At 52.7% G+C, this 138172-nt stretch overlaps 13 protein-coding genes across 14 annotated transcripts; 10 read left to right on the plus strand and 3 right to left on the minus strand.

Moving 5' to 3' along the window:
- Positions 1 to 23540: 23540 nt before the first annotated feature.
- Positions 23541 to 52773, plus strand: LOC128277620 (calpain-11-like). The gene is made up of 10 exons (XM_053016102.1): positions 23541 to 23631; positions 47122 to 47154; positions 47445 to 47686; positions 47754 to 47956; positions 50643 to 50783; positions 50849 to 51002; positions 51066 to 51950; positions 52013 to 52475; positions 52549 to 52604; positions 52682 to 52773. The coding sequence occupies exons 1-10, from the start codon at positions 23541 to 23543 to the stop codon at positions 52706 to 52708; spliced, it is 2295 nt and encodes a 764-aa protein (XP_052872062.1). The 3' UTR covers positions 52709 to 52773.
- LOC128269205 (glycoprotein-N-acetylgalactosamine 3-beta-galactosyltransferase 1-like) lies at positions 48178 to 49356 on the minus strand. The gene is made up of 3 exons (XM_053006600.1): positions 49321 to 49356; positions 48637 to 49245; positions 48178 to 48566 (listed from the first exon to the last, which is right to left on the minus strand). Exons 1-3 carry the CDS (start codon positions 49340 to 49342, stop codon positions 48178 to 48180), a joined length of 1020 nt encoding a protein of 339 aa, XP_052862560.1. The 5' UTR covers positions 49343 to 49356.
- A 2130-nt stretch (positions 52774 to 54903) lies between the features above and the next one.
- LOC128278472 (glucose dehydrogenase [FAD, quinone]-like) lies at positions 54904 to 57910 on the plus strand. Its single transcript, XM_053017202.1, has 3 exons — positions 54904 to 55541; positions 56520 to 56740; positions 56811 to 57910. The coding sequence occupies exons 1-3, from the start codon at positions 54904 to 54906 to the stop codon at positions 57908 to 57910; spliced, it is 1959 nt and encodes a 652-aa protein (XP_052873162.1).
- Positions 57911 to 59312: 1402 nt separating this feature from the next.
- Positions 59313 to 61387, plus strand: LOC128278474 (glucose dehydrogenase [FAD, quinone]-like). Its single transcript, XM_053017204.1, has 4 exons — positions 59313 to 59920; positions 59999 to 60219; positions 60291 to 61108; positions 61172 to 61387. The coding sequence occupies exons 1-4, from the start codon at positions 59313 to 59315 to the stop codon at positions 61385 to 61387; spliced, it is 1863 nt and encodes a 620-aa protein (XP_052873164.1).
- A 2808-nt stretch (positions 61388 to 64195) lies between these two features.
- LOC128278210 (UDP-glucose 4-epimerase) lies at positions 64196 to 65833 on the plus strand. The gene is made up of 4 exons (XM_053016887.1): positions 64196 to 64555; positions 64647 to 64772; positions 64847 to 65385; positions 65462 to 65833. The coding sequence occupies exons 1-4, from the start codon at positions 64316 to 64318 to the stop codon at positions 65604 to 65606; spliced, it is 1050 nt and encodes a 349-aa protein (XP_052872847.1). The 5' UTR covers positions 64196 to 64315; the 3' UTR covers positions 65607 to 65833.
- A 2724-nt stretch (positions 65834 to 68557) lies between these two features.
- On the plus strand, positions 68558 to 77176 carry LOC128267609 (uncharacterized). Its single transcript, XM_053004487.1, has 10 exons — positions 68558 to 68884; positions 70964 to 71418; positions 71485 to 71602; positions 74421 to 74590; positions 74671 to 74782; positions 75241 to 75599; positions 75683 to 75823; positions 75909 to 76212; positions 76298 to 76767; positions 76837 to 77176. Exons 1-10 carry the CDS (start codon positions 68599 to 68601, stop codon positions 76903 to 76905), a joined length of 2484 nt encoding a protein of 827 aa, XP_052860447.1. The 5' UTR covers positions 68558 to 68598; the 3' UTR covers positions 76906 to 77176.
- Positions 77177 to 77295: 119 nt separating this feature from the next.
- Positions 77296 to 80950, minus strand: LOC128267610 (lysophospholipid acyltransferase 5). Of its 2 annotated transcripts, XM_053004490.1 has the most exons (6): positions 80836 to 80950; positions 80355 to 80668; positions 79734 to 79958; positions 78972 to 79466; positions 78532 to 78836; positions 77296 to 78454 (listed from the first exon to the last, which is right to left on the minus strand). In XM_053004490.1, exons 2-6 carry the CDS (start codon positions 80434 to 80436, stop codon positions 78116 to 78118), a joined length of 1446 nt encoding a protein of 481 aa, XP_052860450.1. In that variant the 5' UTR covers positions 80437 to 80668; positions 80836 to 80950; the 3' UTR covers positions 77296 to 78115. The 2 variants fall into 2 exon arrangements, with proteins under 2 accessions (XP_052860450.1, XP_052860449.1); XM_053004489.1 differs by having other exon boundaries at positions 80355 to 80950.
- A 4016-nt stretch (positions 80951 to 84966) lies between these two features.
- On the minus strand, positions 84967 to 88257 carry LOC128268089 (neuroglobin-like). The gene is made up of 3 exons (XM_053005104.1): positions 88032 to 88257; positions 85490 to 85721; positions 84967 to 85334 (listed from the first exon to the last, which is right to left on the minus strand). The coding sequence occupies exons 1-3, from the start codon at positions 88232 to 88234 to the stop codon at positions 85119 to 85121; spliced, it is 651 nt and encodes a 216-aa protein (XP_052861064.1). The 5' UTR covers positions 88235 to 88257; the 3' UTR covers positions 84967 to 85118.
- Positions 88258 to 94735: 6478 nt separating this feature from the next.
- LOC128278475 (uncharacterized) lies at positions 94736 to 98248 on the plus strand. The gene is made up of 7 exons (XM_053017206.1): positions 94736 to 94844; positions 95009 to 95232; positions 95297 to 95449; positions 95527 to 96636; positions 96697 to 97084; positions 97142 to 97812; positions 97876 to 98248. Exons 1-7 carry the CDS (start codon positions 94736 to 94738, stop codon positions 98038 to 98040), a joined length of 2820 nt encoding a protein of 939 aa, XP_052873166.1. The 3' UTR covers positions 98041 to 98248.
- Positions 98249 to 98702: 454 nt separating this feature from the next.
- On the plus strand, positions 98703 to 99522 carry LOC128267817 (MD-2-related lipid-recognition protein-like). The gene is made up of 4 exons (XM_053004753.1): positions 98703 to 98824; positions 98903 to 99016; positions 99087 to 99256; positions 99330 to 99522. Exons 1-4 carry the CDS (start codon positions 98731 to 98733, stop codon positions 99426 to 99428), a joined length of 477 nt encoding a protein of 158 aa, XP_052860713.1. The 5' UTR covers positions 98703 to 98730; the 3' UTR covers positions 99429 to 99522.
- A 3297-nt stretch (positions 99523 to 102819) lies between these two features.
- On the plus strand, positions 102820 to 107475 carry LOC128278476 (echinoderm microtubule-associated protein-like 2). The gene is made up of 7 exons (XM_053017207.1): positions 102820 to 103141; positions 104187 to 104537; positions 104617 to 104941; positions 105014 to 106574; positions 106647 to 106734; positions 106803 to 107029; positions 107111 to 107475. The coding sequence occupies exons 1-7, from the start codon at positions 102820 to 102822 to the stop codon at positions 107234 to 107236; spliced, it is 3000 nt and encodes a 999-aa protein (XP_052873167.1). The 3' UTR covers positions 107237 to 107475.
- Positions 107476 to 110158: 2683 nt separating this feature from the next.
- Positions 110159 to 112550, plus strand: LOC128278344 (rab-like protein 6). The gene is made up of 4 exons (XM_053017057.1): positions 110159 to 110367; positions 110431 to 111089; positions 111157 to 111984; positions 112061 to 112550. The coding sequence occupies exons 1-4, from the start codon at positions 110238 to 110240 to the stop codon at positions 112280 to 112282; spliced, it is 1839 nt and encodes a 612-aa protein (XP_052873017.1). The 5' UTR covers positions 110159 to 110237; the 3' UTR covers positions 112283 to 112550.
- Positions 112551 to 115135: 2585 nt separating this feature from the next.
- Positions 115136 to 117049, plus strand: LOC128278477 (transcription factor HES-4-B-like). The gene is made up of 3 exons (XM_053017208.1): positions 115136 to 115192; positions 115822 to 115917; positions 116039 to 117049. The coding sequence occupies exons 2-3, from the start codon at positions 115837 to 115839 to the stop codon at positions 117047 to 117049; spliced, it is 1092 nt and encodes a 363-aa protein (XP_052873168.1). The 5' UTR covers positions 115136 to 115192; positions 115822 to 115836.
- Positions 117050 to 138172: the final 21123 nt, after the last annotated feature.

The raw sequence follows: 138172 nt of genomic DNA on the forward strand, positions 1-138172 counted from the left end.
AGGGTCGTCGTCTGGGTTCTGGAAGTACCGGAAGGCAGTGTGCGGCTTCTATCTTCTGTGACGAGTGGATCACTGATTTGATTTCCCGCATCTGGTATCTCGCCTATCAATTCCTATCGATTGGTGGCGTAGTTTGATATTCATCGGACCACAAGATGGAACCGGACCACCGTTCAATCTCTCTCGAGGCATCCGAAGGTCACGTTGCAGTGCCTCACGGTTCGCAGAAACCCAGCATCGTTACCGAGGCGCACTGGCCCTAAGGGCTGTGCTCTAGTTACGCCGGCCGGCCGGCCGGCAGGCCGACTGTGCTGGCTGGCCGGGGTATCTTGCTCCGTGGAATCGCCACCGGCAGTCCACGTTCCGTCCGACGCCCGAAAGGAAATCAACTCCGATGGCCTTGGATTTTTGTATTCTTCGTTTGCTGCTCGTGAGCCTGACGCAAATTTCGCCACATCAGCTAGCCGAGGCGAGATTACTGTCTTAAACTCGGGTGCCCTCCGGTGATGGGTGGCCACGGATCGGGCTTCAATTAATGATGCCATCGTCCGGGCCGGGTCCGGGTCCAAATTTCGATTTAATCAAACCGCGTGACCCGCAGGACATGCACGCGATGGCACCGAGCGCACGCGGCCCCGAGATTATCTCGTTTTGGCGGGCGAAAAAGGTTGTAGTCGCGGGGAACGTAGAGTGTAATCCATCGATGGCTATCATTCATCGGGACCGGGGCTCCTCGGCGCACGTCCACTGCACGTGATCGTACGTGCGGAGAGAATATTAAATATCATCTTTCATCCGTGGTGTGCTTACTCTGTGTGGACCCGAGGCGGCCCGATCTCGATTTCTTCCTTAGACGAAAAACAACAAAAGAACAAAACGGGATAATGGAAAAGGATGTAAGCTCGAACGGGGTACCGGGCGCGCAAAGGCCAGACCAGAACCCGCAGGCACGGCATACTGGCGGTAGAACCGAACGCCCGGCAGTCCTTACAACGATTATCACCGTGGCATACCAGTAGCGTGCGAATAACTTGCCCAGCAACCCTCGGAATCGTTCCGTAATAAACTGATGCCCGTATCCAGTGTCTCTGGGTAGGACTCGTCCATTATGATGACGATGATGAACCAGCTTCTGTAGACTGTGGCTTCTTCCGCCCATTAGCATCGCCTGTCAACGAAAGGGCTCTCCCCATGTTTGCTATGTTTGCCGTTGACAGTTTGAATATTGTGGAATTAAAAGCTCTATTGAAGCAACGTAGCAGGCTCCTAGCAGGCTACGTGCAGAAACGACTTGCCCCGGTCGTCACGGTTCACGATATCTCGAATGTCTGTGTTAATTTGCTGCGTTCGTTAAAAAGTTTCAAGTGATCCCATAATGGCCGGGAATCGGAAAAAGATGGCTGAATTTCATTAGTTCACTAGAGCTCCATCAACACCACCGTTGTGTCGACGGCACTTTTCGTGGGCCACAAAGCCGGAAGACGCTAGCTGCCAGTACGGCGGCCAAAGTTGGGCAAAGAACTTTAATTGATGAAGTCAAACCTACGCGGAACGTAATCATTCATCTTTCCGCTTATTTAACATCCAATTAGCATCTCCGAAGGCGGCCGCCAGACGGCTGGCGCAGAACGGAAGTGTATGGCGAAACTTTGGATGGTATTTGGGGTGGCTGGCAAACTGACGCCTGAGAGTTTGCGCTGACTTTTTCGTACTCCGCACCTCGCTCGACCGCCGGCTGTGACCCGTTCCGCGAAATAGTTTGCAATTGGAAATTCGTCTGCTTAAGCGTTACACGGTTTTTGCTGAAGCTGATCGGCTGGTACGTTGGCGGCGCCTGGTGCGTTGGCCCGGAAGGTCGCGCGTCGACATTACATTCGTGGCACGTACCCAGAGTGTAGCAGACTGCAGCGGGAGCCAAGACGATTCAATCGGGACACGGCTTCGTTTTACAAATGCAAAACCTGCGCCTGCTGTGACTCCCGATGCCGGGCAGCATAAATCGAGGATCCACCGTTCGGCTTCTGTTTTATGCAGCCCGCGCAAATGGCGCAAAGGTTAAAGTTTCACCTATGAGCGTTGCCTTTTTGGGACTGCCCTTTTTAGGGGTTTTCTTTAAGCGACGTTAGCATACTCTGTGTGGTGAAGTCTCAATGTTGGGCGCGAGTTTGTGAATTTTCTGAGAAACTATGCGGATACCGCATAACACCTTTAGGTGCATTCGTTAGAACATCAAACTGACAGTGCGAATAGTTTCGAGGAAAAACAGAGTTTCTTATAAATGCCTAATGAATAGGAATTTATGAGAATCGCCCTCAACCCCTTGAAAGCCGGCGACACACACACTCCCACACACCTAAAGCGGAAGACTGTGAACGTTAACGAGACACTTTAACCTCGGGACGATTCCACTTCAAACATTAATGACCATTAGCACCAGCAAGAACTAGGCACGTGTGTCTTGCACGTGTTGTTGATCGATCCCGGCAATTGGTGTGTTCGTCTTCGATTGAAAAATAAGCGCTCCACGTGGATGCTGCATCCCAACGCAGAAGGATTAAAAATTATGGCAGGCATTCAGAATGCAACACGGACACTAATTAAAATTGCATTCCTTTAATCGAATAACGCACACCTGTCTGTAGTGGAGTGCATTGAAAACTGAGGTGCTCTCCACTGTAATTACATTCTTCTTCTTTTTTGGCGCTACAACCGCTGAGCAGTCTTGGCCTGGCACCAGAGACAATGCTAATCTCTGATGCTCTTCTGTAACATTTAATTTTTACGGACGGGATTGTTAGCCCCGCGCCAACCCCCCTGTCACGCCGGTATCGGAAATCGAAACCATGGCCGGTTGAGTTACAACCGATCCCGGGATTCGAACCACGGCCAGCTGCGCTGACAGCGAAGAGCGTTACCGACTGCTCTATCAGCGGGGGAATTACATTCTACTAGTGGAAAACAAACATTGTTTCTCTTTTACATCACACACTTGTTTTCTTTCTCTCGGTTTCTATTGCAGCGAACCCCGAACCAGTAGCTCCCCCTCGGACCAGTAGCCGGTCGGTCCTTGTAATAAACCGTTGTGGATGCAGCAACGTGGGCGTGTACAGTGATGCGAAACAATTGTAAACAACTTGGCCATAATGGGCGAAGGCGGACAAGCCTAATTGGTAAAACTGCGCCAACAATATGAGCGTAACTTTATCTAATTACGAAAACAACCACTCCGGTTCCGGGACGCAAACAACCCAAATGAATGCGAGCAAAACGTGAGCATAATGTCAAAATCGAAACATAATCATAGACAACAACAGGAAACACTAGCAGCAGCAGCAGTAAAAACAAAACGGCTGGTCTACAGGAAAGCCACCGTCCAGTGCACCATTCCGGTCCAGATGAAATCGAGTCCGCTTTTGTAATTACTATTTTTTTTTTTGATAGACTTAGGCACCGAAGTGTTAGTGAGCGTAATGAGCGTGAGATGCAACGCCCGAGGAGAGCCCTGGCTGTGTGGGCAAAGTGGCACACTAAAGGTAGAGCCCCCCGTTTTAGTGTTTCACTGTGCACTCGGTGTGGGGAGCTTTTGGTGGGCCGTGCGTGACACACGAATCCTTTCGCGCCCTGTTGAATTGAGCATAGAATTTTAGAACGGCATACTATGATATACATATTCATCGCCTATTCCCTTTTTTAAACAAAAATCCCTTAACGGCACACACAATTACCCACTACTCAGGCCAATGGCCATGCGGCAGTACCAAAGTATCGTACGTATGTTAGTGTAGATAAGAGATTCACAAATTTTGCGCTAGTGAGAAAGAAATACTAAAACCAAAAAATCAGTGAACAGTTTTAAGGCCCAGTGAGATGATTGTAATTTTAAACTAACCCTCTGCACAAATGTTCTACCGGACACTCCTTTCTCTCTCTCTCTCTCTCTCTCTCGCTCTCTAGCTCTCTTTTTACCCCACTGGGGTGCCCCATAAATCGAACATCGAAACTATTCCTATTCCAGTAAACTTTAATCGTATTTGCTAAGACTTGAGCAACAACAACAACGGCCCAGTGAGATGTCTGTGGCCCGGCCCGACAAAGAATAAAAAGTAAAATAAACCGAAAAGTTGAACAATAAATAAAACCATGCTGTTACAGATAAAAAGGCACCAATAAAAGGCTTCACTGGTTTCATTTCCATCCGATGTCGGCATTTTTTCTCACGTCTACCACCGCCGTTCCGGACAGTTTGCGCCTGCGATTGCATGATTTACGCGTTTATCGGCGCCATAATTCAGCCAAGGATTTGTACGAACAATTCTGGAGCGCGGATCAACGGCTGCATGTGGCTTTCCCAGAATTATCCGCTATCTGGGTGTTGGATAGGAAAATGGTAAAACAAACACGGAGCAGCACACAAAGGTAAGCCACCGAAGCAAAGCATCAAAATCACGTATTGAAATGTACCGGAAATCGGTTGCTAATTAGAGTGTTCCGCATCCGTAGGCGGATCAAATCGAAAGATGGCTCCATCGAGTGATGCAATTGACATTCAGATGGCCGATGATGCTGAGGCATGGTGCACACATTGGCATCCTACGGTTGATTGGCATTGGCGCACTTCCGCGAAAAGCTAAACCATTTGTATGGCGGGTTTTCACGGATGGAATTATTAACGAACATTCCGCAGCTAGGAATCGGATCGAAACGCAATAAAATGGAATGATTATTAAGGTTCGCGTAATTTAAATTCATAATTTATAGGAAGCACTCAGTTTGCAGAAATTCGATGCGATACTTAGTTTGGACCGATGCCAAACTCGATAGAAATTTTACACCAAATACTATCGGTGCTCCATTGCCTGGGCTGGCGAAAGTTCTTCTGAAATGTTATTTCGATGTTACTTTCATCAATAAATATATTTTCTCCATTTTTTTTCTACTTCGCTCTCATCGTTCGGAAACCTCGGCCCTAAGCGGCCGAGCTTTTCAGCGGCTAAAGAACATTCAACAACATTAACTTTAGTTTGCGTGAATCTAGTCGAAAAGTTCTGTTGTAGTCCGACCCAGACGGGGTCGAATGAAAGAAAAAATAAAGTTTTCCCCAGACAGTTGCAAAGTCACGGCTTGTGTCGTCCGTCAACGTCGTGCCAATCCGGTGCGCATTCCCGCCCGTCAGGTGATGTATGGTGGAATTGTGGCAACTCAAGTTGGTTTGTCCAAATGTGTCCCAAAACCGAAAGGAAAAAAAACCACACCCCAACAATCGTCACATTGGATCGGTGATCGGCCACCGGGACAGGCCGACTGTCGAAGTGGGATTTGAACGCGGCGGCCCCGGATTGATGGATTGATCCTGCCCCCGGAACGGATCGACGTGATTCGACGCGCAACAGCGATGAGCTAGCCCTTTGTGCCAAGGATGGCTATCGTTCGCCAATATCACAGGGCTCCCCGGGGGGGAGAGTTTCCTATCCCGATTGTGGCACTTGACAAGCCTCGCGTGATGATCGATTTTCTGGAAAAAGTGGGTCAAAAATTACAGACCAACAATCAGTGGGGCAGTAACAAAATAATATAAGGATAATGGTCAGTAACAATTTGATTGATTTTCGATACCGCAATTTATGTTCATGCTTACACAATTGTACAACGCTTTAGCACATTAGTGGCCAACATTTTTGGGCCTCTGTTCGGAAGTTTGTTCGATTCCCCGAGCCTATGGAGCGATCGGACCGAGAACTAGGCCGACCGGATCCACAGCAGAACGCCCGTGCGAAGCGTACGGACCGCGCGACCGTCATCAATCATGCTTTTGCAAATCGGCACCTTCGGGACGCCCGCCTCCGACAGAGCCTCCCACACAAAAGAGTCCCCCACCCACAAAGGGCGATCACTTGACAGAAAAGTCGATCCGCCGTAACGGATGATGAACCGAAGCTTTCGGCCCTTGTGCGTCCTTTGCCGTACCGGGGGGCGTCTAGGGCGAAGTTTTGGGCTTGCCTTTCTTGCCATTGTCTCCGCCAGCGGCCGCCTTCACTACCGACGTCTTCCGGTTTGTTTATTTTGCGCCAAATTCTGCGTCAAAGTTAGCTCGGCTGTTTCGCTTCTTTCTTTCCGGTTCAGGAGGCCGTTTGGCTGAAGTTCGGTCCAGTGCGGGATCCTGGCGGTGGCGCTCATCCGTCACCGGTGTGTTGCGGAGTGTGAACTTTTTCCTTTTTTTCGGTCCTCCTAGGTGGCCCACACAGTGCCTACAATTTAGGACACCAGACCGGCAGAGCGAGCAGGAAACAAACAACATACGCCGAACCAAGGCGACGCAGAAAATGCGTCCGAAGGCCTACAACGCGCCACCGTCATGGTGGCAGGCCACACATTAACAGCCACCAGCAACGAAACGATTGTTTGAGAGTCTCTAATGGTCCCGTAATAGCACTTGACTTTGGGCCATCGATCATAGCCCGTAACGCCAGCTGAGCAAACGATGAAATAGTTCTCTCGGCTCTCTCTGTCCCTCTGTTACTAGAACCAGGAAACTGTTACTGCTGCGGAACTAGGAAATTAGAGGGAAAAACATGCCCACCACGTCATGTGTAATTAATCGCGGTATAATTAATTAAACTTATTGGATGCATTTCGCAGTGCTGAATAGTGAATTGAGCTTGTTTACTGATTAACTGAAAGGGATTTCTTGCTAAAAATATGTTTGCAAAACGAATCCCATATTGATTAAATTGTTAGAAAATTGTTTAATAGGTATTAGATATCATCAGTTAAATTTCAGAAATTTATAAGGACCCTGAATGCAATATGCGCCTAAATGTATGCAATATGCACGCATTGTAACTCATTTTTAAGTTACAGCTTCAATTGATTATTTGTTCCCATACGGTGTGCCCTCCTGTAATAGCTACCTTACTTTCTCCGTGTAACTTTGTATCCTTTTCCTTACATAAAGGGCGTGTCAAGGCCAACGCCTGTGGCCAAACCTGCGTTGCTCTTATTTGCTATCCGAAGGTTAAGTTTAATATTTCAGATGATTTCAACCGAAACTTCAAAATTCAGGCACCATTGCATGGGCGGGTAAGTATCCGATCGATGATCTTCGACCCTGACACCGACATCGGCAGTCGGCGTCTCCTTTGGAATCCTTTCGGGAGCCGTGCAGTGAGGCGACATAAACTCAACTCGAAACTCCCACCGAGTCCTCCCGTGCGGTTCGTTCGTGCGTGCGTATGTCTGCCAAGAAATGAGTTATCATCGTTACATCATTAACGGGGTCATCGCCGGAACGTGCCGTCGCCGTTCCTTCCTCGACCCTGCTTGTGGGGCTTGGGCGGGGGTTGTAGTTTATTTATGTTGGCACGTCTCGTGCGGCGTGGCGCGGTGCGAGTATTTGGCACGATTTTCCCATCCTTTCCGGTTAGCCACCGAGGGCGGAAACGATGAGCTGACGGGTGGTGAATCCCGTTTGAAGGTTTTATGTTCGATTATTGTCGACACGACGAGCAGGCGGGAGAAGGAGCGAACAAAAATGGCCAACTCCAAAGGCGCCAAAGAGGATGAATGGCTGGGCCGGCTGGCGTGGCTGTTAACTGATCGGTTCGCCGTCGGATCCAGCGTCCGCGTCCGGCCGGATTCTCGAAAGTCGATAACCCGGAAGACAGGCGGAGCGATGGGCCGTTTTTTCGATCCGCTCGCTCAAAAGCCGTTCGCGCTCGCTTGTGTTTGTTTGCTTCGACAATAAAGCCCACCGTGGCACAGCTGCTGATGGTTCTGCCAGCCAGCCAGCGTTGTTAATGGCGGTCCGTTTGTTGCTGGTCATGTTGAGCGGAGCCAAGGATGAAATGGTGAAAAATGTAAAATCTCCGGATTTAAGGACGCTCCCAAAGTGGGCAGAACGAAATCGACTCTATTCATCACCGACTGACCAGCGGTGGCTCCAGCGAGCCGCCGGCTTCAGGGGTTTTCTTTTGGGCCCCTCCAGCTGGTCACTGGTCGAAATGGGGGTCACAGGACTAAATGGAGATAAATGAACATTCCGGAACGGGTGTAAGGCGTCCGGATTCTTTCCGTCCATTTCCATGCATTCCCAGCCTTCGTCCGCTGCGGCCACCTAACGATGACGATGGTGACGAAAAGTCGGATCGTATTGACACTCAAAATTTGACCACCCCAGGCGAGCCTTTGTGGTGAAAAGAATCCTTCGACGCGCGGTCTTCCGGCTTAAAAAAGTCCTTTGTGGACAAACGGGCATTGTGGTTGGCGCAGCACACATATAAATAAGGCACACAGTCCAACCATTATTACGTTTCGGAGGATATTTCATTTCCGCAACCGAAAGATGCTTTCGTAAATTCAATAACAGTTTCTACCATCCAATTATCTTTCCCGAATGGTGCGTAACCGTAATGCATTTCGTATGGAGTACATATTTATTTTCGGCAGCATCTGGAACCCATTTGGGATGGTCGCGAGTCGCACATTCGCCTGTGGCGGCGGACTGTACATAATTCATATTGAATATCCAATTACAGGGTTAGCGTAATGTGGGCTGTTGGCGAAAGAACTAAAGGCACCAATCGCTATTTACAATCTCTGAAGTAATTTGGTGCCACTTCACACACCATTCCGTGGGTGTGTGTGCTGTGCTGAGAGCCTGTTTCTCCGTACTTGCGCAATATTTACGCACAAATTGAACCGCGCAATGTTTCACCCTTGATCAGGAAAAGAAAACAAACAAACATGATGGTAAAATGGATGTGAAAAATGGGGGGGTTTTCCGTTCCTCGGCCGTCACGTGTTTTCCGGGTTGATTAATACGAGTGTTTCCGGTCGCACCTGCCACATGGTTTGTGTGCCGGTGCGATTGAGTGATGAGAAGTATTTTATCGCCTCGCTGCGAGAGCCGTAGCAAGGCTCTACAATGTTATCCCAAACCGTTCATGTGGGTCATTTCTTACGCCCAATCTCGGGGGAACGATCTCAAGGACGGATGGAACGTCCTCAGGGCAATGCGACACAGACAGGACTCATACGGGAAACGAGAGAAATCTTCGATTCGGTTCGACCATCGTATACTAAAATGGCCGCGAGAAAGTCATTATTCTGAGTAGAGCGTTCCAAAGTATATCAAAATTACAATCTATAAATATAAAAGATTGTCGTTTTAGTTACACTATTTACAATCCAGTCCCGGCCAAATTCTGCAGGTGGGAGTTTTTGGAAAAAGGAAGTGTTCTGGTGAATGTTTCCCATGTATCCAACGGGAATGGAAAAGAGAAGCCGATCGATACGTCACCGGGAAGCCCGATCCTCTGAAACGCCGGATCATCGCGAAATGAGAGTAGAGTCCCAACGACCACGTAAGTACCAAGCAAGTCGAGAGGTGAGACAGGAAGCACGCTGGGAACAGCTGGTTTTTAATAAAAAAAATGCAAATCGTAAGTCATAAAAATCTGTTCTTTTAACCGGCTTTATACACTTCTGCCTTGAAAACTTCTTTTGCTAAAAAATACCAACAACCTAGATTGCGTAGGCTTTTTAGGTTTGTTTCAGGCCCAGCGTGCCATGAAGCCACATTTTTTAAACGTCAAAATCAGGCCGAGGATTTGTTTGCCACCTTTTTTCGCTGTTCCCAGCCATCAAACATCGATTGTTTGCCGGGCGGCTAAATGTAGGCAGGCTTGGTTCAAGCTTTCCGACCTAACCAAGGCAGCAAGGCGGAGCGAAAATGTTTGAAAAATTTAGTGTCCTACTTCTGTGCAAACATTTGATCAGTCGGGCCAGGCTGTGATGATAAATGACCCTACTTTGCCGGCAGTCCCCTCGGCAGAGAGTGAGTGAGTGTGGTAAACCTCAAAACTAGAGGCACTCATTTAGCAAACGCAAAAACATTCACCATCGCCAGGATCCGTGTGTGTTTCCTGAAGGCCAGCCCAACACACACGCCGCCACCACCACAGGCTCCGGCGGGATGGCCATAAAAGGCACACCGCTAATTTATCAACCATCATCGCCAGTGTTTTCACTTGTTTCTTTCTGCTTTCTTGTAGCCAGTTTTTGCTGCCCAAGGAAGCCAGCCCCCGGTGTGGAAGTGTGTGGCAACGTCCCCGTGGCTCCTCGGAAGCTCCCTTGTGGAATTCGTAATGGATGAGCGATGCTTACGCCGAAGAAACTTTGGCCGGGCGAATGTGCCAAGGAGGCGAACGGTGAGCCGGTTCCACTTGAGCAACAATTTTGCTCAATGAATGCAAATATATTACACGACCGCGGTGTGACACGGACCTCACACACACACGCACACACCGACACACCGACACAGGATCAAATCATTTTCCGCTCACACGCACAGTTAACTTCAACCAGCAGCTAGGGTTGAAGGCGCCCCGTTCCAGGAACTGGGCGCAAGGGGTCGCCTCACTTGACAATCTCTTCCAGCATCCTGCCCCGTAAGGCCACTCTCCACGGCCACTGCCCCCACATTTGGGCGGCAGGCCCATCATTCACCAGGGTAAGCGGTTCCGCTATTACGGAGGGAAGATTTATGAGTGTACTCGAAAGAGAAAAATTATTTATATCGTTTTATGCAGGACGCCAAACCACGCCACCACACGCCCGCCACCACACGTCTTCCTGGAGACCCTCGCACCGCTTCCTACCCACCCCCCGGGGGCCCGTAGTGATCGGGTTTTAGTCAACCGAGACGCGAAAGGATTCGCCCACTCAGTGAGGGCCGACATTGGGACCATTACTTCCGGCTTCCGGTTTCACTGTTTACTGTTGGTCCGTCGGCGGACTTCGTACATCGTTTGTCAACGAATGACTCCGGGTGCTTTATTATCTGCAGGGCCCCAATGGTCGGGACTCCCTTTTTTGGGGGAAGGCGGACCGGCGAATAACGAACGGAAGTAATACCTTCCGTAGCCGTGTCGTCGACCAGCCAGCCAGCCAGCCAGCGGGAATAAAAGGATAATGATGACGGGCGACAGACAGACAGACAGACACATTCCCGGAGTCGCGGCAATACTGTTCCAGTCAGTGCGGAGACAGGACTTCCGTGCCGTATGCTGCCGCCGCCTTCGACGGTCGTAATAAAATCCGCACTTAATCGTTCATCCTGGCCCAGGACGCTGGCTCGGGTCCCATCGTAACCCACCACGCACCGGACCCCACACCGGCACACTGTCGCAACAATGTCGCAGCATGAAACGGCGGGAACCACCCGCTTACCGCTGGCGGCAGGAAGAAAATATTTGCACAGGAAAAAGGAAATTGAAAGCATTCCTATCCCGTGTCTCGAGTTGAGCGGGGGAACCCTGGGATCGGGGAAAATGGGACGAAGCAAAAAACGGAAGGAAACAAAACACAGAGACAGAATAAGGACACCGTTGGCCCTGTAGCTGCCTAGGGGACACTTTGGTCTGTTTGGGGCGAAATTGGGGCACCCCGGCAAACGGAATCTTGTTGATGGCGTCAGGTTTCAACCGAGGAGGCTGGAACACCGTCCCGTGTTATTAACATTCATCAATCTTTGACGCCTTCCGGGGGCGACGACAACTTTAAGCACTTGTCTTTCCCATTTGCCGAGAACCGTTCCGAGCGCCAGGCCAGGCTTTAGTTGGCAACGATGTCGTCGTTACTGTTGCACACCGAGCCCTCGGAACTAATCCCCGGTATGCGGAATACAGCAGGCGCCCCCCGCGGGGACCTCTTCGCAGTGCTCTCGTCCGCCTCCGTTATCGTGTGTCGTCCTACTTAGCGGCCTCATGATTGGTGGGACAATAAAAGAACAATTTGGAAAATCATTACTCTCCCGGCGTTGAGCCGGCCCTCCGGCCCGAGGGGCACGCCGGACAAGTAGGTCAAGTAGGGAAGCGTCCGAAATCGGTAAGCCATCGCTCGTCCTTATGGTGGCTGTCGTCTGGAGACCAGCCGACCAAACGGTCCCCCCACGCGGCGCAGACGGAAGAGATTCATAAAAAAGATTTATCATACCAGATTATCGTCCGCCGTGGACCGCGCAAGATCCAGAGCCATTTCTGCCCACCAACATGGCCCGCGCCCAGCTTCGGGACACATTAGAGATTCCCTAATTCACGGTGGCCCGCGAAGAACGAGTTTCGGGACCGGTGGACCCGTCTGTCACGGTGCCGTGGCTCGCGCGGCCATAAAGAGTGCATTTTTACTGCGACAACTTTATGTATGGTAATGGCTAATAAATACGAGTTCCCCGGCCGAGAATGAGTTTTCCGGGGATGGATTTTCCATCCCCCGGCGTTGCTGAGCGAGGTGACGAGCGCTCATTGAAAGCAGATTATGGCATCTCCTTTTGCGCCAAGTGAGGCAATAATTTCCGATCCGAACCGAAACGAGCGGTTATTAAATTTTAGTTACCACATTTCTCAAAATGGAGTCACCACGCTGGTCCGCCCCGGGGCGTGATAATGAAGAACAAATTTTGTGGTCCTCCCTCCATTGGCGGTTAAAGTGGCCAAGACGATGATTTTGGGAGCGACGGCGACGATGCAGACGAGATCGTTTTATGGCCGGCGACGGACGCAAAAGGGCTCAGTGAGCTTAAGTGAGTTGGCCATTTACTGGACACGATTTTAATTTCTGCCAATTTTAGTCAAGAAGTTGATGGCGTACTTTTGCATTGCTTTTGGGACTGATAACGAGATTTATTGGGCGTTCTCGAGAGAACTCAGCCCGTTAGCTTCTTCTTGCGTTCTACATTCAACAGCATTCCAACTGCATAATCCATCGTGGCCATTAACGAGCTGAGGAATCCTTTTCCCGAGCACGCTCGACTGACTTTGAGACAAAAATGTCGCACCAAACCGTGCGCCGTGTTTTAATTGCTTTCGGACAACGTAAGACGTTCCGGGCGGTTGGACTTTGCTTGGTAAAATCCCAACGCCCAAAGCTCGGTTTCCGCCCGAATTCACCCAAACCCAGCGTCAAGCCGACCCAGCTCGGCCTGAAGGAAGTAATCAGTCAGATTGCTCAAATGGGGGCCGAAAATTTATTGACTTTTCAATTCCCGAGACCCCCCGGAGGCGGCTCGGAGTTCAACGACCCGTAGCGAGCGGCATTTAAAGGGCCCAGCATCCGGCCCGACAGGTTCCGGACCGTCGGGTAAACCGGAACAGCCCGCAGTGTTCAATCGATCATTATTCCGGCGATTGGCAATCGCTGTCACCGTCATGACGAGCCCGGCTCCAATAGTCCCTCCGGCTTACGAAGGAATGCTATCGTGGCTAATAGAATATTTACAGCAAAAATACACCCCGCCCCGATGAGAGCGGGCGTCGGTGCGACGACGAGCCATGCATAACGAAGGCAAGGACATTGCTCGCGCCCGACCGTTAGCGTCCCATCTTCCGGCGCTCCATTGTGAACGGTGAACAATGTTACTGTTACGCAGCACACGGAAAAAAGGCCAATCCTGGCACGCTCCTTCGTCAACATGGTGTTCCATCTCTCTCATTCTATCTCTCTCGCTATGTTGAGCTGCGCTCAGCGACCACAAACACTTGTTCGCCAAAAAAGGTAATTAAATGCTGATTTGACTTTGACAAGGAGCACAACGGTTGGTCCCTGCGAACGGACGAACTGAGGGACTCTGTGGATAAATGGCACCCAGTGAGGCTGTGCTATGTCTGTTTACTTTCACGCCGGCCGTGCCGAGGTTTTTCTTTTTCGAGGAAATTTCCATTTATCCTGAAAATGTCTTCATTAAACGTTCGATCGCCGCCCGCCCGGTTTCGCACTCTTCGCTTGCACGGTCCCCCCCGGGGGCATTGATTGGCGTACCATCGTTTATCACCTCTCGCGGCAACGGCACAAGAACTACGAACCGTCCGGACGGCCCAAAGGAAAATGGCCGGCCGGAAGTTTTTGCCCGCATTTTGCCGTCGGTCGGACAACCACAAAAAACCGGTCGTCACTCCGATCCCATCGTCGATTTTAACTTTTGGGTCAACAGAAAACCCGGCCACGGCCGCTCGGTTTTATGTTCCGACGCTTCGCACGTCCGGCAAAAGAAACAGAACAAGTGGAAGTTCGCGCAAGCTTTTATGAACTCGTAAGTTGATTACAATCTCCCATCGTCTGGCCGGCCGAAAGGCGAAAGGTGCCGGCCGTCCAACATTTTGCATTCTGATAATTGAGAGAATCCATTTCCGGCAGGTCTCGAGAAATTCTTCGAAGGCTCACGCCACCAGCGGCGAAATGTCGGGGATTGGCAGTGATTGGAAAATGGCTCTAAAAATCGAACCAACACTAAACGCGGGCGGCCCGTATTTGTAATTAAAATTCATTTCAAAGTTGTTCCTGACCTGAGCCGTACCTGAAGAGGGTACGTCGCACGGTGAGCGGCTCCACATCATCTCAAGTAATGGAGCAGCTTGGAACAATGAGCCCTTCTCAACAAGTGGGATCAAGTGGGACGCCCTAGGACTGGTTCTGACGTTCGTTCCTAGAAATCCCCGTTACATTGCGAGCGAGCGATGGAATTCCCTAGGGCATACCGTATGCTATTAGGTTATTAGTTTCGAACAAATTCGGAACGGAAAGAAACGATACCAAGCCATACCGATAGCATCTTGCACAAGATTAGACCTGAATGTGAGTGATGCTCGAGTCAAGGAGCATGTAGGCAGCGGGAAAGCGGGAAATGATGGTTCAGTAACAAATAATTCTAGATAGGTTTATGCCATAACTTTCCTGAAGAGTAAATACTTATGCTGATTGTAAAGGACTCTTTTAGATTGTGGAAATGTTTTAGAAGATTATCGGATCACAAACAGGCTATCTATTTAATCTCCTACAAAAGGCTATCGTAGTAAAGGAATTATCGTGATGAAGGGGAATGGCAAAATGTCGGCGTACGGTTCAATCGCCAACCTTACCGACCAAGCCTAGCAACATATGGCCCTACACGCTGGCAGTTCATCTTCGTAGCTATGTTGCGGTTCTAAGATACGCCCCGAGCTGGATTTGGTTAGCGCTAATGGCGCGTCGTCGTCGTCCTTTCTTCGAGCTGGATTCGAGCCGCTCCCGAGGAAAATTGCAACACAAGCCTGACCGTATAACTATCACTTCCCGGAAGGTTCCCGCGACAGACAAAATACCGGGGAAAACCTGGCCCGGATATGGAAAACCGATGCACCAAACGTGGGTTGTTCGGTGTTTATGAAGTTAGCCCGAGTATAGCTCCGCTGATGAAGAAACACTCTCGGTGATTGTCGTTAACAGAGGGATTACGGTACAGTTCGTTGCCATCGTCTGCCCCATGCGTTTCAGGCAATGTTGGTTTTCATGAGGCCTTTAAATTTGTCTATTGCTCAATAACATCACAACGCCGCATCGAACGCAACAGTCGGCGTTGTGGCGTTTTGATATTTTGATGGCGCAAAAATGCGGAAGAAATTGGACGGAGCAGATAAGGAGATTGCTGCTCGGCTGCCGGTCCGAGGCACCTATCAGCCATACGCAGCCAGTAAGTGGAAGCTAATGGCAACCCGTCGACAGGAATATGGTATGGCAGGCAGCCAACGAAGTCGAACCGAACCGAGTGTTGGTGAATAGCCCAAAAACGTGAACCAATCAAAACTGGATACTTTTTCGATGGGTTGTTTTTTTCATCTCATGCGAACATCAGAATTCGAACGTTTAAGGACTCTCCATAAACCGTAGATTGGTTCGAACCGGCACGAATGAACCACACCACTAATAAGTCCTCTTGATAGTGCAAAAGTTTGATTCGCGAGGGTTTCGTTCCGCATATTGCGCTTCATCTTCAGCTTCCGGTTCCGGGTCTCTCGTTATTTATGGCCCCGGCACACGGTTACGGGCGATGGCCGATGATTCGCTCGTCAATCATCCACCCGAGCCGACCGCGGCCGGAGTTTAAAGGATGTGGTTTTTGAGGGCAAGGCAGCTCGAACAAAAGCAGCAATCGAGAGCGTTTGCGAAGACAGGAAATTGATGTTTCGATAGACACGCGTTGCCCAATATCCTGCTGCCGTGTCCTGCACACTGCACACTTTGGCCGTGGCTAATGATGCGTTCGGTGCAATTTGTAGAAACAAATATTCCCACCGCACAAAAGGCGAGTAGCATGAGCGGTTTTTGCGTCCCGAACTCAATTTCGATGCTCGAGCGGCCGAAAGGATGAGCCACACTTCGATATTTTAGCCAGACCGGTGGGACTCGTTTTGCTCGTCCCAGGTTTCGCCTTTCGCTAGCAAAAATCCTAAAGCCAGAGAATAACTTATTTAATACCGGTCCCTCTGGTGGGGTGCGATAAACGTTTACGGTCGCGGTTCCACGAAACACGCGGATCGTGATCGAATCGATGCCCATGGATTCCGGCAAATTACGTGCCCACCAATCGTTTCCGGCCTCCGGCATCATTGTTGTGCAGTGAAAAGCTAACTATCTACTTGAAGGTGTGTGTGGCGAAGATAAATAAGAAGTATTTTATTGCGACAAATTGGTTGATTTATTTCGTTTGAAGATAACCGCCCCTTTTTGTGATCTATTTGGAACATTCGGGGATGATTTATTGCAAACGACTAAAGTGCTTGTTTCGGGTTCTATTTTTATTCAACTTCAATTTTGTGTGTGTTTCTTTCCGTGATTTTTCTCAAAAATGTGCCAGATAATATTCTTTCCCTTTTTAAATGTTTAAAAAACGGCTCCCCAGTTTAAACGCGAGCTTTGAAAGCTCATTCGTTCCGTGCATTGAAATATGTCGTGAAATATTTCACACCACATCGCATCGAAGGGTTTTCGAAGCTCGCATGCAACAAACTCATCATCCACGTTACGGATTTAAACGGCTTTTGATGGTTTTTGAAGTGCAAATGTTTCTAATGTGTTACCAAATGTTAACGATTCTAAAATCAAACGTTCAAAGGATGTTCTTCAAAATTAATTAATTTGTCGAAGTCTTCAGCCACAAAAACTGAACATCGCGGCATCACATAGCAAGCTACGAACCTCCAACCGGTGTCGTGTTGCCGTGGCTCTCTCGAATCCGGCTTTATGCTCGCGATCGACGCGAGAAACTTGCCGCTAGCCCCGATCTTCGGGCGACGCGCTGAACAGCTGAGTCCGCTCGAGTCAGTCGCTACGAAACGTTTGCCGAGTGAGGGCGCCAACGGGTTATTGAGCCTTTTTTCCGGTCCGGTACGGCGCAATTTACAGCGAGCGGCGGTGGTGTGCAGTGCGGTGCAAAAAATCTCGCGCCAAGTGCAAGCGCAAGAACAAGTGCTAAGCAAAAGTGAGAACACGCACGCCGGAAAGCGGAAAAGAAAACCCTATCCAAGCGGAAAAGTGTAAGATACAAGATACGTTCTCGAAACGGAAAAACGTGATCAGCTGACGAACCCGGATCGTCATCGCTCGCACTTCAAACAAACGGACACACGTTACACACCGAAGAGACTGTGCAGCAGCTAAGTTTCGATCTTCGGTCTCGGTAAAATAAGAAAGATCGCTGTTTTTTGTTTGTTTGTTCCGTGAAACATAAACCCCGAACGGGGAACGGTGCAAAGTGCAGCTCGTAAGTTTCCGTGCGGCTTTCCGCCATTAAGCGCAATATACGCACGCCCAGATAAGAACGCATAGGAATGGCCCCGCAGCGTGGAGCACGGAGCATTAAACATAAATTTCGGATAAATCTCACCACCTTCTCGGTGGCTGCTGCTGCTGCTGAGGCTGTGCTGGGTTGCGCTACGAGCGTTTGCGGTTACGCCAGAGTGCTGTCTTTGTTTGTGGTCCCTGCGTGTGTGTGTGTGTGTGTGTGTATTTTATGTGACGATCTTGGACCCTCGGACGTCCCTTTTTACCGTCCCTCCCCTCAAACGCATCAGAACGCGCTAAAATCGATCCGGGAGTAAAAGAGAGAGTGCGGTCCATAAATATCGGCCAACCCGATCGAACTGGCTGGCAGGCTGTCGACGGGAGCATAACGAAACGGGGGGTTTGGCAATCCGGAGCCGTCCGGGAGCCCTTCTTCGGAGCCCCGCTCGGAGGGTTCGCGGATGGCGGAATGTTAAATAGAGAGCCCGGGCGTGAGATAAAATAACACTCAACAAGCAATCGATGGAAGGGCGAAAAGCTCTCCGATGTGCCGCCGGACCCGTGTCGGACCCGCATAGTCGGGTCGGGAGGGACAAGCCATTTGTTTGTTTGGTACGACATCGTACCAAGCGGTTCTTGGGGCGGGCGGGCGGCCACAAGGCGGTTTTATGGGCCGCGTACATAAACACATGTCCGTGTGGCCTGGTCGCCTGGGACGATTCTGTCCAGCGGACGGGTCGGTTTTTTTCGACAAAACGTGTGTGTGCGCGCGCGTGTGTGTCCCGAAGAGGGCCGCCGCCGGTTCCCTATGTTGGGCTTAGGATTTTGTTTTATTGTTTCGTGCCCTTTTCATTCACGTACCTGACAGGCACGAACCACGGGGCGACGTGAGTGAGTAACCAAACGCAGCGCAGCGACCCCAAAAATGGGGTCAACCTGCCGCCGTCGTCGCCGCCGTGGAGCCACACGAACTTGCTAAAAATCGTCGTTCGAATTCATCGAACGATTTCGTAACATGCGCCAGGCGGCAAGCGACGAACGGCGCCAGAACATTCCGCGCGACCATTGTTGAAAGAGCGCCGAGGTAGAGATGGTGGCCGCAGAAGCCCGTTTCAGGCGAATGCAGCTCAAGGTTTAGAAATTGTTTTACAAAAGCTCTATAGATCGCTTTCATAGGAGGCAAATTTGGTGAACGAACTGACGCTTTATGTTTAAAAAAGTGGCCGAAAACGGAAACTGATCAATTTATGTAAATCCATAGCATGAAGACTTTTTTTCTGTCCGTTCATCAATTTATTCGTATAAAGTGATCGCACCAATTGAAAGGCGCCCGAAGATCGAACCGTTTGCAAAGAAACTCGGAATCCTCCAACACCAACTCGAACCCATTCCGTGGCCCCCCAACATCATTACATGGCGATGCTGGCGCGGCGTTATGGAAGAGCCATTGGACCTGGAAGTGCAACTGGCCTTCGCTGCGCCACGCTGGAACTGCGACGTGGTGGAATGGAAAATTGCGAAAAAACGAAATGAGATTGAAATGATGAAATAGAAAGAGAGGAAAAAAAAACATCGAACAACCGTTTCCCGGTTGATCGGCGCGATCAGCCGTCGGACGCGGGGAGTACGATCGCCGGGTCTGGGCGCAAGGAGATAATTCCGTTGAGTGAAGCAGAGGAAAAAAACACAACCCGACGACGCATCTGCAAGCTGCAACTGCAGCGCCACCACCACCGGCCGTTTGAGCTGAGCCGCACCCGAAGCTCCATCCCATCCGTGTCGATCAGCCGACCGGCAAAAGGGACATCTTCAGCCCCGTTTTTCCGCGACCGTGAGCCGCGTTCGAAAGCCGCTCGCGGCCCAGGGGGGTGACCGATTTGGAGTCGGTGGCCGTTTTTCCGGCCGTTTCAATCGACCGGCTGCGTTGCCGCAGGAAACCTGTTTTCTTTTTGCTTGCCACCGATGGGCCGTTAACAGAGAGGGAATTACAAAAAAATAAGATTACGCTTCGAGTTCGAGACCACAACAGCTGACTCGACGATCGGAACCCTTTCTCAGAACGGAACGTCTCACGTTCGCCCGTGTCCCGTGCTGGTGGCTGATGGCCGAATAAATAATTAGCAACACTTCCCAACAGCTCCCCTCACCCCAGGAGCACCCTCTCACTCCCGCAAGATCACGGCGCGCCACCAGAACGTGATCGGCTTTCGGTTCGGGGTTCGTCGCCTGTCTCGGGTTGTTGTCTCCATTATTTTGCGCACAACACAATCGATGATGCAGGCGGCCGACGGGGGCGGCTGAGGGGTGCTTTTGCCCTGCGCGGGAGTTTGCCACGGACCAGGACCCAAGCGCAAGGGGAGAAAAAAAGAAAGAAAAAAAAATATTCCGATCCATTAATCATGTGTAAGTGTTGAAAATTGATGAACCGCTAGACAATTCGATCTCCGATGCCCAATTCCGAACTGTAACCGTGTGTGTGTGTGTGTGTGCGTGTGTGTGCCCCAGCCACCTTCGCCCAGCGCCCCTTCTGCAGCCGCCACACAATAACAATGGCAGCAACAAACACGCCACCACGGAACAAAGCATTAACACACCCGTTTTGAGAATGGAAGACGGTCTCTTTCCCCGGTCACCTTCGCCCGCCCGCCCGCACCCTTTAACTAGCCTCCTAGCCACCGTCACCCTCGGCCTGCCTCGCCGCAAGGCAATTGTTGTGCCCGAATAGGCGTTGCTAAAATCCGTTCAAATGCGGCCAAAGAATGGTGGCCGCGGAACGAAAAACGTCGCCATCGTCGCCACCGTCGTCATCGTTTTTCCTCTTCTTTTCGGTCACCTCCGAACGGACAGAATATTTGATAGCCACCCACCACCCACACCCAATAACCGACCCCAACCCGATCACCGAAGCCTTCAGTCAGGAGTGAGTCTTGATTGATCTTCTTGGGTTTTTTTTCTCGTTTTTTTTGGTGGCGGCCGTATTTTCTTTCCTTTCTTTCCATTGTTTCATCTGCTTTGCAGTGTTTCCCGCTTTCTTCTTTTTCTGATCGAACGATCGAACTTTGGAAGGAGTTTGTTAGAACCAAGCCCAGTGCCGGTGGTCGACGGGCGATCTATTTTACGGTTCTAAAATTCGGCAATTATCATCCACCCTCTGGACACTCCCAGCCCTCCGTGGTGAAATGGACCCCTCCCCCGGCCTCCCCGCCGGAAGCATAGTTAAAATGCGCCCACCACCCACCGTGCGGCCGTGATCAATGATCGGGCTGATCTCGTCGTTACCCGGTTTTTTCTGTAGTAGCTCCTCACTTTGCTGCCATTTTTTCGCTCCGGTGCTTAGCTTAGCTCAACGGCATTCGGGCGGGATCATTTTTCATTTTCATTAATTCTATTCCGCGTCTTTTCCACGGCCTCCCGGGAAGGAAGGTTTTTCTTTTCTCCCCCAACGTGTTTTCTCTCTTTCGATCATCAAAGAATTTTAGCTCTCCTCGCTCCTTGTGGTTTAGTTCTTCTCTAAAACGACGTTGGGCTATTTTTTGCTTCATTTGTGCTGCTCGAAAAAAAAAAACGTTACATTCGCATTCCACGGCGTGGCAGGTGGCCGCGGTCCCAGGTGCCCGGGAAAATTCGGTTGCGGCCGAGTAAGGCCGGTGTAAAAGTAAGGCGCGCGCATTCGCATGACACTCCCCGGAGTCCCGGAGCTCGGCCCCGGCCGCGGGTTGGAAAATGCTAATCAAAATCTCACACTCCCCGATGCCCGCGATGCAGTGTGGCCCCGACCGTGTGGTGACCCAGAAAGTGGGGCGAGAAAAGACCAGAAACCCCTATCCTGCTAGCAAAGGCGGCTAGAATTGAAGCCGCTACAAATTGAAGAAGAATCCAAACCGGCGAAGTAGATCACCGTTGGGTCCGTACCACCAGGGGGAAAGTTAGTGTCATTTTGGGGGCGCTTCGCCGAGGTGTAATGTGAGACATTTGATACCCTAGAATTGGCGCCGTTGCAGCGACGTGTCGGAATGCCGATGCGGGGCGCTGATTGCTGGGTTCGCTCGAACCCCATCAACTTTCTTTCGCCCTTTCTGAGCCCATTCTTTGTGGCTTCTCTTCCGGGATTGCATCGCCCGAAAGGGTGCTAATCTGACGTAGCATAAAATACTGCTGCCACAAAAGTGCCGTTTTTTTAATTTAAAACTGAAAGAAGCTGCTGGTGCGAGATTGGTTTGAAGTGCAATTATTGGCTCTAAACGGATGTCAAGCTAATAACAGTAATTCACCCAAAAACGCCTGCTTATTATCTTGGCCATCGGAAAATCATGAGAAAACAATCAAAGCAAGCGATAAAAGAAAAGAAAACACGGAAACCCGAATCCAAAAATCGATGCAACAAACTGGCAAACAGAAAAAGCGAGAGACAAAAACACAAATCGTCCACACAAGGGATCGATCGTTTGTTGAACACGCTGAACGTGCGCCAGTGCCGTGCGTGCGCCGGAACCATCACGAAATTTGAAACAACACACACACAACACTGTTATGGCATCAGCATAACCCATCTTCACGCATTGCGCAACCTAATGCCGGGTTGGAGTGTATTTTTGATTTCTTTTTGCTTATCCAAAACATTGGCACTGCACCAACCAACACGCCGATAAGTTGGTGGCACACGATTGGCTTCGATCACTTCAAGAAGGGTGAGAAAGAAAAGCCCGGGGGCCAGCGGTCGGTGGGAGTTGTGTTAGCAGATCGTGAAACCACGCGTTGTTCCGATCGCGATCCATCCGTCCACCCACTGTCCAGTGCCCCAGGGTGGTCAACGTGTCGTGGGCAAGCTCCCCGACTCATTTGCTTATCTGCCCGCCAACCCACCACCAGCCAGCCTGCATAATCCCGCGCGTGTGTGTGCCCTCGGCTCATTAACCCGTGTATCGTGTCGAGCGATCAGCAGCGGGAGACGATTCCTTCGGGCCGCCCGATCCCGGTAGATGATGACGGCTGATACGGCGCATGTTTCTAAATTACCAACAACCCCGGCCAGCATCCCAAACAAGGGTTGATCGGTTGATTGATGACGGCCGATTGTAGCGATCGGCCACACAGGCGCAGACCTTTCGAAGGAAGCATCTGCTTACGAAACCCCAAATTGGTTTGGGGCCTAAAGAGTGGATTTTGTGTGTTAGTTGTAAAACGTTAAGCGGCTCAACCGGCTTATGTTTATTAATGTTTCAAACGCAGGACACGATTTGTCACAACAATTGGATAGTGATCGTGTTGAGCCTCTCGTAAGCGACAAAGATGTTACACTAGCTCTTTTCATTTACCTAATTCCAGTTACTCTTCACAATCAAGACGTTCCAAACGCTCCAAACGTAACGGTCGTTTCAAAAGTGACAGCACCCGATTGCATATCTAAAACCCCACCACCATCATAAAACAATCCGCATCCCGGTGTGCGCGCTTGAGTGAAATTTAAATTATTTCTATTGCGATCCAGATCCAGGGGACCAGCTGCCAGCCCAACAACGGTCGCTGCACGACGACGACGGGATTGGAAACCGCTCACCGGTGATCGGTTGCCCGCACAACAAGTGCGCTCCAGTTGGCGCTCCGTGCCGCGGCTTTTCCGGCTTCGCGTGTGTGGCGTGCCAAGAATCGGTGCCGAACATGGTCGCGTTCCGGATCCGGCCCAACTTCGGGCTAGAAGTGGAGCGAAAAGTGTACTGAAGTGTATAGCGAAAGAGCGAGTGAGTGAGAAAGAAAGGAAGAGGATGCACCAGCTGCAGTCGGCTGCAGTGGCCGGTGCTGCGTGATCGTACATTCGTGTCGCTCCACGTGTGTGTGTGTGTGCGGGGAAAAGTGTGCCCTGATAACCAGCCAAGTGGCCCTCCCGGTGGCCCCAAAACCCATCCCTTTCTCGTCCCGCTCGAAGCTCTAGGGCAAGCACCAGTGTTCGCCTTATGTTTTTATGCTACAATTCCGTGCCCATCATGCCGTCCGGATATCGAGGCAACGGCCACATCGCACATCCCCCGGTCAACGGCCACATCAGTGAGTATCGCCATCATCGTCGCCGTTACAATTTAAGCATAATTTTCCCCCTGGTCGTCAGCTGTGAAACGGTTCGCCCAACAATCCTTGTCCTTCCACTGGGAGATCACTCGAAAATCGCTTCTATTGCTTGCCGTGACGTCTGAAATCTGTGTGAGAACAGCGGATTGTTTCTCGCTTTTTATCACCATCGCACGCCCAAAACGGAGGATGGCGTTTTGCGTGAAGCAATTATAACTCGTTTTTATGACCCCACCCGGGCGGGCTGAATCGCTCCCATTATCAGCCCATCTACGTGTGTGTGTGTGTGTGTGGCGAAGAGCGAGCTAGAGAGATGTAGTGTTTCTCTGTCGCTCATCACTTTATTGCTGCGGGCCGACCGGGCGAGAGAAGTGCCTTAACAGAAGTGACAATGCGTATCATAAAATGTTTATGATCCACAAATTTTAGCACGTGTTGGTGAAGAGCGAGACAGAGAGCGAGGGAGAGCAAGCGAGAGACCATGGCTTCGCAAGGCACGAGATAATTTTGTTTAGATATCCGAAGAACCACGAAAAGGCCACAGAACTCCAGAGCAGACCACAGAATGGCGCAGGCTCAGGCGATCAGCACGATCTTCCCCCAGCACGCCCATGGGACACTCTTCACTCTAGCCCGCGGGCAGCATGAATCCGCGGGGTGGGTCAGCCGAGCCGACTGTTTGCACTGTGGCGGCGTGCCTTGGCTTTTTATTCATCAAAATCAGCCTCGAGCGATTCTTTCGAGCGATTCCACCACCACGACAGCAAAACGACGGTTTTACAAATGAGCATCATTTAAATATTTTACAGCCACGCAAAATGGCACAATCAACACGGAAAGACAAGCGGGGGGTGCCCCAAACCATCGCCACACACAAAATCGTGAGCGCTTGTGAGTGGCGCACGGTCCGCGCCGCCGACTGTCAACGGCTCTGCTTGCGCATCTTGCGGCATTTTTTTTGGCTGAAATACCTCGCCGATGAGTCGAGGACCACGTGTGCTCGAGGAACCGCTTTTGGGTTCTTCTGCGCGCGGACGCCAGCATGGAATTCCACAAATCCGCGCAGTCTATTTATACGCGCGGCTATCTGTGGCGAAGCGAAGATAAAGTTACGATTTTTACGAGCCTTCCGTCCGTCCGGACCTTCACGCTTCGGTGGCTCCCCGTGACCGTGCTTTTGATGGTGGTCAAAATATTGGCGACAGCTCCAGCTTGGTCTCGTTGTGAGGTTCGTCCGGTTTTTCTCTGGTGCCCCGAAAACCTCACCGTTTTTTTTCTGGCAGATCTTTCTGCGGCCGATCAGCTGATTTCGGTAGCCCAGCCTCTCTGACACTCTAGAAAACAAGGCGAAAAACCGGGCCGTTTCGTTACGTCTTCTTTCCCGGCCGTTCCTCCTTCGGGGTCGAGAGCGTTTTTCTTGTCGCCCATTGGATAACGATCCATCGATCGGCATGGCATAATGGATTGGAAATCGAGCAGCAACGGCAGGAGGAGCCGGGAGACGACGACGCCGACGACGGATGATGAGGCGAGTAATGGACGCTCCCCGTCTAGCCGCCCGTTTGAGTCACCGAAGCTAATTTCTGTAATTATTCGCCGCCGTCGACGCGAGCTGGCAGGCTGGCGGGCTTGGCAGGTCGATCTTCGAACGTCCGATCGATCGATGCCGAGCCCCGGGGTTCTATGCGGGGTTCTTCAGACCCCCCTCCGGAGCGCGAAATGTAGTTAGCACGCGCCTTGCGCAATCGCGACACGCGCGCAAGACCCCGGGCGCGCTCTCTCTCTCTCTCTCTCGGTCTCTACACGTTTTATCTTATTTTCTTGTGCCCCGGCGACGACGTCGTCGGAACGGGGCGGCAGATTAAAAAGCGATACCCACGGCAGCTGCGATTGGCGGCGATTAAGGCTCGCGGGCAGCAGCCCTTTTCGGGTGGAGTCATTCGGCTCCACCGCGGCTTCCTGGTTATGGGGCTCGCCCGCCCGGGCTCCGCGAGGGCTCGAGATGATTAAGTTTCTCCGGCGCGCTGCGCTGCCGAATGCATGTCAGAGTGCTCGGAAGGAATGTGATTACACTCTCCGCGCGGACGACGGCCGGACGGACTCCGGACTCCAAATGAGTTTGGAATGAGTTTCGTAATCAATCCGCGGCACTGCGGTCGACGAATTGTCTCGTTTTTATTATTCCATTAAATTATAAGCCCCATTCTTCGGCCCAGCTCCGGCGAGTTGGGCGAGTGGCTCGGTGGCTTCATCTCGACTCACCACGAATTCAGCCGCGTCACGGTGTGGCGAAGGAGCGTTTTTAAGCGTTTGTCAACACACTCGGACACTCGTTCGCAGTGGTGCAGCGGTTCTTCGCGTTTCGTGACCTTCGGACCGCCCTCCACCCGGTCCGGTCCGGTCCGGTCCCGGACAATAACGCGCTTAATTCGAGCGTGGCGCAGCGTTTAAGCAGTTCCCCGCGCAAACAAACAAGCGCCCCCGAGGCAGATCGTCGATCATGCCAAAAATGCTTCGCTTTCGGGGGTTGCCACCTCCTCCCCGACCCTTCCGAAACGACAGTCACGAACCTCTCCGGTTTCAGCAACATCAACCCGGGCATGCGTGACCGCCGATGCCGAAAGCAAATATTGAATTACGCGCCCGAGACACACATTACGAACTCGCCCCGTGGGCCAGCTCGAATGCATCGACTTCGAACGGGGCGGTCGCCGGTCGAAAGAAGTGCAAAGCACGGGCCAAGAATTAGAACCATTGGAACTGACACACTCCACACGGTAAGACGGCTCAATGGCTGTTTGGCCGAGCAGAATTCCGCCTCGAGAGACTCGCCCAGAGAGCACTCCGCCCAATCTTCGTCCGTGCCGCCAAATATTGAAGGTCATTGTCGCGATCGCATGCCGCGCCGTATCGACCGACCGCCCGGGGCGCATGGGAAATTGACGTCCTCGGCGCGCGGCGACCAAAAGCGACACCAAAGAGTTCGGGCGAGGCGAAACCACGAATAATTACACGCAAATTTGTCATATTCGTCCGGACGGGCTCCCATTCCGTCACCCGACGGACCGATTCCGGGTCTCTGTGAGTTCGACGTTCGGCGCCGAGCGTCGCCAAATTATAGGATCGCTCCAAAAATGGAAAACAAAGCTAGGAATTTGTAGAAAAGCCCTCCTCGCGGTTCGGTCCGTTCCGGGTTCGGGCCCCACCGAAGCCCACAGTGTCGCTGCCAACCACCAGCTTTTTATGTGTCACGGAGACAAACGATTATGAGGTTCGATTTGTTTCCGTTCCGACGACGGATGGAAATCTGCATCCCACCGGTGGGTTGTGTGGTTGGGTTAACGATAAATTTTTAACTAAATTTCTGTGGCCCGAGTTTGTGGCATTTATATGTGGTCTACCGGAACCATTATCTTCGTTTCGGTTAAATTAGCTTTCGACACGCTTGTGACAGTTTATGTGAAGATCACAGCAGGTTTCGTTACCTTACTGGACAACTTGGGACACACTAACCAAGACGATTTAGGGACCCACGAGGCATTCACTGCAGATCCTGGTGATTGCTGACAGTTTTATGCGGAAAGCACTCTGTTGGGGACGTTTAGTATTCTGAGAATGTTGATAAAAGTACAGAAGGTTTTTAGGACGTTTTCGATGTCTCTGATCTCAAATAAAAAAAGTCAATTCGAACCCAGAATCAATTTGAGTGCTAAACTTTGAGTTAGTGCTTAATAGTCTCCGTTCTAATGTCCGTTCTAATATGAATAATAATAAAAAGGTGTTAGTCGCTTGGTGACAGATCCGCATGATATAGTGGATGGATTAAAACTTCCCAACCAAGCTCCTGGAGTTTCTGGCGAGTCACTACACATGTGTGTGACCTGGTGTTGTCCTGATCGCTAGATTCCAAGAGATTCATGTAGGGATGGTTGACAGTATGGATCTGAATATAGTGTTTAGCCATACGGAAGCAACTCATAATAAATGATTCCTTTCCAGTCCCACCAAATACAAAGTAGAACATTCCTGGTCACTAATCCCGGTTTGGCTATCGTTTAAGCCGGATCATCACGCTTTGATCAGGATCTTTTTTGCACACAATAACACGATCGTGATATGGGTGACCAGAGTAGAAATTTCGCTCCGATCGAGTGCTGAAGCGTCTTCTGCGTCTGAAGATTGGCCAGATGACCAAGTTTTCAATCCTAAAATATGGATCCAAGAATTGGCCCGTAGCTGACTGTCGCTGATTGTCGCTGATTGTTGCTAGAAAAATTTCGCATTCCAAACAAAGGCCGCCGATTGCTTGGTGCGGCGCCTTTCTTCATTTAGATGTGCCACAAAGTGGGACCACAGAAACGGAGCGACAGGACAGGACAGGACAGGGAGTTCCTTAAATCATAATCATCATCAACATGGAAATGAAGCCATTCCGGGCCAGACATACGCTTTGCCCGTATACGACGCGTCGTAATGTTTTGCAAATATTTTAAAGAAAACATCCAACGAAAGACCAACAGCGGCAGGACCGTGAAATGAGCTACCAAGATGGAGTGTGCGATGAGTTTTCAAAGGGAAGAATTTATTGCAATCGTCCGCTGTGTCCGTCGCCAGGTTTAGTTCCGTAACCGATTCGGAAATTAGTGGTCACCAAAAATTAGTGGCACCAGCTTATGCAAACCAGGCCCCCAGGATGTTTTGCATTGTAAATGAAGCCCCGAGTCGGTTCCAGCCAAACCCGTCATCGTTCCGCCGGACGGGCCTTTCTCCGTGTGTGGAGTGTGTCAACAGACGATCAAATTTAAAACCCGCTTTGAAGATTGGGGATAGCTTGGGTCAGTGCAACGCTCCGGTGCATCCGGTGCACCCGGTCCTCAAGTCCCGTCCCAACGCAAAGCGCAACAATCATCACCGGCATGCGAACCGGGCCCCGAAGAGGATGGCCATAAAAAGGGTTTTACCACCGCCGTAAAAGTGAGCCCAGCGCGTAAATGACCTCCAGCGCGACGCGAAAATGATGCCACTCGTCGCCGTCGTCATCCCCTTCGCCGCCGATCCTTCGATGGCCGTGTAATGGGCGGTAATTATCACTTTTCACATTCCTGCTCGAATCGTTTTTCGATCTATCGGCCGTCCCGCGAGGGGACTCCCAAGGGCCGCAGAAGCCCGACCACGGCCTGCGCCACTTTCTTTCTCTTCTCCCCCCAGGTGAGACCGCCATACGACAGTGCCGCCGATTGACGGGAAGCGGCCGCCAGGCTGTCGTCCGGGTCGTTCGTCGCTAATCGGATATCTTAATTGCCGTGGCCAACCAGGGGCCGAAGAAGCGCACGAATCAGCAGGCTGGAGCACAAGTTTTGGGTTCCCATTTTGCGGATCCACCGGTCACGGCGGGCCGATTTCGTGATCAACCCGCTGGCCGGCAAACGGGGTTTTGTTTGGTTAACGTGTCATCGTGGTTTGTTTGGCCGTGCGGACCGTGATGATAACGGAACGCGAAACGGAAGGACGGAAGGAAGGATGTCCGATGTCAACGGGCCCGGGGATGTCTCGCGTGGAACGGCCCACTGGCTGGCTGGGCCCGGGTCGGCTGTCGATCGCGTTTTCTATTTCAAAATCCATGTACCGAACCCACGGGCGGTGGGTTGATGAGGAGAAAATATGCAAATTATGCACCGTCTCCGCGACGTGGTCCCCTCCTCCCCGGTGGCATGCGTCTAATGTATGCAAATCATCCGCCTGGGAAGGGCGCTTTCCACACCGCTCGCCCATCACGGGGACGGGTGAGATTTGTAAAACTGTATCACCGATCACCCGGTCCCATAAGAGCCGCGTCCCGACGGGGACGGATACCGGCGGTGGCCGGATGTCGTCGATATCTCGCGTCGCGCAGGTCGCGGGCGCGATCGCGTGATCACTCTTTCTTTCCGCGACGGCGACAGCTTAATCCCGAGCACCCGACCCCGGGCGCCGTAAGTGAAAACTGCCACTTTGCTGTGGAGAACTGGTCAGAAAGTCGCGGCGGAACGATGTGTGGAATCGAAAGCGGAGGAATGTTGTGACCTCGCAGATAGCGCCAGGGCCAGGGCGATCGATAGGGGCCGCCACCGACGATACACAGCAAACGCTCGCCTCTTCCAGGGGGCGTTTTGCTCCAGTTTCCTGGCTCCCGCGGCTTTCTGGTGCACCCACCCCCCGGCGGCACGAGGCCCAGCAGTGTGACCTTTTTCACGGCGCTAATCGACGCTCGAATCGATTCTGCTTGCCAGCTCGGCCCCCAATCGCCCGGTTCACGCCGCGTTTCGGTGTGCGGAGCGTGTGAAAATCGCTGCCCCGCACTGTCTTCGCACCTAACCGGGGCGGGGGGAGGGTTCCGAAAGGGTTCCAAGAGGGCCCCTAGATGGCCCCGTCTTTCGACTGTCACAGTGTGTGCGAGCGAGTGCAACGTCTTCGTTAACCGATGGGGCGAACCGATGGGGCTAGAAAGCGCACCCGCAGATGGCGATAACAAATTGTAAAACTTTATTTATGTTCCGTCGCGGCGCAATCCGTGGAGCGCGCGCAACATCATAATTCAAATTCTTTTCCGCTGCCCCGAACCAATCTCGGGAAGTCACACGCTTAAACGCTATGTGTGTGTCTCGAGAAACTTTCGCCGGATGGTACTTTTTCAGAGCGCACTCTGATTGTTTCCGTGGATCTGTGATTCTGTGTTGGCTGTTGGCTGTCAACGTAATCTACGCCCATCAAGCAGGCGTCTAGAGGCGGCCAAACAACTCCATTTGCTCCCGAGATGGAGATAAAGTTAAACGTTATTCCGAAGACAATTTCCACGTTTTCACGCTGCTTTCAATTCTGATCGTGGATTGGTTCGTGAGCACGCAATGAGACAGACAGGAACACTCAGGGTTGACAATTCTGGGGCGGTTTGTATAGCTGACCTGAAACTTGTCTCATCAGGATATCAAACGAAACCGAAGGCGTTTTCGCTAGCACAGAAGAATCGTTATGAAGTAAGTCTCGGGTAATTAAGTTGTTCAATGATATAATTAAGAATGTTCATCTATTTATTTCGGATAAAGTTAGGGATTCAAGCTGTCTAATTAACTCTAAGATGAAATAAGGGAAATGTAACGTACACACAAAAAACCACATCAAAAAGAAATGGATAGCATTCTTACACTGGTTAATGGACAGTAAAGAGCTTTCAAGCACATTTCGTCATTGAACTCCTTAGCCAAACCTAAAAGAAAACCCTAACATTCCGATTGCTATGCTATCTCCTCATTATGAAAAGGATCATATAAGCTTAGAATCTAACACGACATCTAAGTCCCGAAAAGCATCTACTTTAGAGATATTTAAACCTACCATGTTATGGGTGCGTAATCTAGGTAGAAGATATTGAAATGTTAAATTATTCCGTTACTTGTCAGTCTATTTTGACAAATCAGCCAGATTCTCAAACTTTAGTTCATGCCGTTTTAGGCAAAGATTGATTTATGTTTTAGTCATAGATCTGACTTCTTTCTGTGGGGCTATTTGAACAGTAAGGTGTATGCCAGCCAACCTAAGACCTGGAGATTCTTACACGCAGAATGAGACAAGGATTCAGACCATACTAATTTCAATGAGCTTGCTGCACGTGCAAAGAATGAAGATGCCGCAATAATTAGATATTACATCTATATTACCCTGTGGCTGTGGATGAGCGGTATCTAAGATCGTTTCAACTACTTCTTTATTCCGTTCCTTTTTAATATGTCCTAAATATACGTGAACAAACTCACATCACACTAAATCCGCTCACGGTGGAGGTTCTGCAAAGGGCAATCTCGTAAAAGGTCCCTCAACTAGAGGCGGCACACTTTATTCTCAAACACTCAAACAACGTTCAGCCTTTTTGCCTACTGCAAGCCTCACTTTCTCGAAACTTCAAAACAAGTCACACAAAAAGTGGGGTTATGACACTTTGAAAGCCTCCACCGGCGGTGTGGCTGCCGGTAATTTGTCTTCAACCGCCCGAAAGTCGGAATGGTGCGTTAACGACATCGCCCGTCACCGTCACCGTCGCCGTTGGCATGCTGCAACCAGTGCGCCACTAAATTGTCCACCAATCGCCCGAAAGTGGTGCGCCGAACGTCGTGAGAAGGGAAACAGCCCTAGCGTGAAGCTGGCAAGGCGAGTGTGTTGGCTCGGGGCGTTGGCTCAAAGACTGTTCTCGCTAATGATTCTAACTGTGTGCCACTGTGCCGCGCTGGGACCCACCAATGTGGGTCACAGACCTTTTCACAGGGCTTCTACCGCCCAACCGCGCGACTGGCCCACTTGGCGTTGTGTAACTCATAAATAACTCCCTTTCCGTAGCCGAATTCGTGGACGGCTTCTTCGCACCTGAGAGAGAAGGTTGCAGGGAAAAAACTTCCTTAGAGACCCACCGGGGCCCCGGAGACAAGTGCCTCCTTTTTGGACGGGTGGATTAGGGAGAAAAATTAGTTCAATCTCAAAGCGCAACCCCGAAAGCTTTGAAAACGCGCCCCACCATTAGGGCCACACGGCAAAAAGCACGGAGAAAATGATTCCCATTCATCGTGCCCCGGCCCAGGGCCATAGATTAACACCCTTTTTCGGTGAGTGCCATTTACCAGTGTGCCGCTTCCGAAGAACGACGCGAGAGACGTAAAAAACCTGCCGATAATTAATAGATTTACTGTTGCGTCTTTGTGGCCCCGGCGTCTTCCGCCGCCGGTGACAGGAAATGCGGTGCCGAGCCGAGCGCACGCGTTTGCCTTTAACGCCTCATTTACGCGACATTCCTTAGCCCAGTTCGGCCCGACCGTATGGAGGTCATTCGGATTGAAGTCCGGCGGGGAGGGCCAGCGATTGGAGTTAGCGCTAATTGATAAATAATAATCCCGGCCCGGGCCGCTGTCAACCGAAACCGGACGGTGTTTGCAAAACATACAAAGCAAACAAAACCAATCGACAGGACAATTATATTAGCGCAGCACAGTGTCCGGTGGCACGAGGCACGAGCTCAACCGCCTCAGGGCCAACGAAACCGAAGGAAAGAACCATTAGCGGGAAGCACTGAAACGAGGCCCCCCCACCCACCGCCGGGGTGCGATAAAGATCGCGAAAAACACATTCCTTCCTTCCGCACGGCGCAGCCAGCGAACGAAAGACATCAACAGTGCGACAAGCGACGAACCCTCGCCTTTGTCGCGCGCGACGGTCTCCGATGTCGATAAAGTAAAAGTGGAGCCTCATCGCGGTGGTTGGAAGAGATTGTCAATCATCGTCACTCTCAACCATCAACAACTCAACCCACAACCCACCGCGATTGGCAGCGATCTGGCGCACAGGTTGCGCAAAGCGCAGAAGATGAGAGGAGCAACAGCAACAAAAAAAGAAACGGAGGAAACAAAACCCACAATCCGCTGTACGGCGGCGAGGCGCCGGAATCGGGAACAACAATGCAGCTGGCGAAAAGCGTGCCACTGATGAGTGGGCCCTGCGGAAAAGCGGCCACAGGCGGCGGCAGCCCCCCTTTGGTAGCTGGGAAAGCCAATGAAGAGTGAAAATGGCACGCCGGCTGCTGCTGCTGCTGTGCGCCTAGAACAATGCGCTTTTGTGCTCGATTCGTCTCCGGTCCGGGCTACACATTCCGGCCCCCCCTGGTGTGTGTGTGTGTGTGTCCGAGCGCTCGTTAATGCAGCTATGTAGTGCAAGTGTGCATCACGATGCATTATGCAGTTTTCCTCCCTTGGGATGCGGCAGTCCCGAGGCCCCCGTGTCGCCGTCGGTTGGTGGCCCATTTTCTTTCCCCGATCGGCTGCTTTCTTTTGAGCATCGTCATCCTGAAAGGCGCATGCCAGTCACACACACACGCCCGGGCTTCCTTGTAAGGTGTGTGCCGAGCCGAGTTCTTTCTCCGCCTTTCTATGGCACTAATTTTCCTTCTGTTTTCCCCGTGATTTCGCCCGACTTCATTTCCCTTTTTGCCATGTTTGTCCTCATGGCCACCGCGCGCGCCGGGCGGTCCCGGAGTGCAGCACCGCAATTTGCACTGCCGCCGCAGGGAGTAGTTGTAAAATTATGCCATATTAGAGCGAGTTTAGAGCTTTGCTACCACACACGGCACGGTTATTTATCATCACACGCACACACACACACACTCACGCGTGCGCGTTGAATATTCATGGGCACTGCGGGCAGCGGCGCGTACCGTCCATGCTCAGGAGGCACTTAACGACTCAACTTCGCCTCACGCCGGGCCTCATATTTGTTTTGGGTCGCCTTGCGTCGAGTGTGTAGGCCTCAGCGCCTTGTTTCTTCATTGTTTCGCAGCTCGCAGTTCGGCTCAGCTCAAGAATTCTTATCTTCATACGCACCCCCCGGTCAACTGATGGAGAAGTTGTGTAGTGTGCCGGTTGCGAGTAACCTGTGTTTATTGCCATTTTAGTCAGTAAAATCCATCCCCACGCACGGGAGTGTGCATCAATATATGCAACGAAAGCGAAGCGAATGGTGGCCATTTCCTGCGCTCGACCATAAACCGAAGTTACGAGCAGACGCCACAGACTCTCGACGGTGGAGAGTTATTAATTTACGATTGTTTTTTCCCTATGGCCCGTGGCAGTGAGTGTCGAGTGTCGTAATTTGGGAGATAAATAGGAAGTGTGCTTAAAACAAAGCGTCCCATTTAGATAACCGGGACTCTCTAGAGGGTCCTAGCTTCGGCCGGAGTATCGGGCATCTCACTATCGGCACAGCCACGTAGATCGCTAGTCCCGCAGGATTTTATTACGCCGTTACGCTGGAGTTCCAAAATGGAACTTCAAGATCGGAGCCCCCGGACGTGGCAGTAAAACGGAATAAAATATGACTCCGACTCAGGATAAGCCTTGACCAAGGTGTCGGGTATTTAAAACAAATCAAAATGGAAATAAATAAAATCGAACCCAGAGATCCCGGCCGGGGAGACCGTTTCCGGAGCAGCACCACTCCATTACTACTCCGATCCCTCCGGATCAGGCCAGTTCCGATTTGGTAGCATCTGTTTTCTCGCGCGACTCGCGAATGCCAATGAATCACGGAGATTCCCCTTTTTCGGGCCGGCCCGCCGGAGATTTGATATCGGAGAGAGATCCCCACGACCGGGTCGCCAAATGGAGCCCGACACTTTATCGTACATTGACCGATTCAGCCGCCGACGCCGGCACCGGCACCGGAGATAAATAATCAAACCTCCGGGACGGGCGCGCTCCGGTACAGTGCTGCGGGAACCCGGCCTATCTGGCAGCGCCATTTACGGTGTGTGTGCGGCTCCTCCCGCCGGGGGAGGCTTTGGCGTCCGGAGTCCGGAATGGATTTGCCGATTCGCGATCCAGCGTGCTAATGCTCTCCGAGCCAGCGCCGCATCGGATCGGATCGGAGTCTGTCACTCGTCACCGCGCCTACACTCATCGGTCTATATCCGGCGAATGGCGCGGCATTAGACGGCGACGCCGCGTCGGCCCCCACATCCCGGGGTGAGGGTGGCCGCCTCCGAAAACCAATCACACCGGGACCGGGACCGAAAGTGATCGTCTCCTCCGCCTCTTGGGAACTTCGGGCGAGTGGGCGAGTCCACGGTTCCATTCGCGAATTCTTCCCGCTCCCGGCCAAGAAGCGAATGGCCCCCCTTGAAATCCCCTTGAGGAGCACTTGAGCGAGTGAAGAATCGCAACCGTTTGCGGGACCGCACCTTGGCCTGAACCTTCCGGCTCCGAGGCACTGATTTATGTGTAGCCCCGAAGCCGATAGCCCAGAGCCGTATCGCTGGGTGTCCGGCGACAGTTTGTTTACTTTTGCCCGTCTGCCCGTTGCGTTATCGGGACGTTCTTCCGTCCGGGGAGGGCCATCTCAAAGGTTCGGCTTCGGTGGTTTTTTCCGCTTCCTACGCTGGCGAAGGAGTGGCTGAAAAAGTAGTTGTGGAAAGAAAGTTGACGGCGCGACCCAGAACGAGCCGCGCCGACGACCGCGGCACATCAAGCGGCAAAACTGGTTGGAATGCTAATTTCCTTTTTATGCGTACGTACGCCTCGTCTACTGGGGGGGAGCGCACATTAACTTGGTATAGATTTCAATAGGCTTGCGCGAGGTAGAGATTAGCAACGTACCGCGAATGTGGATCACCTAACTGCGCAACAGATTATGCTCGTCTCGCGGAATCGATCGTTGCTCCGATCTTGTAACAATGAATGTGCTAGTGGTAATTACTAATTCCTGGAGGATGCCTATAATGTTTTTATGCTGGAGCTAATGTTTGAGTCACGGAGGACCACATGCTCCAAACCAATGACTGATGAATGTGGATTGAATCGATTATTACTTGGAAACTTCTTTGGACCAACACAGCAATTAAAACAAATGTTTTACCAAAGGTATTTCCTTTAGTGATTTTTTCGTTTCGTAATGAATTTATAACTGGTTTCAGTCTGTCAAATGACTCCCCAGAATGTCACTTTGAAACTAATTTCATCGAGGGTATGCTTTGATTGATTTTGGGGCGTTTTATGGCAATCTAGTAGGTGTCGTTGTGCTCCGTCTTCTGGTCCCATAAATTGCACCAAAAACACTTTAGTATTCCATTTAGCATGTTTTGACGTATTTTAAAATTGGATACGGTATAAAGAGTGTTGCCATTTTATTGCCACGTTTAACCTTTCCTATAAGTTCGTGGGGTGTTGCATAAGCTGCAAGGTCCTCGGGCCTCTTTCCTGCAAACCGTAATAATTGTATGACAGCACGCAGCAGCCGCAACGTCCCACAAGCGGGGCACAAGAGTGCGCATAAATTGGGACCGATTTTTCATCGCACCCAATTGACGTCTTCCGGACTTGCGCCAATTTGCGGCTCCCACGCGGCGTCGGCGGCGGCGGCGCTCTTCTAAAAGGGCCGTTTAAAGCGGTCGGCACTGGGACCATTAGCGAATGCGATTGCCGCAACCCGACCCCGATAGGCGGCCAATGCTCACCACCATCCATCCGCTTAACCGTGTGGGTTGTCGCGTTGCAGCCCAACAAGGTGCATCTGCCGACGTTGCAGTTGCACGTGCGCAGGCGCTTAAAGCGTGGCACTTTGCAAAACAGGGAATTGAGCGCCGAGCGCCGACGCCATCGCGTCGTTGGCGGATCTTTACCGATCTGTTTGCTATGCGATGGGCCCCCCTTAATGATTTCATCATTTACGGCCATTCCTATTAGCGCGATGTACCTAATCAGCCGTTTTAATTTAATGCCAGTGTCCCCTCAGAAACCGAAGAAGCGCCGGGGCCGATGTCTTTCGGTAACCTAGTTGTTGTGCTCAAAAGAATTAACCCACTTTTACGCTCGCACCGGACCGCAATTATCATTTTGTCTAATTTATTACGATCGTCAGCGGCCGGGCCGGGTCTGAGTTATGAAAGGGACGTGCCTGGAAATCGTGAAACAATCGAGCAGCAACGAGCGAGCGATCTCTGTCGCTCTGTCAACTCGAGACGCTCGGCCAAACAATGCTCGTCGACCGGCGACGGGATGTGAATCAACAAATGATGTCCAGAATGAGACCTTCCTAATAAGCCGAGTAGAGCGCAGCGGCGCGCTTCGCATCGTAAATCTTTCCACCCGAACCGAACCCGGAAAACTCGAGCGCAAAAGAATGAGGAAACCCAAACAAACGCCACTTATATAAGCCATCCCGCGCTTATTAGTCCAATTTTGACCCCAAAAGCAAGCAGGGGTTGGCCCACTGCCGAGGTTACCGGGAACAGAACCGGCGGCCGCATTCGACCGGCGGCATTTTGAGGGTAGCTTGTGCAAGCGTTGCGTTCGAAATGAAAACCACAAATCGCATTCTAACTGCCTGCCGGTGGGGAACAATGGTGCCGGATTTTCACACCAGCTCGCGCTTATCATCAGGTCCAACTGCTGTGCGCGCGTGTCCAACGATGGTGATCCGTGAGCAGCAACCCCCCGTGCCCTTGATCTGGGTCACCGTGCGCTAATGAAACACTTGCCGAGCCCCACACACGGAGACGCTTTCGGCGGGGCACACGCAACATGACCGCGAACTCCGAACACACGCCCCTGACAGTGACAGGGCCCGACGAGACAGTTGTAACAGAGTGTGCCCGTCGTCGTCGTCATTAGCGATTGTTGCGATTTGCATTTGCCGGGCCGGGTGTGTGGGGTCCACCAGGAGGACGCCGTCACAACGGAGCTGATTTACGGAGCTTTCGTCGCGTTTCCGACCGCCGATAACAATGTGCATACTCTGGCAAATTGGCCCCCACAGTGTGTGTGTGTGTTTGTGTGTGCTCCGCTTTGAATCACGATAATGGTCGTTTCCTTTTTCCGGTGCAGAACTGCAGCCCGCGGCCAGATCACTATCAGATAGCTCGCACACGGAGTTATCTGTGTTTCTATGACTAATGGTCCAAGTGCACGACCCCCGGGAACATGTAACAGGAGCACTAAAATTAATCAAAACACACGCACCGTGCCCTGAGGTGAGGAATAAATTCAGCGCCCCAAAACGAAACGTTCCGACCGGGTTCGTCGTTTATCGCCGCGCGCAACTTGTTCGTTATTTATCAAGGCCTAGAGAGCGTGAGCGGGAATTGGGGGCTTTAGAACCGATTCGAAACGGTAATGATGTGCGTGGGAATTTCGCCGGAGGACGAGCTCGCACCACTTCCTAATGTTATTTATAACCTTCGCCCGAGACAAGACGCGGAGAGGCCACACGAAGCTAAAAAGTCAGAGCTGCGCCGGGCCCCCGAGAGAACAATATTAATGATGCTGCGATTCACAACTCAATCATTCGAAGCCGGCAGGAGAGCGCACCGTATCAGCTGGAAGCGATCTGTTTCGTGGCCAAACGGGTGCCCCCAACCCCCAGGTACTTTCATCGCACCTGAACGCACGCACCGCGGGGCTAGAAGGTGCGCCCCGTTTGAAATACGACCTGGTCCGTGCTCCGTCGTGCTCGGGGCACACTCGGGGCTTCTCGATTAGTGTGTTTGATCAATGACCATCGGCGCTGTCCGCGCACTGTTTTACATTTCCAACTCCCGGGCCCGTTCTAACGAGCCGTTCTCGTTCCTCTCGGTTCCTTGCGATGCGCGTCCGTCCACCGTCCGGTTGGTGGGAAAGTGAAAGGAGATGATACCGAGTCGACTGGCCTGCCCGCTGAGAGGAGCAGTGAACCGGGCTGCGGCATTAGAAGCAGCGACCACGCAGAAGGCCAGGTCGATCCATGTAACGTGAAGCCGAAACGGGTTTTTCTCTCCCGCCTCACGGCCGTGTTGTTGATACATCGGTGCCCTGGACAGAACTTTAGCCGCGGTGTGTGTGCCTGTGTATGGTTTGTGAACGATTTATTTTATGAAAGAAAATGATAGACTCCAAACGAGACGGAGAGAGGGCCAAGAACTTACCCTTACGCGCGCTGTATGATTCATTCGTGATGGAAATTATTGTTTTATCTCACTTTGCTCAACCTCCGAATTCCTTTGTCGATGGCAATCGAACGGGTTCCAACTCGCATCTCCGGCGCATAAACGGTGGTGTGCCAATGGTGGTCTGTCGGTGTGGCCGAAAGGTTAAAGCACCATGAAAGCAAATAGAAAAGCCTTTGAATAATGGGCCCCACTCGCTTCTTGGGGGGAGAGGTTGAGTAATGCGCCTTGAAGGTGTTCGCTCTGGCACGCCTCGCCCTCGTATGTGAGCCCCCCCGCCCAGACCGCCCAGGGCAGGCCCGGGAGAACCTTTCCGAGGTGTGCACAGTCCCACTGTCTCTAGCCAGAGCAACGGTTCCACCGTTTTGTCTCCGCCGAAGTGCCTTTTACTGTATCGCCTGCGACTGCGCGAAGACGCGGGACCCACACTTCTGAGGCGGCTTTATTTGCGATCTAATTACAACGCCGCAACCTGCGTGGCGAGTGTCTTAATATTTAGCTTAAGCCACGCAACCGACCCGGGTAATGACATTTGACGCTGGCGCATTTGACAAGTTGTCCCGCGCTGCATTGTTTACCTTTTGCGGCCGCCACGGCAAAGGCGCGTCTAAACGGTGGGTTTTCGGTCAAATTAACTGCTCGTGGGCCGAACTGTCAGTTTGACATCCGCCCGCCGTGGCCTGGTGGGCAATCCGGAAGCGGGCTTTCGACAAAAGAATACATTAAGCCACCACGCTAGCCAAGCACGCAACCCATCTCCGGAGCAGGGCTCCGGAATGCGTCTTCCAAATAGGACCGGACGCCTTTAGGAGCTCCCGGTTTGCGCAGCCCAGAAAGGGGCTCCGATTATATCCACCCTCGGGAGGAATGGCACATTATTTCATTTTAAATAATTAGCTATCGGAAAGGGCGGCAGCGCACGCAACCTCCTGGGTCTGGGCGTTTCGTGGTCCCCCGTGTGCCGGGGGACCTTGCGTGTGCATCGGAACGGAATTGGACTCCCCGGCGTCCGGCGAAGAATTTCCGATCGATAGGCCAAAGAATGGGACCACGACTGGGGACTAGTAATATCAGTTCCATTTCTGGCACAATCGGCGATCGTCTATGTTGCTAGGAACTATGTAACGCTACCCGCAGTGGAGCCAAACTCCCGGAGCCAGGAATGATACTTTTCTTGATTCGGCGGAGCTGTGTTTCATTAGCCAACCGGACTCAACTTTCATTCGCGATTCGCAATCATCACCGAACGCGCGCGTTGATTAAACGAACAGACATAAACCTAATAACGTTTCATTACCCGCCGGAGCGGCCATCAAAAACTAGCGTTAGGTGCCGGGTTCGAAAACATCCATCAAGCACACACAGAGTACACGGCGCGGTACAACTGTATCGGAAACGTTTTATGGATGGATGTCAGTATTTAATAAATTGCCCGTAATTACAATTCAAAAGCCCTGACTGGCCGGCCGGCCAGTGGGCCCTTCGGCTGGGCGTCCAGCGCCCGGAAGCAGATGCTGGCCAGATAATGTTGCGGCCCGGGCAAACAACATTTTTAATTAAGAAGAACCGCGAGTCCCGAGCGCTGCTGATTCTGAGCTCCGTTTTTCTCCGCCGTTCCGTGTCCATCACCGTTTTTTTGCTGTCTGTTTTCCGCGCCGGGAAATGGGAAAAGTGTTTTGGTTTTTTTTTTGTTTTTCGTGTGCGCCTGACCACTACACCGTTGCATAATTCTTGATTAGTTTGTATCAAGAGATTCCGGTGGGCCACGCAGAACCACGGGCAGATGGCGCGCGTGCGGCCACACCGCCTTTTAAAACCCGCATAGGCCCGCTCCCATGAAACTCTACGGGGACGATAATTGCCGAAACACTGCGCCCGGATACTGTTATTCCGGGCCACGGCACGGAACAGGTTAGGGCGTTGCGTTGCTGCAAAATTCCGCATTACGAACGAGGTTAATCCGTTGGATTCGACATCGGATTCCCGGTGGGCGGGCGCATTTAGGATGGTGTGCGGATCGTGGATCGGAAAATTGGAACGTGGCAACCCGGCGCACAGCTTTCGAGTTCAATAGTTCAACCGACGGCGGCTGCAGCGGTGTTCAGGGCCGTTTCATCGAACCAGCGAGGCTTCCGGTTTTCGGTGGATTTCTCCGGGATCGCGATCGCTGTGTTTCACTTTTTACGACCCCTGGCAGGATGCGAGAGGTTCGAAACAAGAAAGTTATTGCGGTTATGAAAAGTAAAAACAAAAACCCCGGGGAAAACAAATCGTTGGGAAGCGAAATTACGTGAAGTATTGGCAACCCTTTTTTTGGTAGGAGGGTGGCGCCCGTTTGCCGAACCCCCAAAAAGCGAATGGGAAAATTTCATCGACCGCCAGTGGCCGATAATCAGAAAATTGGATCTTGATTGGTACCGCACAACAGCACACACACACGCGCATTTCTAAATTGCATCATCGTAAAGTGGCGTGAAGTTTTTTGTGTGCATTTTTATTTTGTTTTATTTGGTCGGTCGACCTAAACCATATTTATTTAAGGGCCTTGCATAATGCACATTCCCATCGCTGGTACTGAAAATTACGCTCGCAAAATAGTGGCCTTCGACGGCGGTTACTTGAATTTTGGAAAGCTCAAATTACCCTCAAAAATTCACAGCCAGTCAGCGATCTCTGATCAGACATCAGGAGTTCGTGGTGTGAAACGAATGGACTGCCGGCTGGACGCCACCACGTAAGGGACCCTCATTAATAGCGCCACCAATAACTCTTAAACGCACACGGAAAATTGTGGCCATAATTTTAGTGTTGCATCTCGTTGTCTGTGTCCCCGTGGAAGAAGAAGAAAACCAAATCCACGTTACACGGCCATTACATTGTAGTTACAGATGCCGGGCGCGCGCAGCGTGCAGAAACAGAACTATCATTCCGGTCGCGTGTGTGGCCGCGGACCGACCCCCGGCCCGGGACGGACGAACGGAAGATCAAAATCCGACCACCGACCGAGACGCCGAGGGGTTAAGGAACAGAACAAAGAGGCCCAATCCCAATTATGGTCTCAGCTAAGCGGAACATTTATGCAGCGAGGCACGCATTGCCGGAGCCGGAGCCGCATGCATCGACGTGCATCCGTGTGCAGCATCGCCCAGGATGGGGCCTCCGCGAATATTAACTCCCGGGCGGCCGAGCAGGCCATAGTGTGCCTCCATTTCACTCCGCTTCGGGTGGAATTTTCATTCAGAACTCGTTCAGGTCGGCGATGAAAGCGTAAAAAGCCCGGCCGAGGGTTATGTTGCGGTTTAGAGTCCTTTTTTGTTGCCTTTGCTCCGACGACGACGGTTCTTTCTCCACACACCGAGCACCGAACCGACCGGCGGACGTTAATGAACGCAGAAGTGTCGATGTCATTTGTACAAGTGCTTGTTTGATAACTGGCCACGATAAAGCCCCACATAGCGGCCTCGCAGGTACTTCCTCCCGGGGGTTCGTGCTTAAGCCGCCGCCGCACACAGCACAAAGTAAAATAAGCACAGCACCGGCGAACCCCAGCGCTTGTCGATAGCTTTGGGCAGATAACGAGCTTGACGGTTACATAACTCCATCCCGCCCAGAAGACCACCAGCACCGAGGGGGGGCGGCCAGAGGGCCCTGGAACTGCAAAAACTAGTGCACCACAGCCCAGAAGTTGAGGCGCGAGAGGTCAAAGCGTCCACGTTTGTTGGTTTACCCGCTCCTCGAGCGACCCAATCGAAGAGCGCCGCGCGCGCGCCGTGGCGATAAAACACGAGTTCGGACCCGCCCCGAGGGTCCCGGATTCCGAGGCGTACTCCTGGCCCAGCCCGGTCGTTGTACGTGAAAGGGAACGGCTCCGGCTCCGTAGAAGCGTGTGGTCCCTTCCTACGGCCCCGATCTAGCCCCGATCTAGATTGGTGGTTGGGCTGGCGTCACCGTTTAACGAGCCTACGGGGTCTACATCATGGGAAAAATTAGCTAGCACCGTGGCAACAGGTTGGTGTGTCTGGCTGGCCACGGACACAAAGAAAGCCTGTGTCTTGCATCATTAGAAGTTCTACATATCACGACGCTGCCCGCCGGGACGCACATTTTGGAATGTAGTTTCAGTTACACAGCACAGCGCGCAATTCGGACTCCAGCCCGGGCTTTTCTTGGGGTACCCTGCCAAGAGTCGGACGACGGGTGATCGACTCGACATGGTCTAATTATGAGCTAGTGGCCCACCTATGCAACGGTACCCTCCGTCCGTGTGGCTCCGGCGCTCAGCTTTCCTCCGGCGGCCGACTTACGAAGGCTACGGTTGCTTCTCCGGTTGCTCCGACACCCGATACGCTTCCGAGAGTTTCGCAAATCGATCACACAACGACGACGACGACGACAACGGGGACCGGGGTCTCCTAAAGGTTCCTACTTTGTTGTTGGCCTCCGTTGGGACGACTGGTAGAGGGCTTGCTGAATGCATAACGAATGGACGCTGCCCCTGGCCGGCATTTGCATTCGATCATCATCGATACCGCTGGCCAGCATTGACACATCATTACACTTGGGAGTGGGCTTTGGAGTTGCTATAAACTATGTTGTCCGCCCTCCATTCCGGAGATGGAGCGCGGTGAAAGGTGCCAAAGCTGAGCCTGCTTGTTAACAAATAGTCTCCTGCGCCTTCTGAGCTCTATCAATCATCTAAGCTTCGTGTGAGGTGTGGCCCCCACGATCCTCTAGTTCGATCCAGTCTCTCGGGCTTCGCCATTTGCTCCCGAACCGTAATCGGTATTTCCTTCTCAAAATGAACGTTTAATTAGCCACCGTTTAAGTCGTTTGTCGTCCCTTTCGCTTTATTAGTTCGTCAAAATGGAACGCCGAAACTGTCGAAACGGTTAGGGGGCCATTGTTTTTCCCACACCGCCGGACCGCTGGCCGGTAATTTCCACAATTAACCGGAGCGGAGGATTTGGAGATTTCACGCCAAAGATTAGCCTGCCGCAGTCTGGCCCAGCCCCAGTCGTGGCCGTGCTTCCGTCTCAGCGTCGCCATAAGACGGACCGGGTCCGCTGGACGCAAATCATCCGAGCCGCTGACCTAAATCAATTATTCGCCGGCACCGTAATCCCATCGGATGTACCGTCGCCGTCGCCGTCGCCGCGTTTGTCCTCATATTTGCCAATGTTTCTCGAATCACCGGCTTCCGCGAGCAACCTGCAACCAAGCCGGAGGCTCTCTGTCACTGAGCCGCGCGCGCTATTCGGGGCCGGATGGCGATGATTATGTAGAACGAACCGTCCAGATCCCAGATTGCCCCGGTCCGGAACGGGAAGTAAAGGTGGTTCCGGCATCCCGTGCCTTCGAGGTACGTGTTTTGGGGGCAGTCTGAAGTGACATGCGTCCGTTTGGTATATGGATTCGTTGGTTTTGTTTGGATATTTATTAACCATCCATCCGTCGTAAGTCGGAGAAATTTTACCCATTTCGGTCGAAGGGGATAATCGGAATCGTTCCAATCGCCGAGAAGGAAACGAGCCGAGTAATTGGGCTTCGGTGACCCAAAAATCGCTGCACATTTAGCTGATAATGTAGTGCCATTCTTGCAGTCGACTTCAACATCGTTGGTTTAATTATTAAAAGTAAAAAAAAACAATATCTTAAGCCTTCGAGCTACGGTGAAGCCGATCTGTTTAACTCCAATTACGGTCTTGGCCAAAAATTTCAAAGAAAATTAAGAACATTATTTGTTTAAATAAATACACTTCTTGCTTCTCACTGCCACTGATCATTATAAATTAAAGCTAGCATAAAGTGTCCACATCCGTAGCGCCTCGTGCAGTTTATTTGAAAAAGATTAATTATGGATGTCACGCAGTCGCCGGTCCTTGCGTGTCAGCGGACTAACTTTGTCTCTGAGAGCCGGCATTCGATAGCCATCGGGGGCCAATTTGCTGCGACCAAGAACCACCACCAGGCAGCCAGGGCAGCCAGGGTCGCCAACGCTGCTCCGGTCAACCTCCGATGCTCCGATGCTCTCTGCCAATTGCCCTCGCCCCCGCCCCCACTCGTCAGAGCAACCTGACCGACCCGAGAAAGTGGACCCGTTTTCCCGTGGCGCTCTCCGTTGCGATCGCCATCGTCGGCGTGCTCGTGGCCCGGGCTAATGAGCAGAAATTGATACATTTTATTGCTCACGAGCTCCCGGCCGGCCAGCCAGTCTGTCGGCCTATTATGCGACGTGGTTTGCGCGCACGCCGAGGTACCCCCGCCGCCGAAAAGCCGATCCAGACCGCCGACCGACTTCAGACGCCCGGACCGGAGCGCCACAAGTCACTGCGCACAGGGCACAGAATGTACCATATTTTCCTTCCCCCACCCCGTCCTCGGTTTCTTGCGACTGACAGGGCTGGCACACTCGACGAACCTCAATGATTCATGCGCATTTTATGGCCACCTTCACCGGAGCACCGGTCGTCGGCGGCGGCGTCGTCTGGCGTGGCGTAGGGTTTCCGCAAAAGTGTTGGCTGAAAATTGACATTTTCCCAGGCCATGGGTTCGTCGGGCTGAATGGGGACGGGAACGCCAGTAGGGGTGGGGGGGCCCAGAATTGCGGAGAACTGGGAAAAGTCAGTCGGCACAGACGACTTGCACAGACGGTCGCCGGTGGTCCCCGCTTTCAGTTTCTCCGCACTCACCACCGAGGCACACCGTAAAGCGCCGCCAGGGTGCACTCTACACAACTCACACGCACGTCCACACACACACACACACTCACACGTGTGTGTATGTGGGGTGGTTATCGTGTGACTAATTCCACTGAACAGTTCATGTCAACTGTCGTAAAAGTTGTGTCTCCCTCCCAGATGCGACTCCCAGAAGTGTTGTCGTCTGCTAGAGTCTCGGCGGCAGGCATTGTTTCGGACGGGGTAGAAATCTTGTAACAACATCTCATTTTCCCTCACTCACTTCCTGCCTCCGTCCTGCCTCCGAAGCCGGCCGGACGGATGATACCGGTTGGCGGAATTGGCCTTCCGAGGGTTGCAAAGTTTTATCACACTGTTTTGTAGCCAATCGGCCGGTCGGTCGTCGTCGGGGTTTATCACCTGCGCTTGGTACGTCGATTGGCCACGCAAGAGAAACTCATCGGCGCGCCGGAGCCGGAAACCTCATTCTGGTGGATTTTATTGCGAAAGCGAAACCCTATTTAGTATCCCCCCCTGGCTGGAAGTCAATTACTTACTTTGTGTGCCCAATTGCCCAAACTTCGTGGCCAGTTCGCTGTTTCGATGCGAAAAGCGCGATGTTTTGACGAAGATTATCTCCATTTTACTGCCTATTTACCATCATTAAGCTTCTGCGCCCTCGGGGCCTCGGGTGTAACCTATTTTTCGGGTTTGATACATCGAGCACCCCAAGGAAGCACACTGCCAGCTACTGGCCGAGTTGAAGCCTTGGGACGGTGATCATCAATCGCGCCCCAACCCAAAAACATGACTTCACACGCCTCTGATTGCTGTAATTTGCACATTATAGGTTGCCCCGGGCCGCTGCCCCGGGTTACTCTAGACACTTGTCGAACTGCAGTCCGAAATTGGGCTACGGAAACGAATCCCACGGATGAAAGCAATAGGGAACAAATGAAGGTCAAGCCCCCGGAAAGCTCTCGGCAGCTTCAGACCTCAGGGTTAACAAGTAGTTTCGCTTGCAAACGCCAAATTGAGAGCATGCGGCTTGATGTCAAATAATCACCGGCTGTCGCAACACTTTTCGGACTCTAGCGGGCTCCGACGGACTCGACCGACGAGAAAGTGATAATTTCTCAAACGGCACCGTTTCGCTAGCCTCAATTGACTTTCCTCCGATCATAAACGATCTCGTAAACTAGTGGCGCGACTTTATGGAACCGCTGACCAACCGACCATCCGACCGACCGACCGACCGATCGTTCTCTTCTCCATTTCTCTCTTCTCTTTCCCTACTACTTGCAGGCGAGTTCACCGCGGCGGATAAGTATTACACAAGTAAGTGTGGCAGCAGCGTTTGGCACAAGCCTTCCCAGAGACGATCAAGTGCGAGTCGTCGAGGGCTGTTCAAATAGCTTTCCTCCCGGCGCGCTATCCATCACTTTTCTTTACAACCCCTCGAGGCACACACTCATGTGCCGCCGTTTGTGGGTTTTCTTTTGACATTGATCTACTCTCACTTGCGCACACACACCCGCCCGAGGGGCGGTGTGGCCTCAATTCAACACTTCCTTCCTACTTCCGAACCCACCAAACCCGAACTTCCTTTTTATCCCATCCACACACAGATGGTGGACCGAAGCTGCGAACGTGGGCTGCGAACGGACAGCAGCAGGATCACCAGTCGACCCTATCGAGACCCCGCTCGACGGAGGTTATCACGGCGAACGGCAACGGGACGCTACCGAATGGGCGACACATTAACGGTGTGCTTACGCGCGGCCCGGGCGGATTGCACGAGGACTTGGAGTTTCCGCCAACACCGCGGACGCTGTCGAAAAAGAAACAAATAGTCTGGATGCGGCCACACGTAAGTAGGGGTCGGAGGGGTAGTGTAGGAGTGCTCTTTATCTTTAGCTTCTTGTTTGGCTCCCCAGGATATGTGCGGACGGCCACAGTTTCGCATTGCACCGCCAGGAACGCCACTGACGGCACGGGAACTTCCGGAACCGGTCGGCCCGGGGGATCCCAGTTTGCTGGCTGCCCTCGGATGTCTGTCGCAGTTGCCGCGGCTCCTGGAACGGGTGGTGCCACCGGAACAAACGTTCGATGCTGCCAACGGCTACTGCGGGATGTTCAAGTACGTAAACGCTTCGTTTTCCGTTGAATTTGAATTGACTTGAAACGTTTAACTTGTTCACGAAGAAAGTGTCCCCTAAAGGTATGCAATCCACAGTGCATGAAAAACAGTTCAACACTCACTTTGGGATCCCATTAATGTTCAACGTTTAATTTAACGCACTACTCTATGACTAGTTTGTACACTTAATAGCTTAGCTAGAGGTTCCTTTCCTAATTAAGCTAATTACCATGCTCCGTGGTAGATTGGGCTTCGGTGCTTGAAATTTTCGCCTCATACGGTCCAGCAATGGCCATCGCCTCCTGGAGACTTTTCTCCCTCGGGATCGGAGGATATGCGTAGCTGGATCCCCACGCACGCAGATCGTAGATCAGGTAGTCCATCATGTGCATATGCTTGCCCGGCACGTAATGGAAGCTAATGGCCAAATCCGAGCAGCAATTCTTTCCGTAGTACGGCTCGTAGTACGAGTACTGGTTGTACCAGAAGTCCGGGTCCTCCGTCACCGAGCTGGTCAGGTGGAAGACGGGCTCCATCGGTAGGAAGCGTTTTCTTCCGAGCGTATCCCGTGAGTCCCCGGCCGTCACGTTAACGCTTTCCATGCACTTGCCTTCAAAATAGCGTTTGGGGAAAAGTGAACTTAGATCGTGGCGAGCAGTTGGACGCTTTCGCTCTCTTACCCATTTCCAGATCCTCCGTATCGTACTCGGCCGAACAGTGCTCCTCGTCCTCGAGGGCCATCTCGTTGAAGCGCCGGACCGCCTCGCGACTCAGCACATAGCCGGCTCCGCCGGAGAAGTACCCCTGCCGAACGTACTCCGGATAGCGAAATTTACTCCCGAAGTAGATCGGCATCTCGGGCGAGTACGCGTGCAGGAAGTAGCGTAAATTTTCCACCACCACGTACGTATCGTCGTCCGCTTTGAAGAACCAATCGTACTCCTCCAAGTGGTGCCGGTAGATGTACCGGAACGCTTCACGCGTTTTGTTCCACAAGCTCTGGCGACCCTCGCCCACCGGCAGCCCGATACTGCCGATGGACTCATCGGCCACCGAGCTCATGATGAGCAGCTTGTTACACCGAGCGCCCCAGGTGGCCTTGATGTGTGGCACCTTCTCCCGATGGTTCTCGGGAGCTGTCATCACCCAGCACAGCACTCGCACGCTCTCGGACAGATCGGGACGCGGTGGCTCGCCATTGCGGGGAAGGAGCAGCATCCGGGACACGATCAGCCCACAAACGATTCCGAACAGGAAGTGACCGTACCGTGGGCTAGCGATCGCTGGTCCTGGAAGAGACGATCGCCGATGTAACTCTCAGCACACTCCCTGACCCCTCCCTGGCTGGGAGACCCCTCACTTACTTTTGATTTTGATTAGCTTCATAATATTGTCTGTTCCGCGATCGCGACCTTTTCAATATGCAGCGTGAAAATTAGTAACCTCCGACGAGTTGGCGAAGATTTTTTGGGTTGAAAGCCACCAAACACTCCGTTGGATTGTTTTGTTGTTGCGAAATTAACGCGAAACTTCTTAATCGCTTCGGTAGGTTAAAACGGCGGGTAACCCCGTGTGATTAATTAGCTTTGAAGAGGATCCACCGGCGACCGAACTGCACGACGCGCGACACCAAACACGAATGATATAACCACGCGCGAGCTGCTCAAATCACGACTCCTTCGCTCGCCCCGGCGGCGGTGAAGCGAAAGTGGAGAGGTCAAAGCAGCATCACAGCAGTAGGGATACCTGATCGCGGCCGTCGCACACGATAAAGGCTCGCGGAACGCCGGCGCAGACACGAGTGTTGAGGTTTGCTTTGTGTAGTCGATGATAGAAGTCGTCAGGCGAACCGGAGACGATTAGCAGGTGCGGGATGGGAGCATCTTTACGCGCGATGCGCGATTTGACAAAGTTCACAGGGCGCTCCGCGTGCGCTTTCCGCGTGGTCCGCAGGATGGACGACTCCGGACGTGATGAGAGCGTATGCGAGCGCACACGGAACTGGGCGACCTTGAAATTTCTCTACAACCCAACTCGTTTCCCATTAACGGTGCCGACGGTCGCGATAGGATACGATCCGCCAGTTTATTGCCCGTTAAAGACGTCAGCCACGCTTATCATTAGAACCGCCATCCGGTCCATCTTCCGCCCGGGCATCCATCGGGTCATTAGGCCATCGGCGCCGGCTGGGGTCCTAATTTCGATACAATCGTCTTCAATGTCATCGTCCCCCCGGCCGGGCCTTGGTTGGGGTGGTGAGCACTAATGTTTGCTGGCGTGTGTACAAACAACACGTCGTCGCGATGACGATCCACGCGATCGCGATTGAGTAATCGATGGCGAGGAGCATCAAGATGCAGCCACAAGCTGGGGTATGCTGGACACTACTGTTTGCCGTTGGTCATCTCTGGCTCTGCGTGAAGCATTAGTGCCATACTCGAAGCCATACTCGTTGAACTCCATTGGGCCACTGCAAGGTTCACACTTTTATTGCCTCCCCAATGGTGTTTACCGTCGATCGTGTGATGTTTGGCTCGAGAAATATTGACATCGCCTTATTGGGTGTGTTTAGCAGTTCCCATTGCCTTTGCCGAAACTCATTCCAATCTGGATTGACACTCAAACTGGGACGGAATCCCTGTTCACGTTGGCTCCTTAATTCGCAATTTCCAATTCCACCTTCCAGATTCCGCTTCTGGCAGTGGGGCAAGTGGATTGAGGTGCGCGTCGACGATCGGCTGCCTACGCGGGGCGATCGACCCGCGCACATGCACTGCGCCCAGCCGGACATCTTCTGGGCCGCGCTGCTCGAGAAAGCATATGCCAAGTAAGATATCCTCAACCCCCAAGTCCCCAGTAGGCCTTCTTACGAAACGAGATCTTCTTCCACAGATTGTACGGAGGCTACACATTTCTGAAGTACGGCACGGTCGGGCGTGCCCTGCAGGACCTGACGGGCGCGGTGGTGCAGAGCGTGCCACCCAGTGGGCCTCTCCTCGGTGGTGCCGTCCCCCGATCGACACTGCTGATCGCCATCAGTGGAGTGGTAAGTGATGCCGCAGGATCCTTCTCCTCGACCTCGACTAAACTCGCGGCCCTCCGTTGACAGGAAAAGGAAACCAAACGACGCCGATCGGGCCTACTGACGGAGCACCCGTACTGCGTGACGGGGCTGGCCCGTGTCCGGGCAAACTCGACCGACTCGATAACTCACGGTGGCAGTGGCTCCTCCGCCGGCGACACCAGCCTAATCCGGCTCCGAAGCCCCTGGATCGGAGGCGAGTGGGGTGGCGTCTGGTGTGGTGCCTGGTCCGAGCGGAGCTGGGAGTGGAACGCACTGAACGAGCGCGACCGGGAGCTTCTGTCGTCGCGCTCCTCGAACGACTGCGAGTTCTGGATGTCGGTGAACGAGTTTCTGACGCGCTTCGTCGTTATCTGGCTGGCCCACATCGGCCCGGACGATTGGGCCCTCGAGCCGGGCTTGCACACGCGCGCCCCCTGGCGGGCCGCGCTGGCCGTACGCCAATGGCGGGCCGGCTTTAACGCCGGAGGACCACACCGATTCGTCGAGACGACCGCCACCAATCCACAGTTTCGGATCCGCGTTCCGCCGGGCCATCCTTCGAAGGCGCATGTCGTGGTGGCCGTGGCGCAGAAGTACGAGTGCTACCGGAGCCGGAACTACGAGGACGACGAGATTGGGTTCACCATCTACGAGGTACCGCCCGGGATGCAACGCGTCACGCCGCAGTACGTGAGCGAGCAGATGCCACTGGACTTTGCGCCTCTCTCGAACCTGCGTGAAATTGCCACGTTCTTTGCGCTGCCCGCCGGTGACTTTGTGGTGATGCCACACGCGGCCCAGCACCGCGAGGGCCGCTTTCTGCTGCGTATCTTCGCCGACCAGCACACGGACGTGTGGGAAGTGAACGAGGAGAACCTGGTGATCCACAACATTGCGGCCGATTTTTGCGACGAACGCACGATCGATGCGGTAAGTGAGCCAAGGGAGCCAACGTCAACTAGGACTAGGTCTAACCTAATCTTAACTTCCAGCGAATCCTGTACAAGTTGCGCACCCGGTATCCGCACGAGATCGATTCGACGCAGCTACAGGCAATCCTGAAGGCGCACGGAGGCACCAACCGGGGCTTCCGGGGCCTGGGGGGGATCAACTGTGGGCCATCGTTGGAGCTGTGCCGCGGCATGCTGGCCCTGCGCGATCCGGCCCTCGGTGGCCGACTGTCCATCGAGCACGTCCCCGCCTTGATCGGGCTGATGCGCTTCTGGAAAGCGGCCTTCCGACGCTGCGGACCCTCGTCCTCCGGAACGGCCACCCTAAGCCGCGGTATCTGGGCGTCGAAGGTCTCGTCGTACTGCCTGCGGGGCCTGCTGTGGGCAGGCGGAGCCACCGCCAGTAACAAAGTGCTGGAAGCACTCGTCAGCCGGTTCACGCGCAATCGCCAGATCACGCTCGAGGGCTATCTGCTGTCGATGGCCCGGTTGCATCTGGCACACGGTAAGATCGCGTGGATCCTGTTCCTGTTGGCTAATCGACTAATCGGCCCTTTTGGAATTCTCCCTCCCCACAGAACGCTACCATAGTCTGGATGCCAAAGCGAAAGCAAGCCCCTTGTCGTTAGAGGAGGTAAGTGGCCCGCCAGTGTCCGCAGGACCGTGTAAAGGACACCATGACTCAGACCAACTCTCCTTCTCCCATTGCAGATGATTTTAATGACCATCTACTCGTGAAGCCGTGAGACCGGCGGCGGCAGCGGCGGCGCTGAGTAGGGGAGGGTCCAGTTAGGAAGGTCGACATCACCAAAGAGCAGACGAGGGGGCCGAAAGTCGAACGGAAGCTGGCAGGCACCATATTTTGTTATGTTTCATATTATGTTTTTGCGACGACGCCGAGGACGTGGCGAGTTCGCGTATTTTTTTGGTTTAAAAAAAGGAGCTACGAAGACAACGATGGACGACGATGGACGACGACGTTGGCGACGGTGGACACGGACGATGCAATACTAAGTTAAATTGACTGATCATTGAATAAATGAGTATTTATGAAACAGTAGTCCCAGGTTCATTTCATTCCGTTTACGAACTGAAACGATTCGAAGGTAAGAGTATCTTTAAAGTAAACAGAAAATTTACATTGCAGTGACTCCGAACAGAGCAATTTACTGGGTTGTTCAATAAGTTTTGCGGTACAATAATAGTAGCCAATAATACTAGCCTAATACTTATTTTATTGTGTTGGTACACTCTTCAACGTATGTGATGTTTGAAAATATATAAGGACCTTTCGTCTTCAATTAATACAGTAGAAAGATGGGTTGTTGAAGTGGTCGTACAAGCTTTGAAGACGATCCACGTCTCAACGACGTCCAAAAGCAGTAACTACACCTGAAATCGTAGGAAAAATACAGGATATCGTGTTGGAAAGTCGTCGAATGGCTGAAAGATCTTTAGTAGAAGCCCTAAGTGTGTATCTTATTGAGCAGTATAACCAATATTTTAACTGAAGTATTGGGTTTCAGAAAGCTGTGTGCACAATGGATGCCGCATCCGCTAAAACTGGAACAAAAACGTATTAGAATGCAACTTTCTAGGCAACATTTAGACAACATTTTCGAAAGGAAAAACTGGATTTTGCACGTCGTCTCAGCATCGTGGACGGTCTATCATTATGATCCTGAGTCAAAACAAGAGACTAAGAAGTGGCGTGAACCCGGTTCTTCGGCTCCGAATCAAGTTCGTGTCCAGAAATCGGGCAGAAGTTGTTTTTGTCTTAGAAGAACGGACCGGGCCGTATTTATGGCCAAGAAGGTGTTGGCATCAGTTTTTGGGATGTAAGAAGAGCATTTTGGCAATGGAAAAAATCCTGGAATTAAGGTTCAATTTGTTGAAGCATCCTCCGCATTCACCAGATTTGGCCCCTAGCGACTTCCATCTGTTTTCGATTCTAAAAAAATTCAGGCGTGGCAAGCGTTTTTCATCAAACGATACGATTATAATAGCTGTGGAAGCATATTTTGCAGCCCTTCTCGATTCTCACTTCATGTTCATAAATTGGAATCTCGCCCGGAACAAGTGTATTGATGTTCAGGGAAACCATAATGAATAATAAAGTGTCTTTCGAAAACATAAAATTTTGTTTTTCTAATCGAACCGCCAAACTTATTGAACTCACATCACCAGCAAGGGGTCTACTCGCTTAGCGAAACCAACACGAATGAAAAGTAGAAACCTAGTTCCATAAAGATAATTTGCCAATCGAATACAACGCTCTATCAATCATCCTTACCACAGGCCGGGCGTGAGAAACGCGGCACCAATTGAGCATAAATTAAGCGCCCATAAGTCTCGGCCAGCCGACCTGCCGCGTGTCATGCACATGGAAGTAAAGCTCACAGACAGTTTCACTCCGCACTCGGAAAACCTGCACCACGCAGTTCCCGCCGCAAAATCCGGTCCGGTGCAAGTTGCGCTGCGCGCTCACATCACGCAAGCTGCATCTGCAAGTTGTGTGCAATCGCCGGCGCTGCACTTTCGCTGGACAAACTTGCACCGCCCCAGTGCACCGAGACAGAGAGAGCGAGAGAGAGAGGGAAAGAATGCAGACCGTGCAGAGGGCGCGAAGAACGGCCATGTTGCAGCGAGTAGTTGCAGATCAATCTCCGCCAGTGCTGGGTGTACTTCGTTGTTACGCGTTGTTGTTGTTGCGACAATCGGGTGGGCAGATAATAATCATGTCCGCGCGTCCGAGGACATGATCGCTGGTGTCACACCCTCTTGTAGGCGCAACTGGCGTTTAGTCTGCATGTTACCCAAGCGCGGAGACAACGTGCGAGAACTTGCGCGGTCACCCCTGCTGGAGTCGCTGCGAGTCCTTGCGAGTCACTCGCCGGAGTGCCATTAGTCTAGTGTGTCTAGTGTGTTCCAAAATGAAGTGCTTCCGGAGTTTGGTTTGGGCCGTGTGGCTCATCCTGTTCGTGTGTCGCAAAGTGTCCGGTTTTGGTCTGCAGAAAAATCAAGAGGACACCAACTTGACGGTCGGGAACTTTATCGACTTTACGCGCTGGCTCGGTATCGACTACGGTCAGCCGAAGCTTCGCAAACGCTACGACTACGTGATCGTCGGAGCGGGTCCGGCCGGTTGCGTGCTGGCCGCCCGGCTCACGGAAGATCCGCACCGGACGGTGCTCCTGTTGGAAGCGGGCCGACCCGAGATGCCGCTCGCGTCCGACGTCCCCCTGTCGGCACCGAACCTCCAGTCTACGGACTACAACTTTGCGTACGAAACCGAAACCCAGGAGCGGGCCTGCCTCGGGCTGTGGGACCGCAAGTGCAGTTGGCCGCACGGGCGCGGTGTCGGAGGCTCGTCGATCATCAACTACATGATCTACACCCGGGGCAATCGGCGCGATTACGACGCGTGGAGCGCGGCCGGCAATCCGGGTTGGAGCTGGGACGAGATGCTACCGTACCATATCCGCTCGGAGCGGGCCAACATTCGCGACTTCGACCGCAACGGATTCCACGGTCGGGCCGGGCCGCTGTCCGTCGAGGACTGTCCTTTCAGGTACGGTGCCGCTCGAGCGAGCGCAAAAACCGGATCGTTTGGTAATCGTGCCTCCAAACCGGCCCGATGGTGGCCCGATTCTGCGCGAGCGACGCACTATGTGTTGGTTCTGCACGTGGTTTAGTGGGATCGTAAGTACGTTAGTTTATTGCCGGCGGTCAATAAACATTAAACGCAACGTCGCGGATCACGGACAACGTAACGATCCTGCGACATCGATTCTCGAATCGAAGATCTGACCGCAGGCGGAACATCGTCAGGCGGCAGGGAAGTCTCAGGGACCAAAGAATGGACCACAGTTCACACAGTCAAGGGGAGCTACGATTAGACTACGGAAATGTGCATCGATTGATGTGTTAATTGAGCCTTTCCGTTGATGGGGCAATATGGTGTCCAGATATCCGCCGCCGTCTCTTGGGCTTTGGCCCAGGGCTCTTTTAATTGATCTGAATGTTGGTTTTGGTGTAGGTATGCCTCGCAAGTGAGTTACATAAATTAAAACGCACTCAAAACGACCCAGATCTGGGCTCTGCCATCGATCTCGCGACCCCGGTTAACATCGTTCGGTGGCCAGATATGCCCACTTATGGGTACCCTCACGTTACTTTACTTTTTTTCGTCCTTCACTGTCGAGCTATCTGAAAAATCGGTCCAATCAAAGCCCTCTTTTTGTTTCCCGGTTCCTCTTTATTTTATTTTTAGACCGCGCCCTCATCCGGCTCCCCGGACAGGTTTTGGTCCACTTTTGAGTAAAACAAAGGAACTACACCGTGCCCGCGGGCACGGTAGGTGCAGCAGGATTTATTTCAACATAATTTTGAGTAATGACTTCTCGCGCACGTACGCCATAAAGTGAAGTCATTTTCGGTCACGCGGCCCATTCCAGATTCCGCCCTGGGGTGAAATTATTTAATCGTCCCCCCCCCCAACCCCATGGCGCTCTGATGTTCTCCTGTTTTATTTGCCCAATCCACCCAGGTCAAAGATAGCGACGACGTTCGTGGCGAGCGCTCAACAGGCTGGCTACCGGTACCTGGACTACAACGCCGGCGATCAGATCGGTGTGTCGTTCCTGCAGGCCAACACTCAGCAGGGTCGGCGGGTAACCAGCGGCACCGCCTATCTGGTTCCCGCTAGGAAGCGCCCCAATCTGCACATCGTAACCCGGGCCTGGGTGACGAAGGTTTTGATCAACAAAGGTACCCCCGAACTCGCGGTGTCTGCGGCTCCGCTTTCACCTTGGCTCATCTTTTTCTTGTCCCCTTCCAGCTACCCGTGAGGTCACCGGAGTGACGTTCATTCGCGATGGAGCCACACGGACGGTTAAAGCCCGTCGGGAGGTGATCCTGTCGGCGGGCGCTTTCGAGAGCGCCAAGCTGCTAATGCTCTCCGGGATCGGCCCGGCGGACCACCTGCGGTCGCACGGAATCGCGGTCTTGCAGGACTTGCCCGTTGGCGAGATTCTGTACGAGCATCCGGGCGTGTTCGGGCCAGTGTTTCTCGTGCGCCGCCCGATCGACAACTACGTCCGGTTGGAGGACAACCTGAACCTGGGCACGTTCCTGCAGTACGTCAAGGGGCGCGGTGTCTTCACGACAAACTCGGTCGAAAGTCTGATGTACGTCAAATCCCCGGTGGCCGAAAGTCCCGACCCGGGCCTACCGGATGTGGAGGTGATGCAGGCGTTTTCGTCGATCGACTTCGACACCGGCACCGGGACGCCGCGTGCCTTTCGGCTTACCAACGCCACGTTCGACGGGTACTTCCGGCCCATCATGAACGTTCGGTCGTTCCAGTATCTGCCAATGCTGCTGAAACCGCGGACCCGCGGCAAGCTGCGCCTCAAGTCTACCAATCCGTTCCATCATCCGGTGTTCCGGTATCAGTACTTCGAGGACGACCGTGATCTGGAGGCGCTGGTTTACGGCATGCAGGAGGCAATCCGTGTGACCGAGCAGGCCCCGTTCCGGCGGCTCGGTGTCGAGCTGTACCGCCGCCCTGTGCCCGGCTGCGAGGAATTCCCGTTCGGGACGCACCAGTACTGGCGGTGCCACGTGCAAACGCTGACCGCTACCTTCCACCATCAGGTGGCCACCTGCAAGATGGGACCGGCGGACGATCCCGAGGCCGTCGTCGACCACGAACTGCGGGTGTATGGGGTGGCCAGGTTGCGTGTCGTCGACATCGGGGTCGTCCCGTTTCCGCCGACCGCTCACACGGCCGCCGTCAGTTTCGTGATCGGCGAAAAGGCGGCCGATCTCATACGGGAAGCCGAACGACGCGGTGACCACGGTGCCCGAAACAAACCGGCAGACGTACCGGCTGCGAACGGAACATTCCTCTGGTCCGCACCCGATTGGCCATTTTAATAAATTTATTTACCACTTTATTGCGATCCGTGTGCGTGCGTGTGTGCGCGAGCGAATTGATTATTGTACCTTAAAATCCAGTCCCCGGCAAAAGGTCAGCAAGATGGTCCCGAAGATTTCGGGACCGGCCCAACGATCGGTCCAGGCAACGTTTCGGCGCCGTCCTGTGTTTCTCGAACAATCGCAGGCGCAGACATGTATTAAATAATTCCTCCGAAAGCCAGTCCAGTGTTGTTTCGGGTTTCTGGCCCATAACGCGGCTTACACGGTGCGAGCGGTGGTGGTGTCGTTTGTCCGACCGCCCGTGGGCTGGAGACTCGCGGCTGGATAACGTTTCGTAATACCAAAAAATTATGTTACGATCCGCGAACGAGCGACCGAGCACACAAGCGTGCGTGTGTGTGTTCGATGCTGACCGAACGGGGCTGGCGCCAATGGACCGCAACATCAGCGCGGTGGCCGCGCCACTCTACATTATGCTGCGCAGGTCAGTAATGGCAACTGGACGCCGTGGACATTCCGTGTGGTGTGGCGGGGCGGTGGCCCCGTGGTGGGTGGTGATGGTGTTACTCAAATTAGACTAAGCGACCGCACAGCCGATCGATCCACCCATGGGCAGCGCGTTTGGAATCATTACGGAACCATACACTGTTTAACGATGCGATAAACGATGCGCAGTTTATTAATTTTAATGGTTTTCCCCATGCGTTAATTTACACAATGTTTAAAGCGATTGTTACGTTATTAAACATCACCCTTCAATTTAATTCACCCTTCCCTGGTAATGGTCCCTGAATCAATCGAAAATGCGCACCTAGACCCGATAGGGACCACAAGAAAGAATAATACCAATCGGAAACCGCGACAGACCGCTGTTTAATATTCTGCTAAAGATATCGATCCGCGACTAATTAGCAGCGAACCAGCGTCAGCGTCCTCCGGAAGACCGATTCCAATACGCTTGCACGAGTCGCGAACCGTAATAAATTAGCGGCGAAAACGGGACAAAACAAAGCGCGCAAAAAAGGCTCATCGCGGAGCAGCACGTGCGCGTGAGGTGCGCATCGATGCTTCGACAGCGCGGCGCGAACATTCCCGCTTGACGCAGACAAACACACACGCACGCGACGACATGGAAAAAGTAGTGGCAAGGTGATGCCAAACCGAATCTCGTAACGCCCGGCCGCGACCGACCGACGGATTAGGCAGGCCTGGACCGAGTCAGATCGCTGCAGACCCTCGCACGGTGTGGTTCGACCGGAGTTCGGCCGTGGTGTGCGTGGTGAAGTGTTTCACAGGGCCACAGTGGCCACTGTGGCTTAGTATGTTAAGAGTGCCAAGTGCAAGTGTGCCTTAGAAACTGAAGAAACCCGGCCCCGGAATGCAACAAAAAACCGAAACGATGTTACGTTTGGTGTGGCTACTCGTCCTAACGGTCCTCGGGAGACTGTCGCGGCCGTGCGAGGCATTCATTAGCCTCGGCAACGTCACCAGTTTATTTTACGACGCCCGGGAGGTTAATTACGGCCATCCGGAGTTGCGCCACTCGTACGATTACGTCATCGTCGGTGCTGGGCCGGCCGGATGCGTTCTGGCGAATCGCCTGTCGGAGGACCCGCACGCCACGGTGCTGCTGCTGGAGATTGGCCGCGGCGAGGTGCCGCTCATAACCGATTCCCCGCTGGTCGGTCCGATCCTGGCTTCGACGGATTACAACTTTGGCTACCAGACCGAGAAGCAGCGATACGGGTGCCTCGGGCTGCGGGGAGGCCGCTGCAGTTGGGCCCACGGGCGGGGCGTCGGTGGCTCGACGATCATCAACAACGTGATCTTTACGCGCGGCAATCGGCGCGACTACGATAGCTGGGCGAAAGCGGGCAACGAAGGCTGGGCCTGGGCGGATGTGTTGCCACTGTTCAAGCGCATCGAACGGTCAAGCATTCGAGACTTTGGTGACAACGGGCTGCACGGCCATGACGGTCGGCTGTCGGTGGAGGACTGTCCGTTCAGGTGAGTTGGATCAACTTTGTATGTCCACGATGAGCGGGGTTGAACACTTGCCTTGCCTTGAATTTCCCCACCGAGCAGAACAGATCTGGCCCGAGCGTTCGTGAAGAGCGCTCAGTCGGCCGGCTATCGCTACTTGGACTACAACTCCGGTGACAATTTGGGGGTCTCGTTTCTGCAAGCGCACTCCTTAAACGGCCGCCGGGCATCGGGAGGCACCAGCTACCTGCGGGACATTGTCGATCGGCCGAATCTTCATATCCTGACGCGGGCCTGGGTCACGAAGGTTCTCATCGATCCCGGTAAACGGCGGTTTTTGTTTCGTCCTTTCCCCTTTTGCTTCGGGACGCTCACGGTCCACTTCTGTTTGCAGACACGAAAACGGCCACCGGTGTGCGGTTGGTGCACGAGCGACAACACTACGAGGTCGAAGCCTCCCGGGAGATCGTCCTTTCGGCGGGAGCGTTCGAAAGTCCCAAACTGTTGATGCTTTCCGGCGTCGGTCCAGCGAAGCACCTGAAGCGGCACGGTATCCGTCTGGTGGCCGATTTGCCCGTCGGCCGGAAGGTGTACGAGCACGGTGGCGTGTACGGGCCAACGTTCGTGGTCCGCAAGCCGACGGATGATTTCGTAAGCTTCGAGCAACTGGCCAACCTGGGCGAGGTTTTACGGTTCCGCAACGGAAGTGGTCCACTGACCACGAACTCGGTGGAAAGTTTGCTCTACGTACACTCGCCGTTTGCCGAGAATCCCGACCCGGAGTACCCGGACGTGGAGGTGATGCAGGCGTTCACCTCGTTCAGCTTTGACACGTCGCCCGGCACACGGAACGCCTACTATCTGACCGACCGGATGTACGATGAGTACTTCCGGCCGCTGGCGAAGACGCGCAACTTCATGTTCCTCCCGATGCTACTCAAACCGAGGGCCGTCGGGCGGGTTGAGTTAAAGTCGACGAACCCGTTCAATCATCCAGTCTTTCGCTACCAATACTTTGAGGACGACCGCGATGTGGATGCACTGGTGTACGCGATCAAGGAGGTAATCCGCATCAGCACCGAGGCTCCACTGAGACGGCTGGGGGTGGAACTTTACAAGCGCAAGGTGCCCGGCTGCCAGTACATGGCGTTCAACACGATCGACTACTGGCGCTGCCACGTGCGGCATCTCACAGCAACCTTCCAGCATCAGGTAGCAGTTGACGAAGAAGGACGGACGAACTAGTAGTAGTAACAAGGTTTGTTCTTCCTACAGGTGGCTACGTGCAAAATGGGACCACCGCAAGATCCGGAAGCCGTCGTCGATAGCCGGCTGCGGGTGTACGGAATCGCTCGGCTGCGTGTGGCTGACGTCGGTATCATTCCCGAGGCTCCCACCGGACATACGGCGGCCCATAGTTTCCTGATCGGTGAGAAGGCTGCCGACTTGATCAGAGAAGACCATCAGCAGCAGCGGCACACCCTAAAGTAACTCTAGCCGGGGCACATGTAGAGCCAGTAGTCGTACGCATAAGCAGCAGGTTGACAGCGAAGCATTCTTCGTTTAGCGGCCCGGTGGCAAACAGACCACGTTTCCGAATGGCATTGAAACGCTGCGAGAAAACCGGTGGAGCCACATCAAAAGCGTTACCAAAGACACCGAAATTAGTTTCGGACCGGGGCGGCGACGCCCGGCCCGCGTTCCGCGAGTTTCTTTCTCATTTCACTCCGTAGATCGCGCCACGGCGCTGATGAATAGGCTTAATTATCCGCATTACATCACACGACGCGTAGACGGAGTCGCAGACGGATGTCGTCGAGACGGTTCGTCAAGATCAGCACCGTTTTGGCGGAACGATCGAATTGGGTACAGCTTTGTTAATAGATCTGTTCATGGCTTCATTCTGTTTCGTCAAGAGCAAACATTGAGGCGTAAATTGTTGTCTGCAACTTGCGAAACGGGTCAAAAGTTCACGATCGAGACTGGGTCTGAGTTGTCGGGGTGACTCACTAAGTAAACACCTGGCTAAGGATGGCCTCTAGGGTCCGCCATGTTTTGGATTTGGTTACCACAACAAGTGCGTTAGTGTAAACGGATGGCGCGCAAGGTGTGTGTATATAAATGGCCCAGATAGCACCGAGCTGCGGCTCTTAGTTCCTAGTAAGCCGTGCGCCAGTAACATCACAATGAGTGTAGGTAGTTTAGGGGTACTGGTGGCCCTCCTGGTCCGACCGTGGACCGTGCGGTGTGGTGGTGTTCCACCGGCCATCGTTTTAGATAATCATTTCACGTACATAGTGCTCGGTGGCGATCATGTGGCCGAAAGTGTCGGGCGGTACCTCTCCGCAAAGGATACCAATAAAACGGTGCTAGTGTTGAAGGGAAACCGATGTAACGATGTCCTGGAACCGTCCGAACCATCGAAACAGTGGCTAGAGGTGTCGTATCTGTTCGCTGAAAGTGCCCACTATCTGGGGTATGAGTTTATCGATCCGTTTTTGCACGGCTCGAAGCCGGGCATTGCCTTCACGAACCAGTCGGAGGGATTCATTTTTCCCCGGCAGCAGCTGTACGCCGTCGATCCGAATCTGAAGATGCTGACCGATGCACGGCCGCAGAGAATCATCTACAACAAAGGTAAGCATCGAAGGATTAGCACACAGGTGATACGCGTGAAGTGAAACCATTCCCTATTTCCGCAGCTTCCGCGACAATTTTAGGAGTGGAAGTGAGCATCAACTTTGAGACGCACTACATTTTTGCCCGAGAGGAACTGATAATCGCTGGAAGGTGCACCGAAGACTTTCAATTACTATCGAGTGCGCAAGTCCTCTCCAAGGGCGCGCTGCAGAAGTTACTCCATGCGGTTCCCTCAGAGATAGCGCTGAAAAGTCCGATCGTTGCACCAGTCTTTGCCCTCAATGCGCCCGACCCACAACATTACCCACCACCATCTAAACAACCCTATTACCTCCTGGCGACGGAGCTGTTCATTGAAACGCTTTCGAAGGGCAGCACCGATCGTAAGCGCGCTGCGGAAGGCATCCAGCCGAACGCCAAGGTGAACATTGTACTGAAAGAACAGCCACCGAATCGCTGGATCGGGTTCAATCCGTCCGTTATCTACCCAGAAGGCGCCAGCGAGTTGTCCGATCCCGCTACCCTTCTGGCGGTCCTGATGGACACTTACCAGCTGTGTCTGAAGCTCGGGACGAGTGAAACGTTCCAAAAGCTAGGTCTAACGATGCAGAAGCTTCCACAGCACCCTCAGTGTCCAGCGGATCCACCAAACAACCTACTATGTTTTGTAAACCACACCCTGACCGCACCGGCGTACGGTAGCGCCGAGGTAATGAACTTGGACTTGGGGCGCACCCCGCGTTTTTCGGAAGGTCCCACGTACCGCACTGACCTTTGTATCGGCGTCAACCTCAACTGTTTCCCTTCGTTCGTACCTCACAAAACAGGAAACCTCCGTCACCATTCCGATGGGGAGTCTTACGGAAGATTTCCGGCTGAAGGGGGCCCGCAAGCTCCGTCTGCTGCCGTTCGGTTTGACGTCACCCTTCCTGGAGCGCTGGTGGAAGCGAGTGTTTTCGTACAGGAGCCGGGCGCGGGAGTACACAACACGAACCGGAGTCATCGCAGGTCGGGAAACGTCCGGAACCGATACGAAACCGGAAGCCAAACCCCCGATGGAAACGCTGTTGGAAAAGCTGAAAGAACGCTTAAAGTATGTTAGCAATATGGCGCGCTACCAATAGATTTCGATGTGTCAGTTAATTGGTCCGATCGCACAGTACCACAATTTGAGCTACATCGGGCCGATTTTGTTGTGCCACACTAAAATACGTTTCAGTATAATTCGCCATTTACGTGCAATAACTTGATTAAGGAGATGACTCGTGTTTAGCTCATAAAAAGGTAGCGAAATAAACTTATTTATCTAAAACGTAGTAACTGTAATGCGGGACGCATTTCATCAGTTGACGGTGAATGAGAGCAATTTAAATTTAAAAACTAACTCGAGTATTTTGCGGTAACTTCTCGAGCAACCCATCACCTGCAAAGACGCGCGTGCTTTAAAAAGAAAACGCGGTCCCCTCGTTGCCTGTGTGTTGGTGCCAAACGTCAGTGTACAGAATTGTTTGTTTACAATCCGTCGCCTTGTTCGTCCGGGTGGGTTGGCTGAAAACATCTAAAGCCGCGTTACTGATAAGGCAGAAGGCGAGCACGGCTGCGGGGAGGTATGTAGCGACAGTTTCGAGATGTGCGTATGTGTCGCGGCCGCGGACGCCCTTCAGATTCGACACACAAATTACTAGATGAGCTGACGCGTCCGCAGACGGATCAGTTGCGTGGCAGTTCGGCGTCGGCGAGTACCTCCGGGAGCAGTTGGAAGAAGAAAAGTCGTTAAGAATGGCGCTGAATATTCTCGTGACCGGCGGGGCGGGTTTCGTCGGATCGCACACGGTGCTTGAGCTGCTGAACGCGGGTCACTCCGTTTACTGTGTGGACAACCTGTGCAACGCGTACGCCAGCAGTGGCTCAAAGTTGCCGGAATCGCTGAAACGGGTACAGGAAATTACGGGGTCGACCATCACTTTCTATGACGTGGACATTCGGAATCGCACCGAGCTGCAAGCGGTCTTCCGGAAGGTTCGTTTGCACGGTGAAGTAGCACTTCTCTTTATCACGGATCGCGTATCGCAATGGGTTAACGTATTTACCATTCACTCTCTCCGAATAGCACAAAATTGATTGCGTGGTCCATTTTGCAGCGCTGAAAGCGGTCGGTGAGTCATGCCGGATTCCACTGCAATACTACCAAAACAATATCACCGGCACGAGCGTGCTACTCGAAGCGATGGCAGAGGTAACGAGTGGAAAGCGGTCCTAGTTTTTCGAACCGATCCTAAAATGCGACTCTTGTGTCCCTCACAAACATAGGCTGGCGTGTTCAAGATCGTTTACAGCTCGAGTGCCACCGTGTACGGAGAGCCACGAAAGTTGCCGCTCACCGAGACCCATCCGACGGGGAACTGCACCAATCCGTACGGCAAGAGCAAGTACTTTACGGAGGAAATCCTCAAGGATCTGTGCGATTCGGATGGCCGCTGGTCGGTGGTGTCGCTGCGTTACTTCAACCCCGTGGGAGCGCACAAGTCGGGCCGCATCGGTGAGGATCCGAACGGCGAGCCAAACAACCTGATGCCCTACATTTCGCAAGTGGCCATCGGACGGCGAGAGTGTTTGAAGGTGTTCGGCAGCGATTACGATACTCCGGACGGTACCGGTGTGCGTGATTATATTCACATTGTCGATCTGGCCGAGGGTCACGTGCACGCAATCGATAAGCTGGCGGGCGGTTCCATCAGTGGCTTCCGCGTGTACAATCTTGGTACGGGTCGCGGTTACTCGGTGCTGGAAGTGGTCAGCGCCTTTTCGAAGGCTTCCGGCAGAGACGTCAAGTACGAGCTGGTCGACAGGTAGTGGCAAACCTTTCACAATCATTCGAATGCAAAAGACTCATTCATTCTAAACGATTCGTTTTTTCGCCTCTAGACGTCCTGGGGATGTTGCGTCCAGTTATGCTGATGCTTCACTAGCCGCCAAAGAGCTCGGATGGACCGCACGGCGGGGACTGGACGAGATGTGTGAGGACACGTGGAATTGGCAGAAGAACAATCCAAACGGGTTTGCTGGATGAGAAACTAGTGGCCATAGACTAGCAAATGACCAAAGCTTTTCGTTGCGCTCGCAACGACACGATTCGCAAATGATTCCTGTAGAACGCTTTTAAGTTGCATTTTAATTACCCGCTTCTTGTCGTGCTAGTTATTAAATTGGTTTTTACCATCGTGTAAAACTTCTTATAGAGCAATATATTCCCTATCACACGCTGCGTGGGTTAGCTTACATAAATAAAATTTTACTTTAATCTAAGTATTTGTACCTTTTTGGAGTTTTTTTAACACTACGAATTCGGTTCCATTTTTGGACAAATTTCTTCTGAAATCAAAAACGGTTCAGGTTAGCGCTACGGGCCACCGCTAGAGGGCGAGAAACAAGAAAATTTCGACTACAGTCCGCACGTTCAAGCCAGCACCACTCGAACATGACACTGTGTGTGTGTGCGCCCATTTTTGAAGCATCGAAACCACGAGAGGCAAAAAAGCAATACACACAAAAAATATCGCGGCCGACATTTTGAAGGCACAAGAACGGAGATTTTATTTTTGTTTTAGCGAGTTTAACCCGTCGCGGGAAAGACCGCGCGAAACGGTGCCGATCGACGATCGCGGGTCCTGTGCAGGGTGAGAGTGAATGCGAGTTGTTTAACTCACCGGAACGTGTCCAAAACGGTGCCACTAAATCACATCAAGCGACGGGTCGGTGTCGGAAATCCGATGGTAAAGCTTGTGATGCAAAACGTTCCGACAATAGGACGTCCACGGGAGACCGTCGTAGTGTTAACTTTGCCGTTCCGCTTCTTTTCTTTCCACCAAGTGACCAATCTCAGTGAATAGAGAGTGTTCCCTAGCGTGCGTTGTTCGTTTAGGGGCAACGCAGCGGAGAGTGGGAGGTGTGCCAGGGTGTCCATTGTAGTGTTTTCGCACACCGAGTGCAATAAAATACGGGCAAAAATTTGGCAACAACATCGGGTGCATCGAAGGCAGCAACCGAACCCGGGCCCGGAATGTCGGCCGCGGGTAGCCGCAGCGCAGGAGTTGTCCACCACCACCAGCGGGAACACCTTCATCGTATGTGGACGAAGGTGTTTGCGGCAGGGGCGAAGGTTAGTTTGGCGCAACGCAGCCACCCATTTATGCGAGGCGTCACGCGGCATGTTACCAAAGTGTACCATCTTTTGACCTCTGTTGCATAAAACATGCAAACGACCAAGGAGTTCGTAAATCCATGCTCTAACGCGCGAGTCCAAATTATTGTGACATGAGGAAGAAGACAACGAAGAGCGAAGAAGTGTTGTTGGAGGTCGCGGTTGTGGTCGCGGTCGCGGCGCGGGCTGTGATAGGGACATGGCGGTGGTTTCGGTGCATTCGCAACGCAAACCGCAACGCATCTGCGGGAAGACAATACACAAACACCGCCGCAACGCACGCGATGTACATAGTAGTTGTTTTTTTTTCGCTGTTTTATTCGCATTTAATGCTCATCGCGCGTTGCTTTGCGTGTGCACTGCTTGCGTGCATATCCCTGCGTGTGTAGCATAGAAGGAAAGCAACAAGAAGACAATGCGAGACAATTCGCGCCGTTGAAGCGCGTGTGTGCGTGAGTGGAATACCTTTTACTGCCGCTACTCCTTGTCGCCGGTTTCTTCAGGCACAATAAACGCAAAAATAGATCTCAGTAATAATAATAAGTAATAAGGTTACAGTAATATGTGAAAACAACACGATATTACTTTATTATTATTGGGAAAAAGCAACAAAAGGTTTTTTTTGTTTCCCAGCGCCGGCGGGATGACATTTTTATGCATCCAAGTGACCCACTTGAAGGCCCGGCACCCCAATGACTGTGTCTCGTGGCTACTGGTTTATTGTTGTTAAGCGCGGCTCTCTTTTGAATGTGTGTGTTAATGCTGATGCTGGTGTTCCATTCCATTGCAGATTTCGGATGCCACTTACAGATACGCGTAACGGATGCTCTGGATCCTCTTCCCGCGTTTACCTTCACCGTGGGCTCGTTTCGCGTGCCATGTGGACGTAAGAGAAACCTTAGCGAGCGATCAGAGTAGCCTTATCGATAGTGCGATTGTGACGCACGAAACCTAGCAGGCTCCGACCGGAAAGAAGACCCGAAAGTGCGTGAGATAAAGGACAGACAAAAAAGCGAACTGAACCATGGATCCGGTCGGTCCATGGTCGTACACGACGTACAATCGGATACCGGGAGCGGCGGGCGGTGAGTTTCATCACCATCTGGCATCGGCCGCAGCAGCCGCCGGTGGAACGGCCGGTCTCGCGGCACACCACAACGCCTCCGGTGTCGGGGTACCTTCGACCACCTCGCAGTTACTGCTACAAGCTCACACGACGTCGCTCGGTGCCACGGGAGGTCCGTTCAACCCTCCGCCCGGTTTTCTGTCCACAGCCGCCGGAGTAACCGGATACGATGCCATGTTGTCACCGTTTTTTCATCCCGCGGCCAACCCGAAACCAGCCCACTACAGCACAACGAGTAGCGGGAGTAACATCAATACTCAGCACCGGCAAGTGTTGGCCCAGGCCCAGAATCCTGCGGCAGTGGCCGCTGCAGCGGCGGCGGCAGCGGCAGCCGCCGTTGTCATTAAACAACAGCCGGTCGAAAGTCCGGACAACATCCGCGATGGTTACTCGGTAGCAGCGGCTGCCGTTGCCCATCAACAAGCGCTCGGAACGTTCTTCGAACAGCAGCAGCAGCAGCAACAACAGACGGCGGCCGCCGGCAACGGTCCACCGCACACCGGGGCGACGGGCGCTACGGCACCCGGAGGAGCAGCTAGCGTTAGCGGATCCTGGCAGGGCGGCAACAATCAGCTGCCGAGCCCGTTCGGCATAATGCCCCACGAAAACGTCCTTCCACCGAGTCCTTCGTCGAACAATCCGGCCGTGATCGGCGGTGGTTCAGTGCCATCGAAGGTCACCTCCGTATCCGGTGGCCATCCGTACGAAGCGTTCGGAGCACACTACAGCAACACCATGAACCATCAGCACCATCAGCAACAGCAGCCATTGAACGCCCTGGGCGGAAAGGTTGGTGCAGCATCGTCTCCGGTCGCCGGGCGCGCCTCGTCACCGGCCGTCACGAAAGTGATCGGTCAACCGGGCGGTTACTTTTCGCCCACGGCAAACACCGGCAGCAACAGCAGCGGTCCCACGGTCACCACGTCGCCGTACGCCGTGAACGAATCTCTGGCAACCGGAACCTATCCGGGTTTGGCAGGGGCGGCCACCACGCAACATCACATCGCCGGTGCTGCAGCGAGTAAGTCTTGTTCCGTATCGAATGACCGCCGGGTCGGCTTTTCGTCTTCACTTCTACCGACGTCGGGTGCCGCCGTTTCGATGGCCGCAACAACCGTCACCTCATCAGCTTCCTCGTCCTCTCCCTCGGTGGCCACCGGTGTTGACTTCAAGTATCACCCGCGAACAGTTCCGCTCGCTTCTCCCTCATCCTCCCCTTCAGTAGCTGGACCGGGTGTGGTGCATTACTCTGCATCGCCTCGTGGTGGTGATGGGCGACACGGCGAAGAAAAACGGCGGCTGCTTTCACCCGGTCCAGTGACCTCCTTGCAGCAGCAGCAGCAGCAGCACCACCACCACCAACAACAGCAACAACCTCAACTGCAGCATTTTTTAAATCACTTTACGGTGCCGCGTCCGTCGGCAAATCACTCGCCACCGGTGGCAGCCCAGTACGGCGGCCACAAGGGGGCATCGCACCGCAGTGAACCGTCCCAGGTGATCGTGAGCCAGCAACCGCAATCGTCACCGATTAGCTACTCGCTGACGGATAGTCAACAGCAGAAGCACCCTCGAAGCGGCGGCAATAGCAGCAATAGTAGTAGTGGCCACAGTGCCGCCAATAGTAATAGTACTAGTAATAACAATGCGCCCCTGTCCCAGCAGCAGCAGCAATATCAACAGCAACACGCCAGTGCCTCTCTTACTTATAGGTCCAGTAGTTATAACCCGCATTTAGGTGTTACAGGCAGTCACGGGCTCAATCCGTCCGCCGCTAGCGGCGATTACGGTCGGGTTTCGCAAGGAAGCGCAGGGGAAGATTCTCCCGGGCTGCCGGATACGGCAGTGCCACATCCACATCACGCCTCGTACCACATGCTCGCGGTGGCTGCGGCGGCGGCAGCTGCAGCAGCCGCAGCCTCCCACGCGGCCACCGGGGGCCAATCTACCCCATCGCTCACCTCCGGTTTGCCACCGTCTTCGCCCGCTGCTGGCTCAACTTCCTCCTCGTCGTCCGGGGTATCGTCGGATTATTCTACCGCCGCCGGTGCCCCACCGCCCAGAAAGGGGTCCCCTTCGTCGTCGCTCTCGGGCTATGCGCTTTACTCTGCGGTCAATAACGGTGGACAGCAGCAGCTCTACGTGATCGATCAGTCCACGAAAGGGGGAGGGCCAGGATCGGGGCCGGGTGGAGGAGGATTTTTTTTGCAGCATCATCACGCTCAACAACAACAACACCAGCAGATCGCTTACCCGTCGGTGATAACGACCAGAGCGGCACAACAACAAACTGGTCCGACGGCACAGCATCTGCAGCACCAGCAAACACATCATATCGGCCAGTGGAACTCGGCAGCAGCCCACGAAGCTGCTAAAACCGATCCAATGCAGATGGTAAAAAATCTACAGCGACCCCCGATGACTATGGAACCGATGGTGGAGAAAAATCTCCCACCGGAACCTGCCCCAAAGCCGGCACCGAAAGGATCCCGTGCTAGTGGCGCGAAAGGAGCTCGATCGCGACGCAAGAAAACAGATCCGACGGCTACCCCGTCCCCGACAAAGGCTAACGTCGCGCTAAACGGACACGAGGATGCGAGGCTTCCGAATAGTGACCGTTTGTTGCAGGTTCAGAACGTGGCGAGCAAAACGGAACACCGTGAGCCGGGAGCGGGCGAGACGATCCAACGCTGGCATTACGGTGGCGATAGTGGTTCGAGTTCTGGTGCCGGTGGGGCTGGTGCCAATCTCCCGGGGAGAATCTTCCCCGGCCACCATCTGGCCGCTGGTTCACAGTCACCCTTTTTTTCCTCCTCACCTCACTCGCTCTACTATCACCATCCATCGTTTCATCCACTGCCGGGGGGCAGTGGCCCACCTCTGGTTCCGCTTACTCCGAGTGAGATAATTAGTGGCGGTCCGGGGCCTTCCACCGCTGGCAATTTGGGCACCAGTTCCTACACGACGCTGCTGAGCGTTCCGAGCACGATCGCCAACAGTGAGGCTCGTAGAAGCGAAGACGAACGGCGAGTCGTTGGTAGTGGAGTTTCGGATAAGGTCGTTGTGCCGGATATAGAAGAAGAACTTGGCTTTCTTTCAGAACACAATGGAGCAAACACTGGTTTGGCTGGTGGAGGAGGAGCTATACATACACCCGGTAAAGCGATCCATAACAGCTCGGAGACACCCGCCGCCGGAGGCTCCGGAACTGGACCGACCAATAACGGATGCGTTTCGAATGCCCTGAAAAAATTCAATATTCCCGCCAACATGAACAAAGGCTTTATGGGAAGCTATCTGAAGTTTCTGCAAGGCGAAAGGGACAGCTCACCGCCACCGACCACCCGCGGTGGACGGAAAGCGATATGGTCCAGGCCTGAGGGCCGAAGCGCGCCAGCGAATAAAAGCAACACCTCCAACGCTACCCCAGCGGCTCCGACCGCGGGAGCTACGACGACGTCCACCACTACAACAACGGCGGGATCGGGTCCGTCCTCCGCAAAATCGTTACCGTACGGCGGGAGCAATCCGATCGAACCGGATCACAAGCTGGATGTTAGTAGCAAAAACGGTGGTAGGGTTACGGGAGGCGGCTCTAATCACAGTATCCCTGCCCTGCAGGCCAAACAAGCGCAGCACGATGGGACGGGTCAGCAACAGATGTATAGTAGCGGTGCGAAAGATAATCGAAAGCGAAAGTACAATGCACCATCGGCGGTTGCCAGCAGGAGCCAACAAGGTAAACAGCCCCCACTAAGTGACACGAACTCATCACCACCTGCCTCGATTGCCTCAATGGCCTCGAGTGATAGTAATGAAAAACCGACCATCCCGTCGGCACAGCCACTGTTAACGATGCCCCGAAAGGCACGCTATCTTCAGCAACAACATCATCATCAGCCACCGGCAGCTGGAACCACTCCGAGCACTGTCGATACACCGGTGGTGGCAGGGCTGAGTCAGCAGCCGTCAGCCGTGCCGCCATCTAGGGCGAGCATTGGCATGCTTGCGTCCTCCCTATCAGAAAGTAGCAACACGGACCACTTACTTCCGTCGTCCGTTGGTGGTCCCATCCATCCTGTCGCATCCCAGCAGCCCCATCAGCAAGCGCTTCCATCGCAACCACCACCACCACCACACCAACAGCAGCACGCAATGATGCACCAACCTTATTATCATCCCCACCAACAACATCAACATCAGCATCATCACAATGCACATTTATTGCAGCAACAGCAACAACAACACCACCACCGTCAGCAACAGCAGCAGATGCAGCAGCAATCCGAGGAGGCGACTGTTGCTGCGTTCAGTATGTACGATTTGCATCAACGTAGGCAACGATGGTAGAGTGACGCTGCTTGTGATGGGTGTGCTAAGCGGGATGCGCAGGATGGCTTTGAGGACCAAGTCGAATCTTTTGTTTCTCTCTACGCCCGACTAGGCTTTTTACATCCACCTTTCGCTAGGACATTGTTGCGATCGCGCCAGAAAGCTGCCGTTTCCGCCGGGAAGTTGCACGGTTTTGTTTTTTGGACGTTTTGGGTTTGGTTGCCAACGGGGACAAACGGGGTGCTACCGATGGTGTTTACGCGATGGTGTTTCGTAGGTCAAGCCGTATTCTTAGGTTTTAATCTTCTCCAGATTCGCGAAGCACAACTGTGGTCAAAAGCAATAACTGTCTCACCGAGGGGTGCAACAAACGAGCAAACAATCTACTCTACTCGTACAGTAACGTCAGACTGTAAAATACTCACAGCAAACTTGCTGACTTAGAAGTGGATTTCTGTGATATGTCCCAACAGTCCTAATGTCCTCCAGAATCTCCGGAGGAGAAATTTCCTCTACCCCTCTTAGTGACGAAAATGGAACTATTTAAAGACAAAGAGAGACACGTGCGAGGTACGTTGCTGGTGTGGTTACTGTTGGTAATGCTCTGCGAAACAATATGTGACAATATGCGATGCAACATTGCATGAGTACGTGTAATTCCCGCCACTGCCCCAAAAGTTCGAGGACACACAGGACAAACGAATCAAACGATGTACATAGGACGATGGCCAACGGCAGAGCTACAGCAGCTCCTACAATCACGCCTTGCGGAAAATGTCGGTTATGCTCGAGAGGACGGCCAAGAAGTATTAGTGATAGTAGCTTTTTAGTAATTGGTTGGAATTGTGCAGTGTTTTTTTATACATTTTAATATTTTTTTATAATTTAGAACCAACGGTTCAGTAGTTTAGTCAGCTGTGAGCAGCAGCTGCACGGTAGTTGATTTCGATTCACACCTGATTCCTTCCATAGAGCCATAGCCATATTTTGTTTTTTTAACTTACGTAAGTCATCCAGTGAGTGCAAACTTTGCCCAGTAACAAGTCCTTTATTAGCTAGCATGATGATGCGAGCAAACACGCATTTTTTAGCCCACTAAAACTGACTAACAGAGCGCATGTAAGGGAAGCTGCTACGGAAAGGGACAATACTAGAGTTAGGGTCATCGGTTCCATCTCATCGTGAGTCGTACCGACACAGGCGTTGGCATAGCTGGCGGCCAGGTAGTAGGGCAATCAAGGGCGAGGGGACAGGACGAAACAAAACTTACAATGCCATAAAGCGTAACGAACAAAAATCTATTGTTGAATCAACAAAATGTAGTGTGTAAGCCCCGCAGGGTGCAAGGACAACTCTCGACGGAACAAACGAAAACCCCCCAGTAATTTTCGACTCTCTCTCTCTATCTCTTCATCTGGATGTCCACAAAGTCATTTGTAGATAGTAAGCGGCCCTTCTGTAGTGTGATGGCAGAAGACAGTCTTTCAGAGAAAGAGTCATCACCCAGCTTCCGGCACGTTCGGGGGAGATAGCGTTCAGTCGTGGACAGTCAGATATATTATGGTCTAAGTATGAGATTGTAACGCAAGAAAGAGAGGGAGAGAGAGAGAGAGAGTCTGGAACCGACGTATGCGACACGTGCAAAGAGAATATAATGCCTTTGATTTTATGACAAAACAAAACCATCCCTGCGCCAAACACTTTTGCGTGTGTATTTGGGAAAAAAGCGTAACAGAGGTAGCACCCCGTGGGAAGGATACATTCTTTGACCAGTTTCTGTTTGTGTGTACTGTACACCAAAGTAAGAAAATGACTCACCCGCTTTCTGATATGAGCGCAAAAGCGCAATGTGAATGAGGAAGGAACCATGAGCACGCGAGTTGGCACGATTGCAACAATGTCCACCAATTTCCCCTTTTCCCACACTGTCCTAAAAAATCGCGCCACCGTCAAGGATCGCCGCTGGCGGTCGTTATGTTTCCTAAAACCTCCCGTCGGTCGTGTTGCTACTTCTGTTACGTTCGCTTATCCGAACAATCGCTTGCATTACTCGGCGTGGTAAGTATTTGAAGTATGGCGGTGTTTACAGGACGAGCCGGATGGTAGTATAACCGACGAATGATGCTGCTGTTGCTGAAGTGTGCGATCGAAAGAAATTTTCACCAACCAGAGAGTCACGGGGTTGCTTTCCCAATACGCAGAGACTGACACATTTATCTACGCAGATCCTCTCAGCACGATGCCACCGCAACGCCGTCAAACGAGCAGTCGGAAGGCAAAGGCAAAGGCAATTTTACAGCAGCAACAGCTACTGCAGCCCAGTATTATGGAAGAGCCGCCCGATTTTGCGCACGATTCCGATTCTGATCCTGCGTGGACACCGACCGAAGACAAGGTACGACGCTCCCTTTCCTCCACGGGGGACGGTTCCTTGTTGTCGTCGTTGATTGCGTTACTTCTAATTTTTCCTTACAGGACGATGACGATGAAGAGCCCATTGTTGGAGGTAGCAAAAAATCGGCGAAAAAACGGATCACAGTTCAGGCCAAGGAACAACCGGAACGGGCGCGGTCCAACATTCTGTCAGGTATCGATCGATCGTTGAAGCATAATCCATATAACAGTCCTTACACTAGTTACCCGTCCGAGAGTAGGGCCCGTAGAGACCCGTTCTTCAGATCCGTGTTCCATTGCTATATCACACATAGGGCCAACAATTAGGCTGTAAATAACGGTAGCTAACGTTCATTCACTAACATTCTACTCGTTGTAATTTTCCTGCTGCCATTTTCCCATCCTGTGTGCTTCTCATCCGTAAATCTTCTTCGCAACATCATACCCTTGTACTCGACACACGGGGTCACAAATAATAAATCACCCTGCCCGACCTTATGGTAAATGTTTTTTCTGCTGTAACGGTAGTGAGCGTTGGTGGAAGTAGTTTAATATCAAGTGGCCGCATTTGTTGCGCAAGTAAAACCAACCACCGATTGATTAATTTGAACGTGCTTATCTATTTTCCGTGACCGACGTGACGTTGTTCAGTGGCAGCTGCAGGCGCCGGCATAGCCGACTATGATTACGGAAGCGATGAGGATAACAACCCTTCCACCGTTGGTCTAACGCAACAAACGGTACTATCGCAGCACACTTTGCCTATCCAACATCAGCAGCTTCAGCAGCAGCAAGCGGTGATGCTTCACCAAGCACCATCGCAACACCAGCAGCAACAGATGATCAACGCACAAACACAGCCAATCCTTTACGGTCAACAAGCAAACAATCACATTGCAGTACCGGATCAGTATGGTATGCACCAAAGTCAGCCACAGCAATCGTTCAACGCCCCCGGCACCGGAATGATGGCTATTTCAACCTCCCAGACCCCAACTGACGAGTTCCAGGTTGGTCTTGTCGTTTTGGTGATTCCCGGTATTGCTATCTTCTAATTCCGCCTTGCGCCGGTCCGTTCCCTTTTTCTCCGAAGGTGGGGGATTTTGTTGTGTTGCGGTCGGATTTGGTGCAAAACTATCCCGTCATCTGGCGTGTCGATGGTAAAACGTTGCTGCAAAAATATGAAGCGTATGACGATCCGACTGGCAAAACGTTACATCGGAACGTTTCAACCGTAAGTTCTTTCGGAGCTACAGCTGTCGCCTTTTAAATTGCGTGTTTGAGTGACGTGAGTTAATTCCATCGAAAACTCTTTACAGTACGCCGCGTGGAATGGGGAATCGAAAAAGTTGTACGTAAAAATTCCTGTCCGCTTCCGGGTGCACAACGCGGGGGAATCGATCGTCGAGTTTACGCGCAACGAACTGCCGATCAATCCGGACGAGTCTGGAGGGACCGGCACTGACGGTAGCAACGGCGGTGCCATCGAGCAGCAGCAGCATTTACTTGACAAATCGATGGACGAATCAAAGATGTACCAGGACGTGTTTGAGGTGTACATCCAGACGCTGATATCGCAGGCACTCGATGCGAACTTTTTGAAAGAAATCTTCCAGGAACAAGGTAACTGTGTGTGCAGCGTGCGTGTACCCCGTTTCAGGATTTCCACTAATGTTCGGTGGGTTTTTTATTCCCCCTTTCACGATAGATGATTACTTCTTGACACGCGTTAAAACGATCGACAATCTCACGGAGGATCGCCGGCGACGTCTCATTCAGCTGACGCCCTGGTCCCGGAACATACTGACGTCGATTGCTACCTTTCCGGCGTATAACATCATGACCGAGCTGCACCACCACAGTCACCAGCTTCAGCCGGTGTGTGTGACCTGCCATCAGCCGGGCATCGCGATGAGGATCGTATTGCAGGGCCAGACGTACAACGTCGCCACACTGGCCCCGGCCGTAATGGACGCTGCTTCGCAGTACGATAAAAGCTTTCAGCTGTGCCGCGCGTGTTCGGTGCGCTTCGAGCTGCTGCACAAGATTTGCCACCAAAAGTACATGATGTTTGTTGAGTGTGCCAAGCGCGTTAATCAGCAGATTTCGCACGATTCCGGCAAAGCGGCCACCGTCATCCTGAACGAACTGCTCGCCGACGAACACTGGCTCGCGATGGTAAGACGCACCCTGACGCACTCATCCATTCATCCGTCTCGCTCACCGATCTCCGTTCCGTCGTTACAGCTCTTCAAGGAGGTGCGCAGCATATGGGCCGAAATCGAGAGTCTCGAGCGTCAGCAGTGTCGGTTTTAGGTTTGGTTTTTATTTTGATAATTCATGTTGCACTCGAACATGATGCAGCTGTTGTCTGTCTTTAAGGCCATGCTTTTATTTGTATATAAATTTGCAAAAAGAAACAAATAATAGGCTACCTTGCATCCAGTGGTGACCGGAGTCATGGGCCATACGGGTGGTTGGGTGCCGTATCTCTATTGCTAAGTGGAATTAAGTGGATAAAATCAAGCAAAAAGGATTGGTCGAAAGTAGGGCTAGAAACTACGTGACACAGTGACAGTTGTATTTTAGAACGAAATAAAACATAAATGCTTCCAACTTGCAACGTCACTCTTCCTTGGAGTGCAGCTGTTTCTTTCAGTACCGGTGCAAACGAGAGTACCACACTTTAACTGATTAAAATGCAAAGTCCAAATCCGTTGTATTTTCTGTCTCGCCAAGAGTAATATGACTAGTGGTTGTACTGCTTTATTCTAGGTTCATTTAGTCTAGAGGTTAACCTTTCCTTGTCTACGTGTTATGTAGAATGCGACAGACGCTCGCATCGGACTCGCACTCTCAGTAGATCACCTCGTGAAACCTCAAACCGGAAGTCCGAAACCGTTTCCGACGATCCGGTTCGTCGTAGAGGTTCGGTGTAGTTTGGGGTTTCCATCCGTTGCCTTTTACTTTTTGGTATATTTTTTCAACTTGGAAGAGTAGAAGAGAAAACGGGAAGAAAGCGCAAGCACAAACACACGGGCAAGCATCATGCCGGAAGAAAGAATTAGGAACGGCTCAGCTGGTCACAGCAACACAGCAACTCTTACGATGACGCACAGTCCGCAGCGTAAGCGTTTTGCAGTAAACTTTTGTTTGCCACATGTTCGTTACGCTCTACCGCGCCGGAGGTGTGAAAGAACTCGAGAATATATAAATTTCATTATCCCTTTTGTCTTTTGCCTTTTGCTTCGTTAAGATAATTGAGCATATTATTAGGGAGGGCGCACACTTTTTCCACGCACCGTTCGCGTGCCACCTTCTGAAAGACTCCTGCGAAAAGGAGGAGATCAGAGGTCGACGACCCCCTATCACCCCGAAATCGTTGTTCTTCCTTAGCCGAATCTCAAGACAAGATTTGTTTTCAACCTCCGTCAACGAGCATCGATAGCACCGCTTTCGGTAGACGGTATTTTAGAAATCAATCGAGAAAATATAAAATATCTGTGAGGTTGGACCCGCCCTCTGGTTAGATGTCTTTTTTCTGCACTGCACCTTGTGGTGGCTGATCCTTCGAGGCGTTCGCGGAAGGATCTTTAGTGGTCGAGGAGACACTTCGGGGTAGAACGGCACGCAACAGTGGAGGGAGCAGTGCGTTGCCACCGAGAAACAGAATGAAGCCACTGTAACGGACCGCCGCGTAGATGTTCCACCACTTGTGGAAGCTGAGAAAAACGAACGGCACCAGACACCAGCCGGCCCACACGATCGTGTAGAACTTGAGCACTACGAAGACGAGGGCCCGCAGAAGCGGTTGCTCCCGGTACAGCTGCTGAAGCTTTTCGCTCTTCGCTAGAATCGGTTCCACCTACGAGCGAAGCAGGATTAAAAATGGATAAACAGATCGTTTCGAACTGAACGTTATAAACTCACGAATAAACGTACCTCTTTCTCCATCCGGATCACGGTGAACTCCATCAGGAATGTAATGTAGTAACCACTGTGGAACCCGTGCCACACGGCCAGGAATAGCAGCGCGCCCAGGTGACTAAGCATTCGGTTGTTCAGGAAGCGCAGCCGCTTATAAACGTAGTTTGCGACCCACGTGTTTGTTTGCACGTTGAACGATTCCACGTAGTGGCCGTATTTGCTGGTGTTCTCGAATACGCCCACTTTGATGTTGGTACAGCCGGAAAGCTCGTCCGAGCAGTACTCTCGCTCGCCGGGCTTTGCATCGATGTACGTCAAGCCTGCACGGGACAGGGGGATTAAGATAGTCAACTTTCGTGCAATGTCATTGACCTTAATATTAAACCGGCTTCGGTACATTCGACAGTAGGCTGCGCTGGGAGCCAGAGAGAGAACGACACGAAGACAACACTTACCGTACAGGACGGCGGCCCCCTCGGCCAGCAGCCAGATGGAGATGTATTTGTACAGCGTGATCCGACCCCAACAGCCCATGTGGATATGTTTCATGAACAGCGACTCCTGCTCGAACTCTTCCGATATCATGTACGCATCGGACACGTACTGGGTACCGACTTGGTTCACCACCAGATAGAACACGCCCTGCAGAAACTTTTTGATCGCGTACGCCGGTGCCCCTTGCGTGTGCGGCTCGTACGCACCGGAAATGAAGCGACGGTAGCGCAGAAAGCTAAACTGGGGCCCAACCAGCACCGAGGCCGGGAAGTAGGTAAATGCAATCAACTCCAGTGGGGTCGGGGCCGTGATGCACTTGGCGTCGGCTTTGCCCTGTTTCTCCTTCTGGCGACTGTCGGAGAGATCGAACGCAAGGCCAATCAGCCGCAGGACGAGCACGCAGTGCGGCATCGTCCATTTGATGTCGTACGTGTCGCTTGTGGTAAAGTAGTACCCTGGGGAATAAGCAAAAGGTTACGTGCGTCACAGTCTCCACGGGGCCCATCGGCTTTGTTTCCGCTCGTGCCAAGTTCGTTTGAATTTTGTAAAAATTTAGAACCAAACCTCCAAACCAGGGCATACGTTTATTGGAAGTAGGCACCATTTTATCCGTACATTGTGGCCTAGTGTAGCGCCCGGTGTGAACTTTGAGTTGTCGTTCGAACCAGGAAATCAAAGACGAACGAACCGCAGGCCTCGAGCGTAAACATTCGTCAACTCACCGGTAAGCAGATAGCCCATGTGGAACGCGAAGCTCACCGGCACCAGCAGGGAGCTGGTGCCGAGAAGCGAGTTACACACAAAGCTAACAACGACGGCCAGCAAACTGTGACACACGTCGGTGCCATAGTTAAACACCACGATCGATAGGCCGGTGACGGCGAGGTAGAGATTCCGTTCCGTCGCTCCACCCTTCAGCTGCCGGTAGACCAGTCCAATCGGGTACGCTGCAATTGGGAAAGGGATAAAAAGGCGATGAAACCCCAGGTGGAACAAAAGGACGACGACGGGGCCGTGGTTCTTCAGCGTTGCAGGAGGCGTCCGTTAGTGTTAAATATAAAACGGCTAAAAATATATGTGTGTAATGCCATACTGCACCGACCGGTAGGGGGTCCGTCCAATCGATACCACCACGAGGGCGAGCAAGAGATTGGCAGCCATTGGCGCCCCTCACGCGAGGCTAACCTTTTCAAATGACGATGATTTTCGTTATATCATTGCCGTGCCGTGTGTGGCTTTATCGAATCACAATCCACGTAATACGGCGACCAAGAGCGAAAGCTTACGCGCGTTGCCACGTGTTTTGCGTAATGGCCCCTGGCCTCGCCGGGTGAAACACTTACCCAAAAGGACGGAGAGAATGAGCCGGATTGCGGGCGCCGATGCACCAGACACGCTGGCCAGCGCTTCCACGGGGTTCAGCATCTTCAGCGTGTGTTACACTTTTCCCTAAGCCACTCCTAAGCGGTGGGCCTCTCAGTTGCGAGGTTTCCGTGTGCCGGATTTTCCCACCACACTCTCGCTCCACTTCTCGTACCACGTGCGCCCAGTTCCGCCCGTCTCCGCCGCTCGGAACGGTCCGTAGGAAATTATGTAATTTGCGTATATTTTATCCACACAGCACACACCGATCGACCGACCGACAGGGGAGGCCGCCCTGGGGAAAGCAATAAATTACACTACTTTGTGAATAATGTCCTCAACAGCCACGCAGCACATCCGCGCGTCGCGGGTCCGGATGGTGCGTTGTTTTTGCGTGCCCGTGTTTATTGCGATGTGCGAATTGTTTTGAACGGCGCGTGACACAGTTTCGCTCACACCGACCTCTTGCTATCGCACCGCGAAAAAGAGCATGTTCGCCATAGGCAAACAACAACGAAGGCCCGCACCGTACGACGATTCGCGTAAATCTGGAACCGAATCGCCGCGCGACCGACCACCACACGCGCTCGTCGATACGGCAGAAAGCAAACAACAAGAAGCAAAAGGAGACAGCAGGTTCGCGGTTTCAGCGAAGCCCCTCTTGCTAGTGGTAGTTGTGTGATGAATGTGTGATGGTCGCATGAAATGCAAAACAATCCAGCGAAGCGACCCGAGTGAGCTGAAGCCGGTTTCAGCTGAGCCGCGTTTTGGTCAAAACGTGCTCGCATCACACGCACTGGCACGAAATAATAGTCTCATTGCATTAATGAAAAGCGGAAGCACTCGTTTACTGGAGCTGTTAATACGTAAATTGCTTGTAAGCGCACCGGAATGGGGTGAGCTTCGCTTTAAAATCATGATGATGCCTCGGTGGCATACCTCTAAACGGAGCTGCACACTTTCGCTAAGCGTTCGGCATAAGGATGAGGTAGGATGATTTTTAAGAACGTGAACAATGATGAAAACTTTAAAATTATTGTAGATTTACACGCAAACAATATCGATTGATTCACACCAGTATTTATAAACAACAGCCTGCGGCGGAAGCAGTTTGACATTTCGCGTTGAACACTACAAATGCTGCCACCGCACCGCCGGGCGATTCAGCATCCGTGCCGTTGTAGTGTTTTGACAAGCGCTCAGCAAAATTTCAAAAACGACCGTTTGCTGAACACAACACGTGGGGCTGGTAAAACAGAAAAAGGCTACACCAACGGTTAAAGCACATTTACGAAATATTTTTATTACTATACTCTTGTACAATACAATATCATTTTCTTATAATCTTGGTATAATAGTTCATGTCAAGTGGTTGGATTTTTCGACCGTTTGCCGTGTCCGGTTCGCTTTTCTCGTTCGTGTTCTTTGTGCTGCTGATTTTTGTGTTCTCCGGTGCCCATCCGGTCACGCTGCTCCCGCCCCCTCCCCGGAGGAAACCATGGAATACTGACTGAATGGTCCAGAACGACAGGGCACTGGTTGCCGGCGATCCCAGCAAGATGCCCAGCGGTTCCGACATTTGTACGTGTAGCTAAAATAACGCATTCAGCTAGGTTTTTCTGATAGTACTGGCGATGGTGGCGCGTTTTTTTTTGGGCTGCCTAGTGCCTGGGTCGGGAGTGAGTCGGGTCAGAAAAAGTGCGCCTCAAAACTAGAATTTCTACGGTAGTACGGCGATTCGAAGATCAGCCACACGACGGTTGCTTGTACACGGTTTTACTGTGTGTACTCTAATTGACCTCATACCATGTGTCGTGGATCTCGTGAAGCATTGTATAAACGTTGTTCGAAAAAAAGTGACACAAAACGTAATCCTATCATCGCTCGGCGCGTTACAGATTTGTGCTTCCGGTGTGCAGTATCGTTGGCGTTAGAGAGTACAAGGGGTATAATCGGGAAAATGAAATAGAAATAGAAGTTGAGGTTTCGTTTGGAGACGATCACTTCCCTCTCCCACGGAGGAGATTGCCGAGGAAAGTGAGGTTCAGCCTTGACATTTGTTTCCACATTGTTTCCACTTTGTTGTCGGTGTGTTTCCTTTTTCGGTTTTGCGATTGTTACATTGCTTCTGTCCGCTGCAACGGAACTGTACGAACGGTTTTCTTTGTTGTTTCGAGGTTTGATGGTGTATGTGTGTGTGTGTTTAAGTGTGTCCTTTCGTGGGCGGCTTGTCCTTACGTTTCATTCTCTAGTGATTGTTTCATGGAAACCGAACAAACAATAGAACCAAACCGTAATGGTCTCAATCGCTCCGGGGTTCGCTAGTTTCGCTAATACGTTTGGAATATCTTTTTTCTTCTTTTTTTATGAACATTTTGCAAGTCTTCTAATGATCAGTTATCTACGCGTTCCATTGCTCCACTTTTGCCAATGGGAAAATGGTCAACAAAATGGTGGTGAATGTTTTTATTGCCAATTTATGTTATTCCTCTCGAAGCTCGTCGCTATAAAAATGGGGACCTCTTCGTTCGTCCTTTCGGCCCCCGGCTTTGCTTGACATCCACTTGTGGGTTGTGTGTGTGTGTGTGATGTTTCAAACCTCGTGCTCCGGGTCGTCCTCCCGTTATTGTATAATGCCCTCTTCCAGGGGGTTCTGCTGTGGTGACTTATGCTCTTCTCGGGGCCGCTTCTTGTGCAGTTTGTTGATGATGCGCAATGATTCAAAAATACATCATCACGTGCGTGTTCGTGCGGGCGCTTCCGCCGGAACTCGATCGACGGCAGCTAGCCGATCGTCGGCTGCCACTTGTGTTTTAGTATAAAAACGGATGCCCCACACATATTGTGTTTCTCACTAAAGTGTTCTGCTTGGCTCTCTGTCGCGCGTCCTCTACCTGTTTTTGCTATGTATAATTTTATTTTGATTTGGTACTTTACACACACCGTTACACACTCTACGCCGGGTTGGAACATATGATCATGATCTTGTTTGTTGTGTTTTATTTTTCTACGACGCAAATCGGTCATCGATGCTGCTAGCTGCTAGTGTACCGGGAATGTGTTTCTACGCGTTTTCCTTTCGGCACCTACACGCGGGTAACGAATGACCCTACCATTTGATGGAACATGGGAACCCACGTCACAGTTCCCTAACTCCAATCTCCAATGACGACCGTCACTTGGAGATCGTAATATTTATTTCTTTTTTTTTTGTTGCCCTTATCACCAGGTTTACGTTTTGTGTCTCGCTCGCCGAATGAAATCAAAAGTTCTATCACCGCGCAAATAAGATTTGCTCTCATTGGGTTTTTCTTTTGTACGAAGCTCTCTACAGACGACCGAGCGCAACGATCGTTGGCGAAGGCCGAATCTGTGCAACACGATCCGGAAGCGGTAAAACTATATTTTATAATTTTTGTCTGCTTTCCGTATGATTTTTTTCTGGTTGTTGTAAATATTCTTTTTCCTCTGTTCAAAGCGCGAAACCAAAGAACCGCTACTTAAAGGCATTGGCCATCAATCCGTTTTGAACGTTGGAGTAAGCGATCGTCCACTCCACACAGGCACACACGCTGGAAGGTGGCTCTTGCACGGAAGCATGCTAGGCGCGGAACGCTGGTGCGCCGGCCAACAACGAAGAGATGAGATGCTCGCTAAGGTTGATCACTACGATTTCACCGATCGACCTACGATCGTACTACAATGCAGCACTACACACGGTCGGTTGCTTCGGTTCGACTCCGAACTCGGCGATTACTTTGCGCCCCTTCTGCCGCTACTATCTGCGACTCACGAGACCCTCCGCTTGATCGTCTTGTCAGTTATTTTGTTTCGGTCGGTTCACTCAACAACACGATGATACACCCCACGCTCAATCGTTTCCTCGCCCCTTTTTTATAATTATTATCTGAATTATTTATGTTATTTTAATTATTATGTGATTTTCTGTTTTTTTCACTATTTTTTCTTTGTTGATTTTAAGGCTGATGGTCAATAATCAATTCTTTCCCCGCCCCCCGGGAATGCCAGCGATGATTCCCGCGAAGTCTTCTTCAGCGCCCGCCCCACCCACAGCTTCTATTCGAGGGACACGTGGCCAAAAAACACCAGGCACCTCCATCGTTTGGCAGACCCTACGCGCGGCAACAATGGGGTCCAATGCGCACCTTACAAAATGATATTTGGGTTCAACACGCTGTGTGTGTGTGTTCGCGGGGGGTCTGTCCTCGTGCTCGTGGTACTAAAAGAGAGAGAAAGAGGGAGAGAGGGAGAGAGAAAGAAAGAGCGCGTTCTAAGGACATGCAGTTTTCTAATAACGCTCTGCGCTAACGACGACACGACGACGACGATGACGGCTAGTTCCGGTAATGTATAGTTTCCTTCCAAGACCAAGTAAATGCTCTCCCTCGCCACAGAAGCCAGACACCCCCTCCCCCACACACACACCCACACACACCCATACAGCAACAACAACGACAACTTCAATCACTTCCTTCCGCCAGGCGCGAACCCTAGGCGTTTAGACGTTTGTTTTGTAAGATGCATCCGAAACACGACTCCGAAACGGCGCCCGATGACGATGGCGATGGCTGATGGCTGATGGCTGGTGGCGGCGGCCCGACAACCACACTGTTGCCACTGATGCCGTTGGCCTACAGGCTGGGGGGCCCGGGGTTCCCCAGTGGCCCCGTGGAGCGCTGCTGGAGTGGTTTCGATCGATCGATTGCTATTACCTCTTACGGCGCTCAGGATGCCCGGCTGGGGGCACCGTCCTTCGCCGTACTACCTCCCGCCGCCGTCGCCGTCGCCCCGTCGACGTTATTGTTGGCACTTGCTTCGTAGCCCGCCACCAGCGTCTCGATGATGAACTTGATGGTGAGCTTGTAAATTCCTTCCACGTTCTGCGTGTACCGATCACCGAGCGTGGTCGAGACGGCCGCCAGGAACGGTTCCTCGATGCGCTGCCGGTGCGAGAGGAAGGCATTGAAAATTAGTAACCAAATTAGCGCCGGAAATTAAGGCCGAAAGGGTTCGGCCGACCGGTCGGTTGGTCGGCCGGCCGTCACCCAATTAGTGATCGATCGGCGTGGCGCGCGTGGCCATGTAATGCAATTACCCAAAAGTACTCCTGCTTGAAGCCGGGTATGCGCCGGTGCGAGGCCCCGACCTGGTGGATGAACTCGAAGAACGTGTCCAGATCGTCCAGCCCGCGGATGCCCTCGTCCAGCGTGTTCATCACCTTGTTGGCGTGCTCCTGCAGCTCCTCCGAGGTGGCCTGTTCCTCCTTGGTCTTGAGCTCCTTGAACTTGGCGAACATGTTCAACAGGTCCGCGTGCTCCTCGAACAGTCTGTCAAGAGTTTACGTGTGCGTGTGTGTGTGTAAGGGTGGGCAAAAATGGAACCAAACAGAAAGAAAGGACGTCAGAGAAACGGTCTGAAAGGATGTCGCAGAGGACGCGCGCACGGTCCTGCATATTGTATGAGCTATGAGTTGCCGTGTCGCCATGACGCGTGAAAGGACACCCGAAAGTTTGTTCGAAAATTGATCTTGCCCATTTGGCATGATGTTATGTAAAACGCATTTGGCAAGGCTATAAATACGTCCCGGACCAGAAGGGACCCATGTCCAACTTGGGCCGGGCGACATAGAGTGCGGCAAAAACGTCGCGAGATCTGCGAGAGCTGGGTCTCAGTAACGGGTTGCAATATTCCATTTGAAGCCTTTGGGAGATCGAGTAACGGGGAATTTCACTTTTCACTGCCAGGTTTTGGATGATTTTTCAACAACTATCAATGCCCTACTGCGGCCTGTTTCTCGTTACAATTTTTGAACTTTTCCAACCCAGGCTGCAACTTCGAACTGTTCTTATGCTTCCCACTCGTTCGTCTTTCTGTTTTGTCATTTCTTTTAGATTTTTTTTTACATCAATTTGCAAAATAGAGCGACTGGGGAAAATCACCTAAAAATGGCTGATGCGTGACGTGATCCTCGAACACAAACAACAATTAACAAACACGAATTATTATTAGTTGCTACCTAATTACTAATTAGGTAGAACCCGGGTCCGTTACATGCCCGGGCGCACGGTGCATGTAGACGGCGTGGCCTCCTTCGTTGTCCACTAAAGGGTTCCCCAGAAAGGGGCGCTAAGCTGTGGTCACAAACACGTGAATTCGCAAATTTCGAGACGGCCACTTGCGGCAGCAAAAGTGTAATTCTTGAAAATATGCTACCAGCATAGTGTCGGGTTCGCTTCAACGCGGCCACCCCAAAACAGTAAAGTGCGCCAAATTTATGACAACCAAAAGACAAATCCCTCTGTCTGACCGGAGGGATCCGAGACTTCCGAGCGACCCAATCGGGCCTCATAAATCGACATTTTCTGGTCCGTTGAAAACGGGCTGCCGCTCGAGAGAGGGTGAAAACGAGTAACTGCGACGTCCCGGGAAACCCGGCCGCCGACCCAAGCAACCCCCTCCCATCCGTCCGTCGGGTCGGTCGCAATACGGTGCGACCCGCCGGACCTACGGGAAAGAAAAAAAACAAGCTGGGGAAAACCATTTCCCGACGCTCCCACGGGGATATAGCACTCGACCTATCGGTGGCGGCGGCGACATCACCCGATTCCGCTTGATACGGGCGTGCGTACGTCAGCACCGGGGTCGGCACCGGCCAAAGACACGGGGCCCCGGCCTAAATTATAGTAAATCAATTTTGTTTATGGCACCAAGACCCGGCGCGGCTCGATGACGGTGAAGATGGGGATGGTTCGATCGGTGCCCCCGGGGCCCCGCTGCGCAGATAAAAGGAGATGCGTCAGGGCCATCGTCGGTTGTACCGACGGGTACCTCGGTGTTGTCAGGCTGGTTTATTGATTACATGCTAATTTTTCACCGCGCTACCCATGCCACCACCTACCCACCGCGCTAAACCCATGCCCATGCCCTGCCCGTGCTGGCCCATTGCTTGATTTATGCTACACGACCCCGAGGAGCGGCCAGCGGGGCAGCGGGTGGGTTTTCTCTCCATCAAAACCGAAACGGTGGGGCCGCCACCGCCACGTGTTTTATTTGTTTTAGTTGCCTTTTTTCCTATGCGCCCTGTTCCTTGCCGGGTGTTACGAGTAGCGAACGGCCAAACATAAAACCCACCACCCAACCCCGGGGTCCCCGGGATGGGACCATGGAACGATGGTACAAATATGACTGAAACCACATCATCCACCTCTAACCGCCAGCCTCGCTGCGCCTCGCTCGGTAAACTGCGAAGTGGTCAGTTGGTCGAGTTGGTCCTTGCTAGGACACAAGGCTCCCGGGCCGGCCATGTGTTATGGGCTTCTATTTGCACACATCGAGGACGGAAGAAGGGACAGTGGTAAGCTGGAAATGGGCACGAATATGCTAGGGTGGCTGAGGGGCGACTTCCGCCAGGACCAAAGACTCTTTGGTGTGTGTCTGTGTGTGGCGCTTATTACTAAACCTGGGCAGGGGATCCTGCACCGCGCCTGCCCCTTGTTTGCATGACAGGAAGGCCTCTGACCAGACCCGGTCCGGCTGATGGGTATCCTCGAGACTACATGGTGCCACCGTCACCGCAGCACCTTCAATCCCCCCGACACCCGCAGGGCAGTCTATTTGCAGGACTTATTGGAACTCACTTGATAAACATGGTGATGCCGGTCGTCTCCATCGCCCGGCTGATGCCCTTCCACGAGGCGACCATCGTGTATTTCTGTTTGGCCGTCAGCGGCAACCGGCTGTCCACCGGTGGCGGTCCGCACGCGTCCAGGCTCGGCACGTTGTTGCTCTTCGAGTTGCCCCCATTGCTTCCGCTAGCCAGCTTCGTTAATTCACAACCCATGTTTCCCGGTGTCGTCGGTGTCGGTGTGTGCGCTAGTTTTGTGCTTCGTTCTCTTCCTCCTTTTCTTCTCGGTTCCTTTCGGTCTCCTAGTTTCTGCCTTGTTCCGTTCCGTTTTTTGTGCTTTCGACTTGTTCTCTTGTTTCTCGCTTACGCCAACTTTGCGCGATCAAACCAGGCAATATATCCCCTGCTGGTAGCGTCGCTCCATCCTCCACCGTATAGGCCCCCCTTTCGCCCCCGCCCCGGGTGCGGGTGCTTATGATGTCCGCCCGTAACGGGCGGCCGGTGGCATCACCATCGGAAAGTCCTGCCACTGGCCCGGGGGACGACGAATCGGTAGCTGTGGGCCGGTGTCCGTGTGTATGTGTGCACCCTTTGAGGCCGCTGCCACTGATGGCCACTATTTTTCCGGAACCATTTTGTGCTGCACACTTGCCACTTCCGGTTGGAAAAACACAAAAGGAGCACACAGCGCAGCACAGCACAGCTAAGCAGGCTGCGGGGTGCTGTTGCTGCTTGGATCCGGGTCCTTGATTTGATCCTTTTTTTACTCACTCACTTCTTTTCTTCACTGGCTTCGTTTTGCCCTCGCCACCTAGATGGGACGTTGCGCCGTTTGCACGCTCACTGTTGGCGGCGGCCCCCTGCAGTTCCTCTTTCTCGCGGCACACTGTTTTGCTGATGCACACGACACACACGGGGACCCACTTAGGAGCGCCCTGCCGCCAGGATAGCCTGCCAGGATGTGCAGCACACAACGACGTTTACTCTGCTGAGGGTTCGAGGCCCCCCGAGTGTGTCTCGCGGTTCGTTCTCACTCTCACGCTCACTTTTCTCACTCACTACGTTGGCACTTCATTCTCGTGCGCTGGTCTCACTCGCTCGCACAGGCCTCAGGGCTCCGTCGGTTGCTGCGAATCGTTGCAAAAGTTGCAGAACGCTATGTTGGTCGAGATTAGTACCACCCCCCACCGACCGACGGGTGAGAGTGAAGGAACATGGTCCTGCGCCCGCCCGGAAGCCCGGGACCTGCTCCGTCACTCGCACACACGCGTGCGTGCGTTCAATCACAGCACACGATGGACGGTGAGTGAGTGGGCGATGCGCGTCGCTTTAAGAATGAACTCGCCCCTCGCCCTGCGACTCGAATTCCAGGAATTCCACCAACCCAATCGATCCGCCGGGGTCGGCCACCACTCGTCACTAAAACACTCCGGGCTCTGGATCGCGGAGAGAAAGGGAGAAAAGTGGAAAAAAGGACCCTACAAATCCCAACCACCACCACCAGAATCCCCAGATTTAGTTCAACAATTCTTTGCCCGCCCGACCGAACCGGACACACCGTGTTCCGCAGGGTGTGCGACACTTCACGTCACACGCTTCACTTCACGCCCCGCGCACACACACACACACAGGCTGGCCACTCGACTGCACCACGGGAACCACGGGTGCTCGAGTTTTGATGTAATACACTTAGGCGCCCACCTTTATCTGATTGCCTGGCCCCCCGACCCCCCGCCAGTCGGCCGGTCGGTGGGTGGTTCGCGGTTCGGGAGGGTTATCTAGGACACTCTAGGACTCTCTGGAGGGCTCCCCCGAGCAAACACACACACACACACCGTGAAGAACCACCACGAACCACGGGTTATTGTTTCCTGCGCCGTGTCGCCAGGTAGCAGCACTTCACAGGATTAAGCACCCCGGGATTTGCCCCCCGGATTTTCCCCCCGAAGATTCCAAGAAATGGTTGGTTTATCGAAACGGTCACGACACCCTCCGGTGCGGTCCTGGGCTGGGATTTGGGTGTGTGTGAGCGTTCACAGGAATGTCCTTTTGCGAGGTTCGCCACTCACCGCCGCGGCAATTAATTAACGGCGGGCTCTCTGCAGCTGCACTCCGTGTCGCTGGACACTCGCTAGTTTCGGTTCGCTTTCGCTTTCACGCCGTTCGGTTGGGGGGCGACCAGGAGCACCACACACCGGAAGCAGGATGCGCGGGATGTCAAAGGATTGAGCTCTAATCCCGCACTTTGTACTACACAATGTTGCCGGCCAATCCCTGGGGTGGGGAGGACTGAATAAAACAACAACCCACCACCAGGAGCCCGGGGGAAAACCGGGATTTTCACTTCCACCGCTTGGGCACCGCGCTTACCTTGAGGCCACCGAACAACACAACAACCACCGCACGGCCAACAACGTGTCGCGTATGCTCCGGAGCTCTGCTGCCGCTCGGTTGCTCGCTTGTGCCGCATGTGGCAGCCTTCGGGGCGCGCGCGAGTCCTCGGCGACGATTTCACACGACTTTTCCCGTACCCGTGCGCTCGTGTGTGTGTGTGTGTGGATCTAGTACTCCACCAGCACCGCCGGCGGTGGTCCGGAAAAGCCTCGGCTACATAGAGAGACGAACACCACCTTAGCAGGCGCGGACGGTGTTTGTTATTTAATGGTGTTTTGGAAAAATCCTAGGCGAAGCACCGAGGGCGCATGTTCCACTGCTATCCGCCATCACCTCTCTCTCTCACACACTCTAGTACTCGCTCTCTCTCGCGCGCGTGCGTTTCCACGGCGCACGGGTTCCGAAACTCTTGGGATGTGCTGCAGGGGGTGGTAAAACCACCACCAACACATGCCTCGGGACACAACACAACCTCAGCCTTTCGTGCCCGGCGGGGGGAACGGGTGGCCCATATGTCCACACTTCACCCACAGACGCTGCTGCGAGGGACGGCGGAAAAGGTATTGATTTTTAAAGCTCTCTTCTCGTGGCGGCGAGCAGTTTTCGGAGGCCCTTTCAAGCGTAAGGGCCCCCCCCCCGGGTTTGACATGCCCGACCTCGCTTGGGGCTTTCCGCACCTTTCTGCGATACCATCCGTCGGCAGGGATTTTCGACACACGCTGGACACCGGACATTGGAAATGGAATAGAATGTTCCGAGCGACTGCCCCCGTGGCGGAACACCCGAAAAAGCTTCCCCGGAGCTTACGCTCCGAGCTCCGGGAGCTTTCGCTTGTTTACGTAAGACACCCCCGCCGGCAGCCTATTTATCCCCTGTCCCCGGTGATCCAGGGTTTGACTTCCGGAACCCGGAGGCCGCCGCGGCCGAGATGCGATCTGAAGCCGCCAATCGCCAATTAGGGGAAAAGCGTCTCGAACGGTGGGATTAAACAAACAATAGGCAGGCTCGTTGATGGGCTGTGTCTTCGATCCCAGAAACACCACCAAACCAAACCCATGGCACCCAGCAGGTAGCAGGTTTCCGATAAAGCCGATTAAAACACAAACCCAACACCCCAGCTCGATGCTCGGTCATAATTAGGTCGAAATATGCCTCCAACACGGGTGCTTGGTACGATTCGAGAGAGCGACAGAGAGAGAGAAGCTGAACGGGAATCGCGGCAAAAGGAAAAAAAGGCGTTCAGAAATCACACACTCGCAACCTAACGGCACACCACCGACGACGGCGCCATAATGAGCCGGAGCCGCGGACTCCGACAAACCATTCATGATCGGCGAGCGTACAAACAAGTCGCCAGAAAAACAGGATCCTCCCCAGGGTCGCTCGGGAGGCTGCGTGGAACTCCAACTCCGCAGAGAGAGAGAGAGCATTGCATCTGGAGCATCCGTATAAGGGTCCAGCGCAGAGAGCAGCGGAATCTGCATGCAGAGGGGCACACCTTGCGAAGAATCGCCAAGACGCGAAACCGGCTCGCGCGTCTTAAGCACCCAAGACCCCAAGACCGAGCCGAGGGAGAGAAGACCTAGAAAGAGCGAGAATTGCGACGATCGAGATCGAGCGCAATAAGGCGAGGAACAAGCCCACCAGTCGGGGGCATCTGTGGGCATAACTGGCTCGACCGCGTTCGAGACATGATCGAGGTTGCTGGCGGCACATGATCGCTCTCAGATCGCGCAGATCTCGTGCGGTATCGCGATCGCCAGTTCTGTGGAGTGCAGTGGCTCTCGGTGTGACCTTCCTTGGTGTGGATTCCTGATCCAGCAAGTGAGTGCGTTTGGGATCCCGACCTGGGACCTAGTGTCGAAGTCCCACGTGTCAAACGTTTAAAGGGCAGCATCTGTGGCATCCATTAGGCTCCATCGAAGATACGAGATAGTTGTGTGAACGGTATCCAAAGCTAAAGCCACCTGTTCTTACACTCCGGCGCGCGCGGAGGGTCATTATAGGGGGCCTCCTCCTTGGCACGGATCAGTGTTTTATCATCTCGCCCGTTTCCCGTTGCGCCCGCTGTGTGCTTACCGTTTCTTCATTCAAGTAATGCTGCGCACCATAAACAAGGCAGCATAAGAAGGAGCAGAAAAGAGAGAAAACACTGTGGTCACACACACAGCAACACAGGAGTGCGCGTAAAATCCGCGGGTCGACGGCATAGTTCCACGATCGCACCAACACACACACTCAACCACTGGCAGTGGCAGTTGCGTAGAGCCGCGGATTACACCTGGCTGCTGCTGGTAGCACCAGCAGCACCTTTTGCTGGAAACTCTTTACGATCGCCGCCGCGAGTATCGTGTCTCTCTGTGTGCGTGGTTCCTTTCTTACGATCGCGGTTAGTTCGGTTTCGTTCCCACCTCTTTCGTCAACCCGCGGTCCATCCGGGGGCCCGGTGTGTGAAGAGAATTATTAAACACACCCGAGACCTCAGAAGAGCAGAACTTGCGGCGGCGTCTCGTGGCGCGTTAAAAACCTGTTGCCTCTCTCTGTCCCGGGGTGCTGTGTGTGAAGCCCGTCAGCCAGCCAGCTAGTCCGCATTATTGTGGGATCCGAGTGGGATCCGCCTGGCCAGGGTTTTAGTTAGCAGGAAAACCAACCCTGAACCTGTCCCGATCGCCCAACGGATCGCCCAAACGGGCCAAGATCATGAGTTCGGCCCGCCAGCATTCTGGTTCCGCAGCATAGTGCGCAGTGCGTGTTTTGAAAGTTTGTGGCCTCCATCACCGGAAGAGGCAGGACGGTGCACGGCCAACGGACGGTTAGCAACCAACATATGGTTTCGGTAGATTGTAAATTCTTCTCCGGTGTGCCTCGGTGAGTTTCGAAAGTTCTGGCGCCGGGGTGTGCAAAGATCGTGCTGCCCAAGATGGCGTTTGCGTGAGGAATGCGAAGGGATCGATAACGTGTAACGTGTTTCCTGGTCCGGAGCGCCCGCATCGAGCAGAGGAGCGCCGGAGCGTGACGAACCTCGAGCGATCCTCGTGCCATCAGGTCCGGCGGCGTGGACCATCGTGGCCCCTTGTTTTTGAGCTTCCGTTGATAAAAACGTGTCGTTGGCCGCTATGGGTTCTAACGCGTAGTGTTTTGGGAGTTCCGCGTGATCGACGATCGTTCGACCGTTCCGTTTTTCGAGTTCCCGGAACCCCGGATGTTGCTTGCGGTCGCTGCGGGAGCGATGAAAGTTTCTACAAATGCAAACGGAACGGCAAAAAAAAAAAACAAACTAACCACACAACACAAACAAACACACTGCAACGAAGGGGCCTCTCTCACTCTCTGTCGGGGTGTTTGCTCGGGAAGCCACCGGTCCCCCGGATGATCCCGGAGTCTCGGACTCTCCCACACCGCCCAGCCGGCAGGAAATCGCGCGGCCGCCAGGTCGGCGTAAGCGTAATTATCAGCGGGCTGAGCATCGCGGGCGGCACAATGCTGGGAACGTTTCGCATGCTACTTACCGCACCCTCCCCATCTTCACCCCCTCGGTCTGGGTCGCGATCGCTCCCGCTCCCACTACGCCATTGCCAGGCAGCGTTGACCCTGTCTCGCTTCAGCGTCGGTTGCTTCCGTTTAATAACTTTTCCAACATCAAAATCACTGGAATGTGAAATTTAAATCAATTGTTTGAAGGGAACTGCGAAGCAGCAGCAACGGCCGCAGCAGCGATGGCGGCTACCGAGCCGAGCGAACCGAGCGAAGGGGTTCCTCGCCCTCGCTGCTGCACGTACCTTGAAAGATGTTCTTTGCGCCGCTCTGCGCCAACTGTAGTGGAACGCATCGCGGCCGTCGTCGTCTTCGTCGCCGGTGGTGGTGGTACCACGCTGAAAGTGCCACGAAAAAGGCGAAGAAAGCTATTCCGCCGCCGGAGTTGAGCGAAGCAACAGCTATTCGCGTACCGTATCTTTGTGCCCCGTGTCGCTCTTAGAATCTCTAGCGATCGGCCGTTTTCCACGGCCGATCCTCGCGATCTCACCGGCCAAGCGAAAGTAATCCTCCACCCGCCCCCGAGCGTAATTGTGAACCGCGTATTGCCTGTCCGTGTCTGTCTGTGTGTACCTGAACTTAGAAGTGGCGCACCGCTAAGTGATTAATTGCCCGGTTTCGGTTCGCACGGCAAATTTATTCCACACCGAAAATTGGTCCCCACCGGATTAATTAGGGGGTCCCAAAGCTCGGCGGAGAATGCTGCTGCCACCGGAGTCGTCGTGGTGATTGAGCGGTCTCCGATTCAGTTACGACGTGGCCCCCGAGCCCGGCCCCGGCCCGGTTAAGATGCGCGTTAAAACGCTGAGGCAGATAAAGAATCAACGGGGACACCGGAATAACCAGCATAATCATCCGCCACACCACCACCACAGCCATGGTGTCGCCGCCGTTGCTGGTACAACGAGGGTTGTTCTTTCTCTCTCGGTTCCTCCGTCGCTTCGTCCCCGGGGGCCATTCTCACGCGCAGTGATTGTCGCACCTAGCGTGCGAATTAAGTGAAAAATACCGCACAGCCGCACCCGGAGCACCCATTTACCCATCGTCTCGTTGTCGTTTCAGCCATTGATGCGCGGTTCTTGTCCCCCGAGCGACTGAACGCGATCGTGAACTGCATGAATCCGCCGTACAGGATGCCGCCACAGCCGCTCGGTGCTTACGGTATGCAGCAACAGCAACAGCAGCAGCATGACCATCCCCACCACCACCCCAGCATACCGGGCACGGCCTCGACGGAGGTGCACGTCCTCAGCCCGCCCCTGCGCACACATTCGTCCAAGTTTCCGGTAAGTTCCAGGATTCCACATTCTCCATCCGCCATTCGCTAACCGGCTTGGTTTCGCCCGGCAGATCGAACGAGAACTTATACTGTCGTCCAACAAAAACTCCTCCAAGATCCCGCTGATGCAGGACAACCGTAACACGAGCATTCCGGCCCTACTGAACCGCTCGTCGACGTCCGCCATCGGGCCGGATCTGCCGGTGAAGCAAACGCAGGCATGGGTAAGGGGTTCGCTTTTAACAATTCTCCCACTCTGTGTGACAATCTCTCTAACCGTCCGTCTTCCCGTCCGCAGCAGAATCAGCCCCAGATGGAGGTGATGCACCCGGGCATGTCCGGTTCGATGCCTCGCACGATCGTGCGCTTTCCCGAGGACGTGACGGCGCTGGCGGCGGACCGAGAGGCGTCCGGTCGGGAAAAGGACACGGTGAAGAAGTCGGTCACCAAGACGTACCACACGCTCAAGGACCTCATCTCGTCGAAGTTCAAAAAGGAAGGCCACGATCAGGGCGACGAACTGAATAACGTCACCTCGATGCTACACGGCCACGGCCAATCGAACGTGGCTGACCTCCAGGGCCACCAGCAGTTGCATGCACTCGCTGCTGCTGCTGGTGGTGGTGGCAATCAGAGCGGATCGTACCTGTACAGTTCGGCGTCGGACAACAACTTGCTGCAGGCCCAGTCGAACCTGAGCGTCGGATGGCCTTCGGCGAGCCCGAGCCACTCGCCGCTGTACTACCACAAAAAGTTTGCCGATCCGGCCGACAGCTACGGTGACGTCGGTGGCCCCGTAAATGGGCTGCGTGGCTCGAAGGCACTTTCGCAACCACAGCTCAACGCCGTTGCCGAGCAAAGCGGGGCGGCGAGCCGATCGAACGTGATCAGTATGATGCCGGGGGCACCGGTGGACGGGACCGACAGTGACGACGGTGGCTTTCGACAGCACAGCAGCCGGGGCCACAACCTGTCCCTGCCGAACGGCCAGCAGCAGGTCGGACGGTCAGCTCAGCAGCCTTCTTACGTGCAGAACTACCGTCACAATCACACCCAGCAGCAGCACCAGCACCAGTATCAGCAGGCCAAACAGGGTAGCTCGGGAGTTCAGTCGTTCAACACGCACACCACCGTGCTGGTTGGGGAGCAGTCGATCCACCAACATCATCACGAGCACGGGGGCATGCAGAAACACACCATCTCGGTGGACATCAACAACGTTTCGTCGGCGGACACACACCACCGGCACCACCATCAGCAGCAGCAGGACGGTGGCTACGAGCCGGGAAACTACGACAAAAACGGTAACCACTCGTCGAACGTGGACTCCGGTCGGGGTAGCTCTTCGATGGCCACCGCAACCGGTGAGGCGCTGATGGACAAGGGCAAGAGCAAGTCCGACAACGAATGGGTAAGTGTCCGGTGAACGTCTAGCTACGGTATACGGTACTCTAATATCCGATCGTTACAGATCGATGTCGTGGACGTGGAGCTGCGGAACATTCTCGAGCCGGGCATGAAGTCGATGAACATACGGCCCGAAAGCACCCTGTCGGAGAGTGCGTCCTCGATGTCACCCCCGTTGCCACCGCTGTCGCCGCACGACGGCTACAACAACCAGCACTCGAGTCAAGCCAACAACAGCAACCAGCACCAACAAAGCAAACCCGAGCGTCCGAGCGCCGGAAAGCAGCAGAAACAGGAGTACGGTATGGACACGTACAATCGGGCCAGCAAAAACCCGCAACCGATCGGGCCGTCGAAAGGGCAACCATCACCGAACACGATCCAGAACTACATGAACCACCTGAAGCTGTCCAGCAACAAGAAGCACGAACAGAATGCCCTCAAAAAGCACCGTAAGTGGAATAGGGTGGAGTAAGTTGAACCTACGATCTGATTCGATCCGTTTTTAGTATTTGGACTGGACACGGACGCGGCGTCTGTTACCAACACGACCCGATCGCTCGATCTGGAGTCCCTGCTCGGCGGGCCCTGGGATGGAGCACAGTCGGTGTCGGAGTCGGAAACTGATGGCGGTGGCCTGCAGCAGATTCGCAACCAGCTTGAGGGACTCGAATCGATGTACACCGAGGTGCTGAAGATGCTGGGTAACCGGATGGCCACGAACGAGTCGGCATTGCGCTCCGCGAACCGAAGCCGCCGCCGGCACGGTAGCATGTCCTCGCTGCCGTCCAGTTCGATCAGTGGCCGACCGATCCGTGATCGGCGCCGGATCGACGAGCGGCGGAAGGTGCGTGACATCAAGGGCATCAACAAGCGCTTCCAGCGGCTCGAGTCACACGTGGTTACGCTGGCCCGCAGCGTAGCGCACCTGTCGTCAGAGATGCGCTCCCAGCACCTGGTGTCGCAGGAGCTCGAGGAACTGCGCAACGATCTGGCGCTGCTGCGCTCGCAATCGATGCACAACCTGCCGCTGCATGCGAGCGGGACGGTCGGTAACGTGAGCGGCAATGCCCGGGAACCGATCAACCTGACCAACCCGAAGCGGGTCAAGAAGCTGACCAAATTCTTTGGCGAAGATCCGCCGCTTATGAAGCTGTTCCTCAAGAAGCTTGGCTACGAGGTAAGCCGTAGCGTCCTCAAACTGCGATTCATCCTTCTAAATGTCCTTTCTCTATGCTTGTAGAAATATGCGTCTATCTTCGAGAGCGAGCGTGTCGGAATGATTGAGCTGCCGTACCTCGGCGAGGAGCGCCTCCAGAAGATGGGCATACCGTTGGGGCCCCGGCTGCGGATTCTGCAGGAAGCGCAAATTTCACTCTGCCGCGATACGACTCTGTGCATCGTCTGATGCCCGGGAACCGTGAGATCTATCGATTAAGTGAGCCAAAGAAATAGAATGCCGACCGTTCGCCTTTGGCGGGCGGAAAAAGTAGAGGTGTGTGTGTGTTTCCACGAAAATTCCGCCCCGGCCCCCCGGGTTTTCGTGGAACATACATTCGCGAACAGGAGACATAACCCCGTGACCCCCCACATTCCATGTCGTCGTCCACCGGGCACTATTCGATGTGTTCCAGTCCAGTGAACTGCCGTGAAGTACTGAAATAAATCTCATTATTCTTAAACCAAATCAAATCGGTCGCGCTCGGTCCTGGCCCTCTCGGGAGAGCTCGTGCTCGTAAATGGTAATGGCGGTCGTTTACGGTGAACGATTATTGCACGCCAAGTGTCGAGTTTTAGTCCGAATTTCGTAGCGCACCGTCACCGCGTCCGAGAGCATCCTATCGACGTTTTGGTTCGTGATGTCAGCGGTACAACGTCTTGAAGCCGGGTGAAGACACGAGAGACAGACCTCGTTAGATTGTAAGTAAGCGATTACTGGTCTCCCGTGCAGCTTGTGCGCCCCGCGGCTTGGCTTATTTTCAGCTTGTCTTGTGTGATAAGCCGCGGCCGAGAACACAAAACATCCGACATGGCGGCTTCGTAGTAATCAGCTGCCAGCACAGTCGTTAGTGATTATTCGCCGAAGCCGGAGCCTGAAATGAAGTGCTGCTATCGAGTGATTTTAAGCGCTGCCCTTGTGGCCCTCTCCCTGGCCGAGGTGATCAACTTCCAAAAGTGTCCCGGAGTCGAAGGTAGCGCACACAGGCGGGCGTGACCCACCGCGGAGTTCTTGCCGTAATCTTTTTTCCTGGTGTTTTCGTCCCGAACAGAGAAATGCTCCATCCGCCAGGTCTCGGTAACGCCGTGCCCGGATGCAGCCAAAGAGCTTCCCTGCACCATACTCCGCGGGTCCAACGTGAGCATTTCGTTTGACTTTACGCCGAGTAGGTGGTCACGTAGGGCATGGGGTGGAGTTCACGCGAAAGTCTATTGAATCGACCTTGTTTCACGCAGAGTTTGCCGCCAACGAGCTGACGGCCGACGTTTCCTGGACGCAGCCCGCATTCGATCTGCCCTTCATCGGCATGGACACGGCCGCCTGCAAGCACACCGCGTGCCCGGTTGAGTCCGGCAAGCAGCAGCACTATTCGTACGATCTGAACATAAAGAAGTCATACCCGCCGGTAAGGAAACTTTCGGGGACAAGGCCGCCCCGAGTTCGGGGTCGACTAAACCGATTGTGCCTCATTCCCACAGCAACATTACGACGTGAAGTGGAAGCTGACGAGCGAGAACAACGAGTCCTGTTGCTTCATTCTGCAGATCAACATCTCCAAGAAGGTGAAGCGCACCTAACGTGTGGGGAGCACTTTCAATTGGCGCATGGGCGTACTCCAGGGCTGCGCCAACGCTTCAACAGATTAATAAACGTTGCTATTTAGTAGCCTAACCAAAACTCAAACTTTGTCCAGCCACTACCATATCACACACTTCTTCCCAGACCGCGGCCCATAGCTGTGTAAGACCTTCACCGTCGTCGTCGTCGGAACGCAATCCCCGGTTTGGATTGGTAAGCCTCTCTCAAGACTCTCGCAGGCGCGCCACGAAAGGTCACGCTGAGGATCTGAGTGACCGTCCGAAAATCGACAAAAAGGCGGATCGAGCGCTACAAAGTGAGAGAGGGAGCTATTCGGAAGCACACAATGCGTACACAACACTCGTCGACAACACTTATGGCCTCCCCCCCCCCGCGCTTCGCCAAATCGGCGGCGACCCCTCTGAGCACACACGAGGGTCAACCGGGGGCTGGCCCGGGGGTGGCGGTTTCGGGTTTTCGCTCAATACCGTTTTTGGAAAGAGGTTCAATTCAACCATATATACATGGCCACCGTCGCCGCCGTCGCCGTCAATGGAGGCCAACGAGATTCAACGGAGAAGAGGGCAACAGCAGACAACAGAGCGATAGAGAGGGAGAGCGAGAAGCAGAGCGCGGAACGGAGCGGGGACGAAATGGCTTTTTTCGGACACCTCGACGATCAGGCCGCAATGGGGTGGTGGGTCCGCAGTAGTAGCCGTCGTAACCCGCAGATCTGTGGGGACGACATCGGACCGGGCCGCAGTGACACGTCGATCGCGATCGCGTGAGATCGATACCGTGTGTGGCGAGTGTCAGTGTCTGTCAGGGAGTGTCACCCCGCATTGTTCCGGCCAGCGATTCGGTACTCCAAGCGTGTGCAGATCCGTCTCTAGATGATCAAGTATCTTCGCATGCGATCATTAGGTAGGTACGCGGTGAGACAACCCCTCGAAGGGTCCTTGCGCTCGATCACCGAAAACACGTGACGCCATCGTTAGTCACCTGTCACCTCGGTGCGCCCCGGGGAAGGAAACATTAGAAAAAAGGGCCTCGTTGAAACCGGGCCCGTCCCGGTCCGGCGGCTAGCGCCATCTGCCGCCAGCACATGGCGCGCCGTTATGCTGCAACGGATCGCGCGCTTGGAAGGTTTCGCAGCGGCCCCGCCGCTAGCGGTTTAGGGTCTGACCTGACCTGCACACACCTTTCGGTCGCACCTCCTCCTCCTCTCTCGCTCGAGCAGCTCAGGTTCAGGCCTTCGCCTTTGACCGATCAAGGAACTGCGAGAGAGAGAGAGAAAGAGCCGCCACTGGTGTTTGTGTCGATGTGCGTTGCAATGGCAACCCGACCGGTGCAAAACACGGGGTGCACCTACATTACCGCGGCTACCTGCGCCGCGATGTTCCTTGGTGTGCGTCTAAGCGCGAGCGGTCCGCGCACTCCGTTGGTGTGCGTCCGCGCAGATAGTTCGCGGTTCAGTACTCTGTTCTTCTGCTTCTTTTTCTGAAAGGTGTACACATGAAAGAAGACGAACCCGGTCGCGAGAGTCTTGCTTTCTTTACCTCTTACCCGCATTTCGCTTTACCTCTGCATTTCTCCGACTCTCGGGCACAGTCTCGGGCGAAAAGGCTCGCGCTCTGGGCTGATCTGACCAGTCGACACAGGTTTAGTGGTGTTTAGTCGGCGCACTAGAGATAGAGAGGTTCGGGGAACGGACGGACGCACGCACGGATGGTGTCACCTCAAAGCCTAACTATCACGGGATGTGAATATTGCGCGGCGGGCTGATCAAAGTGTGTTCCGACGTCGTCGTCGGTGAGGGTGAAGCCATCGGCTATTTGGTCGGCGCGGCGCGTCATTTGCGCTCTGTGTGTGTCGTCCCGCATGTCACGTAATTGGCCGCCCTTCGCGCGCGCGTTCAAGTTGAGGAACTAGGCGGCGGTGTGGTGGATGCGGGATTCTTCGCTCCGTTCGAGCGTTGTGTTGTTTGCGCTAAACAATCAGCAGAACCAGCAGCCAGAGCTCGCGCCCCGCGTGTGTCGTCAGAAGAGGAACCGTTGGCGTTTCGTTGAGTCAATATTTGGACGACGACGACCGAGAGTGTTTGATTGGATGAAGTTTCAAAAGTCCGTCTAATTACAACGCAGCGCTTGCGAGCAGAGAGCAGGAATCTCGACCCTCGTGCCGTCCCGGTGCCGGATGCCAATCGCGGGTAGCGGGAAGCTGGAGCGCAGTGTGCCGTGTCAAAACTTGTTCCAGCGGCGCTGGAGGTGCGGTGGAGGAGAAGAGTACACACAGTACGCGACATACTTCCGCCGATTCTGCAGAGGAGCTGCTGCCGCGATGCGCAGTCAAAGCGGAGAAAGAAACTAAATCAGATCAGTTCCCCCGGGGGGCGGAGCACACACACAACGACCGGTTGGCGTGTTGCCAAATAAAACCCGAAGAACACTCGGCGAAGGGCCTCAAGGAGCGAGAGCGAGCGAGCGCAGCGCAGCAGCCCCAAATACCGGTAACGGTAAACGGAAGCGCCACGGCACCACGGAGCATTCCACGGGCAAAAGGGGGCGGCAACGGCAACCTCCCGGTCGGCACGAATTGGCCCCGGCCTCGGCCCCAACAGAGCCCATAAACCGTGGCAAAACGATGGGAAACGCTGCTGCTGAGCTACTTCGACTGCGGAACCAGATGTGACAAAGTCCGCGCGCGGTTTCCACGAGAAAAAGTCCACGTCGCCGTCGTCGCCGTGGACGATTGGCATCTGCTTTGGTGCCGTTTCGGCTGCCGGACCGGAAACAATTGTTTTGCCACCCCGAAAACGAAAGCAACCCACCGCGACGCAATCGCGATGTGCTGGGCGGTGTTTATAAGCGGCCCAACATAAAATGGTGGCCAAATTGCGTTTGCAAAACTAACGCGAACCCGGCACGTACTGCGTTTTTTTTTTGCTGGTGGTCGCCTCTCTCTCTCTGGCCAGTGAAGACGACGTCGCACACGGAACCGGTCACGTTGTTGGGCATATCGTTGAAAAAAAGCTGGTGAAGAAGCGGCAAAGGTGCGACACATGCGATCCCATGTTTGGCCACCAGTGATGTCATTTCGGTTCGGTGTGAATTAATAGCAAAATATCTGCTTGCCACGAACGGGGCGCGGGGGTCGCCACGTTGCGGACAAGGCAGAGTAGTAGTTAATCGGTTGCCGCAAACACACCGCCTTTACGAGAGGCGGTGGTGTCCACTGCGAACGCGAATCGCTGTGCGTGTCCACAGGAAGTGTGGGCCGGACTATCCATCATCAGTAATCTGCGCGGCTCATCATCACCCTCCCTGGGGGTGGACCAGGTCCTCAGTGGCCAACAAAACGTGGCTTTATTGACCGTAAAACGAATTGGCCATGAGCAACGAAAGCGATCAAGCAGCAACGGCGGACGGCGGCGGTTCGGGTCGTACCGGATCGGCGGTGGATTCGGATCCGAGTCAGCATCATCACCATTACCAGCACCATCAGCAGCGGCATCATCATCATATCATGTCGACTAGCGTCGAAGAGGAAGAAATCGAAGAGTCCACGGAACAGGACGCGGTCGAAACGGCACCGGCCGCCAGTTCCAGTCCGACGGTGGCCAACAGTAGCAACCTGCAGCAGCAGCAGCAGCACAGACCGCCGCATCAGCAGCGTGTCCAGCAGACGTACAAAAATGTCCACGAATTCTCCGGTAAGTCAGTCGCGCCCGGAACTCTGGTCCCTCTGAGGGGGGCTAGAATCGATCCCCACCCATTGCGTGCTGCCCAAAATCGGTCAATTCCGTTAATCACCCATTGTGCGGCGTGCGGTGCGGTGTTTAGACAGTTGAACGGTTTTGAACGGAGGTTCTGTTGAAGAGCCACCCTCGTGACGCGCGGGGCACGGTGTGTGATTGGCAGCGGCGCGATAGCGTCGCGATGGTGATAATGAATAGCGCGAAAGACAACATGAACACGTTCCGACGTCGTTTACACGTCGCCCGCCTTCCCGCCTCCCGTATCGGTTTCGAATTCCGTAACACTCCGCCCGTGGCCCCGGCGGCCGGGCAAAGGTTCGCCGACCGCCGCCGCATCAGTCGTTCGCTGCGCCGCGCATGCTACGGCGGTGCCACTTGGCGGGGAAAACCGAGCCTCCCGACTGTCATTTCTCTCTCGGTGTGGGGAGTTCTTCCGTGCGGCCGGCCTTGTGTTTGCGAGAGAAAGAGTGCGCGAAAGAAGGAGAGAGAGACACTGTGTGTGTGTGTGGCGGAGGTCGACGCCGGGTCGCGTGGTTTGATGACGGAACGCCACCAAAAACATCGTAGTGTCACGACACGGCACGGCCTATCAAAGAGTGCGTTGTGCCATTCCGCAATCTGAGAGACTGAACGCAGACGACTGCCCGCGAAAACTGATAACTGCTCTCAAGGGGGCGCCCCCTCAGTTCACCCTCGAGGCCAGTGGTCTCCACGGTGGTGTGTAAATGTCCATCACGCCGCCCGGCCCCACGGTAGCACCGGAGCAACCTTCGGCCACCGACATCCGAGCACCTCCGACATCAAACGGCACGAAAGAATGGCGTGTGTATAGTGTTTTTTTTGCCTTCCGGTGACCCAAGCGGGGGGGTGACCATTGGAATTACTTTCTAATGCTCTTGGGGCTGGGGATTGGCAAATATCGATTTGCCGTTAGATTAGGTCAGGTACCATGGGCGTGACCTTGAACTAATAACAAATCCCATCGCCCTGTTTTTCGCAGAGGAAATGCTGGAAACGGAAAAGGCCGGCCTGGTGGAACGCGTTTACGACCTCGAACGGCAGGTGCTCGAACACAAAGATGAGATCGTCTGCCTCAAGTCTACGCTGGCCGACGTACTGCGCCGGCTGGCCACCATCGATAACAGCTACGAGAATCACCCCCATCACCACCATCATCAGCATCACCTCAACAGCAGCGGAGGCGGCGGTGGTGGCGGCGGCGCCGGCAACAACAACAGCACCATGATGCGAGGCGGAATTATGTCGGCCTCGGCCGATAACGGCGCCATGGTGGGACAGAATAGTTTATCTAGCAAAAGTTTCCGCTTCTCGCGCAACACCCTCACGAGGCGTAAGTTCCACCCCACCCGCAGTGGCCATCCGATTCCTAATCGTTTTGTGTGCCTTCCCCCACCCGTTTCTGTTGGCAGTGAACTCTAGCGTCGAAGATAAGCGCTTTGGACGCGCTCCGTCGCGGGTAACGAGCTCACCGTCGCGGGTGGCCGCCGGTGGCAAGACGAGTACCCTCGCGCAGAAGGCCATCCACTACTCGAACGGATCGCTCCACTCGGACTCGCTGAGCAGCCATTCGATATCGCCCGCACCGTCCCCTTCGCCACGGCAACCGAGTGCGGCCACCGCCTCCTCGACGGCGCATCACGCGCTGCTGGCGTCGTCCGGAATGGGCAAACGGTGGTCCTCGACGGGAGACTTTGTCAGCACGACACCCGGCAGTCCGAGTGGTAGCAGCGCCAGGTAATGGCCCCTTGAAGAGATATGAAACGAAACGCGGATCTAAAACATTTTTCACTCTGCGCACCTTCACAGCATGTCGCGGTTTTCGGCCAAATCGCTGCTCAATCTCAGCGGCAACCCGGCGAGCCGCCAGGGCCAGTCGCATCCGTACGTGCAGCGGAAGAACGACGACGATGAGTACGTGAAACTGTACATCAGTGGGCGGCCGATCGTGATCCACGTGCCCGAGGCGCAGCTGCCAACGTACGATCTGACGAAGGTGCAACCCGCCCCGAACCGCCGGCTGCGCCTCGACTGGGCGTACGGGTACCGGGGCAAGGACTGTCGCTCGAACCTCTACCAGCTGCCCACCGGTGAGATGGTTTACTTCGTGGCAGCGGTCGTTATCCTTTACAACATGGACGAGCACACGCAGCGTCACTACCTGGGACACACGGACGATGTGAAAAGTTTGGCCGTTCACCCGAACAAGCTGCTGGTGGCGAGCGGGCAGTGCGGAGGGCACGAGGGACGCGAATCATTGCCCCACATTCTCATCTGGAACTCGGTGTCGCTCGCGACGCTCAACATGATCGGGTGCGGCGAGTTCACCGGGGCCATCAACTGTCTCTCGTTCAGCCGGGCGGACAGTGGCAGCATACTGGCGGCGATTGACGATTCGCCCGACAAGATCATCTCGATCTGGGACTGGCAGAAGAAGGAGGGTGGCCGCAAGATCACGGAGACGAAGTGCTCCGTCGACACGGTGGTGGCGGTCGAGTTTCATCCGCTCGATAAGGGTCAGATCATAACGATCGGCAAGAATCACATCGCGTTCTGGTCGCTCGACCAGCACGGGATGCTGTACAAGCGGATGGGTGTGTTCGAGAGCTTCGAGAAACCAAAGTACGTCACGGCCATCACGTTCACGCAGACCGGCGACGTCGTGACGGGCGATTCCGGCGGCAATCTGGCCGTCTGGAAGCGGGGCACCAACGTGATCAGCAGGTTTCTGAAGAAAGTGCACGACGGGCCCGTCTTTACGATCTGTGCCCTGCGGAACGGGGGGTTCGTGACGGGCGGAAAGGACGGGCTGTTGCTGTTGTTCGACGAGGCGCTGCACATGAAGGCGGAACAGATCGTCGAAGCGCACTTCGGTTCGGTGAGGGTCGTGGCGCAGGGAAAGGGCTCCCAGTTGCTGATCGGAACGACCCGGAACTGCATCCTGTCCGGGGACTTTACGCTCAGCCTCGTGCCGATCGTGATGGGACACACCGATATCCTGTGGTCGCTGGCCACCCACCCGCAGGTGGCACAGTTCGTGACCGGCGGCAAGGACCGGTTGTTGCAGCTGTGGGATTCCCTGTCGCACTCGGTCGTGTGGAGCAAGGACATCGGCGAACCGATCTTCTCCGTCGCGATCGCCAACCCGGGCGACGTGATCGTCATCGGGGGCGCTGCCGGGCGCTGGTCGGTGTTCGATATCGTCACACGCGAGCTGCTGGCCACGTACACCGACGGATCGGACGTGCTGCAGTGTCTACAGTTCTCGCCCGACGGCAACCTGCTTGCGCTCGGTTCCAAAGACAACGCCATCTACATCTACCAGTGCTCGAAGGTTCCGCATCGGTTTTCCAAGATCGGCAAGTGCACGGTAAGGGTGCCGCGTTTGGCAAAGTGTTCCAAACGGAAAAGCTAAACCAATTTACTGTTACTGCATTCACAGGGACATTCCAGCTTCATATCGCACCTCGATTGGTCCAAGGATAGCCAAGTGCTCAGGTCCAACTCTGGTGATTACGAAATTCTCTATTGTAAGTTCGAATGCCTCAGCTTAAGGAACAGAATGTTTTTATCCTATTTCGTGCTCTTTCTCTCCCAGGGAACCCAACGCTCTGTCGGCAGATAACGGTCCAAAGAACGGTGAAGAATCTGGAGTGGGCGACACAGAACTGTTCGGTGAGCTTCGAAACGCTCGGTATCTGGCCGGAGAACTTTGACGGCACGGACATCAACAGCGTATGCAAGGATAACGAGGAACAGTTTCTCGTGTGTGCCGATGATTTCGGCAAGATTCGGCTCTTCAGCTATCCCGCTTCGCAGCCAAAGGTTTGTAGTGGCGGCTGGCGATTCCTGGCGACCGTGCCGATGGTGCGCTTGCTGATGCTCCTTTTATTATCCCTTTTACAGTCGCTATCGCATAGCTACCGAGGACACAGCAGTCATGTTACGGCCGTTAGGTTCATGCACGACGGACTCCGCTTGCTGTCGGCTGGCGGGCTAGACACGAGCGTCCTACAATGGCGAGTAGTGTAGAAGAAGCCGCAGAGAAGGAGCGAAACCGTCCAAACGGCTCGTGTGACACATCATTCAGCGACGCATTTCTTAAATTACAAATCACTACTTTTTATACCTCCCTCAACGGCACACAACGAAAATGTGCTGACCCGGGTCGGAAGGACAATGTTTAGAACAAAGTATATTTTATTTTTAGCACCCCAAGCACCAACACACTAACTTATTGTTTTATCACTGATATCGAAGTAGGGTAACGAGTGGACGAAATAAATTAATCCCAATACAGTGGAATGTTATACAAACTAGTTGGCATCTCGAAACACACGCCTTTTTTTATTATTTGGGCTTCTATCAACCAACGGTCAGTTAAATTCAAACGTCGACCGACGTTTTTGCTGTGGTCTAAGCGAACTGGTCTAAGACCAGCTCGCCCAGCGCGGCGACAGCCGCCGTCCGGTTCGACGCTCACTTGGCGTGCTGTAACTTTCTTTGCATTCACAAACCGGATCTGACGTTTTTTTTGGGTTGCTCTTTTCAATTCGTTTACGCTTGCCGAGCGGAGTGGGTTCGTGTTCGCTGCGCTTGGGAGTACCGATTTTGATTAAGTGCGTTAATTCAGGAGGAAACTTATCTTTCATTGGCTAATTCCGGACGGTGGTAAGGAAACAGCGCGAAGAGTTTACCGGCACGCGCAACAGTACGTTTTACGCGGTGAAAAGCTGCTGGTGCGAGAAGAGTTCTCATCGGTCTTCGGCCTAGGATCTCGCGTGGTGTAGCGCAGAGCGGCTTGGCGTGGTTTTCGGGGGTTGCCCAGCCAGAGCACACATGGATGCGGCTCGCTCGTCGGTCATTTTGTTTCCGCGAGCGTTACAGCGAGAATCGGGCGTGTGATTTCCTTGGTGCTGTTGAATCAGAAATTATGTATGTTTTATTTCGATCTTTCGAGTCGAAAAGCGCCAATTATTGTTTGCTGTGTCGTGCCGGAGACGACCTCTCGAGACTGCCGGTTGAGTTGCGCTTCAAATGGAGCGATTTTTCTTTTTCCATTCGCTTTTTCACGCCGCGGTCCATACCCGAGTGACATTCCGCGTTATTCGAGCGCGAAAACGACGGCTGCTATGATGGCGGCCACACCACCGTGTTGAACGAAACTCTTTAGGTATCTCTCCTCTCCGTTGTGCTGCGATGTGTGGTTACTGTTCTCGAAACAATCTCGCAGTAAACGGTGTGTGTCCCCTGTGCTGTTTCGCAGTATATCCCTGTGAGTTTGCATCCTTTTTACGGTCAAATCACAGGAGTATACTGTGAGAGGGTGCGGCGTTCGTCATCGGTCCCGGAAAATAGCCGTGCAACGGAAATACGTCGCCATGTGCCCCAGCGGCGTTGTGTGCGTGTGTCCGATAAAGTTCTTCCTCCTGGCGCGTCGGTTTCTTCGCATCCATCTTGCTCAACAGGGCGTCGACAAGCATCGAAAAACGTGGATTTCTAATGGTAACTATCCCATTTTCTATCTTCCAAAACCCAAGCGCCTAATTGGCGATTGCCATAACCACACTTATTGGCCGTCCCTCGGTCGCGCGCATTTTTCTCCCTTGCGGCGACGGGCGGGAAAATATGTACGGGCGATATTTTTTTATTCATGATGATGTACCATTCAGAGCCAATCCCATGAGATTCGTTCAATGATTCAAAAAGAATTTTATCTATAAATCTGATACTTTTGCCACCATCAGTTCGATGGTTAGGCAATCCGATAGGTGCGTGTGGCCAATGGCAAGCCGAGCGCGAAGCATCAACAATAACTAACCTCACATTTGTATTTCTCATTACTTCTCCGACAGGCGTTTCCCTGTATGTGAACAGCTAAATGCGACCAACTTCGTTGCCTTGCCAGAAAAAAACGAACCTTATTAATGAGAAATGGCGAGTGGCTGGTCATATGGCGCGACACTTTCAACCACATGTTGGACGGAGCTGATCCGTTGCTGATCCGACGGTATCACCGAGAGCTTGACGCAAGATCGAATCGCAAGGCTCGGCAAAGGATATGCGACCGACACGGAACGCTTTTCGTGTGTTGGTAGTGTGAAGGAGTTATGCAACTATCGCCAACATGTGGTCGATACCAAATGTTAATTTCATTATCGTTTTTTTAAAATAATTCTCTCGAATTTGTAATAAATATGATATTAACAAAATCGCACTAGCGCCAAAGAAGAAGAACAAAATCGCAATCTGAATTGTTATTTTTGCAAAGCATCCGAAATTTTATAATCAATTGGAGGACTAGAAATGATTGGTGAAACCCTTCCCGTATAATGGGCGTGTTTCATATTTTCGAATCTAACGAAGTTAACATTATTTTGTACGCATTTCTTAATACTAATGGGTAACATTTTGGCATTAATAGAATTGCACTATAAAAATATAGTTTTCCCAAATGCTGTTTGCTGTGGAGTACATAGAAGCTCCTTCCTTTCTTCCTCATGTTAAGTTTCTAAACTCAGGATTTCGCATTGAGATTATTTGAATAGAGCGGCACAATATACCGAGGAAGTACGCCAAAATATTTTACAAACTTAACAGATCGTTTGACAAATATTTCCGAATATTGCTCTTCAATATCCAATCCAACGGTTATTTTGAAGGCCAGTAGCACGCGACGCGTCTCCTCGGATGCGCGGCGCGTCTTCACGTCGTGTTCACTACGCGTCGCGTTTCGAGTTTTAACACGTCACACGCATCACTTTGGAGGGGAAGATTTCGCGATGTAAACAAAAGGCGATCCGCCAGAACCTGGTCTCCGATCATCGACCTACGCAGCGAGAAATCGGGGCTAGAAAGTGGAAAGTGTGGTGTGCTGAAGAACGGAACCACGAGAACTTGGTCATCGGTAGGTCACCGGCCATCGGTCATCGGTACGGCCATCGGTGCCGTAGGCTTCGTCCTTCGGCACTTGTCCTTCGCTTCTCGCCAGCTGGGTGCCGTTAGCAACCACCAGCTGTTACTGGAGTAAAAAATGTTTTCGGTGTTTAAGAAGTTGGCGAATAAAAATGATGCAGGGAGCACCGTTCAGATTCCGGAGTCGGTTGGGCAGACCATGTCGGAGTCGCTCAAAAAGCGATTTTCACGCGGAGTGCAATACAACAGTAAGTGGAATTAAGGTCATTGCGAAACGGTTCCGTACAATTGATTGCTCTTTGTCTTTCTAGTGAAAGTGGTCATCAAAGGAGACCGAAATGTGGGCAAATCGTGTCTGCTCGAGCGGTTGCAGGGTCGAGCTTTCGTCGAGCAGTACACTCCGACCGAGCAGATTCAGGTTGCTTCGATCCAGTGGTCGTTCAAGGCAACGGACGATGTGGTGAAAGTCGAGGTCTGGGATGTGGTCGATCGAGGAAAAGCTAAACAGAAAACCAACAACCTGAAGATCAATACTCAAACTTCCCCGGACAGCGAGTGTCCGGAAGTGCCGGTCCTCGACGCCGAGTTTCTGGACGTCTACAAGGGTACGCACTGCGTCGTGATGGTGATGGACATTACGAAGGCGTGGACGTTCGACTACGTGTGTCGGGAGTTGCCAAAAGTTCCAACCGACATTCCGGTGCTGCTGCTGGGTAATCACTGCGATATGGGCCACCATCGCGTAATATCGGCCGATCAGGTGCATGGATTCGTAGAGACTGCAGGCCGCGAGAGGCGAGCGGAACTTGTCTACGGCGACAGTTCGATGCGCAACGGGTTCGGGCTGAGGTTGTTGCACAAGTTCTTCGGCATTCCGTTCCTGTATCTTCAGAAAAGCGCACTCGAAGCGACACTCAGGAAGAACGCACAGGATTTGGACATTTGTCGGTTGGAGATTGACGAGTTTCAGGTTCGTACCATTGTGGGGATGTGACCCCTTACAGGAATCCGCTTTAGCGTCGGTTATATTCTTCCAGAAATCGGACGATTCGGATTACGGTCGGTTCCTTGAGCAGCTCATCAGCAAAAAGAAATCTCGCGAAGGAACCAGTTTGCCAGGAAGTAGCTTCGGTGCCGACACTATACGACCCACGAAGAGCATCATTCTCGGTGCGGGTCATCCAATCATCGTTCCCGATCGGAACTCACACCTGGCCGTGGCGTCCACCACGACGGTCAACACGGCCAAGCTATCCGTCCCGCCTCAGCACCAGCAGCAGGAGAAAAAATCTCCACGCAACGTTACCATGGCTTCGCTGGTGTCGGATTTGAAGATCGATAATGTGGACGAATTCTGTCCGGATGGCGGAGTGCTCGACAAAGCTTTCCTCGATGACGCTGGAATGGAGCTGGGTAAACCGTTCACCGGCCACCAGGTCGTCCCACCCACTGGCGAGACTGATGATGAGGAGGAGGATGACGATCGGCAACACCACAATCCGCTCGTGTCACGCTTCGATGATGAAGAAGCCGGCGGTGGAGATGAGCCCGAAGACACCCGTTCCGTAACGGTGGTCCGATTGTCTCCCGCTCGGCAACCAGTTACTTCCCGACCGGTCGACGAAAGTGACGGCCGAAAGTTCTCCCTCTCGAGCGTCGAACTGGAAGTGGATCGGATCGTTCCGGCACGCCGCGACGCAATGGGTGCGAAGCACGACCGCCGGAGCGACGAGGACACGACACCGGAGTACGACGAGTGGGCACTGATCGACACGAAAGAACGTCGCTCTCCGGAAGGTGGTGAAGATGTGGCTTCCACGACGTCCGTCAGCCGGCAGACGACGAAGGGATCGGGCGAAAAAAAGGTACGGTACCGATTGTTGGAAGCGATTCCCTTCTTTGATTTTCATTAAAAATCTTTTGTCCCTTTCCAACCCAAAGGACAAAAAGGAAAAGGACAAGAAGCACAAGAAGAAAAAGTCGAGCAAAGAGAAGGACGACTCCGGGGGCCGGAGCGGTACGAGCGGAGAGGAAAGGAAGCATCGTAGTAGCGGCCACAGTAAGCGTAAAAGCACCAGCAGTCACGTCGTGGACGAGTTCCTCAAAGAAATGCAATCGAACAGTGAAGCGTACGGGGCCGACGAAGCTTATGAAGCGATCTGAGATTTACCTTTGTAGCTGCCTGAATGCTACTGTCGCTCTCTTTGCCGTTCCTTGCGCTCTTGCGAATGTCGTCAAACCGCTTGTGCTGCGCTACCTTCCGCGGGTTCGGCAGCGCCCGGCTCGAGTGTTCGGCAGATACCTTGCGAATTTATCCCCTATTTCAGACTTGTTAAGCTTAAAAGAGAACAAATCGCAGATTAAAGAACAAACCTCCATTTGCTGGGGCCTGTCACTTAATCGTGCGGCCCGGGCAAACCATTATTAACAAATATAACACATGTTTTAGTCAAACCGGATCGTGTCTTGTTTTGTTTTGGGTTTTTTTTTTGGTTCCTGTGTTTGCGCCCAATCGTGATCAGAAATTTTTTTCATATCTTACTTGCACACTTTCTTACAATATTGCATTCAATATTGTGCACAAGTTTTGAAAAACAAATGTTGCATGTAATGTTGCGTGCAATATTGTGTACAAGTTACTGGCGCTACCTACCTGTCGCTCCTGCTCCCTAGTCAAATTTCGGATTTTTCGTGTATCGGTTAAAAAGAAAACGTAGTTTTTCGGATTTTTCTTCATATGTTTCGCTTTTTCTCCAAAACTACACAACCAATCCGCGTGAAATTTGGCACAGCGTAGTTTTTTGGACAGTGAATACAGGACAGTTCGACTCTCTTACACCTCAATGTTCAATAAAAGAAAAACAATGTTTGGTGTAATGAACGAACAAACTCTCGACTAGTTAAAATAAAAACTTAAATAACTAATCCCAAACGATGGATGCTTACTTGCGGCGTAGAGTCAATCGCCGGAACCATAAAGTTTGGCTCATCAAAACATAATTCTCTATCCATCCATGGTTCCGCTCTGTGTTGAAGCGGTCCTTGCGGTGGTGCTAAATCGACATCCGGTTCCGCAATCCCCCGAGGACCGAGAGGACCGAAAAAAGCAGCAGCAGAAGAGTGGACGGCCTCCAACAAGAAGGATTAACTTTTTCTCACACTTCACTCAGTTTCACTTTTGCCTGCGTTCCGTTCCTTCTTGCGGTCTTTGCGTTTTGCTTTTATCTACATCCTTCGGAAGTCCCAAAAGAAGGATCGACCGCGTTCCCTACCCAAAGAACCCGAAAGACCACTGAACTCCGAGCATGGGAGAGCAGCGGGTTCCCATAAGACTAGGGCAAGACTATCAAAACATCGGTAAGGTTTCCTTGGTAATTGGAGTAGGCGATGAGTTTCAGTTAACGGGTTTTTGGACGTTTGGGCGGTGTTGTTTTTTGTAATGGGTAATTTACGTACTTACTGATTGGTTTGCTTGCGCAACATTAAGGCAGGTTTGAATGAAAAAACGCCAAACCATGAAATTAGTGCATTAGTTTATATATATTTTAAACACGTCTCAAAATTTCCCTAAAAATGTTCACTGTTTCATACTATAAGTTACTGCGTTTTATGAGCCACAACTAATAATTTGCTAATTGCAACAGCTCTACAATATTTTTTAGAAGTACTTGGCACATTCGAGCTCTTAATTGTTATACATTAACATCACCTGTCGCTACCGGCATTGAAATTGTTTGTCCGAATAACCACAAACACGCTTGCAGACCGTTGGTCGTCTCTGGGGATCTCTTGCTTAAGCGCTACAGATCGGTAGACAAGGGCATCACTGGTCACAAAAGGCTCACCACCCCATTCAACATAAGGCGCAACTTGAGATAAGAAACCATAAAGTGGCCGCACGAAGCGGGGAGGGGGCGTGCGGAACGCGAAAGGGTGTGAAACATAAAATGCTTCGCGTCGTGTCCTTCTCGCTTCGGTTGGTGGCGCTAGGGCATGGGCCGCACCGGAAGGGATCCCGATGCGACGGCATTTGTCGATACACTTTGAGCCGCGCCGTTTTCCCATAATGCTTCGCTATGCCGCCTCCGTCGCCTGGCCCTTCCTTGTGGCCCCTTTCGTAGCGAGTGTGGGAATTTTCTGCCTTCTGGAGGCAAACGAAACCCGAACTTCCCGGCGAGGGTTCCAGTCTCTCGGTGTTTTGCCGGATCTGCTTCGCCAACGAGGGGACCGTTCGCCTGCTCCTCTGTGTGTGTTTGTTTTAGAATTCTTTCACATCCCCAGCCCCGTTCTAGGGTGCGAAGTTGTTTGCGAGACCGAGAAAGGGTCGCCCCAGAAAGGGACGAAGTTCCGTTTGTGTCACTCGGTACAGACCGTGGACAGAAAGAGAGACGCGGAAGGTCGGTCGGCCCTTTCTGTGCGGCTTTCTTCGGTGGGCCGTGTGCGGTGGCCGTTCTTGGCCGTAGTCGGTTCCCACCGAATGCACAGGAGCATAACGCGAGCATAAGTATGTTTCGCTTTGCGCTCCCTTCGCTAGATTGTTTACATCCTGCGTGCCCCTGGTTGCGTGTCTGCGTGTGTGTGTGTGTGTGGGTTGTCTGTGGGTCAGCTGCTGTGAGGCCGCGTGGGAACCACCGTCGCCATCGCCCGTCGCGAGCGAGAAGGGTGCGAACGGAATGGCGGACCGGTGCGAGCGAGCGACAGACACGATCGTATGGGGGAATTTTGTTAAATTTGTTAATCATGATAATGTTTTATAATGCGGTGCGCTCCGTGGCGCTGCGGCCGATGGGAATGTGGCCGAGCCGAGGTCGTGCCAGATCGCTCGGTCTCTCGATCGCGGGCTCATTCCTATGTCGCCTGCGGTCGGTGTCGGATCGACGCCGTAGCATCGATCGCGAAAGTGAAACTCATTCGCCGAGACCCGACCTCAAACCGGGCACGGAAACCGAAAGTGATTCTCGGCGAGCGGACGAAATGGCCAATCCGAGCAAACTGAATGCCGGTGGGGGCCAGCAGGAGCAGGAGTACGTTTCGGAAAGCTATCTGCGGCGGATTAAGGCCGAAATCAGAAAGGTGAGTACCGGATCGCTGGAAGGATACTGTTCGAAAAGTGCTGATAAAAAAGGTGCGGATAAAAAAGGAAAAGCCCCTTAAAATGTGTGATAAGAGTGACCAAGTGATGATATATAAGAAAGGAAAGAGAAATAAAATTGTGATGAAGTTGGTTTTACTTTTTGGGATCGTTCTTTTGTTTGAGTGACAAATGGATAAAAACAACATCAAAATATTGTGAATGGCTATCAAAAGTTTCACGAATCACGAGTGTGTAAAAAAGTGCATTTAAGTTACATTCTTGGAAATATAAACTACAACGAATCGGCATGGCGGTTTTTATGTAACCCTAAAAACAAGATTAGTAACTAAACCAGTAACTGAAATAGTGAGAAGTGAGCCAATAACGTGCTAAGTTTTAACAACACGTGTTGGTGTTAGATACGTAAGCCAAAACAAGCGTCACATTTTGATGAGGCGACAGATCATTGGAAGAACTCGATGAATGTGTGAAACATTGAAAAAGCTAACTGTCCCCATTTGTTATTGCAATTTAAATGAACTTAAACCGGATTCTTTACGATGCTTCCCGAAGGCTAGCTAAACACCAATCCTTCCTCTCTAGTATCCGCTTCGTTCGTCCTTTGCAGACAAATAAACCCATCATGGAGAAAAAGCGCCGGGCACGGATCAACCATTACCTCAACGATCTCAAGGGACTACTGTTGGACGCGATGAAGAAGGATGTGAGTAAAAAACGAAAACAAACGAAATAAACCGAACATTGTCCCGCTGACCTTGTCCTGTGGGACAGAGTGTCCTTGTGTACGGTGAGAGCTTCAATTTCTCGTCTCGGTTCCCCCTTAGCCCGTGCGTCACTCGAAGCTGGAGAAGGCGGACATCCTCGACCTGACGGTGAAGCATCTGCAGGACCTCGAACGGCGCCGGTTCGCCGTGGCGATGGCGGTGGACCCGTCGGTGCCGGAAAAGTTCGCCACCGGCTACCGGGAGTGTATCGACGAGATATCGAAGTACTTCGATTCGCTCGGTCCAGCCCTTGACGACGGCTTGAAGGGTCGGGTCCGGAAGCACCTGGAAAGCTGCCTTAGCTTCCCACCGAAGCTACCCGCCGGGTCGTTGGGCCGCTTGCCAGGATTGGCCGGGGTGCCGCTGAACTCCCCGGACGACATCAACAACAACCACGCGCTGCTAAACCGGACGCTTGCCAACAATCTGTCGCTGCTGTCGTTCCCGGGCGCCGGTCTCGGCTTCGGTCCCGCATCGGTCCCGCCGGGGATTGACCTCGGCCCGTTCAATCCGTTCCCATTCTTCAGCCCTTTCCAGCGACCGGCGGGCCACCAGATACCGTTTCCCGGTTACACCCGAGAACCGGGCCAGGAGAAGCGGGATCTACGAAGCGACACGAAACCCTCCCTCAACCTCGTTCCCAGCCCCCCGGTCAGTCCGTCAGACGGGGCGGACGGAGACAGCACGTCGACGACGACCGACTTCGACGTAAGCCTCCGGACGCCCGTGGCGAAGGGGGCGACAGCTGGCGGCGCCCATCACATGGAACAGTTATTGGCCATCTTCCCGACACCTCCGTCGCCCGAAGATCGGTCTGCGGGCGAGCGGTTCGGAAAGTTGGATCATCACGGCGAGAGTTCACCGTTCGTGCCGACGGGGGCTGCCGCCGCCTCCGCTGGACTTCGACCATCGAAGATGAACGTGGATGCCCTGGAGGAATCGGTTCGGGAAGCCGGAAGCGAAAGTGAGTCGGATGACAGTCTCGACGACCAAGGTCAGCAGCAACCAGGAAGCGACCCTGACGGTGGTGCCGGAGGAGCAGGAGGAGGAGAAATGTGGAGACCTTGGTAGCCAACCGGAACCGGAAAAGGCTAATCCCTCCAGTGTCGGGAGTTTTGGACTGGAGAAACCTCTTTAGCGAGCTTTAGCGCGGCCAGCGACCTGACAGAGTGCTTTAATCAAATGCTTTAACGAGCAGCAGACGGGATAAACGGGAGGGGGCACAGGGATTACAGGGAAGATGGGGTCCTTAAGTTAGTCTCCCTTACTTTTGTGGCATATTTTGTTGGTAAGTTGGCTACTGCAACAAACGGAACATTAATATTAAACACTCGAATAGTTAATAGCTTTAACCTCATCAAAGTAGACATCGGTTAGTGGGACGAAAAATTATGAATAAGCAGGACAATAATGAGTCACACAGAGCAAGAATTTTAGTAAAGTGGCTTACAAAAGTCTCTAGCATTGTGGTCACACAGTTCTCGAGTAGAGTTCTTTGAATTGTTAATGAAGTGTCTAAACGGTTGGGATTCATAACCATCGCGGTACTACCGATGCGCAACAAAGTGAGGTTAGGTTAAGCGATCTCATACCCGTGTGAGGAATTAAAATAGGTAGATTTAAGTAAAGCCCCCAGTGCGAGGCCAAACCTTTACCTTTGACCTCCCAACCCCAATGCTCGCTGTGATATGTGCAGCATACCAAAATGCAACAAAAATCGACCGAAAATGACTCTGTTGTTGACTTTTATGACACACACGCGAGAGAGAGCTCGCTCGATGACAGTGTTGTTGTTGTTGTTACTATTAATTATGATCGCGACCCACCCCCCACAGAGGAACCTCCCACGGTATTGAATGGGGCGATAAAGTTGACCCGGCAAGTGGACAATATTAATTATATTAATTCAATATTGAATGTGCGCGGTGGTGGCAACAAAATGGATTGTTCGGACATTAAATTCCAGGACCGGCGGCCGGCGGTGTTCGCGTGTGGCACGTTAATGCATTGAATAATCTAAACGGAAACGGAACTGATTGGTAAACGGCGTGATACTGAAGAGACAAAAAAGGGGCCCAAATCAGGAATGCAACCCACCGGCCGTCCGGGTGGCTTTTGGTGTTTCGATTTTTTGCACCTGCTGTTGTTTCGACCGACCGTGAAGGTCAGCCTGGTGCCCCTGTTCCGGCACACCGGAAGTGGCAAAATGGTGAATAAATTTTAAAACAATCTTTACCGGTGGCCATCAGTCGGTGGTGTGTGAGTGCCGGGGGGACACAATTTTCCACCTCATTTAGCACAATCCGGGGCCGGGGTGTTGGGCTTCACTTCCTGGCGATTAAAACTCAACTCCAGCGCCCGACAGGACCCGGCCCAATCGAGAGATGACAATCGAGGCCGTGTCGAGTGCCGGGGCTGATACCGAGCAATCGATGATCGTTTGGGGTTTGTTGTCGGTACTTTTTTTTTTGCCTTTCGCCTTCGGTCGGTGCTGGATTGGATTTACAGGAGCGACGGCACGGTGTGGAGGGGCCGGAGTTCGGAAAAGCGGTTACCACACATCAACATTTCCGGCTGGTGGCTCCAGCCAAATGCGACGGATGGCGGATGAGGACAAAAAACCGGTCAACGTCTGCCACATACTCAGCATACCACAATTGAATGTTGTGGTTTTCTATTGGAAATGTAGTGCTCCGGGTTCCTGGGGAAAATATTTAAAATATCCTGTCCATTATTTATTGCCCCGGGCCGGGGATCACACCTGCCGTGGCTGGGGACGTGGCCGAGGCCATGGTGCCGTCCGTTCCGTTTGCCAGAATTAAACGATTTTCTCGGGACCAACAGCCCCGGCACTGGCGAAAGCTGCCCAAAAAGGTGCTCTTCAAGTGTGTGTGTTTGTGTGCCCGTGACAAGTGGCCACTCTGGCAGAAGAAAGGACCCTTTTTCCTACTCTTTTTCGTTAGCTGGTAGCTCGTCCTTAGAAGCGCGTCGCTTCCGCCGTGGCTGCTTCCGCCGGGCCTGGGCTGGTGGGAAAATGTTTTCGCGGAAAACGGGATTTTCCATCCACCCAGCCCGGGAGTGGATTTAAATTGTTTGTCCCTTTGTCCCGCTGCCCAGGTACCCGTTCTCCCCGGTGCCCCGATGATGCCGTCCGTAGGTTTGCGGTTTTCACGAAGTTATTTTGCGGTTCCGGTGGTCACGGAACAGAACGCCGAAAAACCAGCCGCAGCGAAAAGGATGCGGGGATTCGTCCACACGCTCCAGCTTCCGTCGGGATGGGGGAAAAAAGGTGAAAACCCGACCCGACAAGAGGCGAGACAAGGCGATAAAGCAAGCGTCAAAAGGGACCCGGAACCATTATTTAACCTTTTCCGGGGGCGGGTTGCATTTCTTTTAAAATAAACTTTCCGCCGCTGTCGCCACCGACAGAGACGCCATCACGTGGCCGCGCGTGCCACGTGGCACTGAGGTATGGTTAATCTGTTTTCCGACCCACACCGACTGGGTCGGGCGGGAGTTTAACCGGTGGGGGGAGGCCAAGCTGCCGGCCGAGAGTCGGAAAATCGGTCGCAATTCCCGGCGGCGGCGGCATGCGACTCCCAATTTGTTGCCGTAATTTTGGGTCCGGGACTCCTGGGTGGGTGACCGGGTGAGAAAACCCTCCCGCCGTCACCGGTGCTGCATATTTTATTGTATATTTAAACCATATAATATGGCGGAAAGTAAAAAAAGAAGGAATCAACAAGTGGCCAACCCGACGGCACCTGCTGCTCGTGCTGTGTTATGCTCCCAATCGCCCTATGGCCCTGGGTGACTGGTCCCTCGTGGGCCGTCCCGTACCATCACACTCTTTTTGGGGGTTTTACCTGGGTCCTTTGGGAGAATTTGAGCCCCGTTCGGGCCGCTTGTAATTGAGCTTTCTTGAAACTTTTCCACCGCACAGTTTTACGCTTTTTCTTGGGTCCGCATTTTCCTAGTCGATCCGCATGAATAAAGTGTCTTCAATTAGAGGAAGATCGAAGAATGCATTACTGAAGTCACCAATCGATCGAATGTTAACCTTCGCACCGTAAGCTCCCTTAAGGGGCCAGTTTTCGCCAACAAGCATTTCATAATTAATTGCTTTTCTTTCTCCCTTGCCGAGTACATAGGAACGGGCAGGCGCTAAATGGGCAGCAAGCGAAAGCGATGCCCTCACTGCACTCTGCACTCTAAGGCTTTGCGTAGCGGGCACATCAAAGCCCGGCTGGCGAGATCCTTTTGTTTGGCGGACAGTGCAGTGTATTTTTTCGCTGTGTCGCATAACCCTATTTCTTTTGCCACGAGTCCTCTTCCCGTCGAAATCGAATCCAAAAAAGAACTGGCAAAACGCTGAACACTGTGTTCAGCGAGGTGGTTCGCGCACAAATCGCACCCATTCTATTGGTTAAATAAATAGCTCCCGCCAGTGCCCAGTGGTTTCTCCATTTCTTACTAATCATAAACAGAAGGCCACAGCCCCCTGGATTGTGGCTCGGGCCCATACCGTTCCCACCGTCCCCACCGTGGCCGTCTGCCGGCGCGTTTCCGGTAGCCGCGAAAGAGAGCGCACCAGAGCGGCGAAAGTGTGGCGATAAAAAAATGCCCGCGCCGCGCGTTTATAGTGGACATCATCACCAGCGTCCCCAGCGGGACGGGGACGAAAATGAGCACCCGAAGCTGCCTGTCATCCTTTGCTGGCACCGGGTGGCGGACTAGAAAAAAAAATAAGCACATGGGGTGGCGGAAATTCCAAAGCACACCAAAAAAAACAGGGCGCGCGAAGAACGGAGCGTGCTACCCGCGTACCGTACGCGTATGTAAAGGCCCGCGCCCTCCTTAGAAGGACCTCCGCTGCGCGCACACACACAGGCTCACGCGAGTGCTGTCCCCCCGTGTCAAGGAGGAGAAGCTCGGTAGCCGACGATGACACGCCGTTGTCGCGAGTGCGCCAACATAGGAATAAAGAATGAATAAATAAATAGCATAAATATTATATCAGAGATGATCAACTCCTGGACGTGGTCGGTTTCGGCCGGTGTCGCTCGCTCCGGCACACAACCCGCTCGCGTTCGAGTGTGTGTGTGTGTTGTTTTATGTTTTTAATTTAGCTCGTCTTGTTGCTTATTTTGCCACCATTGTTTTTTGCTTCCGAAGCAGCAGCTTCTAGTGTTTCTTTTTGTTGTTTTGTTTCTATTTTGCATCTCCCTCTTTCGCGCGGGCGCGGTCGCGCTTTCCAATTCGTTCATCAAACAGAGCGGCCATCGTCGTCGGTGGCAAACAATGCTAATGCCAACTGTTTCTGTAGCGCGCACACCGGCCAACACTCTCCTATGTACACGGGCGGGCGTGTGACTTCTAACCACCTACATTTCACTTTTCTTATCGCCGGTGCAGTGCGCGGCTGCCCGCGTGCCCGGGACCTGAGCTGGACAAAAAAGCGCAGGCCAGAGCATCGGTCTCGATTCGCCACAGTACACGGGGCCAAATCACAAAAAAAAATTCGTCGAATTTCGTGCAGGCGAACGGTACACACATACGCCGCGCAGGGTGTGACGAAGGACATTCGTGGCCTTCTCCCCGTCGCGTCCCGTGTGTGCCCTTTCGAATCCGCTCTTTTTGCCAACGACAACGACAACGACGATGATGATGATCGCTCACTTGCAACCTCGCTCGCTTGCTACCCGGGAGCCAGGGGGGGTCCCGCTGTCAAGTGACGATGTACATGGTTAAAAGCCAAAAAGTATGCAACACTTACTCTACTTTATATGTTAACTCGTTCCCGCGTCCCCAGCGCGCGCGCCGTCCTGGGGATAGGAAGCGCACCGGTTTTAGGATGCCATTAGATAGACAGGGAGCACACACCGCGAGAGAGAGAGAAAGAGCGTAAGGAAATGAGCGAGAGAGGGAGTGCACCAATGCGAGAAGGAGTGCTCTTCTACTCTGCATGCCTACCACACGCATCAACACAGGATCGTGGGCCACACTCTTTTTTTGCAATTCGCCTAAAAGTATGCAATCGAACGGGAGTATGTACGAAGTCATCTGGTGTCCGTCCGCCGGTTCAAGTCTGGCAAGGACCAAGCGCGTGGTACGAAGTGGTGCAATATGTGTGCCCCCCACCCACCCCTCTCTCACACACACACACGCGCCGGTGATGTGACGTGCGGCGGACCGGCCTGTCGACCGGTTGTGCATTAAATATAATCACAACAAACAAAACTATTGCTTTTTTAAATTATATTTTTTCCCCATCATCGTCGTCGTCGTCGTCAGCGCCGGCGGTAGAGCGGCTGTCGGCTGTGGGAGATGCATTTTCTCCGGAACGTTTCCGGCACGGCGGATAGAGCTTGGGAGGCGCGGATGGAAAATAAAAATCCTTTCAAAAATATATACTCCGCCGGCACACGGGCGGTGGTGAGCGAAAAGCAATTTCACATATCGCGCCCGCCGCAGCCTACTTGCAAGACAAGTGCTTCCTCGTGCACACATACATAATACACACAAATATGAGCTGCATATTTTTCTATACCCAATCGTAGGTTTTTTTTCGCTCGCTGGCCATCCTGTAGGAGCATTTTTATTCTCTTCGGGCTCGTTTCCGGCTCCCGTCCCGATTGTCGATTGGTCAATATAATATTTCGCGCCCGCCGTGCCGAGCGCGCTGCTGCCCGCACTGCCCTGTCTGTCTCTCTCTCTCTCTCTCTCTGCAACGGCGCCATTTTTTTCCGGCAGCATCCTGCTACGGTCGAGTCGAGTCGGCCGCCGAAGCCGAAGAAAAAAGGACGAAGAAATGTGGCCAAAGCCCCGAAAAAAGAAAATAGCCGCGGATAGCGGTGGGTGGTGGGCGGTGGAAAATGCCTGCAAATGCGCGAGTAAAAAACTAGCAGCTCGCGGTGGCCGTCGATTGGTTCGAGGCCGTTTTTTTCGAGGCACCGTGTGGCCCCACGAGATGACGGACCATGCACATGCTCTCGTCCGCCCGCCACTGTGTGTGTGTGTGTGGAAAATCCAATTCCGTTTTATCTTCTTCGATTTTTCCGAAAACCCTGCCGACTGACCCTCTGCCGGTTACCCATCCGGTCCCGGACTGGTGGCTCACGTTTTCTCGGGAGCTCCGGTGGGTCCGACGGGATTCACAAAAAACCGCTGGGCGACCAATCCCGGGAAAATTGACGCACTACGAGCCGATGGCCTAAGATTTTTTTCTCCCATTGTTTTGCAATTCCGTGTGTGCGTACGTGGTCGCGAGGGGGTGGCGGACGTGAGGCGGGGACAGCATAAAATGCTTTCGTTTCGTTTTTACTTTCATTGTAATTGACGTTCGGGAGGACGAGGCCAGCGAAACCGAGGGTATGTGTAAGCGTGTTCCTTTGCGGAGTAGGCTTTACGCTCGCCCATGTCCTGCGAGCTGGTGGCCCAGGCCCAGAAAGGACAATCGTCCGCCGGGACATGTGGACGGGGGGATAGCTGGACATTCGCGAACATGCGTTTCTGGTGTGCGTGTGTATCAGTGGGTTTTTTCCCTCAATCCTCAGTTGCCTACCGTTTTCCCAAACCCAAAGCCTTCCTTGATCCGCTGGAGACATCATCGCTGCACCGGACAGAGCAAGAGAGAGCGAGCGTGCGAGAGAGAAAGAGAGATCGAATGGTAAGCGTTTCGGGCCGAAGGAGCGAACGATCGAAACAAACGGTTTTTCCCTCATCCATTTTCTTTTTGCTCCATCGCCCGTGTCTCCGAGGATGCGTTTACGCATGCACTACCTTCCGCCCCTCACACACACACACGCACAGGATCGCTGGCAGGAGTTCCTGCAACGCAACATCATCGGCGCCGCACACGATCGCCACCGCCAATCTCCGAAGGATGGTACGCTTTTCCCGCCCTTTCGCTCCTTTTTCATCTCTTTCTCCTCTCTTTCGCTCTCTTTCTGTTGCTCACTCGCCAATCGGTTACTACCACCTCCTACCTACCGCACCTCTTTTCACATAGGTGCCCCGTTCGTTCGTTAGTTCCGTTCGCCACTTTTTCACCCGTTTGGGGTGGCTTTTTCATATGTGCTGCTGCACGCGTGTCTGTGTGTGTGTTGTTTTTCTTTGGCGACAGTTGATTTAACTTCTTTACGCCGCTTTTTTCTACTTTCTTTTTGCGTTTTTCCACGCGTTTTTTTGCTGTATGTTTCGGCCTTTTCTTTCTCGTTTTTGCGCCGCACATTTTTAAATCGCTTCCGTTTCTTTTTCTTTCCGGTTTAGGAAGGATGCGGCGACGCACCGCACACACCGCGGTTCCGCTTGATCCTCCGCTCGGTCTGTCTATCTCGCTCGATCACGATGGCGGCGTCGGTGGCGGAAGGCTCACGCAAGTTGCCTGATTGCGTTGCGCCCGGGCCGAGGCGGTGAAAAGGCCGATTTTTCTTTCGGGCCCAGGCCATTGCTGACCATTCCCAGGCTGGCTGACCGTTTCCCCAGCACCGCCAACAACCACAACAACAACAACCCTGCCGGGGGGCGGGTGCTATAATAACGGCCATCGTCGCACACGCCTTTATATTGCATTCTCGGGACCCGGGTCGGCTGCTGCTCGGAAGCTTAGAGTGTCGCTTTCTGTTTGGTTGTTTTCGGTACGGACGATTGTGTGGAAGTGTTTTGCCTGTTCGGGGGAGCCTTTTTTTCGAGAGAATTAGAGAGAAAGAGAGATAGATGGCAGGAAGGATGGGTGCCCGGGAACCGGCAAGGAGTTGGCGTGAAGAGCGGAGCGCGAAACGAATCTAAGGCCTGGCCTTTCGCGCGGCTTTCCCTATCTGTGTAGAACCCCCCCCATGTGGTGCTGTCGAGGTGCTTGATTTTGAGTATTTTTTCAGCCTCAGCTTTCGCCATTTTATTTGCTTGTTTGGACTTTTCTTGTTTCACCCCAAAAAACCCCTTGGCCCGCTCCCGCGAACATTCGCCTTTTTGCGAGCCAAACTCGACTTTGGTGCTGCGCTCCAAACGACGCATGTTCCCGTGTACGGGTTTTTGCCCCATTTTCCTTGCTTTTAGTTTCGCGTTGTGGCGGTTTGTTTGTTGTTTCAAGTGCAACACGCGTGCGGCAGTATGCGTGAATGCAGTTGCTCGCCCCCACCCAAAAGTCGTGCCCTGGAACGTTTTTTTTTCCCACACCGACCGACCGATAACCGTCTTTTGCAGCCGAGCCGTGGAAATCGCGTCGTTCGGCGTCCTTCGCTCCCTGACTCCGTGTGCGGTTAGTAGTAGTAGCCAGCGGCCCCGGGTAAAGTGCGCTGGAAAAATCAAAATCTCAATTAGAAATATGAAACGGCCACTCGCAGCGCGGCCATTTTCTGTCCCGGGACCGTGGTGGCCATTTGAGGTTGCCCGGGGCGCCCGGGCGGCCATTTGGCGGCTCGGTCGGATGACGTTCGCCCGTCCGGTCGTCCGGTCTAGGTGCCGTAGCTCATCGTATATTCCATTATTATGGACATAAATTAAAAAATTGCATTCAATATTTTTAAATTAATTTATGAAGCACCACCATTTCATCAAACGGCGCGCCACTGCGGGCTTTTTGTCTGTGTTTATTCCCGGAAGCAAACCTAATTTCCGCGGCGTTCCGGATAGTCCGTCATCGTTTCGTGTGGAATGGACTCAAAAAATGTGTTTGATTTTCTAACACCGTGTAGTGTACCCTTAGGTTTGGCTTAGACACATCCTTTCTGTCGCTTGACCGGCCATCACTGGGCTATTTTTGTGCGAATAATAATAATAAACTCCGAAACGACATTAAAATCGAGACATCGACAAAAAGTCCTCACGTTTGATGGTGGACACAAAGGACACACGAACCCTAAACCTTACTATGATGTGCAAACGGCACTCATTAGAGGTTCGCCCTTGGGCAGAAAAACCGACAAAATCTGCGACAATGAATTATTAAAACACTTGCAAACCCTCTTCGGCGTTACACACCCGTGAGCAAAAGACAACAAAAAAGAATCCTTTTTGGTCCTTATGGCCCGGCTGGCCGAAGGGCTGGGAGTTCAGAAATTGGACCTTAAAAGTGAGGAGATCAGCGGCAACCCGTCAAAACGTCAGCCGGGACAAAGTAGCCGGGATCCAGCATTCGAGAGTGTCCTGCCCGGCGAAACCGGCGCACCGCCACTGGGACGCATTAACCGTGGGCCGGGAGCGGGGTCTAAAAATCATGAAATATGGAAATGATTTGCATACAAACTTAATTGAGGTTTAATTATAAAATTACATTCTATGGCCGGGGCGCACCCAGCCCGGCCCAGTCCAGCCCGGTCCACCGCAGCAGCCGACCCCGTGCCGTGGCCAGTTAGAGTATTTACAGCTTTTACTCCTTTAAATATAATTAAAACGAGTTTTAATCGTATTCAAATTTATGCAACCACCGGACGGCCACCGGTCGCCGCACAGGACGGGCCAACTTCGGGTTTCACAATTAAAAACCACCGAAGAAACTGCGGTGGCCACGATGACGGCGACGACTACGGGACGGTACCGGGACGGGAGCATAATTTTGCCGAGAAGGCAGATAATTTTGCATACGATTCCGCTGTCGATCGTTTGTTGTTCCGTTCCGTGCCGGTGTCGCGCTCGCTCATCGCGTCCGTCCGTTCCTGGTTCATTATGGTCCTCGCTCGGGGTCCTCGGGCACTCCCGCGCACTGATTATTGTTTCTTTGTCATTCAAACATTTATCGCCGGTTACGTCGAACATCGTGTCCGCCAAATCGTTCGCCAATTCTTCGCGGCCACGGCCCGCGGGGGAAATTATGCATTTCCGGTCGGGGTTCTGGGGTTGAGCCGATGCATTTTGGATGCAAATAAGGATGCCGATCGGTACAGAGAGCGTCGTACAGAGAGTGCATTATTCCGCCTGGTGGCGGCGTAATTAGTTGAACGCTACTTATCGACCTCCGCCGGCCGTCGAGTGGCTCATCACCATTCAACTGTCACTTCAACTGGAACATTATCGGTTTGAGAGGAAAGGGTTTGAATGCCAAATTACAAACCGGGTGTTGGAAGCAGCAAACGAACGATAAACACCCAAAGAATTGATATGCTCTGCTGTGAAGCGTTTTTTAAAAGCCCTTAGGATGAGCTACCACTTGTTATCGTTGGGTGTGAAGTTGGACCCATGCCCACAGGCAGCGATTATTGGCCGTGCAACATCCAAGCATTGCCATCACCTTCTCTCAGAATAATACTGATATTTGTTACAAGACTATAGACAATTGTGAAAGAGAGAATCAATTGTTAAAAAGTTCTGAACATTAAGATTTGCATGAAAATTTTCGTTTAAGAAAACCATGTGCTGGAAGGTTTTTAAAGAGTTTGGCCAATGGTTAAAGGACAGCAATTTTAAAAATCTAAAGAGTCGAGTGGAATTGAAGATCCTTATCATTGGGAAGGCAATACAGAGTGATGCCACCCCGACAACTATTTTACAATAAATAAACATTAATGTAATTATGAATTTAAACTAATTAGTTTCAATTTGTGACCGAAATTAAAACCTTTCGTTCAAATTCTGTACATTGAATTGGATAAGTTAAAAGGCTCCAGCTAGCTCCAGCTCCACAACGCATAGCGAGAACATAATAGATCATTAACTGAACGATTTTTCCATGTACTAACCGTCTATAAAAATATCTACAAGAAGAACTGGATAGTTGCGTCTTCTATTTAGCCGATAAATCTTTTTTTACAAATAATATTTCATTCATTCCTAATTGTTTCAAAGCTATTCTGATTCTAATAGGCCTTAGGTGACAGCTTAGATTCTTCACATGCAGTTCACTGCACTTCCGTACCAGTAAATTGAATAAAAATAAATTTAAAAAGCTTTCAAGAATGTCACCTTCTTCGTCCATGAAATGGGCATTGTAATTTAATTTAGACTAACCTATGCACTAACCTCTAACTGAACCGATGGAATCATAAAAGCTCGCGCCAACGAGCAAATAGAATTAAATGCTTGCCGCTTGATAGAGTTTAAGGATTTTTTATTAATAAAATTATACACCCCATATTGTTATTCGCATCGTTCCTGCCCCGTCTGGTAGCCACTCGGGAAAAATCTCCGGAAAAATCGAGTATCTTCAGCTGCCAAGAGTTCTTCGTCGTCGGCGGATGGCAAGTTTGTTGCACACTTTGCCGAGCAAAGATCAATAGGCCGCCCTCGAGAGCCGACAGCGGAGGGATGCACCACCGGATGCCCCAAAGTAACGTCGGCCAGTAACATCCACACCGGAATCCACACACAGACACACACCGCATTTCCCGAGGATCTCGCCTTTGCCGGACCGAACCAAAGCTGAGAGGTGTGAAAGGTTACTTAGGTGTTCTGTTCCCTCCGGTTTTTTGCGCATCTCGATTGTTTATCTAATATTTGCACCTAGTCTTAGGCCTCTGGGGCGCCCCGAGGACATCGGCCCGCGCCGTGCGAACGAAGACAGCCACTCCCGGGAAGCACTCCAAATCTTATTATGACTCCCGCCGCCGTGGAGGTTCTTCAGAAGTGTTTCACTCTTCCGTTTCCTGAGAGTTTGGTAGGTGTGTGTGTGTGCGTGTGCTTCTAGGCTGCATCCCGCATCCCGCAACGTGCTATTTTTATTGTAGGCCTTCGCCGTTGGCCGACGGAACAATAGGAAGCTCCTTCTGCCGAAGAACGACGGCAGAAGGATCGTCTTTTGAAGCGGGCGATAGGTCCCACCCCGCCCGTGTGAGGATCCTTTTGTCGGCCGGTCAAAGGCAAGGCCCCATGTTGGCCCCGACACACACTTCGAAACAACAAAAGCACACACACACACACACACACACACGAACGAACGGACGAGGATGCATCTTCCAGAAACAAAGCCGAACAACGATTTTTAAAACAAAACGGATGCTCTTAGAGCGGCGCACAGGACGACGGGACATGAAACGGAGACGCACGGTCCTTGTTGCCGCGGCTTCCCGGCTGGCCAAGGGGATGGGCAAAAAGAAAAAAACGGGGGAAACAAAACAACAACCAACACCTCACCAACACCCGAGGATGGGTCCCACACGGAGCGATCGCTTGTGATTGAAGTGCCTTCCTATTGCCTTTGTTAATTTTATTTCTTGCGGCTCTGTCTGTGTGTGTGTGTGTCCGGACGGGAAAGCCTCGTCCCGGAACGCGGCGTGTGTGTGTTCTAATTGTGTTTAAATAATGGCACAAGAGGCTTGGGGTCCACGTGAAAGGGGTGGCCAGCGCCCAGGACATCTACCCGACGGCCAAAGGCGCCTGCTGTCGAAGGAGAGGATCCTGGTCACCGCGCCAGAGTGACTGCGAGTCGCTGCTTAGCCGCGGGTGACGAACCGACGGCAAACTCAAGAACAATGTGCGCTCCTTCGGCGGGCGGCGTGCTATCCGCCGTGTAACAGTTTTAAAAGTACGCCCGTTTTTTGTATCTTTTTTCGAAGTGGCCGCCTTTTTAGAGCGTCTATTGTTTTTCTCTCTGTGCATGGGACTTACTTTGTTTCACCCGTTTGGCGCTCGAGGGACCACCGGGTGGCACAAATGCAGTGCAAACGCGTGCCCTTTCTCTTGACCGGCGTTTTGCACTGCAACGGAACGGCTTCGTGGGATCCTTTTTTGTGTGGCCTCTGCGCTACCGTTACAGTATGGTCACGAAAAATGGGTAAAGTCAGCTGAAAAGGCAATTTTCGCGCTAAAGAACTCGTCAGAATGTAGACCAACGTTTTGGTCTTTGGGAAGAATTGATCACTTACGCACCTGAAACGCGGTTAAAAGGACAAAATCAAGCGAGACGATTTTAGGAGATGGTGGTTGGCAAATTACAAGCCGAAAATAATTTAAATTTTATACTCTGTGTCTACAGAAGCAGAGGAAAGGTTATAGTTATAGTTATGGAGCAATTGGGAATTAAGTCAATATTATTTATGGAACAAATATAAACCAAACTTTAGAGATAAATGAGGTCCATGCTCAAAATACATTATGGTAATAACAACAATATATAAACCAAGAGCAAACAAGACAACTGGTCGAATACGTAACTATCCAGTTTTGTTTGTAGATATTGTTAAAAAGATAAGTACGTAAACAAATCGATCGTTAAATGATGATGATGATTTAAAAATGAGTCGGTGAAACGAAGATTTATTGTTTTGGGCGTAATGCCGATCTCTTCTATGCTAATATTTTTAATGGATGGCCGATAGAAGCAATCGCTTTTGTGCTGTGTTGGCCATTTTATAAAAGATTGGTTTTGTTATTGCAAAATTATTTTATTCATTTAGCTCAAAAGTTATGTTAGTTTGTTAAATGGATTATTTTTGCTTCAGTATCAAATTTTATGTGTAATTTGATGCGATTCGAGTGGAGCAGAACTTCACTACTCTGTTAATTACTATCGACCTCTAGATGAGTCATGGGCGAAAGACTACACACACTGTACACGTACCTACCTCGCAGATGATTAATTATAATAGAAAAATCAATGCCAGCAATCGGCATCGGCCGTTCCCAGTTATGGGGCTGGAAATAAAAATGCATTACACCGGCAATGACGGCTTGACTTGCAGTGCGCTGCAATCCATAACAATAACGCCTCACAACACTGCTCCCCATACAGAGCAGGGCCAGTGAGAGCTCAATTTATTACGGTCATTACGCCACAAATTATGATCACCAACATAATTATGAGAGTCACGTCGGGGCGCCCCGAATATTCGGTGTCGATGGAAAAAACACCACAAAACTCCCCGAACCACGGGGGGAGATCATTACTTACATCACTTGGGACTAGGCATTGGCTCTCTCGCTCTCTCTCTCTCTCTCTCTCTCGACGCGGGCCAGGATCCGTTCACCAGCGAGTGAGCTCTATTTCCTTGGTGAAAATGAGGCCACCTTCGCGGTGGTATGATTTAAATCGCCTTTTCTACCTACGGGTTTTCCCTGCTTTTGCCAGCTGATTAGCTGGCAAACACCTTCCTTCGCCTGGGCCACGGGACTCCGGCCACGGCACCCGGGAGTGGGACTTCCAATTGACGCGGCCGCTCATTTGAAGCCATCGAACCATTAAATTAGCCCATTAGAGGGCACGGAACAGGAGCCCAACAAAAGCCGGTCTCGCTTCCCTGTGCTCTGCTTCCCTTCATGTGTGTGTGTGTGTGTCCCCTATTGGTTTCTTTCGTCTCATAATGTATGCAAAAACTCGAACGGTCCCCTGGCCGAAAACAGGAAGGCTCGAACGTCGTCGTCGTCGTCGTTGAGGGCGAAACGTGTCCCGGAGAATGTCGGAAAACCGATACGAAATCGAGTATCGACCTGCAACTGGCAGTCGATGGCCCATGCAGCGAAAGGCGACCCAGAAGAGGCGACCGCGGGGAACTTGCCGTCTGAATAAATATATAAGTCATCGAATTGGACTCCATCCGGCTCGAGCTTCGAGCGAGCTCGTGCTCGCTGCCACCTTCGCCGGCACCGGGAACACAGGCAAATGGCACCTCTCGCACTCGAACGCTGGCCATCCAGAGGTTCCCGTGGCTCAGGAGTGGAGCCCTTCGAGGGGGCCCACCCCCTATTAATTAGTGAAAAAGTATCGTGTAATTAAGAAAAATGCCACGTTTAATTGCTAATTGAGTTTCTCTGCGCGCGCGGGTTGGCCCCACTTGGCGCGCGCCCGGTCCCGCCCTGCGCGCCACGCCGGTCCTCAAGACCCTTCGGTTTTAATCACCTAATTACGTGACTATAACATTTGAAAGGAATCGAAATAAATAAATTAAATATAGGAGAAAAATATTGCGCCCCGTGTTTCGGGACCGAGGACCAGCCCGACTAGCAGCGCTGCCACGGTGGGTCCTTACGCGACCGGTGGGGGTTTCTGGGGTGTGCCGTACGGTGCCGTGCATGCAAACGGTTTGGTTCGTCGCCTTCGCCGTCGTCTTCATTCGCCGAAGTGGGGTAAGCGCGCCGGTCCCGGGTCGCCGGTGCAGCCGTTCCCTATGCAAAAGCAGCGAGGACGGTCCCTTCGAGCAAGGTGTAAACGACGATGAGACGATGCATCCGTCGACTTCATTCGATTGCGCGGCAACAGTGCGGCACGCTTTTGTAGGACCGTCGCCAGTGTGGGGAGCACAGGATCAGCATGAAGAGTGGGATTTTTTATCAGTTTGTTTCGATATCAATAATTCCATTTATCGTAGCATTTAGCGTCTGTAGTTTTAATATTGAGAGTATTGAGAAAAATGTTTCTAATAAACCGGTACCAGCACTGTAGGAAGCCACTACCACGCACCGCGAACTACATTCTTAGCCAGCTTAACAGTAGTCCTTGTCCTGTCTAACAAGGGGCTCCCGCGGTCGCCCTCCTTTACGGGCCTCCACTCGACGAGCGACTCCTGCTCGGGGACAGTTAAGCGAGCGAATTATTATTAATGAGAAATGGAAGAAGAAATTATAATTATTATTGAATTATTGTGGTGCTGTCGCGGAGAGCTCTAGTCGCGAGCCGAGCTAGCGGGAACCCGGGCTGGTAGGTTCTAAAAACCACGACGGCACACGGCACGGCACGTCCTGGACCGAACCGTGAGCCAGCGTCGGCGACGGCTAAATTATGTTAGGCTCCTTGGTGTTGATTTACCACCCTGGCGCTAATGTGGTCTCTGGTCGAGGATGTTCGGCATTAATTGTAGAAATAAAACCAGCCAGCTATTTAGCTATTTTCTATTACTTCTCGTCAGCAACGTATTTGATGGCGGCATTTTAAATGGACCGGAAGAACAGCTCTTCGATTCGGGGAAATAAATAACATAGAATTGAACAGCGGGGTCAAAATTAAGGCCCATTAAGGGGCACTGAGTGCATTTGGGAGTGCAAAATGTACCCTTCTAAGCCCCTTTCTAGGGGCCACGGTGTAGAATTCTTCCATCGGAACGGCATTATGGACGGGTTGACGGAAGAAGCATCCTTTTTTCACTTACTCACCCACTTCCGGTGCGATGCGTGCGTGAATGGCTTTTCGATCCTGGCCACTCCATCTCTCTGTGTGTGAACGGAATGTGCATTTCAATTTCCAATGCACGCGCCATCCATCGCCATAAAGCACGGTGTCGTCGTCGTGCGGGTTTTAAAAAAGTGTTTCGCAGGTCAATTATGGTATAGCCAGCCGAGCCGAGTGCCCAACTTTCCCACCTGTCGCCGTCGCTGGAAGCATATGTTTTTATTTATTTGCCCACCCTATTTGCTATTGTTGTTGTTGCTGTTGTTGCTCACAATCGGCCCCATTGTGGGCCCGTTATTGGGAAAGTGTTTCGGAAAAAAACGGACGAATAAAACACACGGAACACAGAACAGTATGAAAGTTGCCGATTTGATTAACGCCGCAAGTTCAGATCCGGCCACTGGCTGGGCCAGGACGGGGTTGAGCGTCCGCACGCAAAAATGAGTTATGACCATTGTGTTGTCGATGACCGCCATCATCATCGGCATCATTATTATGCTTATGATAGTTATTATCGAACGCACTGCGAGGCGCCACTGTTCGCACATTAAATGTTGCAATTTTTGCTCCTTCCTGCTTGTGCCCGTGTGGGCCATTCCTGGTAGCTCGGAACCGCACTGACTCCCGGGATGATGTCGCCCGGGGATTAACGGGGCTTAATTGAAATGAGTCCCCGCCGTTGTTGGCATTAGCAATTAAACCGATCCCGGAGATCCCGGAGCTTGGGAGCGCGTTTTTTTTGCGCCGGAGCGCCAATGTTTGCAGTGACCGTAATCGTAATTATGTTGCAACTCGGGCAGGATTGATCACCGGCCCCGGAGATTGATTGGGCCCGATGGCGCCGATCTCGCTGCTTCCGCTAATTGTTTCAAACTGTTGACTCTTGCCAATGGCAACGCTTGGAAGCCGGTTTTATTGACCAGATTTATAATAAGTTTCGATTGGAATACGGTAATGAAGCTGGGCTTCTTTATTTTATGCGTTTAGCGCTGTCGTGCATTGATTACGTTTGACTAATGAATCATAAACTGATTACCCACTTTTTCGCTTTCATTCCACAAGTTCATGGACAAATCCCTGGAATCGTTTAGTTATAGGCTCCACGGTTGGCCAATTTGTACTTAAAACGCAATCCCAACGCTCACTACTAAATCTTGACAATTTGTAGCCACTCCGCTGCGAAGCCAAGCCCTTCTATTCGGGCCACAGGAGAAGTTGTGGTGACCCACAAAAACCAGCCAGCTAGCCAGGGTGCTGATAAAATGGAATTTGCATACTTCGCTCCAACGGAACCGAGAGTTTTGCCATCGGACCAAGACAGGATTCAAATTCTCTGGACAAAAAATCCCTCCAAAGGGGTCCACGAGACCCAGAGACACATAAGGAAATTATCGTAATCTTACACCCAGACCGGTGGCATCTCGAAGGGGCTGCGGAAGTCCGTCCCGGCATCGGGGACACAAGAGTTTTCCAACGCGCCAGCAGTCCGGGAACGGACACGGAAGTGATTGAGCATGGGCACCCAAAGGGAGCGAGAAAGAGAGAGCGGGGTGAGGAACAGAATTTAGTAGCATCCTTCCTAAGCGTCCAGCTGCGGGGCCATCATTACCGGGGGTTGGCGGGGTTCCTTTCTTGCCATTGTTGGCCGATGATGATGATGATGATGATGATGGTTATGTTTTTGTTTATAATTTCTGCCATCCTGCGCCTCTGTCGGAGAATCGTGTCGCTTTCGGGTGTCGGCGGGTTGGGCGAGTGTGATGAGCAGGAATCATGTCCCCCCCCGACGCTCCACCACCCTTCCGGCCACCCAAACCGGAGTTCCTTGAGGTGATGGACGATTAAACTGAGGAACGCCGGGATCACCCTTCATTCTTCGGGACAACGAAATGGGTGGGTTGGTGGGTGGTCTGGTAATAACATGCTGCTGGGGAGGCGGACAACACCCACCTCTCCCGGCGGCCTTCCATCTCCATCTTTCCTCGAGGCGAAGATCCCTGGGTCCAGAAATCTTGTTCCCAGTTTTTCGTCCTGCCACCGTGTGTCCTTTCGATCGTTCGGAGCGTCTCCATTTCGGGACCGTCCAGAAACTCCTCGTGTGTGTGTGTGTGTGCGTTTATGGTTCTGATTCTCGACGTCCGAAGACAGACCCGTTGTGTGCCGGGCCACCGGAAGTCGGGGCAGGCCGGTGCCGGCGAGTCCGGCTTTCGAGAAGGCGAGAAACCTTTCACCTTTCATGCCGCCGTCTTGCCGTCGTCGGTGTACGTGTGGCACACATACACCGGCCCCCGTCCCCGCAGCCGAGTATGTGGGTCGCAGTGGCAGGGGATGACGATGTATATAGCAAGTTCTCAGGCCCGCGGACAGAGGGCAAGCAGAGCTGGCAGGCTCTCAACCGGGCAGGCGCTCAACGGCCACAGAATTGTAAATCTATTTTAATTAATTAATTATATTCAAATTCGGAAGAGTACAAAATTAGAATATGCTAATGTGGTGTACAGTTTAATAGAATTTTGAGGGTGTTCGTCTGCCTCGGCCACGGCACCGGGCGGGTGGGCAGGTCCGAAAGCCCCGTTCGCCGTTGGGAAGGTCCTGCTGATATTGACGAAAGGAGTCCGGGTCCAGGGGCAGCTGCAGAGGCAGCAGCAGCAGCACCATCCAGAGATGCTCTGCAGGCCGGTCCAGAGGCTCTGGAGCACCGGAAGTCACCGCTACCGGGCCCCCGGGGCCGGAGTAAGAAGACCCCCAGAAGCCCGTGTCCGGGGTTTGGGATTAACTCTTTACCGAAAACCCTCGTCTGTGTCTCTCAGGTCGCCTGCCCCGCTCGGTCTCCAATCTGGCGTACAATTGAAAGCTGTGGCCGGCAAGCGAAGCGCTTCCGAAGGGGTTTTCCGAACTGTCAGAGATTTTCATTCCGTATAATTCAAATTCAGTTATTATAACACTCGTGTAACTTCGTCCCTTCGCTGCGCGTTCATCAGTCCCCCCGGCCGTCGTCGTCGTCGCCTATCGATACCGGTCCGTCCGGTGGTTGGGCCTCGGGAAGCCGGAAGCTCGGCTTGCAGACCGACGAACCAGGAAGATAGTTGTTGCGGACGACGACGTCGACAACGACGATAACTATCTTTTCGGTACCGGTGCCGATGCATCCTACGAGCACGGCGATGACGCTGACGTTGCTGCTGCTGCCGCTGCTGATGATGATGATGATACACACACGTCACGATAACGATGAGAATGTTGAGCATATCGGGTCGACCCTTTGGAGCCGGGTGAGCCACGGACCGGGCGTCGATGATGGGACGGTGATCTTTCGTAAAGAGTTCAATTATGATGCAGGCCAACACCATTGTTTCCCGCCGCTACGCCACTGCCACTGCCCCCACCACTTACGGAGCCAGGACTCTCGGGGATCCTGGCCTCACGACGAAAGGTACTTTCGCAATAATAAAGAATGCAAAACTGATGCAAAATTTTGCATCGCAACCCAAACCCCGGCCAGGTGCATCGAAGCCGGAGCCGGACGAGAATCGATCGAAGTCCTCGTCCACGTCCGTCGTCGTCGGGAGTGTATTTAATGGGCAACTAGATTAAGGAACGGGCCGGGCCCAACATAGCGCATGATTTGAAATTATCTTTTAAATTAAATGAACAATTCAGCAACCTTATGAATTGGTTTTGAATGAGTCAAAAGATGGAAAACTAAGTTTCGGGAAACTAAATTTAATAAAAACAATACAACTGGGGTCCGTTGCTGAGGTGTTTAAGCTTTTCGTTCAACTTTGGAGTTTGTTCGAATCGATGGCATTTTTGTTTCAGTTCCGTTTCATCGCTATTAACTGTCCCAATAACTTAGTTTGATGGTCAATTTTTTACTGTTTCATAAATTCTCTTGATTTTCGATGGTTTCTTTGGATTTACTGAAGGCACTTCCTACATTTATTACGCACTTCACAGTCCAATACTCATCTATGCGGTTCGCCAATAAGTCTGGCTTTGCCACTCTTATCGCGCTGTTGGGGAGATTACCGAAATTTGGACAAGGAAGTTAATGTTATCAAGTGGAAAATAGCACAAATGCCTAATTTTGAAATATTTGCAATAGCGAGCGATGTGTTATACAATAGTTATATAAAACATAAGAGTATACCTATATAAATTGTACATTAGCGACTAATGGCAAAACTGTAACTTAACACGCATTACAGGGACATGATTAAGCGTGCTTAAAGAATTTTTGAAGAACAAGTTTTGTTATCCCCATGACTTCTGAGTTCCGGAATGGTGTCTAAAAGCTATGTACTGTTTTCTTATCCGTCCAGTCCTTGAGTATGCTTGTCTTGTACGGCATCGGCAGTATCATTCTTAGATTGATCGCTTTGAGTTCTCACAACACAAGTCCTCTAAGGTTGCTGTTGGTACGCCACTGATCAATTATCTCATTATAATACGCGCTTCCTTCTACTTGTCCTTAAGCCGCTTTCGCATTTAAGATCTTAATTTCCCGTACTCGTTGCTCAATTTAACTGTTTCGCTTCTGCTCGATGACGAAGGTCTAACTTGGAACTCGAAATTGCTGAATGGTCGTTTGTCAGCGGATATAACGACCCGCTACTAGCCGTTTGTCGCCACTTATTGACTTTAATATGTCTCTTAATCAATGTTTGCTCTCAAGCGATCATAATCACTCTTTTACTCGTCTATCAGTTCCTAAGCCGGCTACCTGATGTTGTTTTATTCTCATAAAATTAGATTAGTTGTGCTGCTTAAAAATATGTATAAATAATTTAGTAGAAATAATTGAAATAACTAAAGTATTGTTAAAGCCCAGTCCACGGACCATTGCCCTAAGATAGATAGATAAGATGTTCTTCCAATATTTTATTGGAGCTTACCGAAATCCACCTAATTTAAAAATGGATCGACCACTGTTTGCACTGCTTAGAAATAGTCACATAAATTACCTGCCTAATCTTAAGTGCATTTGTATCATAATTTGTAAACGGAACGTGTAAATGTCCCGCCTGCCTTGTCGGTGACACAATTCGGCCTCCGTTTCCACTAAGTAGGCTATTAATAATAATGCACCGCGGTGACCAAATGGAGTTCCGGACTCATCAAGATAACAGCGGGGCATAACTCAGTTCATCGAAGACACACCG

The sequence above is a fragment of the Anopheles cruzii genome, chromosome 2 (genome assembly GCF_943734635.1).
Source record: "Anopheles cruzii chromosome 2, idAnoCruzAS_RS32_06, whole genome shotgun sequence".
In the NCBI taxonomy this organism is placed as follows: Eukaryota; Metazoa; Arthropoda; class Insecta; order Diptera; family Culicidae; genus Anopheles; species Anopheles cruzii.

Coding starts and splice junctions, on each gene's coding strand:
- LOC128268089 (XM_053005104.1), bottom strand. CDS start 88,234: ATGGGTTGTGAATTAACGAAGCTGGCTAGCGGAAGCAATGGGGGCAAC. Junction 85,722..88,031: donor GGCATCACCATGTTTATCAA/GTGAGTTCCAAT, acceptor AACTCTTGACAG/ACTGTTCGAGGAGCACGCGG. Junction 85,335..85,489: donor TCAAGCAGGAGTACTTTTGG/GTAATTGCATTA, acceptor TCGCACCGGCAG/CGCATCGAGGAACCGTTCCT.
- LOC128278210 (XM_053016887.1), top strand. CDS start 64,316: ATGGCGCTGAATATTCTCGTGACCGGCGGGGCGGGTTTCGTCGGATCG. Junction 64,556..64,646: donor TGCAAGCGGTCTTCCGGAAG/GTTCGTTTGCAC, acceptor CTCTCCGAATAG/CACAAAATTGATTGCGTGGT. Junction 64,773..64,846: donor TACTCGAAGCGATGGCAGAG/GTAACGAGTGGA, acceptor TCACAAACATAG/GCTGGCGTGTTCAAGATCGT.
- LOC128269205 (XM_053006600.1), bottom strand. CDS start 49,342: ATGAAGCTAATCAAAATCAAAA. Junction 49,246..49,320: donor GAAGCTAATCAAAATCAAAA/GTAAGTGAGGGG, acceptor CGTCTCTTCCAG/GACCAGCGATCGCTAGCCCA. Junction 48,567..48,636: donor TACGGAGGATCTGGAAATGG/GTAAGAGAGCGA, acceptor GCTATTTTGAAG/GCAAGTGCATGGAAAGCGTT.
- LOC128278472 (XM_053017202.1), top strand. CDS start 54,904: ATGAAGTGCTTCCGGAGTTTGGTTTGGGCCGTGTGGCTCATCCTGTTC. Junction 55,542..56,519: donor GTCGAGGACTGTCCTTTCAG/GTACGGTGCCGC, acceptor CAATCCACCCAG/GTCAAAGATAGCGACGACGT. Junction 56,741..56,810: donor GAAGGTTTTGATCAACAAAG/GTACCCCCGAAC, acceptor GTCCCCTTCCAG/CTACCCGTGAGGTCACCGGA.
- LOC128267817 (XM_053004753.1), top strand. CDS start 98,731: ATGAAGTGCTGCTATCGAGTGATTTTAAGCGCTGCCCTTGTGGCCCTC. Junction 98,825..98,902: donor AAAGTGTCCCGGAGTCGAAG/GTAGCGCACACA, acceptor CGTCCCGAACAG/AGAAATGCTCCATCCGCCAG. Junction 99,257..99,329: donor TAAAGAAGTCATACCCGCCG/GTAAGGAAACTT, acceptor TCATTCCCACAG/CAACATTACGACGTGAAGTG.
- LOC128278477 (XM_053017208.1), top strand. CDS start 115,837: ATGGAGAAAAAGCGCCGGGCACGGATCAACCATTACCTCAACGATCTC. Junction 115,918..116,038: donor TGGACGCGATGAAGAAGGAT/GTGAGTAAAAAA, acceptor GTTCCCCCTTAG/CCCGTGCGTCACTCGAAGCT.
- LOC128278475 (XM_053017206.1), top strand. CDS start 94,736: ATGCGCGTTAAAACGCTGAGGCAGATAAAGAATCAACGGGGACACCGG. Junction 95,233..95,296: donor CACATTCGTCCAAGTTTCCG/GTAAGTTCCAGG, acceptor TTCGCCCGGCAG/ATCGAACGAGAACTTATACT. Junction 97,813..97,875: donor TCAAGAAGCTTGGCTACGAG/GTAAGCCGTAGC, acceptor CTATGCTTGTAG/AAATATGCGTCTATCTTCGA.
- LOC128278474 (XM_053017204.1), top strand. CDS start 59,313: ATGTTACGTTTGGTGTGGCTACTCGTCCTAACGGTCCTCGGGAGACTG. Junction 59,921..59,998: donor GTGGAGGACTGTCCGTTCAG/GTGAGTTGGATC, acceptor CCCACCGAGCAG/AACAGATCTGGCCCGAGCGT. Junction 60,220..60,290: donor GAAGGTTCTCATCGATCCCG/GTAAACGGCGGT, acceptor TTCTGTTTGCAG/ACACGAAAACGGCCACCGGT.
- LOC128277620 (XM_053016102.1), top strand. CDS start 23,541: ATGTTTTTATGCTACAATTCCGTGCCCATCATGCCGTCCGGATATCGA. Junction 47,155..47,444: donor GGCGGATAAGTATTACACAA/GTAAGTGTGGCA, acceptor ATCCACACACAG/ATGGTGGACCGAAGCTGCGA. Junction 50,784..50,848: donor CTCGAGAAAGCATATGCCAA/GTAAGATATCCT, acceptor CTTCTTCCACAG/ATTGTACGGAGGCTACACAT.
- LOC128267610 (XM_053004490.1), bottom strand. CDS start 80,436: ATGCTGAACCCCGTGGAAGCGCTGGCCAGCGTGTCTGGTGCATCGGCG. Junction 79,959..80,354: donor CATTCTCTCCGTCCTTTTGG/GTAAGTGTTTCA, acceptor TCCCAATTGCAG/CGTACCCGATTGGACTGGTC. Junction 78,455..78,531: donor TGATCCGGATGGAGAAAGAG/GTACGTTTATTC, acceptor CTTCGCTCGTAG/GTGGAACCGATTCTAGCGAA.
- LOC128278476 (XM_053017207.1), top strand. CDS start 102,820: ATGAGCAACGAAAGCGATCAAGCAGCAACGGCGGACGGCGGCGGTTCG. Junction 103,142..104,186: donor AAATGTCCACGAATTCTCCG/GTAAGTCAGTCG, acceptor TGTTTTTCGCAG/AGGAAATGCTGGAAACGGAA. Junction 107,030..107,110: donor ATCCCGCTTCGCAGCCAAAG/GTTTGTAGTGGC, acceptor TCCCTTTTACAG/TCGCTATCGCATAGCTACCG.
- LOC128278344 (XM_053017057.1), top strand. CDS start 110,238: ATGTTTTCGGTGTTTAAGAAGTTGGCGAATAAAAATGATGCAGGGAGC. Junction 111,090..111,156: donor TGGAGATTGACGAGTTTCAG/GTTCGTACCATT, acceptor ATATTCTTCCAG/AAATCGGACGATTCGGATTA. Junction 111,985..112,060: donor AGGGATCGGGCGAAAAAAAG/GTACGGTACCGA, acceptor TCCAACCCAAAG/GACAAAAAGGAAAAGGACAA.
- LOC128267609 (XM_053004487.1), top strand. CDS start 68,599: ATGAACCATCAGCACCATCAGCAACAGCAGCCATTGAACGCCCTGGGC. Junction 74,591..74,670: donor GGACACCGACCGAAGACAAG/GTACGACGCTCC, acceptor TTTTCCTTACAG/GACGATGACGATGAAGAGCC. Junction 75,600..75,682: donor CCCCAACTGACGAGTTCCAG/GTTGGTCTTGTC, acceptor TTTTCTCCGAAG/GTGGGGGATTTTGTTGTGTT.